At 35.2% G+C, this 118,998-nt stretch overlaps 1 protein-coding gene across 4 annotated transcripts; it reads left to right on the top strand.

Annotated features, from left to right (window-relative positions):
• The first annotated feature begins 10,561 nt into the window (after positions 1–10,561).
• On the top strand, positions 10,562–103,330 carry LOC145662452 (dipeptidyl peptidase 1-like). Of its 4 annotated transcripts, XM_081728041.1 has the most exons (9): positions 10,562–11,124; positions 19,092–19,246; positions 28,204–28,350; positions 47,979–48,112; positions 58,569–58,694; positions 76,263–76,446; positions 79,249–79,360; positions 91,104–91,255; positions 102,873–103,330. In XM_081728041.1, exons 1-9 carry the CDS (start codon positions 10,941–10,943, stop codon positions 103,053–103,055), a joined length of 1,377 nt encoding a protein of 458 aa, XP_081584167.1. In that variant the 5' UTR covers positions 10,562–10,940; the 3' UTR covers positions 103,056–103,330. The 4 variants fall into 4 exon arrangements, with proteins under 4 accessions (XP_081584167.1, XP_081584169.1, XP_081584168.1 ...); XM_081728043.1 differs by lacking the exon at positions 19,092–19,246 and having other exon boundaries at positions 10,989–11,124; XM_081728042.1 differs by lacking the exons at positions 10,562–11,124; positions 19,092–19,246 and adding an exon at positions 24,792–24,872.
• Positions 103,331–118,998: the final 15,668 nt, after the last annotated feature.

The following is a 118,998-nucleotide window of genomic DNA, read 5'->3' as shown; positions in this document are numbered from 1 at the left end:
AAGAAAAGTTTCAAAAGGCATTAAATTAAATTAAATGTCTATTCTTACTACAAAACAAACACTTAATCCCAGTTCATTTCCAGGTGGAAAAGTGCCAAGGACTGACGAGACGTTACCACGTTGGGCAGAAACAGCTATAAATATACCACATTGACTTGACACCTAGTCTTCCGTTTCAGGCGCTGCTATCGGCTGAAGGAATTCCACTCTCTTTCGCTAAGGCTCTCTCGCTTAGCAGCTGCTGAACCCTTATTGGCTCAACGCGTGTCAAGGTATGGGCTTTAGTTCGCATTTTTGCCACGGCTCAAGACATTTTGGCAGCACAATACACACTGTATTAGATAGGATGTGGAGCGAAATTTTACGGAAACAAGAAATGCGTTCTCCTACCTCCCTTCTTACACCCCAAGCATCACTGGTTTCAATAACGATTGGAGTGAAAACAAAACTTTCAAGACGGTTGTATTTTCTTTGCTTTTCAGCTTCTCTGCGCTTAGCAACAGCTCCAGCGTTCATTACATATAGAGAGAGACTTGAAAGAGCGTATGTATCAGCGCATGTAAAGTCTCACAATAAGAAAATATAAATTATAACAATATTTGATTGTTAAATTTGAAATGTAAAATTGTAACAAAATTATACTACAATAATTATACAACAATTTCCCAAATTAGTAAATCTCTGAGGAACGCAGTTAGTGCGTTTGAAATGTAAGGTGAAAGAAAACAAATAAAACACAAATGCAATACCAAAACAACGAGTTTATTTAATGACAGATATCTCCGTGAAAATTATGTGGTATATATATTAAGTTTGTGTTGTTTGCTACGATGTTATATTTAAGTAGAAAATATTACAATTTGATTGTCGAAATACTCAGCCAAATACAATTGCTAGTACCCAATCCTACCTAATTATAGTGTAATTTAATTTATGCGTAAGAATAATAACATCTAATGGTTAGTGAATGTGTAAATAATCCAGGTGCACTGAATACCAACACAAATTGCGACACTATTATGATTTAGGGAGGCCGCTGTAGCTTAATGGTAGAGCGTTCACATCTAGTGCATGAGGTCCTTAGGTCGACCCCAACTCGCGCCAAGTGAACATTGTGGTGGACAAACACCGTGTGCATGGGTTTCCTCTCGGTTCTCTCGTTTCCTCTCACTTTCTTCATTCTACCATTGCTTTCATCTCTCATATCTTCTCACTACGACTGAAAAGAAAGTACCTTCTTCCCGTACTGCGCAATTCCAAAATTCCAAACCAACTTCTTTTCTTCTGCTCGCAATCAACATTAGCAATACTACTGGTTCATCTACGTAAAGTACGGGACACAAGTTATGGCGTTTATGAGCTCGACGATTGAAACAAGGCTGTGATGCGACGTTGCCATGTAGTAAAGGGCTAGGCTATAGCTAAATAGACGCACTACAGCGCAAGAAGGTGAACAGGTGAAAATTTTATATTTCGTTCTCTGCTTAAACATGGTAGACAAAGATGTAGCAACACCGGTGTCCTTTCATTTGTTAACAGAGTTTAAAAAAAAACTCGGAGCTCCACCTTTAAACGGCATAAACGCTGTCATTAAGCATACTTAGATCAACTATGTTTCTGATACGAAGATTCATTTAAGGACCAAGAATACTGCATCTTTTTAAATAACGCTTTCACATTCCTAACAATACCCCTTTACACAGTGATGATATCAGACAATTTTCACCGGGAATAATTTGAATAAATGGGTAGTGAAATCAGGACTACGGAAAACACTAGTAATCCACGCGCTCAACACGATCTCAGAAACGGTCTGGGGGAATTTAGTAGAATTTCTGGCCCCCAAACCACACCATCGTTTCTTCAACATATGCGTCTATTTTATTTCCAAATAAGTTACTTTCTATCATTAATCTTTAATCATTACAGCCTTTAATCATTACAACCTGACGAACACAAAACTATCTAAGCGCTGTGCCTTGATCTAACATGATCTTTCCGCAGGTTAGGTCTCCACCATAGTTGCCTTGGACTACTCCAGCTACCAACTACATCCACTTTTTAATCACGTGCTTCACACAGAATTAAATCGTGCCTATCCAACTAACAGTAAGATTCCCTTGAGAGCCTTTTATCAAACTACTATACGTCTTACTTCAAAACTTTCATAATTTTATCTTCAACCTAAAATGTTCGAATTGGAAAGTGATAGACTCCTTGTTGCAAGTATTGGTCTTCCTCCTAGTTCAAAAATATCAAGAAACGCTTAACAGAGAATAAAGAAAGAAATGACCTAATGCAGAGTCGTTTTGACGTATGATTAGCGTCATACTAAATGCCTGACTACAGCAGGAATCATATGCTAGTCGAACTCTTTAGTACGGTACTAATAACGCGTCAGAACGACTCTGCATAAGGCCCAAAGAGTACGGTAATAGTTTTTGATGAGTGGTTCATTAACCATCCAAACACCAAGAGATTTAACTCTTCATACACTCGTCAAAAGAGCATTTGCACACGTCCCCGACAATGCCGGAACCGGAACCGGCGCTGCTTTGCACGCACATCCAGGTAATGCCGGTGCCGAAAGGTAGTTTGAGTTTGAACGTGAAGGAGAGAACATGAGTCCAGCAATAAATAAAAGATATCTCCTTGCCTTGCTGTACTTACGGCGAAGAAAGAGGAAACAAAGCAGCACTAGAAAGATTTGGATCCATCCATTGTTGACAGTGCATGTGGAAGGTTCGTTTTATACATTATATGAACAGCTGCGGACATATGATTTGAAATTTTTTAATTAATTACTTTCGCATGTCTAAACAAACGTTCGATTTCTTAGTACAACAAATTAGTAATCATATTCAGCGCTGTTCAATTTTTTTTTTTTTTTTTTTTTTTTTTTTTTTTGCAAGAGCCGTGTAATATTACAGACTGACATGAATAAACGGAAAGGTCGTTCAATATCTAAAAAATAGCTCAATGCAAAGGACAAGGTTAATTGTATTACGTCAATCAAGTGACGTAGGAGCATTAACGTCTAAATTCCCAAATATCTCTTCCTTAGTACACAAAGGTATATTGTAAATTGGTCCGTATATAGGCCTAATTAAAAGGTATTAGGTAACGTTTATAGGTAACGTTATAGGTAACGTTTTGCAATGCATCTTGCATATTGTAAAACAAAAACATAGGCTATTTCGGCTGTAACCTGATGTGTTGATAATCATTAAATCAAACCATACTGCTATACAAGATACTCTTTTTTATGCATTCCTTTCCCTCTTTCAAAAAACAACCCCCCTCCAAATTACGTACTACATATGATCTTGCAGGAGCCAAGAAAGACAATCAAAAGGAAAATGCTTAGGAGAAACCTGATCGCTATCAATGATTGATGGAAGGAGTCTTGCAAACTATTATTTTTCTATATTTTCCCCTCGGGGGAGACTAAACAGAAGGGATGTAGGCCCTAGTTTCATCAGAAAACCTTCGTAACCCTCTTTCTTCCTTCCATTCCCCTCCTTCTTCTTCTACTTCCTTTACCTTCCCCTTGACTTTACTATATCTCTCTCTCAGACTTTCTCTATTTTCATTAAAACTGAAGGAAGTCGTGACTAGAAGTGGTCGCCATATGCGCGGTCAATAAGTTTAATCATTTTTGTGTTCAGAAGTCCGATATTGAATAACCCTTAAAGAAATAAATATAAAATATTAAATTTAGCAATCAACTCGCTTTGTTTCTTCAATTGATATACCGAAAACTGAGTCCTCTTTCAGTTATTAAATTGGCGACCACTTCTCCGTTTTATTGTCTTTTGTCTTAATCTTTCAATTATTTAACTGTGACAAGATAATTAAAAGGGGCAACTGCCCACGCTGCTCCCCAGCTTGGGTGTCAGTATAAACAGCCTATTTTTTAATTAAAATGGATGTGTGTTTCTGTCTGATTAGACAGAAATGTAGGTTAGACATAAGTACGTAAATAAAGTGGTTAAAAATGTAGACTAGCGGTATTTCTTTTGAAGTACTTAATATTTGGTCGTAACACATGTAGTAACAAGCTACACATTGATAAACGTAAATAATATAAAAGTTACCAGTTGAGATAAGTTTTATTTTCCAGGCGTGATGTTATCATAAACAGTTACGAGCAATTAATTCTGACTCAGAGTTGCCAGATGTATGACACTTTTCAAACAGTGGATTTCAAACTGGAACATATTCCGTACTCTTTTACCCCTTTGATTTTGTTTCCTTTCTTTTTTCTTTTCTTTTTCCTTTGTTTAATGTAGCTCACACTAGCTTCCTGTGACGCCCTCTTTTAGGGAAGTGGTGTGAGAAAACAAGGAGTTGAGGTCCGTGGTTGGTCTAACTGTTTTATTCTTTGTTCTATTCATAGTAGGAACTAGACTTAAGTAACTTTGGGTTTCTTAACATTTGGTGCTGAAAAGGATAAAAATAGACAAAGGTGATATATATAGACCTACATTTGCACTTACTGGAAAATACGTATATATAAATTACAGACTTATTTACATATTTACACATACGGCTGTTATGAATGAAGTAATGATGATTAGAGATGATCAAACCATGAAAGGAGGGGCTGAGGAACGAGTATCGAAATAACAGAAATAAAATAGGAACATCAAACATGATAAGAAGAAACATAATATGAGGTAATGAAAACATACGTAGCAAAAGAGCTATATAGACAGTGGCGCATTTACGATTTTGTTTCGGGGAGGAGGCTTTGCTAACTTTATTCCTGGAAATGTGAAAATTCTGCAAGATATTTCATTTACTTTAAAATAGTAAATAAAGTTTCGGGGTGGGGGCTTAAACCCGGATTCCCCCTTAAATACGCCACTGTATATACAGTATAAGTAAGTTATTATTATTGTCATAAATATTTAGTGATAAAGGTGGAGTGTGGGATGAGGTGCGATACACAAGACAATGCAGGAAAATATTAATGAACGGATGCAGTTAATTTCTTGCTTAGGGGGACTTTAGGCTAATTATGTGTTCTGTTAAGATTAGATTTCTCAAAAAAAAAAAAAAAAAAAAAAGGACTGTTACAAAGCTACTAAAGATAGTTGTAACATTATGGCTTCTAGTATCACTCAATTGGATTTAGATTTCTGGGTTTTAAGCATCTAAGGCCATTTAGCCCGTCACGATTTGAGGGGTGACGTCCCTCGGTGAGCACACAATCTGGGGAAAGGGAAGGAAGAAAGGGTTGGGGAAGGAAGGAAACGGCCTGGGACCTATAAGTTGTGTACCACCCCGGCCATTTGCCTGGTGTGAATGAGGAAAACCTCAATCAGGGTGACTGGCCTGAAAAAGCGTGTTACGCTTTTCCGACCGAGTGACCCCACCGGGAATCGAACCCGGGACCGAAGGCAAGAGCGTTAGCGACTACGCTACGCAGGGCCACCGGTTGGAATTTAACTGTCTAAGGTCGGACAGTCTAGTGACTGGCACGCACGCTTTTGGTACATGTAATCCCATGTTGGATTCCCTGTGGGAAAGAAAGATATAGACTACCGCACTAAATTTTCTCGCGTGGAAGGCACGGTGGGGTAGTCGTACAGCGCTGGTGCATGAGGTCCCTGGTTCTATCCCCGGCCAAGTAAGTTTATAGTGGACAACATTGCTCGTGGCTTTTCTCGGGGTACTCCCGTTTCCTCCCACTTCCTCATTCCACCAATTCTATCATCGTAATTTACTGCTTTAACAATCGTTTCCCTTAGTCTAAAAGGCATAATCGTGGGGGCGTTAAACTTAAAGCTTTCATTTGATTTTTTAAGCTTTCTCGCTCCATTTTCTTAAACTAACTCATATTATGCAGCAGTCGTTACTGAACATTTAATTATAAAATACAATAAAAATTATGTTTTCGGATAACCTCGTTCGAAGAAAACTCAGCAATAAAACTAAACTCCAGTTTGTGAACTTTTTAATGACAAATGACTATCATATATTAGGGTTATTAGTGATTTTTTTTTTATAAGGAGTCAACAAAATCCCATCAGTCCTTTTATGGAGAATCGTCCTAACAGCCTCACCCTAAGAATAAACTAACTCGTTCGGATTTTTTTTTTTTTCAAGAGAAATGGGTTATGTCAAATTGTCAGTTATTAATGAGATATTTATTTATGAAATATAAGCAAAATCGCCGGAGTCGTTTTTGAGAAAATGGCATCTTCCTTTAATATTATTATTATTTTCAAAATTCAGTAAACTACCCATACATTTGGGGCTAGGTAGAAAATTTCAAAAATGGTCTTAGAAAGTCTTATGAAAATCTTAAGGTTTAAATTTGGTCTCTATACGTCAGTGTTGGACTGGCCAAGTTGAGGGCCCTTGGCGCGGATCCTATATATAGTACAAAACAGAACGAAAAAAAAGTTACAATAATAATGACATGAGACAATCAAACGTGATCGTGAAGTTACTTCAGTTACTTTGAGTTTTTATGCAGTTCTTCACTTGATGAAACAATCAAATCAATTACTTTTCTTTGTTTACATTCTGGAGTAATTCTGTAGCGACGCGGTGGCTCATTGGTAGAGCGTTCGCCTCTGGTGCATGGGGCCCCGGGTTCAAACCGTGCTCCCGCCAAGTGAACTTCAACCAAGTCAACTTTGTGGTGGACAAACATCGTGTGTGTGGGTTTTCACGGGGTTCTTCCGTTTCCTCCAACTTTCTTGATTTCATTCATTTCTCATAATCACCGTCTCCTTTAGCCTAACCAGCATAATCGTGGCACTCACAAATTTCATTTCATTTTCATTTTTCGAGTACCGTAATTCTTTTTCAGACATAAAAAGTAAAGGAAACAAATGTTTTGACTTATCGTAGATATTAGTCTAGTTTAAGCAATTTTCAATTTAGAAAATACCCTCTCACAATGAATGGGTCACTTGGCCGTACTGATATGAGCAGCGGGGGAAGCTGACTTCTTGCGGAAAGACGGAGGTTTCTTCAACCTTTTTGGCAGGTAGACTCAAGAAAGCATTTGTGATGGCGAAAATTCGACCAAAGCCTACGGGTCCTGCGCCTCATGATCCCTGCGGGGCCCCTCTAGCCTGGGGCCCTTGGCAATTGCCAAGTAGCCAACGTGGCCAGTCCGGCACTGCTATACGTTCAAGGGTATAACCTCTATGCAAACGAACATCTTTATATGGCAACGAACGGATGGGCGAACAGAAAGATAGACATCTAAAAATCAATTTTTTGACATGTAGGGGCCATAAAACGCGTGAATCCAATGGAAACTTGAATTCACTACTACCATGTTTAATTCTTTCTTATCGTTGCTCGAAAGTAAAAATGAACGCATTATACGAGGGTAAATCAAAATTTATCCGCAATGTAGCTATAACTTTTCTTACATCTTACTTTTCGTACAGTTTTCAATGTTGCCAGTCTGATTTTAAAGTTGAAAAGCAATAATAATGTCGTCATATTTTATGTCCCATGTGGGGGACGCCGGGACCGACATGGTTAATCATCCGTCTATCTTAGCCTGATAGGTTATAATCGTGGAACGTAAAACTCAGGTATTTTTTTTTTTCATTTTGCAAACACACTGAAAAAATGTCTGTATACTAATTTTACTATAAAATTATAATTTTATATATATTATAAAATTGAAAATGATTATGTTTGTGACTCCTAATCTCTGGAACCGCTCGATCGATCTCGCTCAAATTTCTGACGTTTATGCGGTTCCGGCCTAAGAGTGTTTTTAGCTATTCGCTTTTAATGGTAGAACTTGGGAAGGGGAGGAGGGGAATTAATAAAAACTAAATAAAACTTAATAACTCTTGAACCAAACGACTGATCTCGATCAGACTTTCAGCATAGATATGGTTCGGACCTGGAATGTTTTCTTACATTTCAGTTTGACGGAGCAACGTAAGGAAGTGGGTGGAGGAGGGAGATATACTAAAATGAATAAATATAAAAATAAAATTGACTAAACTCTTGAACCACCCGATCGATCTCAATCAAATTTTCAACATAGATGAGGTTCGAACTTGGGATTTTTTTTATCATTTTACTTTGACGGTAGATCTAAGGGGAGAGGGAGGGGAGGGAGGAAAATATACAAAAATAAATGAAACTTAATAACTCTTGAACCACCGACCGACCGTTCTCGATCAAACTTTCAACATAGATAAGGTTTAGCCCTGGGATGTTTTCGTCATTTCATTTTTGCGGTGCAACGTAGGGCAGGGAGGAGATATATGTTTAAAAAATAAAAATAAAGGTGACTGTCTTTGTGACTTTATCACTTTTAAACCACCCAATCGATCTTAACCAAATTTTCAACATAGATTAGGTTCAGACCTGGGATGTTTTATTTTCATGTCACTTTTACGGTAGAACTTAGGGGAAGGGGAGAGGAGGGATAGATCTATAAAAATAAATAAAACCTAAACAACTCTTGAACTACCCTACCGATCTCGATCAAATTTTCAACAAAGATGAGGTTCGAGATTAATTTCTTTTAATATTTTCCCTTTGACATTAGAACCTAGGGGAGGGAGAGAGGAGGGGGAGATGTATATAAAAAATAAATAAAACTCAACTGTTGAACCACCCAACCATCTTGATCAAGTTTTCAACATAGGTGACGTTTGGACCTGGAATAATTTTGCCATTTAACTTCGACAGTGCAACGTAGGGGAGGAGGAAATATATTTTTTAAAAAAAATAAAAATGAAAGTTACTGTCTTTGTGACTTCATCGCTCTTGAACCACTCGACCGATCTCGATCAAATTGTCAACATAGATGAGGTTCGGGCCTGGGATGGTATTTATCTATTCATTTTGACGATAGAACTTAGGGGAGAGGGAGGAAGCAAGGGCGCCCATCAAAGGGGGCAAGGTGGGACGCTTGCCCCCTAGAAGAAATTGTACTTCAGAATATCGAAAACCAAATAAAATTTTTACCTTAGTTACAGCAAAATTTGAAACTCTATTTGAAACTTCGCTTATATTGCCCCCTTTGGAAACTACAACATGGGCGCCCTTGGGAGGAAGGAGTTCAAAAATAAATAAAACTTATTAACTCTTGAACCAAACGATCAATCTGGATCAAATTTTTAACATGTAGATGAGGCTCGAGCCTGAGACGTTTCTTATCATTTCACTTTGACGGCAGAACTAAGGGGAGGAGGATATATATATATATATAAGTTAATAACTCCTCAACCACAGCACCGATTTCGATCAAATTTACAACCTAGATGAAGTTTAAACCTGAGATGGTTTTTGGCATATCACTTTGACGGTGTAACTTAGAGGTGAGGAAGGGGAGAGACCTTTAAAAATAATTGAAAATACAAGATATTGGTGTCGAATACAGTTTTCGAGGTTGCTAAGAGAACAGTGACACTTCTGATGGCATTTAAATTAGGGATGGCCATTTCCGGAAAAATAATTTTCCGGTTTCCGGAAATCAAATTTTCCGTTTTTCACTTTTCCGGAAATTTTTCCATCTTCCGTTTTCCGGAAATTTTTCGTCTTCCGTTTTCCGGAAAGTATGACCATCCCTAGTTTAAATCCAAATTCAGCCCCACAACTTTGGGGAGGGGAGGAAGATATATAAAAATCATAGAAAATGGCCGATATCAAAGAGCGCTTTAGCAATAGTAATATATATATATATATATATATATATATATATATATATATATATATACGTAGATAGATAGATAGATAGATAGATAGATACAAATGAAAATGATTACGTTTGTGACTTAATATGTCTTGACCCACCCGACCAATGTAAATCGAATTTTTTCAACATGGATAAGATTTGGGCCTGGAATGGATTTTGTCATTTTACTTTGACGATGCAACTTAGTGGAGGGGGAGATATTTAAAAATCAGCAAAAACAACCGATATTAGTGGCGAATTAATAGTTGACGGAATTCTTGAGATGAACAGTGATACTTCCGATGCCGTTTAAAACCAAATAGAGCTCCGAAACTTGGAAGAGAGGAGGCAATATAAAAATGATCGAAAATGACCGATATTAATGCCGAATCCATAATTTACGGGGTTGTTAAGATGAACAGTGACACTTCCGATGCAGTTTAAATCCAAATTCAGCCTCTGAAGTTGAGGGAGGGGGAAATATATAAATGTAATCGAAAATGACCGATATCAGTGTCGAATCCGTAGTTTTTGGAGTCGCTGAGACGAACAATGACACTTCCTATGCCGTTTTATTTCAACACAGAGAGGCGAGTTATCAACGCTTGTATATATATATAGTGGCGGATCCAAGGGGGGTTATAGCCCCCCTTGACGCTCAGGTATATACTGGATAAAATGGGCTTCAATCCTGCTTTACACTGGATAAAACGACAAAATATGGTGTTGCCCCCTTGATCATATCCTGAATCCGCCACTGTATATATATATATATATATATGGGAAACTATACATGAAAAATCCTGAAAAACATTAGAAAAGTATTAATATTCTGGCAACATTGATTTTGCATCACCAGCATCAAACAGAGAGTGAAGTGTGTATGTATGTAGCAGAGCGAGTAGTAAGTTGGTGCTGCGATCGCAAAAAAAGAAAGAACGAAAAGTATGAAACGTTTATTTTCTCACATGATAAAATGTCCCAGTGAAGTAAGCAAACCAAGAACATGCTTGGGAGTTTCGACATGGTGCTTAGCTGTTATCAAAACCACAGGAAGAAGACGTTAACAAACTACATTTGGTGCATATCTTTGTAAGCTTGTCGCTTCGGTTTGCTACATTTTGTAATCTAAGGATATTGTTTCCTTTTCTTAAAGACGGAAATCCTATTCTATTACAAGCTTCTAACCGACGTAAACGGTCATAGTACCGAATGATCGAAAATAATAATAATAATAAAATATTTGAGGTAGATTTCTTAAAACATGAAAGCTTATGTTATTTATAATGTGTTAAGTGCGGGGATGTTGATAGTTTTAACGGGAAGAACTTTGAGACCAGTTTTATGTGACACTCCAGCAAACTGCACGTACGAAGAAATCCAAGGAAGGTGGATGTTTTATGAAGGGATTAGGAATGGTACACGCAATATTAGCTGCACGAAAGGTGGTAAGTAAAATATTCAATAATAATAATAATAATAATAATAATAATAATAATAATAATAATAATAATAATAATAATAATAATAATAATAATAATAATAAAAGGATCGGCCCTGGGCAATTTACCGCCTTTTGCAATGGAACCATTTGCCGCTTCACTATCCCTAGAAAGAACAAATCTTAAAAGCCACGATTTTAAGTATGCCAGCCCGTCATGAACCATAAAGGTGAAAAAAGCGTAATCGCACTCAGAAAGCCCTATACACTACAAATAGATCTCGTTGTGTTTATTTTTTTCCTTTAAATAATAATCTATTATCTTAGTGAAAGATAAAGCAAACACATCTGCAAAGCAAAGATGGTAATGCTTTTTATAGAATTCGATATCGAGCTTGATGTCTCTCTGTTCTGCCTAATGACCCTCCAGCACTTTGTAACACATCTTTTATCCAATCTTATCTTAGACAGAACAGGAATTCCTGTTCTGCCTAGTGTCCTTTCTGTCTCATCTTCGTAAAAATGGATAATAAATGTAAAAGTTAATACTAGTTATTTTCCCGTCAATTGCAGTTGCTTTCAGGACCTCTTGATTTTCTTATATCATTTCAGCTTCTCTGAAATTAAATTAGGAATCATCATCAGGAATATACTAAAAACTAGCTCTAATTATGTAAATATTTTTTTTTAAGAAAATGTAATCCTTATGTGATATATGTGATGATGATAATAAGAATATAATTTTATGCGACAATGATAATCAACTAATGTTTATGATTGTTTATGGGATAACATAAATTGATTTCATAGAATAAAACCTTTGATAATAAAAATATATATAACTTTAAGAATAAATGGTAATAAGAAATGGTTTTTATATAAACGCATCATAATTTTATTTGCGATTTTATTTTAACAATAGTAATAATAATAAATCACAAAATGTCAACATTTAGAAATGTGTTGAAAATAAATCACGTGTAAAGTCATAACAGCTATAGAAACGATTTTATCGTAAGTGAGCGCCGCACTCACGTGTCGACCGCTCGCGTCACAAATCAACAGTCGACCGTTCCCGGGTTAATTAAGTCAATGTTTTATGTATTCAAGTCTTTTTCAACATTTGACTTGCCATATTCACGTCAGAAGTTAAAGAGAATAATTATATACCTAATCCTGTGGAAAAAGCAAACTTTAATATTCCCTTTCTTTCTTCTTCGCTGAAATCTGGGACATTTAAGCGTCCCGAGAAATATTCTCGGGACACCGGGACGCAGATCTCGATTCCATGAGGGTCCTGGATTTTTCCGGACGAATGGCAAACCTAGTATAGTTCTGAAATTGTAGTAATTTCTGTACAGTCATGTAACGAATCTGTGGTATGAAGTCCATTCAACTCACACACGTCTTTTTTTTTTTTTTTTTTATCTTGCAATTTTCGCAAACAGCAGTGTATATAAAGTATTCGGAAACAATACCAAAAAAGATTTAGGAAATCAACCCCCACACAAAAACATGAAAAAATATATGATCTAGTCTGGATGCAAAAATGCCTTCTTTAGGAATTGTAGAACTCCAAAAATTGATCGGAAAAACACAGAACTGGTAATAACTCGGAAAGAAAATATCAAATAAAGATCGGATAAAAGAACATAGTAATTATTTTGTGTCCAGATTCCATAATGTATGAGTGGGTATGAAATATGTGTCAATTTTTCAGTTTCTTATCAGTTATTTTTCGTTTCGAGAAAACCTCATAAACAATTTTCTGATGCTTCGAGGTTGTGACCGTATCGCCGCCCCTGTTCCACATTCACTGGAAAATTAGGGAGGTCTATAGTTCAGCATATACTCACCTGAAATGATGGAACTAATGAAGGGAATAAGAGTGACTATACACTATATTTTTGAAAACGGTCTAGCATATATCTATTAAAAATTCTAGAGTCTTTCTATTTCAACTATGCCCTCTTCTGGCGCTGCTGTCGATATGTGATTTCCCGTACCTTCCTCGAAAGAGGAGGGACAATTTACTGTGACGGAGATTTTTCAGTTGTTGGATGCAGAAGCGTTGCCACAATGAATTATTTCACGAACTTCGCTCTGCTTTGTCTTGTTAGCCATTCTAAGTAGCCCATGATCTTCACGCGTCAAGACTAAACGACTGAAAGACAAAATTGGCAACACAGCTGAGGTCATTCACTTTTTTCCCCTAAGCAAAGGGAGGGTTCCATCCGCTAAAGGGTAAAAATGAAATGAAATCTTTAGTTTTACGTCCCACGGTTATGCCGGTTAGGCTAAAGGAGACGGTGATGATGAGAGATGAGTGAAGTGGTGGAATGAAGAAAGTGGGAGGAAACGGGAGAACCCCGAGAAAACCCACGAACACGGTGTTTGTCCACCACAAAGTCCACACGGCGCGAGCTGGGATCGAACCAGGGACCCCAAGCACAGGAGGTGAACGCTCTACCACTTTTTTTTTTAAACCTTCTTTATTGAGAAGAACAAACAAAGTACATGAACATATTAAAAATTAAAAAAAAAAGTGAATTTATACATTTGTAAAAAAATATGGTAAAATAAAAAAAAACGAAAAGAAGAAGAAAGAAAAAAAAAACTGACATAATGAACAAAGACAATGCAAATATACATAGGTGTCTGCACGGGGCAGGCAGGTTACATAATTACTAGTAGATTTACCATTAGTTATTCCTACATTATCATGAGCTGATATGAGAAAAGTGTATTACAGATTTGTCATCTTTCTGTTTTTATTATTATTATTATTATTATTATTATTATTATTATTATTATTATTATTATTATTATTATTATTATTATAACATTACATACATGGACAAAGACTCTGTAAGAACAGTTAAATAGTTAGCAAAAAATTTCCTTTTTCGTGCAGGTGAGAGAAGGCTGGCCTGATATTGCAAATATTGCTTGTATAATTCTATATGATAAGGCCGATTAGTATGCACAAGAAACATAATTGTCTGTATAGTTATCCAGATAACAGCATTGTTTTTAAATGTCGGAAAATAATTAAAAGCAGGCCACAAAATAAGTTCTGTTACAGTAAAGCTATGAGGTGAAAGACGACAAATTTTGCTAATTAAAATACAAAAATACTTCCAAATGATTGGTACGTTGGAACAGGCATGAAACTTATGCGCTAGTGTATCAAGATTGTTGCAGTATGGGCATATATTACTATTTACAATACCTATATTGTGAAGTTTTTCCAATGTTTCGTATACATTATTGACTATAAAATACCAGGTTGTACGTTGGTGGTGAGTGAGAAAGGAAGCGTTGATGTTTTTCCATATAGCATTCCAATTTTTATGTGGGTGCTTTAAGACAACAGTCGGTATACTAGTAACCCACAAGCGAACATAGCGCCAGTAAAGGTTGTTGACCGAACCAGTTTCAATTGGATCTTTTGCTAGCAAGGCGTATATCATATCAAGTATGACATCACGTAAATGAGGAAATTTGTAGCTCCAAGGAAACACGTGTACTGGCGCCTGAAGGTCTAAACAGTGGAAGCAGACATTGATAACAGCAGCCGTAATCGAAGTCTCGTGTTCACAGACCAGCTTACAACTTCTGTGCATAAGAAGGGCACGTGCCTGTGCTTCTATGTGCAAAAAGCCTATGCCTCCTTCACGTGAGGGGAGGTAGAGTTGATTCTTAGCCACGCGTAAGATTTTGGAATGCCATAAGAAAAACAAAGCGTGACTGGTTAACTGGTTAGATATTTTAACTGGCATTGGTAAAATCTGTGCAATGTGGCTGAAAATACTAAAAACAGACGTTTTGAGAAATAAGTTTCTACTAAAAATGTTCATGTTTCGCTGTCTATGAGTTATAAGAAGACTTCGGATTTTATTTGCTGTAAGATTATATGACTGTTCTACTGTTTGATTGATATTATTGTACCACCATACACCAAGTATTTTGACACTTTGAACCGTATCATAGTAGTTGCTATATGAAGCATTGTATTCTGGATGAATACATAATATTTTTGTTTTTCTGTGATTGAGTTGCGCTCCAGAAGCCTGTTGATATAAGGTTAATAACCGTTGTAGGCTATTCATGTCGGCCGGATTTTGTAAACAATAGTGGGAATCATCTATATAACTTTGTACAGTTAGTTTGGTATTGTAGACAGACACACCAGGGAGTAAACGTTCAGTCGCGTATATAAGTGGTGCAAGGGACAAACTGAATAATAAACTTGACATTGGGTCACCTTGCAAAATACCATTATTAATGTTTATTGGGTTACTTAAGCCACCATTAACTTTAATTTTTGACAATCTATGCGTATAAATTCCTCGTACAAGAGAAATAAAGGAGGACCCAAAACCATATTTCTCAAGGACTTTGAATAAGTAGTCATGGTTAATCCTATCAAAAGCTTGAGAATAATCCGTGGCTAAAATAGCAACGGGTGAAGGAGCAGTTGATTCGTGGTAGGAAATGAAATCTCTAAGATTTGATAAAGCCTTATAGATCGGGTTCTGTTGGCCTATTCCATATTGATGTGCACTTAGCAGTTTGTCACTAAACACTTTCATGCGTGCAGTTAGACAGCGTGTTAAAATTTTTAAATCCGTACACAGAAGGGAAATAGGTCTTAAATCATTAACACTGGAAGTGCGAGAATGTTTAGGTACTAAAACTGTAACACCTGTGCGAAGAGATTCACCTAGAACTAGAGTCTGCCTATATTCATTGAAAAGGTTCGTAAGAAAGGGTGCTAAAATATCTATAAAGGTTATATAGAATTCTAGAGGTAGGGAATCAATCCCCGTAGATTTTCCTCGACGGCCGGAAACAATGGCTGATTTAACCTCTTCTACTGTAAATGGACTAGATAGATATTCTTGATCCTGTTTCTGTAGGACTGTAGGAAGATAGTTGAGAAGTTCGGGACTGTCACAGAAGGAAGTAGGCTTAGCATACAGCTGTTTATAATGATTTGTGACACAATGTATTACTTGCTCACCTACATACACGTGACCGGTGGCATCTTTAAGCTGAGATATAAATTTCTGCTTTCCACGCATGAGTTCTTTGTTGATTTGTACAATTCCGGGAGTTTCTAAGTCGTCATATTGATGTATTTTACTGCGAGTTGTGAAACCTTGGATGCGGCGTTTGTGCATGGCTAATAGGTGGGCTTTAATTTCTTGAATTTGAGGTCGAAAATTGCTACCTTGAAGTTGTTCTTTCATGTAGTCTCTTAAGAGAGTGGTGTAATATTGATACTGAGTACAATATGAAGCATTCCGTTTCCGACAATATTGTTGAGTAATCACTCGAAACTTCGGTTTGACTTTCTGTTCCCAGAAATGCATAAGGGATCCTTTGTAATATTGATGACGGTGTAAAAGATCTGCCCATTCTTGGTGAATAAGATGGATGTAGTCAGGCTCCTGTAGGATGGAGGTATTAAAATACCACAAGCCGCTTCGTTTTAAAAATTTTGAGACGGGGAGATCAATGGTCATTATAACTGCCAGGTGGTCACTAAAGCAGATGGGTGTAATTTGTACATCTCGAACCCCATGAAGAAGAGATTTACTGATATAGAATCTGTCCAATCGAGAGGAAGACGATCCAGACGTGAAGAATGTATGTCCTGGTTCATTAGGATGAAAATGGCGCCACACATCCACTAAATCATAAGTTGTTATTAGTTGACGGAGAGCAGACGAATCACTGAAATGAGGATAAGCATCGAGAGGAGAAAGTGTGCAGTTATAATCCCCGGCAAGAATGCATGGGGACTGACCATTATACAAAGCCGGGGGGAGTTCAGTAGCAAAGAAATTATTTCGTTCTCTTTTATACGAAGAACCAGATTTAGCATAGACACTGCACAAACGAATATTTTGTAAATCTCCGGTGGTAATACGCTCACTGGGATGTTGTAAAGGTGCCAAAAAATTGAGATCACTGCGGTAAATAATGGCGGTTCCTGAAGCTGTTTCACTAACACTGGTAACATGAGAATGATTCGGTAGGTAATGGAATTCCGTGACTGCGACTTCCTGAGCAAACAAAACATCGATTTCTTCTTGGTGTATAAAGTCACTTAGGGCATGGTGCTTAACTAAAGAAGTGAACTTATTGAGATTAACAGTCGCTAAACGGAACGTAAACATAAAAACGAGGAGAGACAAGAAATATAAGCGAGCGTTACAACACATGATAAAGAGTAGGTAATATCACTGCAGAAAGAATAAAGAAAAGTACCACAATGCAGTATTATGATGCCACTACAATTTTAGGTACCCCCTTTTTCGGAATTAACCACTGGTTTCAACTTTTTTGTGGATGCTCGCGTTTGGCGTGCATGAACGACAGAAAGATCGTGTATAGGACGCAAGTCCTTACTACATACACTACTGAGTACTTTTTCTTTACTGAGTTTGCGTTTATCACTATGAGTAATTTCTGTATCTGAGTCACTTGTGGAGTCACTACCGCGAGAGCGCGATGTTAAGTTGAGAGTGAATTCTGGTGGAACAGCTAAAGGTACGGTCTGAGAGACGGAACAAGTCTCTTCGACTAAACCAGTATCACTTACCGTAGAAACTGATGTGACGACTGTTGAAACAGCTGGTGCGGTGCTGGGTGTTATGGGTGCTGGAATAATTTTAGTATCCTGAGTTTCTTCCACTTCCATGGTATTAGATGGTACAGGTTCTGCAGGAGCCGATTCGGAGTGAATGGGGGGATCTGCAGGCTGGTTGTCTGATTCGTTCGGTGGATTTGAAGAAGGTGATTCCAGAACATTCTTACGAAGCACGGGAAAAACACTGTAACTACCTGTATCAGGAGCTGATGGATCCACTGGTAAATTATGAGGTACTCGCACAATGGGAGAAACGGAACTGGTTGATGAAGATGGCACAGTAAGACGGGAATTCCTCTTCTTAGGACATCCCTGAACAAAATGGTCGGGGGAGTTGCAGATGGCGCAAGTTTGAATTTGACCAGGAAAGCTGGTAAACAAACGTAAACCACAGACCGTGATAAACGAAGGAATGTTTCGTTTAATAGTCATTTTAACAAGCTTACGACCCGTTCGGGTAGCATAAACATGTTCCTTTGAATATTGTTCGTCGACAATACTAGTAACATCGCCATATTGGGAGAGCACACGCGTTAATTGCATGTCACTAAGTTCCATGGGGCATAAGGACACCTTGACTATCACCACAGAATTATCCGCCAAATCAATAGGCAACACATGTTCCCCATTATTATCGGAGTAGGTCACTACTCCATTCGTACTAGCTAGGATTTGTTCACATAACACTTTGTTAATTAATTTCAGATATAAGTTCTTACGTAGAAAGTCCATTTCAATGGACAACACCTGATCAAGGGTTAACTTAAATACCTTACATATCCATTCATGAACAGCAATAGACGTGGGCTTTTGACTCACCGTAACAAAGTTGATACGCAATGTATTAGCTCGTATGCAACTCATGGCAGTAATTCGACGATAAACGTCACCAAACTATGAACAAAAGAAATATGCACTGAAAATGCTTATAAAGTTAGAACGGTTAAACTGAAAATAAGTCACACTGAAACTTCAAGTTCTCACAAAAAAAATAGCGATGTAAACAAACACTCGAAACTAGAGCGACGGCAGAGACGATGTTACTCGCCTCGTTGACTGAGCCACCGCGCCCCCTCCGCTAAAGGGAAGCGAGGGTGGAGTCGAAATATAGTTGGCATATTTTCCGAGGGTATAGGTAGAATAGACAGGCTCTAGCAATGCATTATTGCATGTTGGCCTATATAGAATGTTTTCGGGAAGGGATTCATTCCCTAAAGTTTATTGGTGTGTTGTTTCTGAACACCATGTATACATATTCATGAAGACGCAATGACTTTTCATAACTAAATATACTTTGAAATATGTATTTACAGCAAATTATATGAGTAAGTTTTGGATAGACCTTACATTTCCAAATATTGCCAGGGATAGATTGGATAATAATGGAACTTGGACGATGATTTATAACCAAGGATTTGAAGTCACTATCAATGGAAGGATATATTTCGCTTTTTCCTATTATAAACAAGTGAGTAACATATATAAGGATTGTTAATATTAATAATAATGTAACTTTTACCCTTTTAAAGTATTTCCTAGTCAGTTTTATATTCTTAAATACTCCAAAGCAAAATGTGATATTACCAGATCACAATGCAAAGTTGGTAAAATTGATCTGGAAACTTACATATACAGGGTGGCCCAAAACTAGGTATACAGCGGCACCTAAATTTTAATTTTAATAATTTTCCATCACATGAGTGTTTGATATGTCCTTCAATATTGCAACATTCTTCAAATGTACTGAGAGTGCTACGACACATTACGACACAAATTTGTTGTAATGACGTTCTTGATGTTGAAAACTCCAGGGATGCTCGCCATGTTGATTTTTTTTTTTTTGCTCTGTTGATAAATATCAGTGCAATTGTCTTTTTTTTTTAATTTTCGTTTGTCACTGCAGTATTAGGGGGTCTAGTTTTTGGTGCATTAACTACTAAGCCTGTGTCATCAAATTTGCCCCTGATGCGATAAATTGTTAAATGTGTTATTAAATTTGTTTCTCCATAATGTACGAACATGTTGAACATTTTCACTTTTCCAATGGCTTTTGAAATTCCACTTTCTTTGCTTTTCATTCATGTTACCAGCCATCATTCAAGAAATTAAGATATCTGAAAAAGAAAAAGAGAAAAAACGTTACAAACAACAAGTTACGGCAGTACAACTGTATAGGTACTTTTGGGCCACTGTGTACAGCTATGTTCAACTTCATGTTTTGTAGTATTATGCATCTTTATATTTATGGGTTGTACAAAAACTATGCTGTTAGAAATTTTTCATAGCTTAATATTACTTTTTAAATTAGCCTCTAAACCAGTGTTCAATTCAGACATTTTCACCCGGGGGGAAAATTGAACTCCTCGGTGGGAGGGGAGTTTGGGTGAAGTAATTTCTACATTTTGTGATTGAAATTTTGAGAGTTTCTCCGGGGGGAATGAATTTTCTTCGGGGAAGAGATTCCCTCCGGGCTACCCCCTGAATTCATCCCTCCTCTAAACAGTCTTGATTCTTTGTTTGTTTGGTGAAGTTTAATGTTCTATTTAAGCACCAAGGCTACATGAGACATGGATCTACAATTAAGGATGAGATCTGAACCATCACAATGCCCTCCTACCAGAAATCGAATCATAAATCACATGCATCAAAGATATAGGCTCCATCCACTAGATGGAACATCACATCAAATGTATTGAAACACCCTTCACCTCAATCTTCATATTGAATACAAGACTGCAGTATTGCCTTTGTGAGATAAAGTAACAGTAACAAGTTACAACTTTAAAAGAAACTTACCTAAGGCGTATCTCTTGCGTTATTAGGCGTATTTCTTGCAATATCCTTGTGATGCTTTGTACAGTAACAAAAAATAGTGAACACAGGCTCATTCTTACTTATTAAGGTGATTGATTCTTTGCTTTGTAGCTTAACTCACAAATAAAATTACGTTCTATCAAAATTTATCTTCGTGATAACAACTTTGCGGTAATTCTGCTTTTAGAAAGATCCATTCAAATGCGTTAAGGCAATGATAATTTTCCTATGATAACATTCATAATGAAATTAAATTTCTAGTTTTCCGTCCCACTTTTATGCCATTTTAGCTAAAAAGAAGATGGATGATTAATGAAAGTGAATGGTAATAGCATAATTGGTGGCATGAGAATGTGGAGGAAACGGGAGAACCCTGAGACAAACTTGCCTGGCCAGGGATAGAACTAAGGACATGCAGCACTAAAGGGAAGCACTCTAGTGCTGAGCCACTATGCTCCCGATAACATTGTTAGTACAGGGTGTATCAGAAAGGACTTCACAACTTTGAAAACTCTTATTGATTTATCCATTTATTTACAAACATGATTTTGTTGTCATTTTATAGCAAAATACATCAAGTTTTGATTCACGTAGTACACTAGTTCAGAAACAAGCCACTGCAAGCGCTAGCGGCAATTGCAGCAGAGATGGCTGCCTCTGCTGATCCCGAGCACATTTTCGCCGATTCCAAGCGTTTCATCCAAAAAGAGTCATCTATCCCTTTTAGGATCTTGTGCTTTTGGGGTATTTTTTTGACTTTCAGTCAAGCAGCTACTGCATCGTCGCTATTTATCCTAGGATCATAGTTCATACCTCATTCTCTTCAGAATGGAGCAGGCTTTCAAATGGCACCACTTATATGCCCATACCTATACCAGGAGAGGGAAAAAGTTAGGTCAAAGGGAAAATTTCGGGGGAAAACATTTTTCACACTTTGGGCCCCTCTGGAACGGCCCTGTGTGAACGTAGAGATCTAAAAAAATCTGACAAATACTACTCGGTAGACTGAATGTGTATGGCAAATTTCAAGTTCTTATCTTGAATTGTAAGGGCGGGAGAAATTTTATCAAGAATCCCCAAAATGCCCCAAATTACCGCAAAAGACCATGATCTTAGGTAAAAAATTTCCTGAGACATCTATATTTACCCTAGGATTATAATCCGCCAGTCATTCTCTTCAGAATAGAAATGCCTTTCAGGTGGTACCATTCACATGTCTCCATCATGTATCTAAGGCGGGAAAATCCCGAAGAAAGGGATTTTTTGTAAAAATATCCTTTTTTTCAACTTTTACCCCCTCTGAACCCTCCCTGTTTTAACGCAGAGATCTGAAAAAATCTGTTAAATACTACTCGGTGGACTGAATTTTTTTTGCACAATTTCAATCTTCTAAGTGCAAAAGTAACCCCGCCAAAAATATACCGACAATACCCCATATTCCCCTATACAGAAGGATGTTTTGATAAAAATTCCCTGAGACATCCCTAATTACCCTAGGATCATGGTTTGCACATCATTCTCTTCAGAATAGAACTGCATTTCAGACGGTACCATTTACGTGTCTCCATCATGTATCTGAGACGTAAAAATAGTGAAAAAGGAATTTTTTGTTAAAAATATTCTTTTTTTTTACATTTTTGCCCCCTGGACCCTCCTTCTGCTAACGCAGAAATTTGAAAAAAAAATCTGGTAAATACTACTCTGTGGACTCAATGTTTGTGCAAAATTTCAATCATGAACGTGCAAAAATAAGCCCGCCAAAAAATAATGAACATAGGCTTAATAAAAGAAAACATATTGTTTAAAGTTATGACGTCATTATCTCCTATGTCTCGACGCAGGAAGCTGTAAAACCATACGTAACGTCTTCTACAATGCGTCTGGACTTAAAAAAAAAAAAAAAAAAAAAAAAAAAAAAAAAAAAAAAAAAAACAGACGAAAAAGCTCAATAGGAGAGTTATAACGCAATGTATCATGAAACACTCATATGGTACAAATAGTACCATAAGATCCTTTAAGGGCTATTGGACGATTCAATAGTGACGTTACAGCACCGTATCACAAGTTTCTTCTTCCGTTATTGATAATGAAACTTTGTATTCTTTTCAGTTTATGATTGAATTAAACTTTTGGTATTAGCGAATATGAATAACACTTCTTAGTTTAAATGCCCATCAATCTTATGAATGCTAAAGAAAATCACTAAAAATGGTAATGATTTTCAAAGAATATTAAAAGCTGGGATAACCAAGTTTAAATTCAAGTGATAGCTATATGTTATTGTGCAGCACATAAGGAGAGGTAGTTTTAAATTAGAAATAGCACGTAAAGTAGGGGTGACTATCATATAAGCCATTATATGAGAATACTGCACAACTATGCCTCTGCCATGCAGAGATTAAGAATCCGGCTGCCATTTGGTAAAATGACTAAAAATCCACATTTCTTCTTAGTCTGCAAATGCACTTAGAACGTTCTATTTAATTGATGCCTGCCCACCAAGTACGTACAGATATACAATGTGTATGCCAAAGTTCAACGAGAATAACTGAAAGAGAAGATCTATTACTTTCTGTTCACTTTTACGACAGGGGCGTCATTTAGGGGGGCAGGAGGGGCAATTGTTCCCCAAGAGTTTGAGGAATACATATACTTTAATACAGTGGTTCTCAAACTTTCCGATAACGTGGACCCCCTCTGCATTCGGAAAGTGATCCGTGGACCCCTTGCAATGCTATCTGAAATTTCACATGGTATTAAAAAAATATAGACTATTAATTAGAATTACCATTGGCAAGAAAAATATTGCAATAAGTAATTTACTCTAAAGATACATGATTGTTTCCTAGTGAACGAAATTTCAATTGAAAATACAACTTTCAAGATTGAAAGCAATGCACTTTTTTTCTTAAAAAAAAAAAAAAAAAAAAAAAAAAAAAAAAAAAAAAAAAAGAAATTCACTTGATAAACAATGTTCTCAAATGTGGGATCACTAATATGAGGAATGAAATTCTTTCTGTTTTTCCGTAGTTGCACTGAAATCCGGAATAAGATTTGTCACCATTAACCTTAGGTCTGATTCCATATTAAGATGATTTTGCCTTCAGGCTTTAATACAGCAAAGAGCAGAAAAGGTCTGTTCACATAAGTAAGTGGTAGGGAAAGGCATCAAATGTTGCAATGTCTTCTTCATACTCACAGCAGGGGTGCCCACAAGGGGGGGCTATGACGCAAACTGCGTCATTGAAATATTTGGGGGGGGTTAAAAATCTATATAAATATGTTTGATGGGGGGGGGGGGTAAAATTAATCGAAAAGAAGATTTTTTTCATGGAAGAACACCTACGGATAGACAATTGGGGGGGTGCGTCATGGACATAAGGGGGGGTGGGCACCACTGCTCACAGGGCAGAAATTTAGTAAAGTAAGAAAATATTTAAATTTACAAAAGTAAGTATAATCACTACTTGTAACTGAAAACACTTCTTGCATAACTTAACACTTTTTAGTAGCTGAAAAAAAAACTTCTTGCATAACAGCTTTGAGTCCCATTTTATTATAACACATTTCAATTTTTAGGCGTCGCGGACCTCCTGGCTGCGTCCACTTTGAGAACCACTGCTTTAATAGATTGTGTACTAATATGCTAGTACAAAACGTGAAATTTTTATGTAAGTGGTGCTCTTGCCCCCTCAAGCAAAGTGTGAAATGACGTCCCTGTTTTACGAGGATATTTATTTTTTGTTTCACTGGAAAGTGTGAAAACCGGAGTGAGAAGAGGCAGAAGAGAAACTGTGGTGAACGGAGTCGAACACACAGGGGCGATCATTATACGTTAACATAGTGTAGATGAAAATAACATACGCTACACAACAGTAGTACAAACGTACTGCTCAAGTACTACGGAAATCTGAACACGTTTGCCCTGCTCCTGCATTTTCCGATTTCCCCTTTGTGCTCACTACACTTGTGTACTTTTCTATGATCAATGTTTCCCCTTTCAATAAAAACAAACTACTTTGTTCACACTATTGATTTTTGTTACTAGTGTTGAAAGAGTGATTTTAACATCCTTTTCATAACCGATGCTATATGAGACGTGGATCTACAGGTTAACGTTTGATCAAACCATGTGAGCTCTCACCGTGAATCGAACTCGACTCTCCCCCCAAAACACAAAGTGATAGTGTAAAAGTATAATAATTGTGAGTTCGATGTTACTAGTGTCACGGCCATTGTCACATATCGTTGTTGCATGCTTCGCCTGGTACAGTTGCGTGGTAATGAGGCAAACTTTTTATTGGTTATAAAATAATACTGTACTTCACTTACATGTTCAGTGTATACATAAACAAAGTTCTAAATTATTACACAAAGCTCTCCCATGGCTATGATGGCTATGAAGATAGCTTTCCCCCCTTTATGTGAGAGGCTCTGGTTTGATTCCCGGCAGGACCTTATGTGATTCGGGTCCCACGTCATGTCTCATATAGCTGCACTGCTGAAGGAGAGGCTAAACTCAAATCTAAACTACGACATCTTTTCTGTAAATTTCTAACTATTGGCGCCAGGACATAATCTGCACCAAATGCAACACACACAGGTTTGTAGCCAGCCCAAAAATGTAGGGGGACAGTAAAGTTAGGGAGGCTCAATCCTACCAGATTGTAGTTCATTTGCAAGCCTACTGTGAAAATTTTAGGATGGCACTAAAAATTTAGGAGGGATTCGGCCCTTGTGGATACAATCCTGAACAACACCTTAAGGTCAGAGCGCTTAACTCTCCTACTCTATTACTCATGTACCTAAGTTTCCTTAGTTCTCCTACAGTTCCGAGTGGGTTATGAAACAAATCTTTTCTGTCAATCTCTCGTACCGAAGCGAAAATCTGCTGATACTATAGGGCTGTTTAAAGTATTACAACACGAGTTTTAAAAAAAAGACGCTCTACAGTTTGCCCGTGCATTCGAAATATAGAAGTATTTTGTGACAGATGTCATTGCCGTTCCTTTGCTGATTAGGCATGTTTGGTGTAATTGAGTCGTCAAGTGCGTAAACTATGTACAGTCCGCAGAAAAAAAAAAAAACCTGCAACATGAGCATGTAAGTTTATTGTGAAACTACGCCTAACAGCGCAAGGAATCAACATAACGTCTAAGTGGCACAAATCACGCCAGGGGAAACCTCGGCGCGCCTCCCCTGCACATTTATTTTTGAACAAAAGACTTCGTCATTTCTCAATAAACTTACATGCTCATGTTGCAGGTTTTTGCTGCGGACTGTACCCGCACGCGTCTTCCCCTGCACATTTATTTTGGAACAAAAGACTTCGTCATTTCTCAATAAACTTACATGCTTATGTTGCAAGTTTTTGCTGCGGACTGTACCAAACTGTGCTAGATGGTTACTACAAACTGGTATTGCACCTAATTCGCACCAGGGCGGAGCGAAGCAGAAGGAGCACGCGGGTGGTTATATAAAGTTCAAGTGGTAGCTTCTTTTGCTTAGATAAAGTTTAAAACAGTGGTTCCCAATCTTGTTTATCTAGCACTCTGTTTTTAAAGCCTGATGGTTCACGCCCACCTCCCTTCCGCTCGAAATGCCATATGTGCTTTTTGTCTGACCTATCTGCGATTTCAGATTCAGCATTAAAATCTCAGTTATTTATTATTATTATTATTATTATTATTAAGGAAAGCAACCATATTTTCATCTTTAGTTCCTTTGAGACAATATGGTTAGCATACGTATCTTTGGTTCGAGTCTTGGATTCACATTAAGTAGCAAGACCAGATCTCCATATAATGTTAGTGATGAACGGGCGCTAAACTTGAATGCAATGCAGTGCAATTTGCATTACCTTCTCTAGTTGGTATTCTTATGCGGAGCTATAAATTACAATATAGCACAAGTTGGTAGGCGTTTCTCGCGCAATTGCTCCGAATATTGTTTATCTATAAGCATGGAACAATATTATTTGTCGCAAAATACTTCTAAACCAGATCTAGGGTCTACTGTCGCGTGCACATAGAGACGAACTGTAAAGTTAATCCGGAAAACGTTTGAAAGACATATTTTGTACCTCTATGATAAGCGTAGCAAAGCCAAGACTTCTCAATTAGCATCGTCAAATGACCGGAACACAAATTTTGTATATAAATTTGAAAATAAAACAAGGTGTTACAGTACAAAGCTCACGATCTTTGTAAAATCATAGTGTATTAATTGTGCGCACCATTAACATATGATTTAACAAAATGTTAAAATTTGTAGATAGTAAAAAGAAATGTGGCCTGCTTTTATTTAAAAATTCCTACTTGTTCAAAGATTATTTGAGTGTATATATTTGTATCGCGTAGAAAGTGAACGTAAATGAATAACTTCATATATTACAACGTATCTAACAATTAAAGACATGTATAATTCCATCTCTGTTTCTGTCTCTTCCACTCACACCAATACATACGAAAACACAGAAAGAAACGAATCCAAGCTTATTAGCAGGTTGAACTTGAAACTTTGTGACGTCATCGAATTTGGCGAATAAGATTTCTAGTTGAGCCATGTATTGGACGAAACTCTTGGGATCGGCGAAAATGCGTCCCGAGCGTGTTAGCTGTGTTTTGGTTTGAAGAATCAAAGTCTACGACAACTGTGCAACGTAATGTACGTGCAAAGCATGGTAAAGATCCTGTCAGTAGGCCTACTATTTATCAGTGGCACAAGTGTTTTATTGAAACTAGATATTCGGTAAGACACAACAAATCTTCAGGTCGACCCCGTACGTCTGAAGACGTTATAAAGCAAGTGAGACAAAGCTTTGGGAACAATTATACAAAATCAACGAGGTGTGTTTCTCGATAGCTGGGCGTCTCATATTTGATAGTTTGGCGTATGTTGAGAAAACGATTGCTTCTCAAACCATACAAACTACAAATGGTGCAAGAATTAAAGAAAGAAAGAAAAAAAAAAACAGATAGATTGCTCATAAGTAATTTTGCGTGGAAATGCTACTTTGGTTGGATGAAGATTTCATTGAAAAGATTATTTTTAGTGATGAGATGACTTTTCACTTGAATGGTAGAGTTAATAAACATAATTATAGGATTTGGGGCAGTGAAAATCCACGAAAATCCTTGGAAATGCACGTGACAGCCCAAACCAAAACACGCTGGACCAGTAAAGGGAGCCATCTTTGCTCAACTGCCGCTAGCGCTTGCAGTGGCTTGTTTCTGAACTAGTGTACTACGTGAATCAAAACTTGATGTATTTTGCTACAAAATGACACCAAAATCATGACTGTAAGATAAATAAATAAATCAATAGGAGTTTTTAAAGTTGTGGAAGTCCTTTTTGATGCACCCTGTATTGTATATTGGTAAATCGTTATTAATCTTGAAGATATATCAGTTTGTCACTATTACTAGAAAATAGGGAAGAACGATCGATTTGGGAAAATTGTGTCTTATCCAGAAACTTTCATGTAATTCTCAAATATAGACTGGATTAAAAAGTGTCTTTTATGCTGAAATTCAAGATAAAGAATATTTTTATTCTAAAGGATGTATTAGATACTGAAAGCATAAATAATTGAACTTTCTTAACTTTTAGCAAGGCAAGAAAGTTATTACCCAATGTTACAGAACTCTGGCTGGATGGTCTCATGACATAACTGTACGGAACTGGGCTTGTTTCAGAGGCAGAAAAGTAAGAAGAGAAAACGATAAGATTCACCACTACCCGTTTGCTAAATTTATGGTAAGTAAAGTTCAAACAGAATATACTATGTTTCTATGCTTCTATCTTAACTTTGATTTTTTTTTTTTTATTTCTAGAAAATACACTTAAAGATTAGCATGCTTATACTTTTTTTTTCGTTGAAATCCTGAAATAACCAGTTCAGTATTTTAAGCTAAGTACACTAGAAAGAACCTTCAATTAAACTGAATTGTCAATATGTTATAAACAATTTGAAAGTTAAAAAAATACAATTAAATTTAGCTAACATTAAATTTCTACGCAATGCAAATGTATCTTGATAAAACACGAAGGGGTATCAAAAAATTCGTACATGCACCTAGAAGAAATCCACTCCGGAGAACTATGACACCACGATGGTATTAGTCCTTCTCTATGTAGTCACCGTGCCTAGCGACACATTTTTGACAGTGACTCTTCACTTTCCGTAAGTCCATTTTGTAACAGTCTGTAGTTTGGCTTTGAAACCACAGTTCACTCTCAACAATGACATCATCCTTACTATTAAAATGGAGTCTTCTGAGTGGGCGCTTCATTTCTGGAAGGAAAAATAAGTCACTTGGTGCTAGGTTCAGTGGGTATGGGGTGGGGCAATATTTCATATTCTAATTCCACTGCCTTCATCATGGATACATGGAAAGTGTGAGCTGGTGCATTGTCTGATAACAGCAGCACTTCTTTCGTGATCAATTCACGACTTTCTTCTTCAGTTCCTCTCGTAACTTAGGAGATAGGAACAATAGATATTAGTAATATTTTACCCCTGTGCTAGGTAATCTGCCATGGTGACCTATTCACAGTCTCAGAAAAGGAAAAGCATCACCTTATCAGACTTCTGCACTCGTACGTTTTGGGGGCCGGGGAATTAAAGGTGTTGCCATTGTTTACTCATTTACTTTGTTTCTGGGTCATAAAGATAAATCCAACTTTCAGCCGTTGCCACTAGTCTGCCGAAAAACTCTTTTTTTATTCACCTCTCAGCAACGCAATATTTCTCTTGCAGCGTCCTCGTGATTTCTTTTCTGGAAAGATGTGAGCAGTCGTGTTATCCACCGTGCTGACACTTTCTGAAGATGTAACTGGTTGTAAATGACATTCCAGGCAGACCCATAACTCATACCTATTGCACACAGAACACTCTTAATGGTTATCCTCCTGACTTTCATTATGGTCTTCTCAACTTCCTCCATCGAAGCGACATCCTCAGTCCGCGACAGATCTTCCAGAATTAGATGCGTCCGTGGTGGTCATGTCTTCAGTTTGGAATTGCCGTTTCCATTTGGATACAATCTCATATTGATAATAGCATAGAGATAATAACACTGTTTATTATCTCTAATAATATTTACCTTTATTTATACTATTCCTAACAGTTTCTTATTCATTTCATTTTTCAATCAGCTAATTTCTAAGCTATTCTAGCAAATTAAAAGTTCAACTATAAAAAAGAAGATAAAAGAGTATTATAACATACAGTATTTTGAGACAATAAATAATTTATATTTTTTTGGAGCTAAAGATTCAATATATTTCAATCAAAATTTTTGTATGCCTTATGTCTGGAGAACTACATACGTTGTAGCCAAACTCAAACTATTACTTAACTCAGTATGATGTACTTATTACATAAAAAATATGAAAATTCGATTTAGGGGCCGTTCAAAAATTTTGTAGACCCCGATCCAAAAACTAACTATTAACCATGATCGCAATCTTTTGATGCAGTTTTTGGATCATTTCCGAAATTCTTGGCTAAGATTGCAATCTTGTGATCCATTTTTAAAAAACATTTCTAAAATTCTTGCTTTCTTTTCTATTTGCTAATTTATACTACATACTCAATAGTGGAATTGAAAACAAATTACTAACGGTATGCTCATATGTATATAAATGACTTAGATGTGTTTTTCCAGAAATAATTAAACAAGTTATCGCTTTTCATTGATGCCCCCCTTTTTATCAGAATTAACTTTCTCCCTTTTATTTATATTCCACACATACAAACTGTAATATTGCACGTGTCATCACGCTCAATTGCAAAATTGCCTAAAACAGGTGCACAACATTATTGATATGTCGATACCTACGTTCCCATAAATAGAAAAATCTATATAAATAAAAATAAAAGTGACTATGTTTGTGACTTAATAACTCTTAAGTCACCCAACCGATCTCGAACAAATTTTCAACACAAATGAGGTTCGAACCTGGGATGGTTTTTGATGGTTTTCATCATTTCACTTTTACGGTGCAACTTATGGGACGGGAGGAGTAGATATAAGAAAATGATCAAAAATGGCCAATATTAGTGTCGAATCCATAGCTTTCGGGGTCACGGAGATGAACAGTGACGTTTCTCATGCCATTTAAATCCAAATTCACTCCTGCAACTTGCGGGAGGGGTAGATACATGAAAATTATCAAAAATGAACTATATTTGTGCCGAATCTATAGTGTTTGGTGTCGCTGAGATGAACAGTGACAGTTCTGATGTTGTTTATAATCCAAATTCAGCCCCGTAACTTGGGGGAGGAGAGGGAGGATCGAAAATGAACGATATTAATGCAGAACCCATATTTTTCGAGGTCGCTGAGATGAACAGTGGCACTTCCGATGCCGTTTAAATCCAAATTCAGCCCAGCGACTTGGGGGAGATTATAAAAATAATCGGAAATGACCGATATCAGTGCCAAATCCATAGTTTTCGGGGTCGCTGAGATGAACAGTGACACTTCCGATATCTTTTTAATTAAAAAATTCAGTCCAGCAACTTGGGGAGGGGAGGGAGGAGATACATAAAAATGATCGAAAATGACCGATATTAGTTCCAAATCCATAGTTTTCGGGGTTGCTGAGATGAATAGTGACACTTTCGATGCTGTTTAAATCCAAATTCAGACAACACGCAACTTGGGGGAGGGAGAGAGATAATCGAAAAATGACCGAAATCGAAATGACCGATATCAGAGAGCTATCAGTAATAGTAAAAAATGACTGGTTAAAGGAACATTTATTATTAATTTTTCTAATTTTAGTCCAGCGAAGCGGGTACTTCACACTAGTGGTTAATAAGTACACTTCAATAAGATTAGTGAGAACTGGAATATTACTATTACAATTATTCAAACTGGCAAGGAAGAAAGAAAAATGAGAGAGCGACAGAGAGAGAGAGAGATGATAAATGGAGGTATGTGCACTTGAGCCTTACTTCCATGTAGTAAAGTTTACTTTACATTTTTACAACTGCTATGATTTCTGGTATCATAGTTTACAATCGGTATGCTATAGTAGCTCATACTAGTCCCATTTGACCACTGTAAATGCTTGTACAGTAAAACTTGTTTTCAACGAACCCTTTCTTACACGGAAACTTGTGTTAAATGGAAATATTTCACGATCCCATGAATTTACTGGCGAAAATAATGTTAAATTTTCCTATTAAATGGAAACTCTATTATGCGGACAACGGAAATCAAAATAAGCCTCTTAATGGAAAATTTCAAGTTTCGGTATGCAATATTTAGAAGTTTTTAGACATCTATTAAGGCTAGATATATTTTTTTAGGAAAACAGACAGCGATGTGCAAATACACAGACAGTGATCAGACATATCTGATATACATCCTTTAATTGAGAATTATATTTAAAGTCCGAAAGGACAAAAGGAGGTGGTGGAAGAAGAGAAATAAGACATTGAGTTAAGAGGAATTCCGCTAAAAACTTATCAAAATTCTGTCAAAAGTTTAAAGAAAATACAGCATTTGCATTATGTCGAAATGACACTGATATGCTTGTGTGGTTTCTTAGACTAAAATATCTGCAGAAAGTTGAAGATGTAATGTACCATTACAGTTGAAAGAATGGCAATTTTTTCTTTTTTACGCACCCTGTACCTAGTAATTTTTTTTTTAATTCAATTTCGGTTTAGTTACACAATTTATTTACTCTCTTTACTTCGAATTAAATATAATGAACCCAAAGGTTTCATTAGTAACCATATTCCCACTGTATAATATATTTATTTATATTTTGATTAAGTGTAAATCCCATTTACGGATATATAACTTGAATAGTTACAAGGTTTACCATTCTGACGTCATACCGAAACATAGTTCCGTTATTGGATATAAATTTCCTTAATTTCAGACCAATGTAGATTTTGGCCAGGTACCTAATCTTTCCCTCACCCCCTCTCACTAGTCCATAGTCACTTTCAGATCCGGTTATATCTGGATTTGCCAAATTTCTATTTGCTTTGTAATTTCCGCGGCTAAAGTTTTCGTTCTGATTGGAGGAATTCTCCTACCTCTGGCTTTTTCGGCGCAATGTTATGGGAACAATCGAAGACATCTCGCAAGGAGCAGCTTGTAAATTTTGTGCTACATATTTTTCGGGAAGAATTCCAATTTCCAAGGACAACTAAGGTAACATATAATGTAATTCAATAGTTAAAGATTTACAACGAAATAGGAGCCCGAAAAATCCGCAAATTTTGGTAAAGAAGCTGCAATTCAGTGAAATAACAAATTCCAGTTCTGTTTACTAGGAAGCCATGTTTGCTGCCTATCGAGAATAGACAACAGTGAAAGAGTGACTTTATTTTTTTTATTTCAAACTCAAGTAGGGATTAGGGAAATTACGACCTGTTTGGTGCATGTTGTTCGTGTATTAAGTAAATGTGACTTTCTATTATTTATTCAGTAATCGCATGTACGTAGGTTTGATGGTTGTAAAGTGAATAATAATAATGGCAGCTTAAGTTAGCTTAAAAGGGCTCCTATCCCCTTTTCCAAATTGAACCAGTTCTAGCAGGGGAATGGGTTAGTTATTGTTCGTTTTAGGGCCTTTTCCCCTTTCAGGGGAAGGGTCCCTCCATAAACCTCGTTAAGGTGCCCCCAGGGCATCAATTTTTGGCAATCATTATGTAAACAATTGGTCAGGTCAATTAGACCTAGTGTTACCTTTCTCATTTTACCCCCTTTAAATTAAATAGAGCCGACTATGTATATATCGACGAGGGAGTAATGTATTTTAAATTTAATGTGTTAGGTTATTTTCGTCAACATGCATGTAACTAAATGGTGCATGTTTAGTTTAGTTAGTTGTCTTTATGTGTAGTACTAACAGTGGTGTATGTAGTTAGTAGTTTTGTGTGAGTGTGTGAATTTTCGATTTGGACAGTGTATAAATATGCTTTAATTTAGTACCATTTTTCTAACATAAATAAACCAGAGTAAATATTAAATTTCTGATTAATGAGTACAAGTATACATTTCAGTACACGGTAAATTATGCCTCCACTACAGCGCCATAGCGTCAGTTTTCGGTAGTCAATTGTTTGTTGACAGTACGACATCGCATGACTTAGTGATTTAGATTGTTTGATTTTGGACAGTTATTCTCAAATTACTTCCCGTGGACATGGTTTTCGGTTCGGATGAGTATACCTTCGTATAAAATAGCATGAGATCTTACTGTACTGAAAATTTCAGCTTGCTAGGTCCAGTAGTTAATGAATAATCCGCTGAAATAAAGAACACCTATTTTCTTAATAGAAGTAAAGCCCATATGCTGTTACTGTTTGTTTAAAAATGTAGTATTAAATTCTTTTTTCCCGTGGCTGTCGAAAATTCCATTGTTGCTTCAGTTTTATCAACAAATCAGATATAGATTAATCATTGACAATTTAACTTTCCGTAAATACATGTATGATTTTTTTTTTTAAACCTGCAAGGTAAATACAATTTGGGTGCTTCGAAATAAAGAGTACGTGGTTCGATGAATGTGATCGTGTGGTGGTTTGAGCGTGATAGATTGTGATAGTTATATATATATATATATTTATTACTACGTAATGTAGATATGTGTATGGCCTGCGTGTAAAATGTACGAAATAGGGTGTTTATAAAATATTACTTCGTGCGAAAATTAGTAGATAATGAATGAATGTAATGATATGTTAATAATATGATATATAATATGAACGAGATGACGACCCCTATATTTAAATGGATAGGCCTAGTGAATTTTATATAGTGAAAATATGAATATGTTTACGAAAAAAAAAAATCTCTCGCGTTTTGACTTCCACACCAGTGCATTCATCCAACCGAGTTTGCTACTTGAATGTAAATTATAGTTGGGAATTGTGTGTTACTTTGCATTTATGTACCTCATAATAACAGCCCCAGATCTTAAGCCTTTCAATAGACAGGGTAGCATCATGTGGGAATTACTTCTAAAGGATGACAGAAATGATAATTAAGAAAAACCAACTGCTATATCCTGTGATCATCGAAAAGTACAGGTTTCGGTCATTTGTACCTTTAGCATTCATAGCCTCTCCGAGATTTTTTTTTTTTGTTGCTCACCTTATTTATTTATTGTGCAGTGTTCATATAACTCAGTTCGGACTATCCGATTAAATTAACTGCTACTAAATATAGCGTACCCGGATGTCGACCCCTAGTCCCCTTAAGTATTTTCGTTTCTTTTCTTAGTTTAATTAGATGAGGGAAATTAACGACATCCCAGACTGTGGCGTGTCTGCGCAGGGTAGCTATCGGTGATGTTTTGGTTATTGAAATCACCGATCCAAAATTCAGTTTATTTAATTTTTTTTAATTTTGGCAAATCACTAATTAGGGATATCTTAGCTATTACTCTAATTTCATTACTATTCTGGAATCTTCTAGTTTCCAAGTGGTCGGATGATTTTTTTTTCCTTTGAAATCCTAAATTAACGCCTTCTCTAACCTTCCGGACGATTTTCGGGACCCTGTTGGTTTGGGCCGGATACGGTTACTAGATAATAATTTTACAAGCAATAACTTGTGAAGTTATTATTTACAAGACACAGACTTGCTCCTTGGCAGCAGGGCGCTCCTTGAGTCTACGTATTTGAGTAGACCACCCTTTTGGCATTTTAATAATATTTTGGCTAAGGATTTGTTGAGAGTGAAATTCGACTTCTGTCTTTGTAGCGTTAGTTATTTCTCACTTAAGTCTTTGGCGCCCCTATTCTTCGTCTTCTTTCTTTTCTATCTCTCTCTCTGTCTTCATTACTTAGAGATTTTTTTTTCAAATTTTTCAACCTTGCCCCCCCCCCGGTTTCTGAAACTCATAAAACATACAATATTCATTTCACTTATTTCGATCGTATGTACTAACTGAGACATCGAAGGATGCAATTCGTGGAGGTATTGCAGCACAACTCAGGACCATTTTCGCGATATTCAATCCACCACGGGAGAAATTGACGGGAAGGTACACTATGCTTTCAGATTCCTAGAAACCTTCGTTATTCATTGATCATACAACTTATATCAATTGATTACTGATTTCTGGTTTTTATTTCTATTGATTGGTCATATAGTGTGTATGTATTAATAGTTTGGGCCCACTAGTTTCGAATAACATTGATTTTTTTTTATATACATATATATATGTACTTACATAGTTTTAAGAGTTACGTGCCTGCTCTATTTGTTGCATTTTCCACCTCTTATATCAACTCATTAAATAACACCAGCTATTTTTTTTGTATATATACGCGGATCTTTAGTAAATTGAAAATGATTATTGATTATCGGGTTTATTCATATGAAATACAATGTTGCAACCTTATGAAGGAAAAAAGGTGAATTTTGATAGTCAGGGTTTTTGTTTTGTCTTTGAGCCAAATAAATATAAATATTTATAAAATATGAATACTTGTCGAATATGAACGGTTATGTAGAATTTAAACGTCGACGAAATATTAAAGTGAAATTTATTGTATGGATTAATATGAATATATATATATATATATATATATATATGCGAGTATGTATGTAATGGGCTCGATATTTACCCTGGTCTTGTTAGGTTGCCATAGATTTTTGACACTCGGTATTAATTAACTATTTGTGATATATAGTATTCCCGCGTAAATTGTCATAAATTACTTTTTGTTGAGTTGTTATTAATTTTGTAACTATTAAAGTGGAATATAATGTTAACTACTGCATGTGAATAAAACAAGTAGCGGGTCGTAAGATAAATAAGAATAACCCTAATCCTTACCCAAATTTACTTTGCGAGTGAAATTAACAACCTACGAAACAGTGCGCCCCTCCAACGACTTTTTCCATCAGTAAACATGAAACAAATCCTTCCCCTGCGATCGGAAACCAAACTATTCAATATTTAGAATCTTTTGACTACAAGATCTATACTAGGAAAAAATTAGTGATCTTAAATTCAACGAACTGAAAGCTGTTTAATAAGTTAATGTGAATACCGGAACATGGAAATATGTTCCCAATATCTGTGACTGGATTTGATAATTTTTCTTTAATATTAACAAACTTTGAAATTTTAGATCAAGTGCGTCGAGTGACAAAGTGAAAAATATAAACATATATGTGATATGAAGTAGTTAGTTGTCTATAGTTAAAACAAAACCAATTGAATACTCTCATGGACACAAACCACAGTGCGTAAAGAGAGTTAAGGAAAAAAAAAAGGGAGCTATTATCGACGTAAAAACAAAGACTCATAAAACTGTCGATATGTCTCCTATTGAGACAAAGACTCAATAAAATATTACTAAAGTGTTTTTTTTTAATGATTAACCAATTATTTTTTCTCTTTTGCCTGCAACGATATGTATTCATTGCATTGAATTTTAAATATATCTTGACCCTTGAAGTTTTTTTTTCTTCTTTTTGCTTGTTTCGTCTTTGGTTTAATTCTTTTTCATGTAATTCAACTTTTAATATATATATATAAAAGGGAAATGTGTTATTTGATCTTGTTGCAAGTAGCGAATTTCTGTGCATGTTTATGAAACATTCTTTTCATGTATTAAAATTTTTTGTTATGTCAAACTAAATCTTCTTCTATTGAAATGTAATAAATGTCTATAGCAATGTAGTTAGGTTAGTTTAATTTAACTAAATACAACCCGAAGTATACATTGTCCTGTATGAATGTGTGTGTGAGTGAAATGTAGGTTTAGTATTAAGTGCATCCATTATCTTGTCATACATGTGTAATTTATTATAATTATTGGTAGTTATCAATTGAACTCATTGAATGTTAATACTAACTTAAGTTGGCTCTATGAAGGAAGTAAAAAGGACTGAAGTAGCCTGAACGAATGATCATCATGAGAGAACTGTGAAAGTCAAAATCTTAGACACATATGTGATACTCTGATTTTTTTTTTCTGTGGTCGTTTCTAACATGCCATCAACTTCGTCGTTCATTTTTCAAATATTGAATATTAGTCTAAACTTTCTGGAAATATTGAATAAACGGTAAAATTAAACTTTCTCATCTATCTCCGAGCTAGATTGGGATAATTCGGTAGTTGGGGTCAAATGGATCTAGATCGGGGATGTATGGGTTAACATGTGTCTATCTTTGATCACCCTAATACCAGACATTCACCCAATAGCTATTGGAAATGATCCCAATTAGATAATTATTCACTTTCCTTTACCATATTCCTCAAAATATCCAGTAACAGTTTCCTCTTTAGCACCTTCTTACTTTACCTCTTTCCTCTGCTATCTTCCTCTTCCTTTCTTCATCTTCTTCTTCTATTTTTAATAAAACTGAAAAGGGGGTCGTGACTGGGAATTCTATATGTAATAAACACGGTCATGTATTTATTTATTTTATTTTATTTTCTTTAGAAGTCCGATAAAAAGTTTTCTCGTTTCGATCGAACCTAGTATGTTTCGAAATTAAGAAATGGAAATTATATTCCAATATAATTAGGCATAAGCTGATAGCTTCATGAACATCCCTACCAGGGGTGAAGGGTTCCCACTCACGACTTATTCTGTGCATCACTTTTGTTGCAGATTTTTTTTTTTTCAATCAGTTTTAGATTGACGAGCGGTGACAGGATTCGTTGTTATGGCAACAGTGGTTTCTATGACAACGGCCCCTTTTTCCAGTTTTAGAATGGCGACACGTGACAAGATTGTTGCCATGGTAACGCATGTTTACTGTGGTAACGGATCTGAAAATGCTTATTGAATAATACCAGTTATCATGCCAATCAGCTTGAATTGGTGAACCGCGACAAGAATGTTTGTCATGACAACGTTTGTTTCCATGGCAACGGATCTCCGTTTAAATGGCGACCGATAGATTTGAAATTTTTTTAAGAATGTCAAAGAGTGCGGTTGAAGGCATGTTGAATTGATTACAACATTGAAATTAATACGAGAAATTTTATAGTCAAGTGAAACAAGTAGAGTCGTTGGCTACTTTGTCATTTTTGTTTCCTTTTCTAAGGGGGAAAAAGAGAAGGAGTGTCAAAATTTTTCTAAAATAGAACTAAACGCTAGAAGGGTTTCAAGGAAGGAAAGAGAATGGGAGTCCTTTAATTTATGAATAATACTTGTCTGGATAGCGAATAAGTATTTTATAGTATATGTGTATTTCTGATATATATCTTGTCTTTTGTAAAGTGTAAAGTGTCTCAAAACTATGGCAACAAAAAAGGTTGTTGTGTCACAGGACGAGTGTGATGTCACGTGCACTCAATGCACATTAAACGAAAAAGAGAAAAGATCTCGCGCCCCGCGGAGACTTATAAGATGTACCGGTTGTGGACTAAAATGGATCCACTTTGTTTGCTCCAATTTGGACGATACTGCTGAAAATGCAGAAAAAGTTCAAACCGGCGAAATAATGAAATATTGTGAGGAGTGTGAAAAGAACCGAGGCCAAATATCTCCAGCGGAGATATCTGACCTCGACGATGAGGAAAAGAGTAAAAATCAAAGTGATTCTCGGGATCAGACGGCAAACCCGAAGGAAGGAATGTCATCTGGAGGGTCTGACACGTCTGCATTAATTCGCCAGATGATGGAAATGATGAATGAAAAATTTTCTAACATGGAACAAAATAATACAGAAATGAGGCGTGAGAATGCAGAAATGAGACGTGAAATAAATGAGAAGTTTGATACCTCGAAACGAGAGACCGACGCTCGATTCGAGGTATTAAACAATAAAATTGACCAGATCTGTTTAGACTTTGCTTCTTCGATGAGCAAATTGAAAGAGCAAACATCTACTGAACTGGAGCAGGTTAGATACCGGGCCCAACAGTCCACCGAGCAGCTCAGAGACGAAACAAATGAGAAATTCAACGAAATAGATATAAGGTTTGAGAGTACAAACAAAAGATTTGGTGACATCGAACAAAAAGTTGAACAGCAGCAGGCTGAAATAAGTAGATTGAATGTTGTAATATCCGACCTATCAATAGAAACTAAACTAGAGTCGGTTGACCAAAAAATTAGTCGAATTCAAACCGAAGTAGACAGTATTAAGGGGAATATTACTAAATTGCAAATCGCCAAGTCTGATATCTCCTATCCTTTTCCTGATGGCGATTCTCCAGGGAAAATTCTCCCAGAAACAAGTAACGTCCTCCCGGGTAAGAGTCAAGTGTTGCCTGATGCACGGGACACAGCAATGTATTGCCCCCCGCATCAGCCAACCTCGAAATCATGGTTGAGTAAGTTTGATGTACCGATGCAGTCGAGTGTTGTGACTACAACAGTCACTAGCGTAAATGCTCACTCTACCTTTGGAATGGTACAATCGTACAGCGTGCTGCCAGGAGGGGAAAGGAGATGTGCCGGACCGTCGGTTACTACCGTGGTGGGTCCTAAGTTTGAACCTTACATGGTCAACACAAATTACAAAACCTCTCTTGGTCATATGGGAGCGTTCAGTTCAGTGACCACTCCGTCGGTGGCAAATCCGGTGACAACCCCAACTGCTCAGGATAACGCGTTGATTCCACTGGATTCTTTTCCTGCCCCGTATAGTATGAGCTCTAAAGTTTCCCTCCGGGATATTGAACGTTTTCCCACTTTCGATGGGAACATTACTAACGGGTTACCTCGAGTTTTCCTGCGGAGACTGCAGCAATATTTAGACATGTATAAACTTACTGATGGGGAACGCCTGCAGATAGTTGAAAAATGTTTGATCGCCGCTTCGGGCGCATGGTTTGCTTCGGTTAAATACCAAATCCGGACGTTTAGTGATTTTTTGATTCTTTTCAAAGAAGAATATTGTAATGAGCACATCGAACGGCTCCAAAAGAGAAACTTAAAATCACTCCGGTATGATCGCTCCAAGTATGGGTCCCTCTTGGACTATGCTTGGAAAATTATCGAACTATATTATCAGATAGCTGAACATCCCTCTCAGGCTGAACTTGTAGATATTATAGTTAACGCTCTTCCACCCGATGAGTCCCGGGCCATAGCGTCCCACTTGTGCCAAACGGTGCAAGAAGTCACCTCACGTTTAGCTGCCTTGTGCGGCAAGGAAGTTGGTGGTCCACCAAAACGATACTTCGCCCGACAGGCAAAAATTCTAAAACCGACGAAGACGAAGGTAACGGCAAGTTGCCAGACAGATTTCCTGAGTTATACCCAAGCTGGATCTCGTTATCCTAGTGGGTATGGCTCAGAAAACAACAATAATGGCCGGCGACTATTTAGGAATCGGCCCATGTTCAACAATCGCCGGAGTTATCGTCCCTATGACCGTACCAACATGGAATCGAACCCGGGTAGGGGCGATAACACCAGGAGGAATTTTAACAGGGCGTACGGAAGAAGGGAGAACGGTAATAGTCAGAATAATAGTAACAATAATGTAAATCGACCCCAGAATTCAGTCCCTTCGCAAGTGCGTGGTAACGGTGAGCCTAGAACAATATTAAATAAAAGTGATAGACGGGAAACTGCGGCCTAATGTCATCAGATATACTAGTCAGCGAGTGAAGCCTTACGAATTGTATCTGTCGATTTCTCAGTTGGAACTTCTGTCCGTTCTATTGCTATATGAACACTACTGAAAAAATTATTAAAAAACTGCGCTGTTTTGTATAATCTCAAAGGTGAAAGTATCGGAACTCACAATTTTCGAAATTTAAAGATTTTCAATTGTACAGAAGATAAACGTAGTGAATTACTCGCGCAATACCCCAAGTAGATATAATACACTGTCCTAGAGTGACTGGTAACGTTTGAATGGGATGAATGAGTGTGTTAACTTAACAAGCATCATTAGTTAGTATTCCCAATTAGCAAAATTTTGTTATTCTAACAAAATTTTGTTAATGGGCTGGGGAAAACTGTAATGTACCATTACAGTTGAAAGAATGGCAATTTTTTCTTTTTTACGCACCCTGTACCTAGTAATTTTTTTTTTAATTCAATTTCGGTTTAGTTACACAATTTATTTACTCTCTTTACTTCGAATTAAATATAATGAACCCAAAGGTTTCATTAGTAACCATATTCCCACTGTATAATATATTTATTTATATTTTGATTAAGTGTAAATCCCATTTACGGATATATAACTTGAATAGTTACAAGGTTTACCATTCTGACGTCATACCGAAACATAGTTCCGTTATTGGATATAAATTTCCTTAATTTCAGACCAATGTAGATTTTGGCCAGGTACCTAATCTTTCCCTCACCCCCTCTCACTAGTCCATAGTCACTTTCAGATCCGGTTATATCTGGATTTGCCAAATTTCTATTTGCTTTGTAATTTCCGCGGCTAAAGTTTTCGTTCTGATTGGAGGAATTCTCCTACCTCTGGCTTTTTCGGCGCAATGTTATGGGAACAATCGAAGACATCTCGCAAGGAGCAGCTTGTAAATTTTGTGCTACATATTTTTCGGGAAGAATTCCAATTTCCAAGGACAACTAAGGTAACATATAATGTAATTCAATAGTTAAAGATTTACAACGAAATAGGAGCCCGAAAAATCCGCAAATTTTGGTAAAGAAGCTGCAATTCAGTGAAATAACAAATTCCAGTTCTGTTTACTAGGAAGCCATGTTTGCTGCCTATCGAGAATAGACAACAGTGAAAGAGTGACTTTATTTTTTTTATTTCAAACTCAAGTAGGGATTAGGGAAATTACGACCTGTTTGGTGCATGTTGTTCGTGTATTAAGTAAATGTGACTTTCTATTATTTATTCAGTAATCGCATGTACGTAGGTTTGATGGTTGTAAAGTGAATAATAATAATGGCAGCTTAAGTTAGCTTAAAAGGGCTCCTATCCCCTTTTCCAAATTGAACCAGTTCTAGCAGGGGAATGGGTTAGTTATTGTTCGTTTTAGGGCCTTTTCCCCTTTCAGGGGAAGGGTCCCTCCATAAACCTCGTTAAGGTGCCCCCAGGGCATCAATTTTTGGCAATCATTATGTAAACAATTGGTCAGGTCAATTAGACCTAGTGTTACCTTTCTCATTTTACCCCCTTTAAATTAAATAGAGCCGACTATGTATATATCGACGAGGGAGTAATGTATTTTAAATTTAATGTGTTAGGTTATTTTCGTCAACATGCATGTAACTAAATGGTGCATGTTTAGTTTAGTTAGTTGTCTTTATGTGTAGTACTAACAGTGGTGTATGTAGTTAGTAGTTTTGTGTGAGTGTGTGAATTTTCGATTTGGACAGTGTATAAATATGCTTTAATTTAGTACCATTTTTCTAACATAAATAAACCAGAGTAAATATTAAATTTCTGATTAATGAGTACAAGTATACATTTCAGTACACGGTAAATTATGCCTCCACTACAGCGCCATAGCGTCAGTTTTCGGTAGTCAATTGTTTGTTGACAGTACGACATCGCATGACTTAGTGATTTAGATTGTTTGATTTTGGACAGTTATTCTCAAATTACTTCCCGTGGACATGGTTTTCGGTTCGGATGAGTATACCTTCGTATAAAATAGCATGAGATCTTACTGTACTGAAAATTTCAGCTTGCTAGGTCCAGTAGTTAATGAATAATCCGCTGAAATAAAGAACACCTATTTTCTTAATAGAAGTAAAGCCCATATGCTGTTACTGTTTGTTTAAAAATGTAGTATTAAATTCTTTTTTCCCGTGGCTGTCGAAAATTCCATTGTTGCTTCAGTTTTATCAACAAATCAGATATAGATTAATCATTGACAATTTAACTTTCCGTAAATACATGTATGATTTTTTTTTTTAAACCTGCAAGGTAAATACAATTTGGGTGCTTCGAAATAAAGAGTACGTGGTTCGATGAATGTGATCGTGTGGTGGTTTGAGCGTGATAGATTGTGATAGTTATATATATATATATATTTATTACTACGTAATGTAGATATGTGTATGGCCTGCGTGTAAAATGTACGAAATAGGGTGTTTATAAAATATTACTTCGTGCGAAAATTAGTAGATAATGAATGAATGTAATGATATGTTAATAATATGATATATAATATGAACGAGATGACGACCCCTATATTTAAATGGATAGGCCTAGTGAATTTTATATAGTGAAAATATGAATATGTTTACGAAAAAAAAAAAATCTCTCGCGTTTTGACTTCCACACCAGTGCATTCATCCAACCGAGTTTGCTACTTGAATGTAAATTATAGTTGGGAATTGTGTGTTACTTTGCATTTATGTACCTCATAATAACAGCCCCAGATCTTAAGCCTTTCAATAGACAGGGTAGCATCATGTGGGAATTACTTCTAAAGGATGACAGAAATGATAATTAAGAAAAACCAACTGCTATATCCTGTGATCATCGAAAAGTACAGGTTTCGGTCATTTGTACCTTTAGCATTCATAGCCTCTCCGAGATTTTTTTTTTTTGTTGCTCACCTTATTTATTTATTGTGCAGTGTTCATATAACTCAGTTCGGACTATCCGATTAAATTAACTGCTACTAAATATAGCGTACCCGGATGTCGACCCCTAGTCCCCTTAAGTATTTTCGTTTCTTTTCTTAGTTTAATTAGATGAGGGAAATTAACGACATCCCAGACTGTGGCGTGTCTGCGCAGGGTAGCTATCGGTGATGTTTTGGTTATTGAAATCACCGATCCAAAATTCAGTTTATTTAATTTTTTTTAATTTTGGCAAATCACTAATTAGGGATATCTTAGCTATTACTCTAATTTCATTACTATTCTGGAATCTTCTAGTTTCCAAGTGGTCGGATGATTTTTTTTTCCTTTGAAATCCTAAATTAACGCCTTCTCTAACCTTCCGGACGATTTTCGGGACCCTGTTGGTTTGGGCCGGATACGGTTACTAGATAATAATTTTACAAGCAATAACTTGTGAAGTTATTATTTACAAGACACAGACTTGCTCCTTGGCAGCAGGGCGCTCCTTGAGTCTACGTATTTGAGTAGACCACCCTTTTGGCATTTTAATAATATTTTGGCTAAGGATTTGTTGAGAGTGAAATTCGACTTCTGTCTTTGTAGCGTTAGTTATTTCTCACTTAAGTCTTTGGCGCCCCTATTCTTCGTCTTCTTTCTTTTCTATCTCTCTCTCTGTCTTCATTACTTAGAGATTTTTTTTTTTCAAATTTTTCAACCTTGCCCCCCCCCCCCCGGTTTCTGAAACTCATAAAACATACAATATTCATTTCACTTATTTCGATCGTATGTACTAACTGAGACATCGAAGGATGCAATTCGTGGAGGTATTGCAGCACAACTCAGGACCATTTTCGCGATATTCAATCCACCACGGGAGAAATTGACGGGAAGGTACACTATGCTTTCAGATTCCTAGAAACCTTCGTTATTCATTGATCATACAACTTATATCAATTGATTACTGATTTCTGGTTTTTATTTCTATTGATTGGTCATATAGTGTGTATGTATTAATAGTTTGGGCCCACTAGTTTCGAATAACATTGATTTTTTTTTTATATACATATATATATGTACTTACATAGTTTTAAGAGTTACGTGCCTGCTCTATTTGTTGCATTTTCCACCTCTTATATCAACTCATTAAATAACACCAGCTATTTTTTTTGTATATATACGCGGATCTTTAGTAAATTGAAAATGATTATTGATTATCGGGTTTATTCATATGAAATACAATGTTGCAACCTTATGAAGGAAAAAAGGTGAATTTTGATAGTCAGGGTTTTTGTTTTGTCTTTGAGCCAAATAAATATAAATATTTATAAAATATGAATACTTGTCGAATATGAACGGTTATGTAGAATTTAAACGTCGACGAAATATTAAAGTGAAATTTATTGTATGGATTAATATGAATATATATATATATATATATATATGCGAGTATGTATGTAATGGGCTCGATATTTACCCTGGTCTTGTTAGGTTGCCATAGATTTTTGACACTCGGTATTAATTAACTATTTGTGATATATAGTATTCCCGCGTAAATTGTCATAAATTACTTTTTGTTGAGTTGTTATTAATTTTGTAACTATTAAAGTGGAATATAATGTTAACTACTGCATGTGAATAAAACAAGTAGCGGGTCGTAAGATAAATAAGAATAACCCTAATCCTTACCCAAATTTACTTTGCGAGTGAAATTAACAACCTACGAAACAGTGCGCCCCTCCAACGACTTTTTCCATCAGTAAACATGAAACAAATCCTTCCCCTGCGATCGGAAACCAAACTATTCAATATTTAGAATCTTTTGACTACAAGATCTATACTAGGAAAAAATTAGTGATCTTAAATTCAACGAACTGAAAGCTGTTTAATAAGTTAATGTGAATACCGGAACATGGAAATATGTTCCCAATATCTGTGACTGGATTTGATAATTTTTCTTTAATATTAACAAACTTTGAAATTTTAGATCAAGTGCGTCGAGTGACAAAGTGAAAAATATAAACATATATGTGATATGAAGTAGTTAGTTGTCTATAGTTAAAACAAAACCAATTGAATACTCTCATGGACACAAACCACAGTGCGTAAAGAGAGTTAAGGAAAAAAAAAAAGGGAGCTATTATCGACGTAAAAACAAAGACTCATAAAACTGTCGATATGTCTCCTATTGAGACAAAGACTCAATAAAATATTACTAAAGTGTTTTTTTTTAATGATTAACCAATTATTTTTTCTCTTTTGCCTGCAACGATATGTATTCATTGCATTGAATTTTAAATATATCTTGACCCTTGAAGTTTTTTTTTTTTCTTCTTTTTGCTTGTTTCGTCTTTGGTTTAATTCTTTTTCATGTAATTCAACTTTTAATATATATATATAAAAGGGAAATGTGTTATTTGATCTTGTTGCAAGTAGCGAATTTCTGTGCATGTTTATGAAACATTCTTTTCATGTATTAAAATTTTTTGTTATGTCAAACTAAATCTTCTTCTATTGAAATGTAATAAATGTCTATAGCAATGTAGTTAGGTTAGTTTAATTTAACTAAATACAACCCGAAGTATACATTGTCCTGTATGAATGTGTGTGTGAGTGAAATGTAGGTTTAGTATTAAGTGCATCCATTATCTTGTCATACATGTGTAATTTATTATAATTATTGGTAGTTATCAATTGAACTCATTGAATGTTAATACTAACTTAAGTTGGCTCTATGAAGGAAGTAAAAAGGACTGAAGTAGCCTGAACGAATGATCATCATGAGAGAACTGTGAAAGTCAAAATCTTAGACACATATGTGATACTCTGATTTTTTTTTTTTCTGTGGTCGTTTCTAACATGCCATCAACTTCGTCGTTCATTTTTCAAATATTGAATATTAGTCTAAACTTTCTGGAAATATTGAATAAACGGTAAAATTAAACTTTCTCATCTATCTCCGAGCTAGATTGGGATAATTCGGTAGTTGGGGTCAAATGGATCTAGATCGGGGATGTATGGGTTAACATGTGTCTATCTTTGATCACCCTAATACCAGACATTCACCCAATAGCTATTGGAAATGATCCCAATTAGATAATTATTCACTTTCCTTTACCATATTCCTCAAAATATCCAGTAACAGTTTCCTCTTTAGCACCTTCTTACTTTACCTCTTTCCTCTGCTATCTTCCTCTTCCTTTCTTCATCTTCTTCTTCTATTTTTAATAAAACTGAAAAGGGGGTCGTGACTGGGAATTCTATATGTAATAAACACGGTCATGTATTTATTTATTTTATTTTATTTTCTTTAGAAGTCCGATAAAAAGTTTTCTCGTTTCGATCGAACCTAGTATGTTTCGAAATTAAGAAATGGAAATTATATTCCAATATAATTAGGCATAAGCTGATAGCTTCATGAACATCCCTACCAGGGGTGAAGGGTTCCCACTCACGACTTATTCTGTGCATCACTTTTGTTGCAGATTTTTTTTTTTTTTTCAATCAGTTTTAGATTGACGAGCGGTGACAGGATTCGTTGTTATGGCAACAGTGGTTTCTATGACAACGGCCCCTTTTTCCAGTTTTAAAGAGTCAAGCGGCGATATGTACAGAAAATCCTTGGTTATTGGAAGTTAACGTCTGTACAGTATTTGTTGCTGTTCATTGTTAAGTTTTGCGTGTAGTAATTCGTAGTAGAGATAAAGACTGTAAATCGACTAAGGTACGTACATTTTATTTAATTTCAGTATGTCCATTACATGCATGGTTTTTCTTTTGCATCGGTTTTACCTTTGTTAACCGGAAACCTATCTTAAACGGAAATTTTTGCGAATCCCGTTCACTTCCACTAAAGACAGGTTTTACTGTATATTAATTTATTTGTATTATGTTAATACATTCTGTTTCCTATTTTAGGATGGTATTCGAAAGTCAGATAAATATTTGGTGAAAGCAATCAATTCGATTCAATCGTCTTGGAAGGCAGAATTCTATCCTTTCCTCAAAGGAAGGACTTATCAGGAACTATTGAACATGATGGGCGGTGAGAAGTAAGTCACTAACACTCAATAGTACAAACCTTTGGAAAAACTCTGATGCTTTTCCTGAATAAAGTTAACATGTTATTTACCGAATTCTTATTCTAAGAACATTGTTCAGAGTAGTTTAAAAGAAGTAATGAGGAAACAATGGAAACATACTAAGATCCCTGCCTCTATATGGTATTCCTCACTTTTTTGAATGTTTTATTAGTGTTCTTAGAATTAGAATAAACAGTTATCTAGTATTTTACCAATGGTTTTAGAATTAGAATAAAACATTCGACATGTTTCATCAAATAATTATAATTAAAGAATAATTCGGCTATAAAAACGTTGATTTTATTCACAAGGCATTGAAATGTTCTAAAGTAATTCAATGTTGTTTGTTCTTTCCTGTAAAATAATCAACTAGCCGCTGTGATTATGGAAACTATTCTATCTCTAATATCCTGCTTCTAACTCACTACTTACCAACGTTGTTTAACTTTTGATGATCATTTACTGTTATCTTTGTTAGAGTTTCTAAATTAGAAGTGAGTAATGCTCTTCGTAAGTCTATATACTTAGACATTAAGGCCAAACTCTATAAAATCTATAACGACTTTAGATAGTATGCTAACATGTTCAAGAGTATTAACAACCATTTCACTTAGTTTAAATTTTGAATGTTGAAAATTCCTAACATTTCCAAGCTTTCGGCTCTTTTCTATAGCCTTGTTCATGGAAGATAAAAGTGAAGTGTAGCAAGCACTCAAGAAAATATGAAGAAATAGTCAGTGAGAAACACCTTGTCGATTACTACCGATTACACTGTTAAAAATGTAATCTTATTTTTATCTCCGTAAACAAGGTTCCAAGAAAATCCGAAAGCTTAGAAATTGGAAGGAATTTTCAGACAACAAAGTTTAAAGTAAGTTATATAACGGTGTTTAAAAGCACGATTAAATGCGGACTATTGCCAGGTTATAATAACAACTAACTTTAAATTAAAAATTCATTGAATGAGTAATATTTCAATAAATATAATTTGAGTGTATAAAAACTTTGTAATCCATATTAAATATTCAAAGTGACTATGTTTGTCACTCCTAATCTTTTGAACCAGTCAACCGATCTCGATCAAATTTTCAACATGGATGATGTTCGGCCCTGGGAATGTTTTTATCATTTCACTTTGACGGTAGAGCTTAGGAGAGGGGGAGAAGAGGGAGTTAGAAAAAATAAATTAAACTAAATAACATTTGAACCAAATTACCAATCTTGATCAAATTTTTAACATAGATTAGGTTTGTGCCTGGGATGTATATTTTTTTTTATCATTTCACTTTGACGGAGTGACATAGGGGAGGAGGAGAAGAGGGAGATATACAAAAATTAACATAAATAAAAATAAAAGTGATTAGGTTTGTGACTTAATAACTCTTGCACCACCCAACCGATCTCAATCAAAGTTTCAACATAGATTAATTTTGGGACTGGAAAGTTTTTATGATTTCACCTTGACGGTAGAACGTAGGGAAGGGGGAGATATAAATAAAAATAAATAAAACTTAATAACTCTTGAACCATCCGACCGATCTCGATCAAATTTTTAACACAGATGAGTTTCGGGCCTGGCACAATTTTTTGCCATTTTACTACAAAAAATAAAAATTAAAGTGTTTGTCTTTGTGACTTCAATATAAATAAAAATAAAAGTGACTAGGTTTGTGACTTAATAACTCACAGGGAGATATAAATAAAAATAAATAAAACTTAATACCTCTTGAACCACCCGACTGATCTCAATCAAAATTTTTAACATAGATGAGGTTTGAGCCTGGGATGACTTTTGTTATTTTACTTTGACGGTGCTACTTAGGGAGGAGGAGAAGAAACATTTATGAATGATCGAAAATTATTGATATTAGTGTCAAGTCTGTAGTTTTCGGGGTCGCTGAGATAAACAGTAACACGTCCGATGCTGTTTAAATACAAATTCAGCCTCATAGCTTGGCGGAGGAGGAAGGAAAGATATATATATAAAAATGATCTAGAATGACCAATATTCGTGGCAAATCCATAGTTTTCGGGGTCGCTGAGTTGAACAGTAACACTTCCAATGCCGTTTACGTCCAAATTCAGTCCCGCAACTTGGGGGAGGGGAGGGAGATATATAAAAATGATCCAAATCACCAATATCAGTGTCGAATCCACAGTTTCCAGTGTCGCTGAAATGAACAATGACACTTTCGATGCGTTGTCTCGCAACACGGGGTGAGGAAGGAGGAGAAATATAAAAATCATCCAAATGACCAATATTAGTGCCAAATCCATAGTTTACGGGATTGCTATGATAAACAATGACACTTCCGATGCCATTTCAGTCTAAATTCAGCCACACAACATATGAGGGGAGGGGACTGAAATATAAAAATCATCGAAAATAACCGAAGAGCGCTTTAGTAATAGTAAAAAGTGACTGACTATCGAAACATATTATATTTTCTCTTAATTTAACCCAGCAAAGCGGGTAATTGATGCTAGTTTATATTAATCGTATGTAATGATGTATATGTTGTTTGCTGAAATTTATACTTACACCTGTCTATAATGCCATCACATTTGCAGTAAAGTTCTGTTTACGTGCATTTAGGAAGAGGGCGCTTCATACTATATAGTAAGATTAGTAATATTTCCTTCTATTTGTTAGTTAGCCTTGTGTAAATTTTATAAAAGTAATTGTGTCCAGATCTTTATGTAAATGTTACATCACATATTATCTAACACATTTAGGTGTATATTTTTAATTATACAACGTTGTATGTTTTTTAATATACAGGTTGCAGCCAAAAGTGTGAGTTCGGGTTAAATATTTGAGAACCGTTGCAGATTTTTGAAACAATAATTTTACCATTGGATTTCTCTTCGAACAAGGATGTTGTTTAATATGTCACACGGCCATGTTGCCATTTAAAATAAACAAGTTGATTTCAGTATGACGGCTACCAAAATGGCGGACGACAACCTCAACCACATATAATGTTTCCCCTCCCAGCAATATTGATCTCAAATTCACTTCGGATTTACTGCATTTACAGTTTCCCAAATATTTATCCCGGTCCAGACTTCCACATCCTTTATATTTAAAAATATATATTTATTATTAATTTTAATTTAATTTTTATAAAATTGTTTTTATATCTTGTTAATGTATTTTCAATGTTAAATGAAAATTTTGAATTGAACTTTTAAAAAATGTATTTTAACTTCTGAAAATTGCGGTAGATTGATCCTTTTTAAGGAGTTACTTACCAAAATTCCACTCATTATTATCGTATAAAGGCAATATTCATATCCCTGTATATAAATAATTCTCCATTATGTTTGTCTGTGCTCAGGACGTTATTCAACATGAAATAAAACTATGAACTGCCGATTTGGTAAAGGCTAAGGCGTGTATTAAATTATTCGGATCCTTATTCATCTTTATTTTACTTATTTTATTTATTTTTAAAAATTCAAACCCTGAACATATACAAGAAATTGGACTATTCCTTGTCCGAACTAAGAAATCAACACACACTTTTCTCGGAACTAGCCTAATAGCATTTGAAACTCATGCAAAATACACTTTCGCCTAATTTAGATAACTTTTTCACCATGGCTTATAGGAACAACATTAAATGAGAGACTCAAGAAAGAAACAGGCCCGCAACCAGAGGGGGCTAAGGGGGCCTGCTCCTCTAAATTTTTCGTGGCCCCTCCAGACTTCAATATAAAATACTATTATTAATACAAAAACAATTTGTAAAAGAATTTTTAATGACTTGCCTCCCCCCCCCACAAACCTCTGAGGCTGGTTGCGGGCCTGGAAAGAAATAGAATATTGAACAAGGGTATCAGGTTTATTTTTTTTGGTTATTTTCTATACATATATATTTCACATTTGAGATCTCTATCCTGAAACTGATTTCAGATCTTAAAAGATTCATGTCCAGATAATGTAATAATAATAATAATAATAATAATAATAATAATAATAATAATAATAATAATAATAATAATAATAATAATAATAAGAAGAAGAAGAAGAAGAAGAAGAAGAAGAAGAAGAAGTATGATCATATGCTTAAAATGGGTCTGGAGTCAATTTTAAACTGCTCCTTAAGCGAGGAATCTTGGATTCAAGCATCCTTACCTGTGAGATTAGGGATCTTGGTATTCGGCGATCCGTGGATATGGCGATTCCTTCCTTTTTAGCGTCCTACCACGGATCTCTTCGTTTAGTCGAGGCTCTTCTTCCGCAAGGTTACCACCTAGATCCAGATGGCACAGTTCAAGATGGCTCTACCAAATGGAAAAATTTAACAAATACAGATCTTCCAGATATTAACAAAAGAGGTTCTCAGGCGTCTTGGTACACACCAATTGCAGCGCATTTTCATGAACTTATCTTACAGTCAGTTATTGCTCCAGAGGATAAAGCCAGGATTCGTGCTGCCTCATCCCTACATGCTGGGGCATGGTTGAATGCAATACCCTCCCCACCATTAGGTCTTCATATGACTAATGAAGCATTTCGAATCTCTGTCGCCTTAAGATTAGGTTCAGATATTTGTGAGCCACATCGCTGTCCAGCTTGCGTGGATCAAGTTAACCAACGTGGCCTACATGGCCTTTCATGCATGAAGAGCATGGGTAGACACGTTAGATACTCCTCTGTGAATGATATCATTTTACGAGCCCTTACCACAGCTGGAATTCCTTCCATATGGGAATCTTCAGGATGTTGTCGTTCAGATGTAAACGACCTGATGGCATGATATTAGTTCCTTGGTTGAGAGGCAAATCACTAGTATGGAACTTTACGTGTTCAAATACATTTGCCGATTCAAGTCTCCCTTTAACTGTTATGAATGCTGGAGCTGCTGCTAGTCGTAGAGAAGTAGAAAAGCAAGGAAATATAACAACCTCCTTGATAAATTTATTTTTGCTCCAATTGCCATCGAGACTAGTGGTGCTTAAGAATCTGCAAGCCTTGATTTTATTAGAGAAGTAGGCAGACTCATTTCTATCGTTACGGGAGATATTCGTTCAACATCTTTCCTAATTCAACGCATATCTATTGCTATCCAACGTGGCAACGTGTCGTCGGTTCTTGGTACCACAAAGGACAACACTGAACATTTATACAACTGACGACATACTATACAAATAAGGTGTAATATTATTGGATGGCGTAGAAAAGCAGACAGTAACACTAGATATGATACCGTTGATAGATGGTTTTCTACCCCTTCCTTTGGTTCGACTGTCGAAATATATTTCCTGCTGATCAGAAAACTCCAGGAAAAGATTCAAGCCGTAAGCCAGAATTAGGTACTGCGAGTAGCACGCCACGACTAGAGCCATTCAGTCCTGGACAAGTACATAATTGCAGCAAAGCGCAACAGGTACATGTGTTCCCTTCTACAACCCCAACTACAGCGGATACATCGCTAACATAATGGAAAGGAGGAGAATAAGTTAGTTTATATTGTGCATATACCATGAAATAAGGAGAACAATCTGTATTGGAGACTAAATCTCATTGTTCTCTGCGACAAGAACATATTTTGGTGTAATTTAATACTTGTACTATGTAAATAAAGTGTAAATGATTCAAAAAATATTTAATTGTTATGTAACATTCAAAAGCTAATATGAAAATTATATAATAATAATAATAATAATAATAATAATAATAATAATAATAATAATAATAATAATAATAATAATAATAAAACCCTCTCTTAGAATGCGTTAAAAAAACTGTGTAAACTTTTCGACGTATTTTGCGTTAGTTGCTTATTTTCTCTTTATGTCTTCTTTTCTCACAACTTTGGAGATGTGACTTGATACCCTTGTGCTCTGAACTCCCCAAATACTTATACATAAAGCTAATTGTTACGACATAAATACTTCGTAATAACGGGGTAAAACAAAACAGGAACAACAGAACAAAAAGACTCTTTAATCTTGAGGAAGGAACAAGAATGGGTTTTGTGCAATTTCCAAAACACCTTGAAATATATTTTTCAAAAGGAAAGTTCAAGGCTTACTTTAAAACTTTTCACATAACGTTGGAAACAGTCTAATAAGTACGAAAAAATATTATACTGGCAAAAAAAAAAAAAAAAAAAAAAAAAAAGTCATCTGGGGTTATCAGATCACTAGTAGAAAGATATATATAAAAGAATGCTAAAATGGAGCATCGAAACCAAGACTGGAAAAGCATACTTCGAATACTTCAAATTACATTGTCTCATCATTCCAAAAATTCAAGGAAAAATCTGAACAATTCTTGGACGTGGAAATTTTATACAAGAGTCGAACTTTCCACATGTGTGTACAGTGATTCTTTAGGACCTCTGATATTGGAACCTTTAACAGAGCATGGGATGATATTACATACAGATGAAATTTCGTGCTACAATAAAACACTAATACATTAGTATAAACAATTTATTATAACTAGATCTCGGAATTTCAGATGCAAAATTTTGGTTTAAAAAGGTGAACATTTCAAATGTAAGTGTTGGTACAAACAGTACCAAAACTAATTACACCATAAATAAGGACTCAAAATTCGCTACTGTATTAGAAGGTCTGCCTAAAACAAGTCCCACAATGCAATGTTATTAAGATCACAAGTGCAGAAAACCTTTTCCTGAGTTTAACGTCTCACGATTAGGCTCCGAGGTTAAGGAAAACAATGGTAAAAATAAATGATATTAAAAGAATGACAAAAGTGGGAGGAAACAGGAGAATCCCAATACAATTCATTTACACTGTATTTATCTACCACAAAGCTTACCACTTGGCGGAAGCTGAGATCGATCGAGGGACACCACCTGTCACAGGCTACAAAAAAAAAAACCTGTTAAAACAGGTAATATTTAACATGTGAATGAAATTCAAAGTCCAGAAAAGTAATACAGATAACATTTAACAATTCACTTTTTTTTCACTGCGGTTGCATCTCCGGTTACTTAGTAAGGTTCGTGACTATCTGGTTATCACACACGTCTTCGATGTGGGAGACCCGGGTCTGATTCCCGGTGGGAACTCATGTGGTTTCAATCCTACATAAACTGTAAGCCCAAATTACATACAGCCTCGGTGCTGAACAGAACGCTAATAAGCCAATTAATCAACTCATCCGGTGACTAGATAATTTGTATGTACAAAACACTCAACAATAGTGATTGGCAATAACCACGATTGGTCAGTTTACGTCTACTCCTTTTACGTTATATTCAATAGCTTTCGCCTAACGAGACTGTGCTGAAGCGGAAATAATTTGATGCTGCACATGACCAGTGTTCCTTGTTTAATTATTATAGGTATAAACTGAGGAAAAGGAAGAAGTAGTAGTTTTAAAAAGTGCAAATAGCGATGATAGTGAGAAAAGGTATTGGAAAAGAAGTTGAAAAAGTAAACAAAACAGATATAGGAGTGTTTATTTGTTTTCTTTACAAGACAAGCTAATTTGGTCATTTTAATAGCAAAAAGAAAGAATGAAAATTAACGTGCAACACCTAAAATTCTTAGTTCTAATTATAACAGATTATACAATGCTTTTAAAGTTAGAAATTACCAAGACCTGACAACAGTGCATTCAGACTCCATAAATAATAGGGAACAAGAGTAAATGAAAATTTTATGTTAATTAAAATATTTATATATTTTACTACTTATTTTGAAACGCTCTTGAAACTTTTAAGTTAATAGACAATAAACAGTGTAATTTTGTAATATACAAACATCGACAGGAGAAAATAGTTTGACGTACTTTACAATAGCATCAGATTAACTGTTACCAACCCAATATGAAGTTGTATTTTTCAAATAGTACTGTCAGATTATTAAATATTTCAAATCTACATATTAAATAGAAACTTATAACACCATATATACTATTCACTGTTATGAACTAAAGATGTTAAATGGTTGATAAAATTCGTGAATAGAATGTCGATAGATGTGTAATACTCTCAGGAATAGTGCAGAATATGTGGCAGCAGACGCTCAACAGTATACCATTACAATACAAGCATCAAATTTTAGAGAAACAATCTGTGTCGTGTATATATAGTGAAACAGCTAGGCAAGGGGATTCCACTAATACAAACCTTATGTTTTTAATTATATATAATAAAATAAACAAAAGAGTAAATTTGTTTCTTTCTTAAATATATCATAAAATATTTTTGAGTGAAATATTATAGAAAATATTATAGCAAAGAAAAATATTTAAGAAAATATTCTGTAAATTACGAGCCAGATTATGTAACTACAGTATTTATTGGGTTGATTTATTTGTTGGTACCTTACGGAACCAATGGAGGATACATTTTTATTTGAAATCAAACAAATCAGACATAGGATTACAGATGCACTCCTCCGCATTGTTCACAATCTGTTCCCAATGTTTAGGCAGTTATTGAATGCCTTTACAAAAAAGAAATAAAAAGAACTTGGTAATTTGAGTTGATGTGAGTTTAATGTCCCTTTCAGCAGCGAGGCCATATGAGACGTGGACCTAGTGATTAACATGAAATCCGAACTTCGCGTACGCTAAGCACTTAGCCACAAAAGAGCTTCCTGATAATTTGAATGCATAGAAGTTATCAATAAAACTTTACATGTGTACATCGTTTTCAAAGAATGTGCCACAGAGTGCATTCGACAGGGAACGGAAAAGATGGTAATCTGTACGATATCTGATGAATCCATATATCCTACCGAAACTGCTAAATGTCAGCGGTTGTCATGTATGATACATATACTCTACTGTTGTCCCTGTGGATAATAATACAATGCCGTTTATTTGGCTTGTTTCTTGTAGTGCTTCATGTACACCTTGGAGTTGATCACAGTATACAACAGCATTCATTACTGGGTAGAAGTTCACTGTGGATAATCTCTTCCATGTCCCACCAGACAAACACTATTGTCTTCTTGGGATGCAAATCCTGCTCGGCATGTGATGTTATATTTCTGTTTGTGCTGACCCATTCCTTCTTCTGCTTAAAGTTCACGTAAAGGTACGATTCTTCATATCTGGTAACAATACGTGAGAGAAAGGGCTGATGTTAGCGACAGGATTTACGATAACAGATAAGCAAAGAACCACATATGGCAACACGCTGGGTCTCGTTGTTTACACTGTGTAAACGAGGCAACCACGAAATCAGTTTTTGAACCTTTTTCATACATTGAAGTGACGCACAATAGTTGCCTATCCTCTGCCAATGTTCGTAGTTAATTCCCGGGTCTTTTGACGTGAGTCACAATGGATCAACTCATTCAAATGAGCTTCAGCAATGTATAATCGGCAGTCAAAACGTGGGGGATTGCTAAGGTGAAAATTTCAACTTCGGAATTTGTCAAACCACTTCCGGGTGATCCTTTTAGCAATAGCGTTATCTCCATACACTGCACAGGTTTGTCTGGATTCCTCTGTGGTACTAGAACCTTTGTTGAACTTATGCAGGAGAATATGTCGGAGATGACCCTTGCTTTCAACTTGATACTCCATGCTTCAAACCCTGAATAAATAAATAAATAAATAAATAAAAAGTAAAAAGAAAAATTGATTAGGTCCAAGAAAACCTACAGATAGTGCTACAAATTACTGATAACATAGCTACTCTAGTATATTCCACAGCACTGCCATTATCATTCATGCCTGGGGAAAAAACAATCTTAAAAATGAAAGGAATCAATGAATCAACCCAATACTTGATAATATATGATTCAAACATGGATTCCGTACATTTTTCCTTCGTAAATAATTGATTGGTTTTGTTTTTCTCCATGTAATATTTTAAAACCTATTGTTGACTGCCAAATATCAATTATGGATCATGAACGCATGTGGTTATATTTCACCCAATCTGTATGGTAAATTACTTTTTGACTGCACATAGTAGTAGCAACTTTTTTTTCTTTTCTTTTTAACATTTGTCATTAGACTGTCTTTACTATTATCAAACATGTGTAATTAGAGAGAAGTCATATATTTGATCTGTATATTTTAAACAAGGGAAAGTTATTTTGAACATATTCTATAAATTTCCCTAATTATTGGATTCATAAAATATTCTGTATATGTCATCTTAAAGAAGATTGTTTTCTTCCACAACAGGAGTGAATATTGTACTCACAATATTAGAATTATTACTATTAAGGAAATTATATTTAGGGTAGTAACGCCAATTTTAATTGTGTCACTATGTAGACTGAAGCACTATCCTTCTTATGCATCACATCTATTTTCACCTGATCTTTTACCTGTGTTCTATCACTGCCGTTATCATACAAAATATTAAGTATTCATTTATTACTGGAAGCATTTCAGGTTAAGAAGTTCACTTTTATTTAGATCTACTAATGGTTTCTTTGTGCAGTCATTACCAATAATCTTATCTTTCCCAAGGTCTTGGATGGCAAGCTACCCACAGCCAATGGAACCAACTCCTGAGCAAAGAATCAAAGCTGCTCAACTTCCTAAGTCGTTTGATTGGAGAAATGTAAGCGGTGTCAACTATATATCACCTGTGAGGTTTGTGATATTTTTATTTAAATTCTTTAAATAAGGAATATTTTTAAATTCTACTTTACATATATTTAACCGTGTTATTTGAACTTGTAACTTCCTCAGTAAATGGAAAATTACAAAAAGTTTGTGTCATTCCTATACCTAGTAATGATAAAGATATTCGAAATTATAGATCTAAATCAATATTGAGTGTTTTTGTAGAAGTGTTTGAGCCAATTCTGTTTAAACGGATTGAAAATCATATAAAAATTTCAATTTCAGAATAGAAGCACGGTTTCGTCTAGGGTATTTCGACAGTGACAAATCTCAGTATTGTTAACAATTTCGTAGCAAGTACACTAGATCAAGATGGTCAAATCAATGCTATTTATACAGATTTCGCGAAAACAGTTGATAGAATGAATCACAAAGTATTATTGGAGAAACTTCGTCAATTTAATTTGTCCGCACAGTTACTTGATCTTTTTGCATTATAGTTGAGGCACCGAAGGCAGCTCGTTCTAGCTTATACAAGGATATAAATCCGCCCAATACTTGCAACTATCTACACAAGGGTCAAATATGGAACCTCCACTTTTTGTAATATTTATAAACAATCTTGCTGACTGCATAACATATTCTAAAAAATTGTTATAAGCCGATGATCTTAAACTTTTTAGATACATCAAATCAATAAGCGACTGCAATAAACTTCAACAAGATATAAATGCAGTATTCAAATGTTGCCAAAGTAAGTTACTAAATATAAATATTAATAAATGTAAAATTATACGTTTTACAAAACGTAAGAAACTGGTGCAATTTCAATATAAATAAATTAAACTGAACTATCCAATATAAATACTAAATGATTTAGGTGTAATATACAATACGAAATATACTTTTGACACATATTGGTAGAAATGGCGTACATATTGTTCGCTTGGTATTTTATTTACAAGCAAACAAATATTTTTCCAAGAACTGAAAACTATTATTCAGTAAATAGGATTTTTTTTTCAAAACTATAACTCTTCAGCAAAGAAGAACATTACATGGAATAGTATTCTTGTAGAAAATACTTAGTAATAAGCTAGGCTGCAACGATATGCTTACGAGTTTCCAAATAAACGGAACAAATAGAGCAACATACATAGAAAACTACAATTTCTTTTATTGTACAAATGCAAGAACAAATATGCTAAGTAAGTCACCAACATAGAGAATGAGTACAATCTACAGTAGACTTACAAAATTAATATGTAATATAGATATTTATGCTGATTGCCTTACAAGGTTTAGAAGTGAAATTGTGAAAATATCATAAAGTTTGAGCTTGAGTATAATACTTGTTGTGTTCAGCTTCAATAAATAAATAAACAAATAAATATACCATATCTATGTTCAGTTCTTATTTAATTACTTCAGACATTTTTAAAAATATTATTATATATAAATGTTAAGTAATCTATAAATTAATTTTCGTAAGAGAAATGTTCGGTAAATAAATAATTTCAATTTTGCTTTCTTTTAGAACCAACAAAATCATTATTCTCATCGGGGATTTTGCTACAGTGTGATTATGATATAGCCAAGACTTAAAATAGTATACTGAATAATCTTAACTTTCGTATTTAGTTACAATGTTTCAACAATTTATTTTGTAGATATTCAATAGTTATATCTATTTTTATCACGTAACTCAAAGCTCCTTTTTGGAATTTTATACTATGTAGGTTAGATCTTTTAGTACTTCTGTTTTATTTTCAGTTAAAATTCAATATAGCTTTAATTTAGAAGACAACAATTTACGGTGCATAAGAGCAAACAAGAGCTAACAAAACAGTAATTAAGAAAGAATCTGCATACAACTCAAAAATAACAAGTTTACAGGGATTTGAAATGCAACATATTAATCAATAAAATAAATTCATTCAATCATAGAAAAATCCGGATGATTGAACTTACAAACATTGAAAATTGCATGCATCTTAACTGCCAATAATATATGGGCTAAGTAAAGTGAGTGAGCTGTATTAAGTCCAATCATATTGGACAAGAATAACAGTTTTTTCTCCATTCAAAATACTTAGGCCAGTATTTTAAAGCAAAAGGAGTTGTGAAGTTTATAACGCACTGCAGACCAAGGCAAAGTAAACACCAAACTTAGGAGCCACTTTTCATTATCCTTTTCCTTCTTGAGCCGATGGTTTGCTGAATTTGTGTAAGTCATACATACATTCTTATAAATCTTTGTTCTATTCTAAATATTTTGCTTCTTGTTACACGAGTTTAGAACATTTGACAGTAAGTATATGAAATTTGCATTTTCTAAAAATCAACATGGTAGAACTTCCTTACCTAGTAACCAACAGGTTTAAGGAAATATTTTCATAGTTAAAAATCAAGTCACAATTCAGGTATATTATAATGGCCAGCTACACTCTTCCTGTTTCGCATGGATTTTTTTTTAAGGAAAGGAACAAATTATATACATTTTTTTTCACTGTCTGCCATTTGATTATCGCTAGTTTAAACCATTCACAAATGCAGTGGCTACATTAAACAATAAAAGTATAGTAACTCTTTTCGGGCTATCCAAAGTTTTGAATGCAGACATCGCATTTATCTTCAGGGATTGTAATGGAGAGACCGGAGACGTGAGCATGTTGTAATGATTTTGTAGGGGCAGAGCTATGAATGGGAGCTTGTGATTGGCTGATGCAGGCCCGGACTGGCTACGTAGAGGGCCCCTGGCGCTGATAGGTGCTTGTTCCCCCAAACTGTTTGTAAGTTCATCTTACATTTAAATTTAAATCACTGTTAGGAAAATGCAAATGAGCTATTAACTTTCTGTAGTAATCCATTTCCGTATTACCACTAAAACCAGATTTAGAACCAAAGTTTAAAATGTTATATTTAAAATAAGTTTTCTTACACATCAAAGATATCATACATACGCAAAATATAAATGTGATATTGTATTCAGCCTATTAATTGATTATAGTTACACAGCACAAGCTATATTTCCATAACTGCAAGTTTTACAAGGTAAGATACACATTTTCTAGAAACACAAAACTGATCAAGAGTCAATACAATATTAGAAAATAATAATTTTCACGTTAGAGTACTTATTTTAATAACTTCAATTTCAGTTCGTCGCTTGATTTATCTAATTCATCAATTACCAGATCTTTGCCAATATTTGAAAACAAGTCCCTTTCAACTGCAATAAGCATTAGAGGAGAGAGCATCTCGTTGTTCATAGAAGACTTTAAGCGATACTTCTAAATTTTTAGTTTGGAAAAAAACCCTCTCGAAAGTTAGTTGCATACTGGACTAAGTCTATATATTTTAATGTTGAATACAAATTTGAAAAGAGACCTGACTGCGAAGAAAGCTCATACACAATTTTTAATGCACACGATTGACATTTTGAGCCCTTCTCTTAGCTGTGGTATTCATATAGAAGTTCATCACATTGTTCAGTGTTATCATCTTCTTCACTGTTTTCGTCATCTCTCTTTGCCTTTTAGAAGTTTTCAGTTCGTAGGAATGTGGAGTAACATACGGGAAACTGCTTCACTTCCTTATAAGTTTCGCGTGAGTGCGCAAACTTTCTGAAATACATTTTCAGGGATTTCTTCGTTGGTTAGAATCTCATCATATTTTTTAGGGTCTAACCAAGAGCAGTGAATCAAAATATCCTTGTTTGGAGCAAATCTGTCAGAAATGTTGTTTACAGCCGAATCTAAAATATTGAAATATATTGTTTTCAATTTTAGAATCGGAGAAATCCGCGCCTACTATCATCTTCAGGGAGTTCACAACTCAGTTTTTTTTTTTTTTTTTTGTGGGATTCTTTTTTCTCGAAGAGAAGTTTCTGTTTCCATTTTGACTCCTCGTTTAAAAAATAACTTTGAATTAACGTAATGTACTTTCCCAATTTCTGTAGCAAGTTTGCAATATTGTCTTCATTTTTCTTTTGCTTACATGTCTCAACAAAATATTTACGAAATGCCATGCTTTTGAGTAATCTAGTGTTTTGTTTTGCAGAAACACTGACACAGGTGACGTCAGAAAAAAAAAAAAAAGATCCAACAAAACCAATGCTACAAAAAAATTTCAAATTTCCTCCATTTCCAAATCAAATTTCAGTCTGAAAATTTAGTTTTGCAATAAAATTTCCATTTATCAGTTTCAATAAAACTGAAAAGAAGTTTGCAAGCTTTCTTGACTGAAATTAGTCTTGTTGTAAATCAAAATCAACAATGGCTTGAAGGGCCTTACTTTTGCTCCACCATCATATAGCACCTATCATCTGTAATCTATACAATTTTTCTGACCGTGCTTGACGCTTCTTTGTTTCTCTTTCTCATACAAATATCTTTTTGTGTGAATGGTTCAAGAAAGTTGCAGATCCCTCTACAAGGCCAAACAAATTTTCTGCTTCAGGACAATTGCTAGTTCAGTCAGCCACTACTAAATTTAAAACATGACCCATACAATGAGTGTAAATTGTATTAGGATTATTAGCTTTCAGATGGGCCTTAAGTCCCTTGTAACGTCCTTTCATATCTTCTGCACCGTCGAAAGAGCAATCAATAATATTTGATGTGGAAACTCCGTGCTTTTCCAGTTTACTTACGACTTCATTGTAAATGTCTTCTCCACTTGAATCCTGTATGGGACACAATTCCAGAAGTTTTTCATAGATTTTCCCTTCAAAAACGTATCTATCACAAAAAAACTAACTGACTGCTGTATTACTGAAATGTCTTGAGTACTGTCTACCATAAAACTAAACCAAACACTCTCATTAAGATCTCTTAAAATAAGGTTTCCCCTTGTGACACTACAATTTTCACCATTTTATTAATAAATGTTTTCGACAAAAAAGTTAGAAGAAATCCTATTCCTATCCGACGCCTTCCTAATTTGCCCGCATTTCATGTTTATTCAAAGAAGACAACATTTTTTTTTTTTACTTTCCGCAGTGCATTTGTCAACATGAGATTTTAAAATGGCATCACATCCTGACACTAATAAGACTCAACTGTAGGAAATTTCCATGGTTGTTGTCAGAATCCAGAGAATAAGCTCCTTTATTTTTTCAATCCTGTATATTAATTCGTGCCTATCCAATAAACACAATAATATCTATCAACCTTCTTAGAACTAATCTACGGGTTTCTACTTCATGTTCCCTTTATGTCATTTGATTTACGTTAATGAGGGTGTCAATGTCACCTTCTCAAATCCTTTCAAGTATAATTGATTTTTTTTTAATATACCACTTTATTTCTATGTTCAGCATTCGGCGTTATTCACTTTTTTTTTTCAGTACTGGGAACCCCCGGGCTCGGGTGCCCCTGGCGATTGCCAGGTAGGCGGCTTGGCCAGTCCGGACCTGGGCTGCTGGATGCTGGTTCCTGATTGACTGTTGTTCTGGCTACGAGAAATGGAATGTTGAATATCTGCTTCTGATCCTGAAAAGGGCCGATCAGATAGGGTTGAGTTGAAACAGACATTCAACAAAGCCATTCTCGTAGCCAGAACAACAGCCAATCAGGAACCAGCATCCTTCATCCAATCAGAAGTCAGCATTTCCTTCAGCCAATTACAAACTCGCATTCATAGCTCTGCCCCTAAATAGCCACTATATGTACATTACGGGGGGCCGAATTTCAACTTTTTTCGAAAATCGGTTCGGCGAAGCGGTTAAAAGATGTCTTTTAATGGGCAAAGTGTGCTATTTTTTTCAAAATTTTTATTCAACGCCTTCATGTGCCGCATCGAGGTTTTATGGAAAATGTATGAAACACACACTACACGGTACCGTATCTCACTTTTTTGCCATGTAAAATACATATATTCTTGTTTCTTTTAGATTCAGTCTTGGGGCCAGCTTGAACTACACGTAATTCATCTTCCCAAAGCTCACTTATGTGCAGTTTTTCGCTTAAATTGGCCAAATTTTAACGCTTAAGGCAAGAATGTTGCGTTTTTTTTATATGTATGTATAAAACATGGATTTATTTTTGCTTAGCCTAAGAGTATTTTACTTATTTATTATTATTATTATTATTATTATTATTATTATTATTATTATTATTATTATTATTATTATTATTATTATTATTTACTGTAACGCAATTCATTATCAAAATATTCGATCATTTATTCTTTGGACAAAATAACACAAAACTCACCAAGAGGAGGTGACTACACTTCCAGATCCACACACTTTTAGTTCCGCCCTACTTCTTTGTTTAATTTTCAGCCTTGCTTGGTTCCTCACTTACTTGCTTTACTTTGCTAAATGGAATAGTCTATTTTCGACCGAAATGTTGGCATTTCCTTGCTAGAAATCAAGGCACAGCGTTTGAATCCGTTGCGACTTGCCGGCCTAGACACAGATTGAGAAGCTTGCGTCACCAAAGGCACCATTCGCTCAACTGCTTGGGTATGTCATGGAAACGCAGTTATTTCTTCTCCGGGCAGTTGCACTAATTGCTAGTGCAACACTTTAAGATGCAGGAGTCTTTTCAAAGGTGCACAAACACCTTGTTATTGATAAAAAATAAGATCAAGAGGGAAAAAAGAAAATTCAGCGTAGCTGTTCAAGAAAATGACGACATAGCTGAAAAATTTGTTAGAGGAATCTTCTTCGATGGAAGAAAAGACCAGACCCTAACGCAAGCGAAAAAAGGAAAAAGGCAAATCGAAGAAGAACACTTAACAATAGTCGAAAAACCAGTTTCAGCATATTTGGGCAACGTCGTGTCGAAGTCTGGTAGTGGAGAGGACATCGCCTCATTCGTGTACGAATTTTTGGATGAAAACGGAACTATCTGCAAACGTTGGTAGCAGCTGGTTTTGACGGTACACCAATCAAAACGGGAAGATTTAACGGGGCTCTACTTTGTTTGAGATAAAAATGACTAAATCGAGAACTTCAATGGATAGTTTACCCTCTTCACGCAAATGAACTACCGCTTCGTTACTTAAGAAGACATCTCGACAGGGGAACATGGGGTTCAGAAACTTTCGGGACCCTTCGGAAGGAAACTCGACAAGTGCGAGGAAGTGCCCTTGGTAAAATACCAACCAATAAATCTTGACTGGTTGGATAAATTCGCAAAGGTGAAAGATCTCAGTGCGGACCAACAATATTTACTAGCAATGTGAAGAGCAATTCATTTAGGATACTGTTCTTCAAACTTGGCGAACAAGAAACCCGGTCCAGTGGTCCAGTCACGTCGGCTCACCACGGCATGTCGCACTCTTCGTTTCTACATTAGCACAATGAGACTTTGCGAGGCATTGGTGTGTCTTGTACAATACATCGTCATGGTTGTCGCCCGGGTCTGATTTGCCATCCAGGAAAAGCGATCGTGCTGTGAAAGACCACGGCATTTATGGAATTTGGGACAACTAGCCCAATTTCATCCCACGGAACCTAAGCAGACAGTATACTCTTTATTTTCCGAGAATTCACAGTTCCTAAAACAATTTTGACGCAAACGATTACTACGACATGGTGAAGTGAATGACCTTGTCCCCAACAGAAACTCTACTCATGAAGATGCTCTCCGACGACGGGATTGAAGAAAATATTAAGTCAGCTGCAATACCCAAAGAAGAAATAACAGCGTTTCCGTGGCATACCCAAGCAGTAGAGTGAATGGTCCCTTTGGTGACGCAAACTTCTAAATCCGTGTCTGGGCCGGCAGTGCCTTGATTTCTAGCAAAGAAATGCCAATATTTGTGTCGAAAAAAGACTACTCCATCTAGGAAAAGTAAAACAAGAAGTGAGGACTCAAGCAAGTAAAACTGAAAATTAAACAGAGCCGGAAGGCGGAACTAAAAGTGGACGGAACTCGAAGTGCAGCCACCTCCTCTTAGTGAGTTCTGTGTTATTTTGTCCAAGCAATAAATGATCGAGAATGTTGATAATGAATTGCATTACAGTAAAATAAAAATAATAACAAAAATAAATAAGTAAACTCTACTCTTAGGTTAAACAAAAATAAATCCATTTTTATACATACATATAAAAAACGCAACATTGTTGCTTTAAGCGTTGAAATTTGGCCTATTTAAGCGAAGAACTGCACACAAGTGTGCTTTGGGAAGGTAAATTACGTGTAGTTCAAGCTACCCCTAATACTGAATGTTTTAAAAAAAACGAGAATATATGTATTTTACACTGCAAAAAACGTGAGATACGGTACCGTGTAGTGCATGTTTCATACATTTTCCGTAAAGCCTCGATGCTGTACATAAAGGCGTTGAATAAAAATTCTGAAAAAAAGAAAAAATGGCACACTTTGCCCACTAAAAGACACCCTTTAACCGCTTCGCCGAACCGATTTTTCAAAGAGGTTCAAATTCGGCCCACCCTAATATATATACACTATAGTGACTATTTAGGGGCAGAACTATGAATGGGAGCTTGTAATTGGCTGAAGGAAATGCTGACTTCTGATTGGATGAAGGATGCTGGTTCCTGATTGGCTGTTGTTCTGGCTACGAGAATGGCTTTGTTGAATGTTTGTTTCAACTCAACTCTATATGGTCGGCCCTTTTCAGGAACAGAAGCAGATATTCAACATTTCATTTCTCGTAGCCAGAACAACAACCAATCAGGAACCAGTATCCATCAGCCAATCACAAGCCCCCATTCATAGCTCTGCCCCTAAAAAGTCATTATAGCATGCTCACGTCTCTGGTCTCTTCATCACATTCCCTGAAGATGATTGCGATGTCTGCATTCGAAACGTCGGATGTCAATACATTCACCTGGCTCATATCCCGAGAAGACTTGCTAAAGTCACGTCGCCAGGAAAAATTCAATTCTTTCTTCAATAAAAGTAGAGGTTACATTTTTGGCCAATATAGATTACAAGAAGTTAGTGTCTTTAGAAGTAGAATGTATACCATGATTCCCTTACCTTAGGCCATAAACTGTTCCCGAGTTGTATTTTTAATTCAGCAACAACAATAATAACGACAACAAAAGCGTGATTTTCATTACTGAAATCAAATAATCAAATAAATAAATAAATAGGGCTGTCTACCGCCCGGGAAGAACGTGCTCCCTCGGGCAAGCCTGGGATTCCAAATTTGGGTTAGACTCTGCCAGACTGTGATCATACCGAGGGATTCGGTAGTCTATATGAGCGTATTCAAGGAATCTGGGCAACGACGAGCATAGGAAAGAGGTAATCTTGCCTTTCAACGCTCAGGTACCACGCTTGCAGAGTATGGTAGGCTTTGACTCGCAAACAAGGCCACCTCTACCAGTAGGTAACTAGTAGGCACTCAGGACTTTGATCTGGGTGGTAGTGGGTGTATCCCACTACCTTAGAGAATACAGGTACATCACTAATAGGAATCAAGATTGAGGGCAAATATTGAAAGTAAACAAGGACATTTCGTTCACATACAGAGGAACAACAGCCTGGATGAATCTAGCAGAGCAGGTCCACACAGATAGACTAAAGATCGCAGCTCGCAGTGAGTGACAAGCGGAGTAAAAATTGATGGTAGATCACTTTCGTATTAAGAAAAAAAAAACAAAAAAAAAAAACTTCTTTACATTGAGAATTATCCCGTGTCACCGGTCTTCTATTGACATATATTGTATCGGGGTTTCTAGCGGGCCGAGGTCATGTTTCGGCCCTTAATTCCGACCGACCACGTGTCGCAGAGGGCTGTTGAGCACATCGTCGGAAGTTGAAATTTGCACCAGCTTTACTAACGATTAAAACCTCTTCTTTGCACCTTTTTACTATTGTTGAAGGGCTATAGGTGGCGGTGGAAAGTCCACAACTGAACGCCTCCCAGAAAGTCTTCTACTTCACCTTCATTGTCCCATGGATTGTGCAAAACTAAAACCGCCATTAAGTACAGGCACCAGGGTAGCCATCAATATATCGAGACATAATGGCAATTAAATGCTTCATTCGGTAGTGGCAGCGAAACTTGATAATTTTATCGAGGGCAACTTTGTGCAACTAAAAAAACTGAAGATGACAAGAGTATAAATTAGTATAAAGTGCCTGGACTTGATGCATGTATAGGAAATTACACAAATTTCACAAGGTATACCACAAAGAAACAATAAGCATCTAAATACATACACACAAATTCGGGACATTCAAAGTTAAGGAAACTTAACACTTTTTAAACACGTGTTTGTTTCGCAACCCATCAATTACATATACTGTTTTTGAGGCTCCTAGTATCAAAATTTGCTATATCTATCTAGTTTTGTTTCGAGTAATTTGCAAAAACGTGTAGTGAATCTTCATATATACACGTACAAAGTCCTATATTTCAACTAGTTTTTTAGTATGATATATCAAACTTTCAAACAAAATACTGCTTCCATGGAATTCCTTTAGATCAAACATATAACAAACGATATATAACCAAACTTCTATTTAAAGAATGGATTTGGCGGCTTTTAATACGAAGTGCTTCATTTATTTTCATCCTTTTCATGTTCATTGTTCATAGAATGAATGTATAAATTGGACGCGTCAGAAGAAATGTAAATGTACAAGTTTATATATTCAAATCTTCCATACCATATTTAATATTTATTTAGAAACTAAGTTTTTTATAATTCCAATTTTGAAATAAAAATATATAGCACACATCTTGTGAAGAGTAACTTATATGCTATTACACTATAGTTTTTAGTCTAATAAACTACGGACATTTTTATGATTTAATAATACTATTGCTCACGAACTTCAGAGATATTCTCCCACAGAGTAGAAGAGTGCTTAAGTAGAGAGTACTTCACTGACCAATGGAAACAAGATGTTTTATGTTCCAGTAGCAAAAGCAGAATAAGTGATAATTACATTTTATTGAACATTAGGAACAAAAGAGAATTACAATAGTGATAATTTTAAAAAAAATAGTTACATCAAATTCGGAGAGAGCTCAAAAGTGGCAAGAGTGAAAGGAAAGATAATACTAACAAATAAATAAGGTATGTTTTTATTTCATTCGGCTTCAAACAAAGTACAAAATGTTTTGAGAAAGCTTAATTTTAACACAGTATTAAGGAGCTCAAAGAATATAGAGAAAAACTTAACAGGATATAAGTATTTCTTCACTAATTCGTTGGATTTCGCAGGTGACTGTCAAGTTTCATGCATAGAAGAGCAATGCATATGTCGGACTGAAAGAATAGATTCGTGATGTCAAACACAATAGTACTCCAACAAGTTCCAAAACATTAAGTGATATAAAACACAATAGTAACAAAGTTTAAAAAGAAATCTTGGTAGTCCATAGAAAGACAGAGAGATCTTTCTCATTCGAATAAGAAATCAAAGTTCATTTTCGACATAGGCACTCTGGACAAAAGTGGAATAATGTCATTGTTATATTTACTGTTATACGAATGACGAAAGAAAAAGCACAGTTTTACCGTGAAAGCCCGCACTGAAAGCCTTAAGATGTTTGTATTCACAAGTGTTAGTATGCAGTTGTGTTATCTGCGCAAGTGATTTCCATCTACCCTGTTTAGTTTACGCTCACTTCTTTTTTTAAAAAAAATTTTTCTTCCTTCCCTTACCTACGTCTTGGCATTGTCAGTGAAGTTTTTACACTTTTTTTTTTTTTTTTTCAAAAAAACTTAGCAAATCCATTCGAGGATACGAAAGTGCAATGCAAGCACTTTTTCAGCTTTCTCATGGCTATATTGCTAGCGTGTTCGTGTTCAGCGTGGGAGCTCATCTGGTTGTAACGTCCTGGGCGGAACCACCATCTACAATGTAACGTATATATATATATATATATATATATATATATATATATATATGAATCACCATTTAAAATGTAAATATTTATTTATATTTTACGTTACATTCCAGCCCACAGTCCGTATAATACTTAAAATATATAAAAACGATCAAATCACATTAAATCAGGCACGACAAATTATATCAATATTACCTTTATTCTCCGAAACTTAATTAATTATACTTTTCTTTTTCGGTTGTCATAGCAACGTTTTAAACAAGTAACTATCTGCTGTTATGATAACTATAAATGCAGATTACACCTATAAAACCAACATACACTTTCAGCTGCTAAGATTAAATCTTATTTCTTTCTCTTTAGAATAAACAACATATATATTCTTCTTTTTTTTGTTACTACACGACAGATTGTATACTTCTATGCACCGTTGCCCAAAATCAAGATATAAAAATAGAAGAAATTACAAAATAGATATGCAATATCGTTGTATGGTTCGGTTTCCATGTTAACTGTAAGTCCACGTATCATTAGCTCGGTGCTGAAAGGGATGCTAAATTTTAATTCAAGCAACCAACCAACCATTTTTTGAGCTTATTTATAGAATAGCTCTTCAAGCGGTTTAACTTAGTAATGACAGTGACATAAGAATGACAGCTCAAGCTGTGACAAATTAGAGGTGGTTAAGGACTTATCCAGTTGCAATGATGGGAACAGACTTTGGGGGAGATGGTTGAAATTCAGCTTAAATGTAGAAGAAACTATGTAGATTCTATATTCCAAAAGTAAATTGTCCTAAAATGGATGAAACATAGTCAAAAAGTACGAAAGATGGAAAATCAATGTCAATGGAAAATGAATGAAAAACATGAAATCGTCCACATATCTCAAAACCTATAATAAGGAGATGGCTAATTGAAAGCTTGTTGCAAACACATAATGAACAGCTTAACAACGATGTATAGCACGCAAGGTGAATATGGATAGAACATTTTCAAAAGTCAAGTTGTTTGACTAAAATCAATAATAATGATAAAGTATATGCGAATTACCTAGGTCGCCTCAAGTGGATGTTACCTGCTTGAAATATCTCACATCTGAATTTGGAATCTCCAGACTCGATTTAGCACGCAACGTGACTTTTGACCTGATCACGTGATACAGGGTGGTCCTTATTGAACACATCACAATTGATACATGTAAAACTCTATGCGTTTCTGGACCCTAATAAACAATCGGAGAAATAGTTCTCGCATACCGACAGAACCGACCTACAAAAATGCTTGTATAAATGAAGAAGACAGGGCAAAGGTCTTTAATGAATATTTTGCTAGCAGCTTTGCTTCTTTCCTTCCCCTACCCTCTTCAACCTGTTTGTTCTGAGTCTTTGTCTTCTATCAGTACCACACCGACTGAAGTAGTCTCTCTTCTCTTGTCATTGCCCCAACAGCGCGCCTTAGGGCCAGATAATATCTATACTTGCTTCCTACGTAGTGTTGCGAGTTCGCTTTCTCAACTCCTTTCGGTTTCACTAAATCGTTTTTTCGAAGAAGGTGTCTTTCCCACAAGTTGGAAGAGAGCTAATATCACTCCTGTTCATAAGTCTGGTAAAAATAAAAATCTGACCTCCTCCTATGTGTCCTCCTATCGACTTATTTCCTTATTATCTCCACTCTCACTTGTTTGTGAGAAGATAATTAAAAACAGATTCTTTCAATTTGTTGCTTCATTCATAAACTCCTCACAACACGGATTTTTGCCAGGAAAATCTTGTCTTACTAATTTATCAGTTCTTCTGTTCGGTGCTGTGGACAGCATCTCAGAAAATTCCCAACTCGACATTTTGCATTTGGAGCTGCCTAAGGCTTTCGATTCTGTTCCATACCATCTTCTTCTATACAAACTCGGTTGTAGATTCAATATACATGGTAAATTACTTAGTCTTCTAGAAACATATCTCAGTAATAGGACACAACGAGTTTCAGTTTCAGTTTACTTTTCTGACTTTATTCCCGTAACTTCTGGAGTTCCTTAAGGCAGTGTTCTGGGTCCACTTCTATTTTTATTATACATGGACGATCTGCCTTCTTTGTTCACATACAGCTCTACCAACATTTTTCTATTTGCTGATGATTGCAAACTCTACAAACAATTAAATCAGAGTACGATGCTCTTGCTCTTCAGCATGATGCTTCAATTCTTCTCAACTGGTGTAACTCTTGGAAACTTAGTTTAAACATCGAAAAATGTGCTTATCGTACGATTTCTCTTAAAAAGGAAGCTATAAACCATATCTACAAAATTGGTCATCAGAACATAAATCCTGTCACCTCTTTCATAGATCTTGGTGTTATCATTGACAGTAAGCTGCCTTTTGCGGATCATATAAGCACAATATCTTGTTCTGCTATGAGAAAACTGGGACTCCTTTATCGCTTCACTGACATAAAAAATCCTAATTCCTTAAGCTTGTTCTATAAGTCATATGTTGCTCCCACTATTGAGTACTGTTCTCCTATCTGGTCTATGGCCTGCCCTACTCATCTGAAAAAATTAAATTCTGTATTTAATTTCGTTTTAGCCATTGTATCCTACCGAGTACCTCACCTCCGAACACTTTCAAAAATGAAGTTTTAACATTTATCAAAATCAAACCTCCCCTAGTAAGAAACAAAATTTCTGACCTAATATTTTTGCATAAAATTGTAAATGACCTTATATCATGTGAACAGTTGTTAAGTCAGATCAATTTTCGTGTACCCGCTAGAACAACGCGGTCTAGTGATCTCTTTTACATTCGAACTGCGAGAGTTAATATTGTCCAAAGGTCCCTTCTAAGCCGAATTGTTAGCACGTATAATCAGTTCCCAGAAACTGGAGACGCTTTTTCAATTGAGCATACCTTCAGATCATCTATAAATAAACTATTTGTGTAATGTTGCCATTGTACTGTACCATCTTGATTTCAAATTGTTATTCTATTATTATGTTACAAATTATTAAAATGTTTCAGCGTAAAATGGCCTAGTGCTGTATCTGAAACCTATTATAAATAAATAACTAAATAACAACTAAATATTTTAATAATATTTGGCACAGAAAGTGGAGATGTTACTATTGTTAAGAATAGAACGTTTCTCTAGGATTATAACACTATGAATTCTGCCTGTGCCTTTTTGATAAATTTGCTTTGATAATTTATTCTTACTACAGTATGTTTACTACTTAATTTTTCAAAAAATAATCTATTAAAAGAGAAGAAAACCAAAGTTTGTCCCGAATATTTTCACACTCTTCACAGAAACTTTGAAGTTTTGTGAAACTGTTTGACACTTTCAATTACGAATCGGAGTAAGACTACAAAGGATATTTGGAAGTAGTGCTATTACAATAACAAGATAATTTAATTATAAATCTAAAGGTTAGCAATAAATGACCTGTAATATATTCTTCATGTTAATTTTCTTCGAACTTCTTTTGGAAATATGAAGATGTTGCATTTAATGAAACAATAAAATATATGCAGGGTGTCCCACATAAAACCGGTACTACTCATTGTCTACCTACCTTCCACGCAAAAGACATTTTAAATTACTTCATATATAAATATTGCAGAGTTACAGACTTAAAAAAAGCATGTGTCGCTATATTGTTACATCTTACTTAAACTGCTTAATTAAAGCTTTTGGTTTATAGCAAATGCATTCGGCTTATATCGGACGCTTATTCTTCATCACATTCCTAACAGATCCTGTAGTTCTCCATTTCTTGTACAGATCTTGAATTCTGCTGGTTGAGGGAGGCTTGATACCAAAGTATTTCACCACAAACATTTCTTTAGTCTCTTCAGTGAAGCCTGTTTTTGTGTAAAATTCCGCGATACCAGTTCAGCGTTCAATTGCTAATTACACTATTTCTCCACGACGATTACTTTTACACTGTTGAACTCAACTCAACAATTACGTCTCCCTAGAAGTAATGAGATATTTCAGTGTAGCCAACTATATGAGCCTAATAAGCAATGAGCCCAACACCTATGTATTTGTAAATACCAGAGTGGTAGTAAGGCGTACTGATTTTAAGTGTCAATATTAGTAATAATATAAGCCTAATACTTCCCTGAAGCATCTTACTTTTGTTTTTCCCTTATTTTTTAAAATACGTATTTTGCGAATAAGAGGTGGGAAACGATTCAGTATGTTCGTGCAGAAATAGTAACCTTAATAAGGAGGAAAAAAAGTAGAACAATATTTTTCAGTATGGGAAAAATTATGAGTTACTCACTTTCTTTGACGCATTAATTATTTTTTCTACGTAATCATCAACCATAACATTTGAGTTGTTACTATATTACAAGCTGTTACATGCATACCATTTACGACTAAAATGGGATCGGTTTAATAATTTTAGTGCACAATATATCTATGGGAGGATAATATTAAGATGGATCTCGCAGAGATAGGAATACAAAGTAGAAACTGGATGCAATTAGCTAAGGATAGAAGTCAGTGGAGAGCTTTTGTGAACGCGGCACTGAACCTCCGGGTTCCATAGGCCATAGAGTTAGTTAGTTAGTTAGTTATATATCTATGTCTAGATGCTACTACAGGATTCCTACTGGTCACGGAAGTAAGGAAAACTCCGGAAAAAATGGTGCAGGTCAGGGAAGCTCAGGGAAAAAGACTGGAAATAAGGGAAAGTCAGGGAAATTTTATAAGAAATATTAATTGTACACCAATTTCAGCTTAGCCTATCATTATATTACCTATTTGGTAAGATACGTAGAAGGTACACTCATGTCTAAAATGATTGTCGCATATCTATAACTGTCTTCTTGTAAGAATATAATTTGATAATGATTTTGCAGGGCACTTTTAATACTGATACTATGTGTATAATCGGGAAATGTATATTTGTGGTAAATTTCATAGGAAGAGAATTATAAATACAAAATTTAGAATGAGTAAAACAAAATGTTGCTAAATGAACAAGAAAGTTTTATTTTCGATTTATTGTTCTTATTTACTGCTCCTTTTGACATGAAATTTGCCATATCATGTCTTTGCCAATTATACACATACTAACATTATAATAAATACCAAGCGAATTTGTTATCAAATTTTTTTCCTACAACAACATATTTATAGACATGCGACATTAATTTTGGACATGAGTGTACATATGAGAAATTGGTTACTATTTGTCTCTATAGAATAAACGTTCTCATATATTAATATTCACTGTTATTTGTTCCTTATTTATATGTCAACGTCATCCAAAACCTGTTATGAAAGTCAGGGAATGTCTTGACAAAGGTTAGGGAGAAGTCAGGGAAATAGATTTCTTCAGATCGGTAGGAACCCTGTACTAATAGAAAGATAACTCCAGTTAGAAAGCAAGGACATCTAAGAAAAAAATGTTTATCAACCAACAAACATTTGTACTAGGAAGAAGATTCTACGAAACTATATTGTTTTCGAACAACGAAATTTTTTTACTAAAAGAACACACTGGCGATTCTGCAGATATATCGCTGGCATTGTTTGCTGTTAGTTTTTACTTAGATCCTTTCGATGTGTGTTGAAATCTAGATATTAATATGAAGATGTTTCAGTTCTGCAAAATCTTAATTGATCTAGCTATCGAAAGTTGAAACTAAGTGCATTTTGAAACTTAATGAAAATCACTAATTTAAACTATAATAATAATAATAATAATAATAATAATAATAATAATAATAATAATAATAATAATAATAATAATAATAATAATAATAATAATATGTTGCTGCTATTTTTGTAGGAATCAAGGATATTGCGGCAGCTGTTATGCATTTACTACCCTTGGAATGTTAGAGGCTCGTCTTCGGATTCTTACTAAGAATATGGCAAAGAATGTATTTTCTCCTCAAGATATTGTCAGCTGTGGTCAATACTCTCAAGGATGCAAAGGTGGATTTAATTATTTAGCCGGAAAGTACGGAATGGTAAGAATCTTATTTGTAATTCTTAATGTAATGTAAATTTATTGCGGAGTAGCAAAAAATCCATAATTTTATTTTTAAATGTAAAATGTTTTAACTTGTTAGAGAATCATGAACATGGAATAGGAACAGAATTTTAAACAGTTTAATCAGGTGTGTAATATTTACATTGTATGCTTCTTGGAAAAAAAAAAATTAAAATGTTTTTAAATTTGTGCTCAAACGCAACAAAATGCTACTTCCTTAAGCACAGAAACAATGACTTTTCTTTCCTAGAATCAGCAGTTATATTCGAAATTTTTAGTTCTTTAGTTCCGTATGATTCACTGCTAGTGTATATATCTTTCTTTCAAATCACAAATGACCTTAAAGAAAATGAGTGCAGTGATTACCATAAGTAAATGGATCACTTGTTTCTTCAAAATTGTATTGTGCACGTTAGTTGTATTGTTACTATTATTACTTCTGCGTCCGCCAAGGAAGTAATGTTTTTGACGGAGTATATGTTTATAGTTTCTTTTTCTTCCACTGACATTGTACAGAAAATATACGAATTTCACAGACTGCATACAAAGGTTGTCCTGCTTTTATTTAGATTATATTGTTTTCTTTTCTTCTATTTCATAACCCGTGGCACAGATTTGCACTCTCTAAATGTTTATTATTGTTATTATTATTATTATTATTATTATTATTATTATTATTATTATTATTATTATTATTATTATTATTATTATTATTATTATTATTATTATTATTATATTTTTTAATGTGGGGCTCTTTTAGGGATCCTTGTTCAGTTCCACCATTCACAATATTATACCATACGGCTCATGGACCATGGTAAATTCTGCTATGAAAAGTTTCTTGTGCCCCCTTTGCTTGATGCCCTAAGCACGTACTTATTTTGCTTAACAGTCAATCCATCCATGTTTTTATCTCCTTAAAAGAAACTCTTATGAAATTCGTTTGTCAATAACTTTAGAACAAATCGTAAGGTGTTGTTTGACATATACAGAGAAGACAACACGCCGTGTAGGTTATCGGAAACCCTACTCAAACTTGTCAACTTCATCTAAAATTGTTGATGAAGTAACATGGTGACTCACTTGAGTGATACGATGGTTTGGAAATTCAATCAACTGCCATATTGACCTGTAGTGTACACGTTTGTGTTCGTTAGTCTCTTTGAGGTTTTTCTCTTTCTTCACCTTTGTCATTCTACCAAATTTTCCATCATGATTCATTTTCATCTAATGGGGTAGTGAAACGCATACTATAACTTACAAAAAGTAAAAACGTAACTGGCTGGACCTTTACTCGAACCCAGGACGTCCGGCATACCGACGATGCGTTAACCACTACGACATCCAGTCCAGTTCCAGAACAGCCGTTCACTTTCTCAGTTTCAAGGTCGGCGCTCTCATTCTGGACCACGTGGGGTTGTACCACAGACCCTGCTGTGTTTGGACAATCCTTGTGTCCATATATATTGAGCACCTATGACGGTTGTAATTTCGTATATATATATATATATATCGATGAAAAAGGAAACAGCCAATTTTTAACACACACCAGATCCAGTGTATATATGAATTCTATAATTTACAAACAGTGAAAAAGTGACTGACTGGACCGAGAATCGAACTCGGGTCCTCCGGCATACCATGCGGATGCGTTAACCACTATACCACCCAGTCCGCTTCTCATGCATATTACTTAATCAGAAAAAGTGCTCACCAAAGCATTCATATAGCAATTTGATGCATACGTTTCAACGAACTACTGTTGTCATCCTTAGTGCGCATTCCTAAACAAATCACGCTGTTTACACAACTACATATTCTGATTAGTTTCCTTCATTGTATAATTGGCGCAATGATTCTATGGGATATCTATGCTGATTCTTCATATCAAGTGAAGTGATATTTGCAAGTTAGCACAGCAAAAAATGTATAATTTACAGGTATCTTTAACCTGACAATGAAATTTAAAGGCGGTAATTCAAAATCCTTTAATACTATTTCTACAATGGAGGTAGAATATGTAATCCTATAAGCAGCGTGATTTTTTAAGGAACACACATGAGGATGGATCAATAGGTCATTGAAACTATACGTCGGATTGTATAAGGGTACTCTTATGAGTACTCTTTAATTTACAAGGGATATACGTCTAATTTCACAGGCAATTATTTAGAGGGAGGTCCAGGAAGTCTGGACCCTAAATTATTCCAACTTGGCCCTTCTGTCACCATTAGACATACTGATAAGTTGCAGGCCATTTATTTTGTGTATATATCACAATTTCAGTAGGGTAATTTGAGAGGAAAGATGGAAGAGAGAGATCTCCTCTAATGCTTGAATTTAAATGTGTATGGTGAAGTAAATTTTCAAGAATCAGCCTCAGTTACTATCCCATGTTAATCGATTAAAAAGCACAAGTTGTATAATCTGAAAATATGTTTAATTTATAATGAAATGGCGCATAATTCAAACCTATGTTGCAATTGTGGAAGGAGCGAAAGGTTGCAACGGTTTTATGGGTGTTAATTGCGCATGTTGCTTATCAATATCGTGTATTGGTTCAAAATTTGTGAAAATAAAAGAGTAATAGTAAGTGTGTGACTAAAGATAGTCTATGGATTTTCAGAATTAAAGGTGAAATAATAACAGTCACAATTGTTTTATTTTAATTAAGATATATAATTTTAGAGTTGATTAGGTTTTAGAAAGCTTTGAGGAATTATTATCAAGAAGTAGAAAACCATTCTATTAGAAGAATTACTGAATTTTCTTTTTACAGGATTTTGGTGTAGTGGATGAGAGTTGTAATGTATATTTAGATAGCGATCATGTCTGCACTACTAACAAAACTTGTCTGCGGCATTATGTGTATAAATACGAGTACATAGGAGGTAAGAATTTTGTAAATTATTGTATTAATAAGTTTAGTAACAAATAAAACACAGTTCTGACCAGAGCAGAATGAAATATATTAAAAACTATACTTACAATTTGTTACAGTTTCAAGGACCTAACGTCCTCTTCATCAGACACAAACACTGAAACTGTAACAAATTGTAAGTATAGTTTTTAATATATTTCATTCTGCTCTGGTCAGAACTGTGTTTTATTTGTTACTCTACTTATCCAGAGCCATGGAGTTTGTTCATAATAAGTTTAGTGTATCAATTATAGACATAATTGGAAATTTTCTTTAAAATAATGACTGATTTTTTTTTTTTTAAACAGAAATCGACTTAAAATAAGGTTTACAAAATCCAATACCTAGTTACAATAACTAATTTGTAATACGTCCGAGAATCCTAAGCTTACGATATTCTAGAAAATAGTAAATCTTTCCCAAAATGAGTTTCCTACATTCATTCTAGAAGGACTTTTCTCAAACTCTAGATAGCTAAATCCTTTTTTTTTTTTTATTACTTGTAAAGTTAACTTGAAACGCTTTGTTATTTGTCTCTGCCCCACATCACAAAAAAAGGGTCTTCCAAAAATCTCTTAATCGCCTCCAAATGAGATTTCTCAAGCTCAATATTTAGCCAAATTACTTTCTCGGCTCGAAAATGGTGAATTACGGCATTTTATGACACCACGAAAGATCCTCGCCTAAAACGATTTTCTAAGTCACCCGTAAATGATTTTCTTTTCTTCTTTCTTTTCCTTTCCTTCTTTTCTTTTTTTAATCAAGGTTTTGCTAAACTGCATTGTTGTGCTTGAATCTTATATATTTATCCTATGGAAGTACGAAAACTGAAGTCTTTTCGTCAGTAAACACTCCCGGAAAGTGGGAAAATTCAGGGAGCATGTAATGATTTTGGCCATATGTGTATTAAGTAACAGATACTTGAAGGTTTCAGGCATATTGTTGCAAAGTTTGATCGGTTTCCATTCGTAAATAAGGAAAGTACATGGTAAAAAGTATATGTGAGTTCCATGGTGCCTATGGGAATGCATGGTGAATTATTTGCTAAATAAATATGGTGATATAAGACAGTGTTAGTGATAACCAAGGTTTGCATATTACACTATAGTGCTTGAACTACATCTGGTACAAACGGTTCGTAAATATGGTTAAGAAATAAAAACGTTACAAGTAAAGACATGTCTCTAATAAAGCATGTTGCTTATTTCGTAATTAATACATTGAGTGAAATTAATGTACCCGTTTCAAAATTTCTGTAAAAGTGTCAGAGGATATTACAATACTGTTGTGTAATGTAAAGCCTAAGCTTTTATTTTTACTAAAATTTCAAAATCGGCAAATTAAAATCGGTGCAGCAATAAGAAAAATACAGCCATTTTAATTGGAATGTGGCATCTACTGGAAAATAATATTTGTCTACATTTTGAACGGCAAATCTGTGCAAATTAACCACCTACGGTGCATTGTAGTGTGCTGCCTCTTCAAAGTAAACGGAACAGCGGATTTAAGTAAATAGCAAATTGTCTTTAGGATCATTACAAAATCATCGAAGCGCATTATCTGAAAGAAACTTTTTGAATTATCGATTATGATGACAGTTCCTTCTTGGTACACACTTGAACTAGTCAATATTATTTGGGATCATTTGGGTAATATCAAAGGAGATGGTGATACTCAGAACTACCTTACGCGTGGAAAAGATAACTTATCTACTGGGTATTACAGAACATCTTCATATGGAAAAACACATATGTATATAGGCGTAAAACTGTTTAATAAGCTCACAGAAAGAGTTCGTTTTTCAACTCAGTGCACAACCTGGTATTAAATAACACATTTTATACAGTTAAAACAAGAGCATTGCATTTATTCTAGGTATTGTATCTGTTTCAAATTCTAACGAATTCTATACCATTTTGTATAAGTGTACATACTGCAGATTGATTAATAAATCAAATCAAATCTATTTCACAAAAACCATTCAACACCTTTAAAAATGAATTTTGTACAGGTGTCTTCAAATGAATTCTCCAAAAATTGCTCCTAGATTAGTTATATCAAAACTGTCTCTAAATACCCAGGAAAATTTTTCTAAATTAGCTTACCTAAATAGTTTCCTCACACCCGAATGTCGATAATTTGTCCCATACCATGAGAATCACCCCAAAATGGAACACGAATGACTTTCCTGGAGTCAACCTTAATAATGTCATTATTTTTTTTCAAAACCTCTGTCTAATGACGCTATCGATCGGGATCTAGATTTCTCGTATCTGGGATTGGTTTGCTATAAATTATTACTCTTTAACATGAGCCTCCCTGCAGAGCCTTCAAAATCAGTTTTGCCGAAGCTAACACATGGGTAAATCCATTTCTTGATCGAATATTATAGATTGATTAATCATGTAAGAAGCATGAGTTCCGAATACATTAAGTTTACTCCATTTTATCTATCCATCTATAAAATAAGGCACCTGCAGTGAGTTTCATCAAAGTCAAAAGTTGGTTTGATAACTTTTTCTATTCAAGAAAAACTTTAGAGTTATTATCAAGGTAAACTTTAGAGCCAATATTCAAACATTCAAACCAGCAATTGTCTGTTTGGAGTACAAGATATTAGAATTATATAACATTAGCTTCTATTATTCTGGATATTTAGCAATGCGATCAAAGAATCATTCCTGTTAGTGCTGTAGTTGGAAACATCTTAAATTTTGTATGCACAAAACATGGTAATAGTGACAAATGAGCAGACCCTTCTTAATTCTGACAAACCCTTTATGACTTGAAAGCTAAGTTTAAAAAAATCAGAATGAACATGTATCAAAAATGCTTTTTTTGATATATATATCTATATATATCTATCTATCTATATCTATCTATCTATCTATCTATCTATCTATCTATCTATCTATCTATCTATCTATCTATCTATCTATATATATATATATATATATATATATATATATATATATATATATATATATATATATATATATATAAGTTACCAAAAATAAAATATGAGAGACAGAATGAGTAAAGACATAATAAAAGAACATAACCAACAAACTATGACATCTAGCAAAGGCGGATTTCTCATACATTAGGCAGTTTTTATCTATGAAACTATTTTTTAAGCTATTTTCATTCGGTCGGAACTTTTCGATTTTTTTTTTTTTTTTTTTTTTTTTTTTTTTTTTTTTTTGTGGCCAACTAGGAGATAGAATACTTCAGTACGTCAGTTTTAGATTCAAGGGTACATCTTCACACCATTGTATAATTACATAGTCATAAGCACTAAACTGTTTGGTCAATTCTAGAAGGATGAGATCTTCATAATTTTTTGAATATGTCTAGTACTTCTTGCAGGTGTACTTCCGGAGAAGGAGGGGGCGTTTTGATCCCCAGGAATATTACTCTTATACAGGTCATTTCATTTAGCAAATACACACCGAATCTAGTGCCCCAACAGCCTTTTCATGTTTTAATCCTCTAACACCCGCGGACAAAACTTTCTGAAAGCAAGCTTGTATAGGTCTCTTGTTATACTGTTCTTAAACTACTACATTTTCGGCTCAAGAAACATTATCTACAGTCATCAAAAATATTTAAAATTAGTGCGAAATTGCATAGAAATTGTTGTTGGAAAGAGTCATTAGGGGAATTAAGTTTATCCCAATACAAATCCTTGACTATTTGCTACATGTGATTTCCAATGTTATCGCTTGGCGACACTATGTGCACTGATTGACGTTGTGCATGTGGCGAGCACTGTTTCAACACGCCAGCACTTACATTCAAGAAGCCACCTACAGCGTACACATAGCTGTCTTGTTGATCTTATTGCTAGTACACTTGTAGGCCAGTACCATATTGATGATATCATGCGTGGAAAAATCATCGGACAACTGGAGAAGGATTTGACCCAGTTGTAAGTGTCGCATGAGCTCGATATGCCACAAACTGTCATCTCAAAGGTCAGTGAATATTCCAACAGGACGAAAACGTCCCTCGGAGGTTTCATGGAGGCTGTCCAAGGAATACCAATGCTTTATACAGTATTATCACTTATTATGCTTATGTTCTTAAATGTTCGCGATTTACTTAACTGATAATGGACTGTCTTCTAACAATGGAAACTTCCAATACTTGTTTTTAGTTTTTATTGTACCTTACTAATCGCTGGTTTTTAACTAACACTTAAAATAAACCACAAAGTACATATAATAACTGCACTGTGTTCATTGCACTTAAATAACAAACTTAACTTTAAAATTATGGAAGAAATGTTCTGCCTCGTGCCTTATGCACCGTCTCTCTTCAACACTTTCCATCTTGAATAACAAATGAAATCTAAATTTCGTAGAAACAGTGTTTCCAGTTCTTAAAAATATTACTACATAATATAAGACTTAACATGCCGCCCGCCAAAAAAGGGCTAGTTACCTTTTTTTTTTTAAAAAAAAAGAAAACAAACTTCACATAACAACAAATAAAATAGACTAAAACCGGAAATAAATATACTTTAACATGAATGACATTACGATTCATCATTATTTGGTAAAACATAAAGTCCTCTAATTGAGCGTTTATATAAACCATTGTAAGTTTTAACAGTAGCCACTCGAACCAAACCGTCAGGTCCAGAATGCACTTCAGTGATGACTGCCAATTTCCACGATAGAGGAGGTAGCTTATCTTCTTTGAGAACCACCAATTGACCTGGCTGTATGTTGGCACAGGTTCTCTTCCACTTATTTCTTCCTTGTAGTTGTGACAAATATTCCATATACCATCTTCTCCAAAACTGTTGAAATTGTTGTTGGATCCTTTGCCATCTTTGAGTTGAACTAATCGTCTCCTGATGTAAGTCACGTTCTGGTAGTGCTGTCAATGGTTAACCAATAAGAAAATGACCAGGAGTTAATGCTACTGGATCATTAGGACCATTGGATAATGCTACAAGAGGTCTCGAAATTAAGCAAGCTTCTATTTGTGTGATTAATGTTGTTAATTCTTCAAACGTGAGATATGACATTCCCATGACCTTAAGTGGTATTTAAAGGACTTCACTGCACCCTCCCAAAGACCACCGAAGTTGGACGAATATGGCGGAATAAAATGCCATTGGATTCCTTCAGTAGTTGCAAAATTCTTAATTCTTCCTTGATGGTCAGCTGTATGCAACAACTTTGCGACTTCTTGAAGTTCCTTGTTGGCACCAATGAACGTAGTTCCATTGTCGCTATAGATATGCTTGCATTTACTTCGACGAGATATGAATCTTCTCAAAGCAGCTAAAAATGCCTGACTAGTAAGATCACTCACAACTTCGAGATGGATAGCCTTTTGTTGCTAAACACACAAATACTGCAATGTAGCACTTCACCTTTGTTTTTGACTTTCTGTTACCAGTTTTGATGTAGATAGGACCGGTAAAGTCAATTCCAGAATTTGTGAAAGATCTTGTTAGTTCTACTCTGTTTTGGTAGTTGTCCCTTAATTGTTCTGGTCCAGACGCCTTTAAACTTTGACATGTAATACACCTTCTAATAACTTTCTTGATGGCATTTTTACCATTAAGTATCCAATACCTTTGCCTTAGTGATGCTAGCATTAACTGACATCCAGAATGTAGCAATCGCCTGTGTTCATGTTCTATAATTAGTCTTGTTAGGTGATGATTTGGTGGTAGAATAATTTGATGTTTAGCATCAAATTCAAGTTCAGACATCTTTAATCTTCCACCAACTCTTAGTAATTGTTGATCACGTATGAAAGGATTGAGAGACAAAAGTTTGCTCTTATTGCTAACTCTTCCACTTTCTTTAAGATCAGCCATTTCCTTAGCATAAACTGAATTTTGAACTTCTTGTGTTACTCTGATTAAAACTTCTTCAATTTCTTCCAAAGTAAGAGCGTCTATATTTCTTCTTGATGCTTCTACTTTAGCATTCTTGGAAAACCGCATGCAATAAGCCAAGACTGTCTGAAGTTTGTTCAAAGTAGAGAATCTTTCGATTATACTATTATCTTGAGTTGTCACTAAGTAAATTGATTTTAATTTCTTCTGTTCAGGAATCTCTCTGAGTGGGGCAGGCTCTGTCTTAGGCCAATTAAGTGAAGAACACTGTAACCATTGAGGACCGTTCCACCACAAATTATTATGTATTAACTTGTCAGGACTTGTTCCTCTTGATATAATGTCAGCAGGATTGTCACTTGAAGCGACGTGTCTCCATTCTCCTCCCACTTCTTGTACCTCAGCAACTCGATTGCCAACAAATGTTTTCCATCTATTTGGACTTGCTCTTAACCATGCTAAGACCACCATAGAATCTGTCCACATATATACCTGGGATATTCGTTGTTTTAATGCCTTAGTTACCTTCTTGACAAGTTTTGAAGATAACACTGCTGCACATAACTCTAAGCGAGGCAGGGAAATCTTCTTTATGGGCGCCACTTTGGACTTAGCACATAATAGCTTCGAAGTAACTTGACCATCCTTGTTGACGGATCTTAAATACACACATGTTCCATAAGCCTTTTCTGAAGCGTCTGAGAAAGCGTGAACTTGAATGTCTATCAAGGTACCCGACTGAAGAACCATTCTGTCTACACTGATATCTGATAATGAAGGAATAAATTCAAGTACTGTCTTGCATCTTTGCTGTAGTTCTTTAGGAAGTGTTTCATCGCACTCGAATCCTGCTTGCCACAGATCTTGAAGAATTATCTTACTTACGATTGTTATTGGACTAACAATTCCCAACGGATCAAAGATTGAAGCAATAATTCCCAACATCTTGCGTTTTGTTAAATTATTATTGGACCTTTGATTTAGAGTAAATCCATTCATCACTTGTAGTTGATCAGTTGCTAGATGCCAAAGTAATCCTAATGTTTTAACTTGACCCTTATCGTCTAAGCGTAATGGAAGTTGTGTTTCTCTCAATTCTTCAGAGATGGATTCCAATAACTCAGTACTGTTGGAACACCACTTTCTTAGCAAAAACACACCCTTTTGTAGCATTTGTATTAATTCGTCCTTTAACTTTAAAGCTTCCTCCAAACTTTCAACCCCTGAAATACAATCGTCAATATAGAAGTCATTCTTGAGAATTTGTGCTGCCTTCGGAATTCACAAGCTTCTTCTGCACTTAATTGCTGGAGACAGTGAGTAGCAAGGAAAGGCGCTGAGGCTGTTCCGTATGTGACAGTCTTTAATTCATATACCTTAATGGGTTCTTCTTCTGATCTTCTCCACAAGATCTTCTGGAATTTACAGTCACGCTCATGAATCAAAATCTGTCGATACATCTTCTCTATATCTGCAGTAAAAGCTATAGGGTAGGTGCGAAATCTTAATATAATTAACTGCAAATCGTCTTGCACAGTTGGACCAACTTTGAGAACATCGTTCAGTGAAATGCCACTAGTTGAGCATGTGGATGCATCAAATACTACTCTAGTCTTCGTAGTGGTACTAGCTTCCTTAATAACTGGATGATGAGGCAAGTAATATCCTTGAGTAATATTAGAGCTGCCTTCCACTTCCTTCATATGTTCCAAAGCTTCATACTCTTCAAGGAATGCCACATAATCTGTGCGTAACTTGGGGCATCTATTTAACCTTTTTTCTAGTTGTTGTAAACGCTGAACAGCTGTCTTATAAAAATCACCTATCTGGATCACTTCTTGTTTGAATGGCAGTCTCACTATAAAGCGTCCTGTTAAATGTCTTCTAGTGTTTGCGATAAAATGTTCTTCGCACTCCCTTTCTTCTTTGGATAGAGGTGGCTTAAATCATCGTTGTTGTGCAAAAAGAATGTTCGATGTTCTGGCGTGAAGTTGTTGTGCTTTGGCATCTGCTATTGTCCTGAAACTATCCATCCTAACTCTGTATTTTGGAGAACTGGAAATGCTCCTGGACGCACCTGTTGTCCTGCTTTGAGTAGACTAAAGAAAATTCCAGCACCTAACAACAAATCAATCTTACCAGACTTGTTGAAATTAGGATCCGCTAACTGTAAATTCGGTGGAAAGTTCCATTCTTTAATGTCAATATCAGCATCAGGTAAATTTCCCGCTATTTTGGGCAATACAAAACACTCAACATCTACACTAAAATCACTTACAGCAGAGAATACTTGTAACTTACTTCCGTATTTAACGTTGCAACTTACATTATTAATACCTTGTACAGGAACATTGATAGGAAATTTCTTTAATTTTAACCTTTGAATGAGAGATTCTGTCGCAAAATGAGATTGGGAACAACTATCAAGCAAAGCCCTAACCATATGTAATTTACCATTGCAATCTTTAACTTGAACAACTGCAGTTGAAAGTAAAACACGCACATTACTTTTAGGCTTCACAGAGCAATAAGTACTAGTATTAACAACTTCCTGCCCTTGAGACATTGACTTTTCCCCTACAGGTTCCGTAACAGAATCATTTTCAACACTGGCAGCATGATTAGGCTGTGATTTCTTAAAATCACTATGCAATAACGTGTGATGCTTGAGATTACATTTTTTGCATGCACTTAGCGAACAATCTTTCGCTACATGGTTGACAACTTTCAAACAATTAAAACAAAGTTTGTTCTTTTTCGCAAAACTTAATCTTTTGGATACACTTAATTTCTGAAACTCATTACACTTGTGTAACGCATGACTTCGTTGACAAAACGAACACAAAACATTAGTACTCACATAAGATTGTCTAGCATTTTTTACTTCCTTGACAACATTAGATTTACTGAGATGCGACTTTGATTGCGTAGACTTTACCAATTCTAAGGCCTGGCATTTATTTTCTGAAAAGACATGAAGTTCTTTTAAACTAGCAAACTGTTCCCTATTTGTTTGATTTTCAAAGTCTTTACGTGTTTGTTCATCTAGCTTTTCCAAAGCTAGGTGCGATAACAATATATCCTCCAAAGAAGTATCTAACTCTAACGCCTTAAGTGCATTTACGTTACTTATAGTTTGATTTAATAATGTCCTTAAGTCCGCCACTGAATTTTTACTGATAGTCGGTAATGAAAACAATGCCTTTATATGAGCAGTTGCTATTAGCTTTGGATTATTATACCTTTTGCATATCATTTCCCAAGCAAGTTTGAAATTTTCACCTGTCACTGGTATATTCTCAACTAATTTGCTTGCTTCACCTGATAATGAGGACAACAAGTAATGAAACATTTGAATATCATCTAAACTTTGATTGTTTACAACCAAACTACTGAAAGTATCATGAAAATGTCTGAAATCTATAACTTGACCTTTAAATGTTGGTAGCTTTATGACTGGTAAGTTTAAACACCCTGTATTCGCGGTTGAATCACCTGACGAACTTGTATTGCTACTACTAGCCTTCTCAGTTGTTTCAGCAATTGACGTCATTTTTGCAAGAGTATCGTAATAAGTAACTTCAAATAAATCTCTATCCAGTGTGTATTCATTGTTTTCGTCCTTTAATTCAAGCTGTTTTTGCACTTCATCATATTCTTTGAATATATTGGGTAAACGTGCACACCTAACTTTAATTTGCATTACATCACCGTCTGCTCCAAATTGTTCAACAAATGTTTTCATTCTTGTAAGGGAAGCTTTAGCTAGGCCTCTTGCCTTTATAAGAGAATTGGTATTTGAATTCATTGCTTGTGATATTTCTACCTGAAGTCCTTATAACAACAGACCTTTACACAAGAAAAAAGAAACAAAAAAATATACTTAGCTACGTGACTGCTATATGACTCCTTTGTTTTTCTTCAGATTGCAATGCACAGCTGAATGCGTAGGCGCTTACGTGATAAGTCCACTAGGTCAATTTTGCTTCTGATTCGTAACACTCACTGTTTTTACACACACATAGTTAATATGAATGTTTGAATGATTCACTTATTCTTTTTCTTGGCACAACACTTCCTCCATTCGGCACTGGAGGACCAAAAAAACTTGTTTGTGCTTATGTTCTTAAATGTTCGCGATTTACTTAACTGATAATGGACTGTCTTCTAACAATGGAAACTTCCAATACTTGTTTTTAGTTTTTATTGTACCTTACTAATCGCTGGTTTTTAACTAACACTTAAAATAAACCACAAAGTACATATAATAACTGCACTGTGTTCATTGCACTTAAATAACAAACTTAACTTTAAAATTATGGAAGAAATGTTCGTGCCTCGTGCCTTATGCACTGTCTCTCTTCAACACTTTCCATCTTGAATAACAAATGAAATCTAAATTTCGTAGAAACAGTGTTTCCAGTTCTTAAAAAATATTACTACATAATATAAGACTTAGCACCAGGCGCAATAGACACAACATTGCTCAGATTTCAGTAAGGATCTTGCAATTGTTACAACTGCTACAGGAATCACCGTTTTAAAGTTTACAATGTATAAACTGTTAGCAGCAAGATGTGTTCGATTTATCCTACTGTAAAGAGAAACCCTTTGATTTGGCATAGAAAACATTACGCATGGATCCAGTTAGAATGGAGTCATGTCCTGTTTACAGATGAATTCCGTTTTAGTCTCACCAGTGATTATCGACGTAAACTCATCTGGATTCAGCCTGAAACATAGTTCCTTCCAGCTAACAGTAGTGAGCTTAACCATAACACGGAAGGAGGAATCATAGGGTAGAGTGGAATAATCCTGAAGTTTCGTGCGTCCTTGCACATCTTTGTGTGAGGTATCATCACAGATATAGGATTTGGAATGATATTTTGGATCAGTATGTTCGTCTGTTTCAGAGTGTAGTGGGTCTTTATTTCATTGCAATGGGTGATAATACCTGTCCCCATTGAACTGACATAATGAGTAAGCTGAGACTTAGGATATTGGACGATTCGATTGGGCCAGCCGATCAACTAACATCTTGCAACAGAATCCATTAGAGCATGTGAGGTGTATCCTTCATAGGCGAATTTCACGTCGTTATATAGCTCCAAGATCCGTTGCCGAGCCCACGTTGGCAATGACCCAACAATAGCAAGCCACACCCCAGCCAATTACTGATAATTTCATCCTCTGCATACCACCACGTTGTGCTGCATGTCTTACGGTATAAGAAAATCACATCCACTGCTGATATCTCTGTACGTAACCCTTTTTCATTTAATACTACATACGTACATTTCCTGATTTTCACACCGCTGTGCTAGCCTATTATGTAATTTTTTTAAAACACTGTTTTCAGTCTGTTACCATAAGGAATTTTATACTGTTTTCAGTCTGTTACAATAAGGAATTTTATCTCCTTTAAATATATGAGTGGCTCTCCGTTTTCTTCGTATGATTTATCCTACAACCACATTATCATTAACTTTAGAACATAAAAGTCCAAACGATTAGTTACGCGTAAAAATGTCTTTATTTTTAACAAAATAATATAGCAATTTAGGGGAACAAAGTACAGTTATAGTGTGAAAAAAAAAATGTAAATTCAAACCTCTAGACCACATTAAATATTCCATTGTATAAATAGGTTATTCATGAACTATGCAATTATGTATTGACTTCAAGAAGGTTGGGGATGAAATCAGAGTCTAATAGCGAATATTCCATAATTGCACCTCTGACGAGTATATATATGTTTAGTTTCCTGCAGTTTCTCTCTGCCTTGTTTTTTTACAACTCTGATGCTTAAATAAAGCTAAATTATTAATGTCTTTGCAATTTTCTTACGCAGGTTACTTCGGTGCTTGTAACGAAGAAGCTATGAGAATTGCTCTTGTTGAAAACGGCCCAATTGCTGTGTCTTTGGCACTAAGCTACGACTTCTTGTATTATAAAAGTGGAATTTATTCCGAAACTGGTCTGGTTGGATTCAACCCGTATGTCGTAAGTATACTTACAGGACTGTTTATACTGTTCTACAGCAGTATTATATCTTATTTTCTTGTTTTCAAATTAAGAGATAGGATTTTCGGTATTATTGTGAGCCATTTGAGGTGTTATTTGAATTAAAAAGTAGGGCTAAGGTATAGAAAAAAAAAGTAATGGATACTGATATGCTTACCATACTTAATCGAAAACTGTCTGGTAGATCATAGTTTTTCGGGGACGCTTATTTTTACATGTATTTCAAACTCTTCAAAATTAAAAATTTAGACTTTAGATTGTAAACTTTGGAGAAGGTTATAAAATGTATGGTTTATAACCCATTATCGTGACACAAATGATGACGTGCAATGTTCTTTTTCACAAACAATCATTCATGAGATATGTCCTTCTTGTATCCTTCAAATCTGTTACAATGTATAGAGTACTTTGGTAACTATCAAAACAAGTGAGTTCACTCCTTTTGGAAATTATGGATAATATATTTACTTTATGAGATGAAAGGATAAAGATCGTATTATACGAATTTTGAGTGACGTCAAGTTGATTGGAATCCATCCTTGTGGACGATAAATAATTCATTTTCTATATGGGAACATTTTACGAATAATCTGGTCGGTCAGTAAATTCGATAACAACGTAAAAATATGCAGATTACTTCGCAGTAGATTTTTAACATTATCTAATCTATTACGACTGGTACATGGAGCAAATAATGAGGAATTAGAAGAAAGAAGTACTTTACTAAGAGGAATTTCTAACTTACTACAATCTTGTAATATAGAAAATTTAAAATGAGTGTAAAGATGTCATGAATTGTCAATAGACAACAGCAACCTTCTCTTATCTTTTCAATTTATGTCTTATGGAGTGACAACATTAACAATAGTTCAATCTGTTTCATGAGATTAATGTTGAAACTTTACTCAAAGAAGACTGAGTCAATTAACATATAGTAATTGGTGCTTTTTTGATACTTTGTTTCCTTTAGTATTGAGAACTTTTGGGAAGTTAAAGCTTTGATTTTATTTGAGATTAGCGTCGCTTTCAGCAGCGAGGCTATATGAGTCGTGAACCTACAGCTTAACGTAAAATCCGAACCATATGAGCTCCTTCTGGGAACCAAACCCGGATTCAAAGGCGCACTAAAGGAAACCAAAGGCACATAACCTAACCATATATCCACAAGGACGTTCAAGCACTAAAATAATGTTGCTGATTAGTTAAAGTATAATCAACGATAAATGTAACAAAATAAAATGTTTACAGGTTATCCTCTAATTATTGGTTCAACTTATCTTTGGACAAAGTTTTCAATGTCTCATATATTAACTTTAACTGAATTATTGTGGATAATGAGATTCCGTAATAAGTAATTGAAAAGATTGAAGAAAATTTACTTTCATGTGTTGTGTCACTTTAGAACAACATATGGTAGTAAATTTGATATATTAGCTATAGAAAATCTCTTACCTGACTGTCCTCTTTATTAGCTTACGTACTAAGGAATTATTTCGAATCAAAAGTTTTACAAAAATAAGGACCAAATATGTTATCCATGATTTCCAAAAGGAGTGAACTCACTTGTTTGATAGCCACTAAAGTTCTGTCTACATTATAACAGATTTGAAGAATGTAGATGGGTGATTGTTTGTAAGAAAAAAAAAATTGGACATCGTCATTTGTTATGATGATAGGTTATAAACCATACACTTTATAACCTTCTCTATAGTTAATTATAAAAAATCGATGAGATAAGGTAAACTCGGTTTAAGGTTTTTTTTTTTTCTTTTTTTTAAAGAAACGAAGTTGTCGATTTACATTTGTGAACACAAACAACAAATCTATGATAACTTCTTCACAAATTTAAATTTTAATTAAGTTATGAAAACTAAAAATAATTAAAAATAGAACACAAAAGTTAAGAAATTATATATATATATATATATATAAGTAACAAGTAACAAGGAAGTAACAAAAGTAACAATACCCTTTCTCTTTCTCTCTCTCTCTCTCTCTCTCTCTCTCTCTCTCTCTCTCTCTCTCTCTCTCTCTATATATATATATATATATATATATATATATATATATAGATAGATAGATAGATAGATAGATAGAAAAAAGGAAGTTCTGTTCAACTATTCATGTTTGATTTTTGTGACTTACACCTTCTAGTTTCATCCTTCACCTGTAGCATATAATCTACTCTTGTGAATCTCTTGGATATGTAGCAAAATCAGAATTTCAAATTAAGTTCATATATAATTCTAACTGCATCTGTAGAAAAGTTAGAAAAATAAGATACTTTTTCAAAATCTAATTCAGACATCTGCAACTTGGAAAGAATGCAAAATTACTTTTTCTTAGACAGAATGAGAAAGATTCAGCTTGTTCCAGAATCCATTGATATATCCCATAAGATCAGAAACTAATTGGCCTCTTTGCTGTAGTTCAATGTTCACTTCAGTATAGATGTCGTGCTAATATCTCTCAAAAGTGTCAAATGTCAATCCCCGCTATCAAATGACTATCCTCTTTTTATTAGCTTACGTACTAAGGAATCATTTCGAGTCAAAAATTTTACAAAAGTAATTATCAAAATATATTAAATATTACTATTTTGGAATATAATAATTTTTTAGTTCATAGAAGTGGTAAAAACTACAGTTTCTTCTTACAGACTTAAATAATGTTTATTCAAAATTAAATTCACATTTGAAATAGAAAGTAACGATTCTTTGAGCTATGTAAATTTGTCTTTCCGTAGAAGGCACAACAATTGATTATATCCATTTACAACAAACATACCTCTAGCTATGTATAACATCCATGAAAATTCCATAAAGACTCTGCTCATTCAAGTATTATAAAATCTAATACTTGATGAACTTATCCACAATAGCATACAAATCATTATCTGACGAAGAGGGTTTATCAAATAGAATTAATACGACTTTCAAATTGGAGCAAATAGATGCGCACTTTGAAAAAGATGGAAACAACTGTTCAAAAGTCGTCTAAAGCAGATTGAAAAATTTGAGAACTCAAAAGTATCAAAAATGAATCTCAATTTTCCTATATTTAAAATAATATATTGTCAACAAGAGAGTCACATAAAAATATAACTTATAAACTAAGTTTCAAATCCCCTACGTGTAAACCTTAAGTGATTCTAAACAATACAGTAGAAATGAAAAAATGAAACCTTTAAGTTTTACGTCCCACGATTATGCTGGTTAGGCTAAAGGAGATGGTGATGAGAGATGAGGGAAATGGTGGAATGAAGAAAGTGGGAGAAAACGGGAGAACCCTGAGAAAACCCACGAGCACGGTGTTTGTCCATTACAAAGTCCACACGGCGCGAGCTGGGATCAAACCAGGGACCACAAGCACAGGAGGTGAACGTTCTACCACTGAGCCACCGCGTCCCCCAACAATACAATATAGTTTTGTTTAATCAACTTAAACCGGAATAAAGTTTTTTTTTTTTTTTCAATATACATTCACTAAATACAACGTCACGAAACTAATGATCACTTAACAGAAAGATATCAGCCGCTCCGAATTGAATTCAAATCTTAACTGGCAGGTGTCTCTTGATCTTTACAGTACAGTATAGTACGTGTACAAAAAAAAAAAAAAAAAAAAAAAAAAAAAAAAAAAAAAAAAAAAAAAAAAAAAAAAAAAAAAAAGTGAGTGACAGAATACAGCTACCGTGTCGTAGCAATGAATTTACTGTGATAAATAACGGTCAGATCAAAACAAATATTGTACTAATTGTTAGCATTTTTATATGAAAGTCTCAGACGAGTAACGGTTAGTTAGGAAATTTGATTAATGGAAATTGAGTTAAACGGAATTGTAGTGTACTTTGTAAACTACGATTCTGATCCTGAAGCGAGCTCTCCGGTACACGTATGTTTGGTGCACGGTTTCCCGAATACAATTTTCGGTAGGAGAGTATTGAACGCTTTACGGTGGTTCATATTGTACGTTAACTATAGGTGCACGTCTCGTATATCCTTGATGCCAAAAAGGGACGCTAGAACTCTAATAAATAAACAAATAATTATTTTGGAGTGTATGATATGAAATGTGAATATGATACCAAGTGTATGGACATTGGTAAAAGTGATATAAAAGCCAAAGTTAAAAGAAAAATTTATATCAGAAATTCATTAGAAAAAAATACAGTGCATTAAATTTATGCAAGTTTTTATTTTCACATATTCACACTATGAAGGACATACGTATTTTATAAAAATCAAGTTCACAAATAGAAAGTAATTGGTACATTTGAGTTCCTATGTACACAGAAAAAATCCAGAACTTAAGATAGATAAAGGAAATTTTCATAAGGATTCAGACGTAACTGTGAACACGTTTATTAATAAAACATACAATTTGCAATTTTACAAACATGATTTTATCATAAATTTATTTACCAGTTCTATATTCCTGCAGGATTATTCGATTGTAAGGTTTACTTAAAATAATAATAATAATAATAATAATAATAATAATAATAATAATAATAATAATAATAATAATAATAATAATAATAATAATAATAATAATACGCAATGTTCAATTACGAAAACGTTCAGTTTCGTTTACAATTGCTCATAATTAATAACAACATGATTAACATTGAATAATTTGCTGTCAGGGCCCACTCTACCATATGTGCAACACGTGCATTTGCACGGAGCGACGAGTTTCAACGGGGGAAAAAAATCTGTCATAATTATATGATTCAAAATAAATATTTCTTACTGGAAACAGATTTCATGATGATGGTAGTTAAATTTACTAAGCTGACTTTCTATTTGAAATCATGTTTAAGTCTCATTAGTTTAAGGTCACATGGACAGTGCTAAAGCAAATGGTCAAACAAATCCCAGCATGAATTGCTTGATTGTTGTCAAATGCAGAACTAAATTCTCGAACAGCAGCAAACACTTATTTCATTTAGCTAGTTATCATAGTTTTGATATGAAAACTAGTCTTGTCTTTGTCACAAACAAGTTCCTTATCATTGAAGATGGAAACAAGTTTTATTGTTTTTTGAATAAATCAACAGATATAGAAGGAAAATTAAGAAATAAAGATAAAAGAGCTAGTTGAACTGGAATTGCAAATCAATATATTGAGATTGAAGCATGATATTGAATTCTATATAAAAAGGATTACCATCTTTCCTTTGCAGGTGTGTTTACTTTATCTGTTTCTAACGTAATAGTATTTTTTTTTTTAAAAAACATACTCAACTAGATTGTATTTGTAGTGCTCAGGCCTTTCTGAGTGTGAGTTCACTTTCCTTCTCTTTCGTTGTTCATAATAGAGCAGCGGACTTAAAATCGTGGGTTTTAATAAGAATTGTTCTTTCTGTAGAAAGGGGGCGGTGGCGGCAAATGATGCCAACAGGGGGAGGAAAATTGCCTATGACCGGCTTTGTTTACTATGCAGTTATTTGTTTAATTAACACTTATCCGGGCAAGGTAAGTAACGTAGACGGGCAACGGGGGCCTGTCAGACCCAGGTTGTCACATACTCTTCCAACTAATCTAGAATATATATTTTACGCACGTGTTCAATATATAATTATGTGACCATTTGATCTTATAGTTCGCAGGAATGCATTAGAGTTACAAGGGTCTTCCAAGGCTCCGGTTGCCTGGTTACGTCAGGAAAAGGTTTTCATTTTTTTAAAATCCATTAGCTTTACCAACTCGATATGTTCATGATTTTAACTTCGACTAAGGATAGAAGAATTCAGAATTTTATGTCATCGAAATATGTATGGCTACTGAGAAATTAGAAAAAATTGAAGCTACTGGGCCTTTACCCAGATAAGGGTTAAGTGAAAAAATATTACTGTTTTAAAAGAGAAATTTACTCTCTTTATTCTTAAAGAAAGTAACTTTTCTGCTTGTAATCCCTTCAACTTCAGACCAAGATTGTAGTATACAAAGTTGAAAGAATGGATTAAAATTCAAAGATCAGGAACACAAACTAGTAATAGAAAAACCTAGTTTCTGAAATGTATTTCTTCCGCATGATTCAAAATATATATCTCAAATGTGTTCCTTTCGTGTGATTTCAAAATATATCTCAAATGTGTTCCTTCCGTATGATTTCAAAATATTTCTCAAATGTGTTCCTTCCGTTTGATTTCAAAATATATCTCAAATGTGTTCCTTCCACATGATTTCAATATATATCTCAATGTGTTCCTCCCTCATGATTGCAAAATATATCTCAAATGTTTTCTTTCCTCATGATTTCAAAATATATCTCAAATGTATTCCTTCCTCATGATTTCAAAATATATCTCAAATGTATTCCTTCCACATGATTTCAAACAATGCCTCAAATGTGTTCCTTCGTCATGATTTCAAAATATATCTCAAATGTTTTCCTTCCTCATGATTTCAAAATATATCTCAAATGTATTCCTTCCACATGATTTCAAACTATGCCTCAAATGTGTTCCTTTCTCTCATGATTTCAAAATATATCTCAAATGTTTTCTTTCCTCATGATTTCAAAATATATCTCAAATGTATTCCTTCCTCATGATTTCGAAATATATCTCAAATGTATTCCTTCCACATGATTTCAAACTATGCCTCAAATGTGTTCTATCCTCATGATTTCAAAATATGTCTCAAATGTTTTCCTTCCTCATGATTTCAAAATATATCTCAAATGTATTCCTTCCACATGATTTCAAACTATACCTCAAATATGTTCCTTCCTCATGATTTCAAAATATATCTCAAATGTTTTCCTTTCTCATGATTTCAAGATATATCTTAAATGTTTTCCTTTCTCATGATTTCAAAATATATCTCAAATGTTTTCCTTCCTCATGATTTCAAAATATATCTAAAACGTGTTCCTTCCACATGATTTCAAACTAAATAGCTGCCTAATTTTATTGTTTATCGTGACGATTCCATCCTTGAAAATGTCGCTTTTAATACTGATAATATATAGATCAGATTTTTGTTTAATCTTGGTTTAATACACCACATACAGAATTTATTGGTAACTTGTAAAGTGAATATTCTACTTTTGGTATATTACAAGGCATGTGGCACATGCCTTGGTACATTCTTATGTATTAAAGTATACCGATTTCTAATAAAATTATTTACGTACATTCTAAAATACGATATATACAGAAAATAGTAGAAAGTGCAATAAAGCCAATATATTTCATAAAATATAGAATGCCTTGTAGTAGTACATACTTGTGAAGTACTTTTGAAATTACAAGTCATAGTATTGTTTTCTCATTTTTCTTAACTCTCGGACAAAAAAAAAAAAAAATAAAAAAGGAATTTCATGTTTCAACCTAGAGACTAATAATTGAGGTAAATATGTAGTTATATGCATTGTTATTATTAATAGTGTGATTTACTAATACAGAAGTACGATCTACGTAGTGCGGTTATGCTATGAATTATCTATGATTAACATTGAACGGGACGTACGCGAGAGACATCATAGTAATAGCAATAACCACATTTTTTGTAGAACTCTAGACATCGATAATTTCTACACCAATTTTCATAAACATTCTGTTTTTGTTGAAATGAAAGAATAGAATTTCAAGGGAATCTTGTTAATGCATGTAATTTATATTTATTCTTATCTGTTGAGATGTTCCAGCTACTGCATCATGACTAGACATTGACGAATATGAAGTGAGTACATACCTCTACAGGGCTTAATATATGTTGGTCTAATAGAAGTCCTGTAGATAATGCACTTCAGTATAAATTTATAATATTCAGGTCGGATCAACGGTTGGATATGGAATCCTCTTCTTTCAATCGTTAAGCGTTGCAATGCCACGAATCCAAATCGTTTTGTTCTTTCACTAGTGCTTAGGTCATGTACTTACTGTACTCGTGGTGAAATAATAGGTATCTGTACCTACAAGAATGTACTTGTATTATCATGTTTGTCAATGTATGAACTTACACGATAGTTCGTGTAAGATAGTTGACTTCGGTGCATGGAAACAAATTCAAAGGCTGAATTACAAAGCAGTTTTTCATAGATAAAGAATTCTTAAGCTAATCATAGAATGAGTTTTGAAATACTCAAAGTTTCCTTTCACTGTCCTTTGCAAATCATATTGAAGAGTAATGAACTAAAAGCATAATCACGGACAAAAGTTTAATAATTGAGTTATACGTAATCTGTGACAATAATACTCCATTGGTAAAAAGTATCTTTTGTTATCATTGGAACACTTATCTGTAAATTTCTATAAAATAATACATATTCTAGTAGTTTCATAAACTTCTCGATCGCTTAAGCCTGAATTAACCCACCAGAGCGTACAAAACTTCATGTGCCAAAACATACTTTGAATTTTCGTTTATTAAGAAACAAAAGTTGCATTTCCTAAGTAAAACAGCTTCACGAACACGTATACTCACACCAAAAATCCACTTATACAGTTAGGATAAACAATTTCTTAATTTCTTATTAAGGAGTGAATGTTGAATTCTAAGAATTCTGTATCAATGAAAAATTAAGTGTAGGGAAGAACAGCGCTATATGGCACAATTAGGCTCATGTTCTCCTAATGCAGTACGATACCTCCTACCAACAGCATCACTATTACAAATATTCCGCTAGAGAACAGCATCAGTATAACAAATAGAAATACATTACTGATCGAAACATTACATTCATTCTGTGGAATAAGATTTATTTGCAAGTTTCTGTAAGCATCGCATAATGTACTGCTTATGATGTTGGAGAGGTTGTTTTAATTAGTTATAGACTGAAACCAGAGTATGCCTAATTTGTAAGCAGGAGAGATTTTACAGTGCATGGTTTGAGGATCATCCTACAACTAAGATGAATTAAAGTTTAGTTTAATTGTAGCTATACCTAGGTACATTCCTTAAGGTGCACAATACTCAAAAATGTTCTTTGGCAAAACATTGTAACTAATCATATGTGGAAACGGTAATTTCATTCGATAAGTTACCAAAAACTTGAAGCTTTGGAGCTACTGACATATGCAAAGTAGAATTTAACAAGGGAAGACTGCAGGTTTCCAGATGAAATCAACTTTAACTATTTTAATTTTGATAGAATGACGAATTTACTTCTACTCATTTGCGACTTGATATAGGACAAACTTCCTTGCAATTTTCTTCATTGTAATTTCTAAAGGAAAATTTTGTTTGTGCTAGCATACTTCTGTATTTGGGGCAGAAATCATTGTGATAACATAACACAGAAAGATAAATATTTTCTAAAAGAATATATATGTTTATCTTCATTCTACTACGTTTAGCGACAATTAGGCACTTAGTGACATTTAGAACTAGTTCTATGATTTTTTTTGTAAGTACCAATAAGTTTAGCAAGGAACAAATTGGCATTGTAAATCAACGTTTATCATGCGAGATATCACTTCACGTTTTCAATCCATTTTCTTCATACGAAGAAGTTTCATTTTGACACAGACTTTTATCTAATTAGCTATAAATGCTACTTTTTTTGCTTTTTTCCTGGGTTATTATTGTTTATAAAAATTGCCTTTTTCTTTGATTTATTTTTTAAATAATCTTTACTTTATCCCACTTGAATTGGAATTACATCTATCTATCTATCTATCTATCTATCTATCTATCTATCTATCTATCTATCTATCTATCTATCTATCTATCTATCTATCTATCTATCTATCTATCTATCTATCTATCTATCACTATTTCATCACTATTTCTTCATTTTATTTAGCTTTTATTTCTAGCTTTCTATGTAGCTAAGATATAGCTATAGAAAGTTAAACTTTATTTACCTCATAGCGATAATAATCAATATATCTGCTTCTTATGTACATTTCTGACGACTTCTGACTTCTGTCTTCTGTAGTTTCATCATTCTTACTTCAGCGTATCATCTGAGTTAGCTGCGTTAACCTGTAACACGACATTAAGAAATTCAATTAATAAAAGGATACGACGAGATATAAATAAATAAATAAAGGAATAGATACATATATGTAAATAAGTACGGCAAAGATATGTAAAATAAAATTTATAATAAATGAGTCGATAAAAGTAAAATAATAGAATATAAATAAAAGAAAGGATATAAATGGTAATAAATAAAAAATATTTACAAGTCGTGGTTAAACAGCATAGTATGTTGAGGATGGGATACCTAAAACGAAGATGAGATTTATAACAAATGTGGTTACAAATATATAATATTCGACAGAAGATACTATATTTACTGTTAATTGTACATAAACTACGTGAAGCATCTAACATTACTATATACTTAATATCCTACGCTACTCTGCAAATATGCGTTAACATACTATAGATAAATCTAAGCACATTAAATAAAGAAAGGTACTACCGTATGCCAAAGCTCACAATCTATTCTACTTAACTACAATACTTACTTTGTTGAACATGATATTAATCTTGTGTGTTTTATGTTTTATTATGTTCATGAATAATCGAAGGCAATATAAAATTACATAAAATTCAGAGTCATATATTATTTTAATGGTAATTGTATGTTTACTCTTTTACTTTTGAATTAATTAGTTAATAAATAATATATGATAAGTTTATCTGTATGAAGTAATCCAAATATGTTCACTGTCGGCATTTATCTTTGCAACTAAGTTCCTGGACAACATATTTTTAATTATCCGTAGCGACTGCTGCGGTGGCGACTAAGAACATTGGGCCAAATTAGATTAGTTTCACCTTAAGTTCACGGTATGGACAGGTAAACTGAAAGAAAATAAAAGGTCAAAGTTGCGCGGGAATATAAGGTTTTAGTACACCTATGGTCTTGGCTTTGTTACATTTCTAATTTCTCAGTAAAAATTACTTTACTTCCTCTGAAAACAGTATTCTTCCTTCAAATGCACTATGGCGGGCATCTGTTACTCAACTTTATTTTAATCATACCAAATGATAATCATGTTTCTCCACATACTTCGCTATGGTCCCCTATGATTCACAACCGTTTTATACATGGGGTTAATCGTGATTTGCCTAGGTTCATCACGAGTAGAGTTACATGTACTATATGTAAAAACTTAATCGTAGAGGCACCAGCACACTAGTTTGCCTAGAGCCATAATGGCATTACTATGCACTACTGTGGCCTTTGCGGCCGTGGTGGCTGTGGTAGAACGTTCACCTCTGGTGCTAGGGTATTCCGGGTTCGAACCCAGCCAGCAAAATTTGTGGTGGAGAAACACCGTGCACGCGGGTTTTCTCGGGGTTCTCCCGTTTCCTCCCACTTTCTTCATTCCACCATTTCATTTATCTCTCATCATCACCGCCTCCTTTAGCCTAGCCGGCATAACCGTGGGACGTAAAACTCAATAATATCATTTCATTTTTACTGTGGCCTTTCTAAATTCACAGTGCGTGGGACTTCTGGTTCGATTCCCAACCAAGTAAATTCCTGGTGGACAATATCGTGACCCTGGGTTTTCTCAGAGTACTCTAGTATCTTTCTTAGGTTCTACGTAACATAAATATAATTAAATAAAATCACTTTGACATTGGACTCAGACTAACAGCATTTAAAATATTTTTTTCAGCCTGTAACTCATGGTGTTGTCCTAGTTGGTTACGGGGAAGATGAGAAAACCAAGAAGAAATACTGGATTGCCAAAAACAGTTGGGGTACCGACTGGGGGCAAAATGGCTATGTGAACCTTGAAAGAGGAATCAACTTGCGATACGTCGAATCTATGGGAGTTGAAGCAATGATAATACCTTGATCATACGATCTGGGCATGCAGTCATAGTGTCATCGAACATCATTTTTCTAGCATAATTTTCATTAACTGGTTAGCATATGTATGATAATGAAAAAAGGAAACAAATAAGCTGATAATCTATCAAAATGTTCAATTGCATTTATTTTTCTAATTGTGTACGCAACTTAATGCTGCAAATAATGAAATGTGAGATATACGGTACTAATATAGAAATAGTAAATGTAATCTGACTCGTTGTTTATGTAAGATTATTCTTATGAAAGAATAGATGTTTTTTTTACATAGTATTAAAGATAAAGAAAATATATAGCTTTGCTTTCCATCTTGAACTGATTTACATAGATTTATATACAAAGTCCGCCAGAAAAATGTATACACTCTTTGTCGTCCTGTATCAAGATAATTGTTCCGAAATTTAAGTATGTTGTAGTATGGTTCTTCGCCCAACAGATGTCGGCATAGTCAATTGTTTTCAATTAAACTTATGTTGTAATACGTTTTTTCGCTCAACAGATGTCGGTACTGTCAGCACAGTTAGGGCCTAATGAGATAAATGGCAGGAGCACGCGTGACGTTCGAGCAGCTTAAGTACGTTTTGAATGCCATTGAAGTGCAGCGTCAGTAGAGAGGGGAGTTTGGTACTGAACCACCAACCCCTCTAACAATCAAAAGCATTTTCTAGAAGTTTGAGACGCATGGAACGATTCCCAAAGGAAAATTGGGAAGAACGCCTATAGGAACAAGTCCTGCTTGACAGCACCGTCATATGTTGAATGAAAAACTACTACAACATAATTGTCACTGAAAACAGTGAGAATGCCGACATCTGTTGGGTGGAAACGATACTACAACATACTTAAATTTCAGAACAATTGTCAATGCCAGCATCCTGATATAGGATGACAAAGAGTGTATACATTTTTCTGGCTCACTCTGTATAATAAATGTCGTCATGAATTGTTGAAGTAAATTTGTATTATTAAATAAACTATTTTTTGTATTCTTACCGTGGTTTATTTATTTTAGCATACATTTCAAATTCACGATCATTGTGAAAGTTTTACTAATATGAGGAATTGTTGTACAATTATTGTAGTATAATTTTAACTGTCAGAATTTTACATTTGAAATTTAACAATCAAATATTGTTATAATTTACGGTTTCATTAAAATTTATAATATAACTGTAATTTTATATTATTATTATTATTATTATTATTATTATTATTATTATTATTATTATTATTATTATTATTATTATTATTATTATTATTATTATTATCGTTTTTTATGTTATTATTATTACTGTATCAAAACATTCCAAATATTACTCAGTTTCAAACCTTCCCCTTTGTTCAATATACTATCACGTAATTTTATTTCAATTGCTTCACTTATTATAAATCATAAATTTGAATAATGTAATTTTATTTAAGACTTATTGGAATATAAAATTTATAAAATTTTAATTGGAATATATTGTATTATATACAAATGGTGATCAGAAAAATGGAAACACCTCAACGAAATTGAAATTTATCAGATTAATATGTTGTCGGGCCACCTTCCGCCTTCAGAACAGCCTTGATGCGACGTAGGATGGAGGCATAGAGATCGTGAATGGTAGTAAGTGGAATTTTACACCATTCCTCGTTCAGGGCATCGGCCAGTTCTGTGAGAGAGAATGGAGGTGGACATCGTTGCCGGAGTCGTGTTTCCAAAACGGACCACAGATGTTCAATTATGTTGAGATCTGGGGATTGGGTGGGCCAGGGGAAGTGTTGAACTTCATCCCGATGTTCCTCAAACCACGCTGGAACAACACAAGCTGTGTGAATAGGTGCATTATCATCCTGGAAGAGGCGTCATTGTCCGGGAACAACATCCGGACCATAGGATGCAAGTGGTCTCCTAAAATTGCGACATAATCGTTGGCAGTGATTCGTCCGCTAAGTGTGACCACAGGACCCAATGAAAACCATGATATGGCGGCCCACAGCATCACCGAGCCGCCGCCATGTTTCACAGTTGGGCGGAGACACTGCAGATCATAAGCTTCTTTGGGCGTTCTCCACACATAAACACGACCCGTGGTTGGGAATAGAGTGAAGGATGACTCATCCGACCATATCACACGTTTCCAGTCCTCAACAGTCCAAGTTGCATGGTCGCGGCACCATTTGCGGCGTGCGAAAGCGTTATGGTCCCTGATGAGCGGTTTGGCCCGTGCAATACGACCCCGTAAGTTCATGTCATGTAATTCGCGGCGGACTGTGATTGTCGAAACAGGGTGGGGGAGGTGCTGATTGAGTTCCTCCGTCACTTGCTCCGCAGTGGCACGACGGTTCTGCGTGACAATGCGCTTTACCCGGCGTGACCTGTCACTCAGGATTTTCTTCCGCCCACTGTTCCGCTTCCCCGATGTGGTTTTCTCGTGTGTTGTATAGGCCCTCATCACCTTCGACACTGTCCCACGCGACACACCTAACACAGTAGCCACTGCCGTCACACTCATTCCACATAACTGCGCACCAACAATTTGCCCTCTTTGAAAATCTGAGAGGTTTCCCATTTTACACTACCTCCGTCTGCTGCAGTCACTGGACACTGCTGTTCCACTGCGCTTGACGTAGTATGGAGACCGACCTAACACACCACCACCAGCGGTCCGGCGCTGCAGGCGCCACGACACCACTGCCAACCTATACATCTGACGTGTTGCCAACTACAGGTGTTTCCATTTTTCTGATCACCATCTGTACATTACACACTATATTTTTTCAAAATATAACTTTCTTAAAACATAACAAATCTTACAAAAAGCAGGGGGTAAAAGTGCGGGAGAACGCGGGGGGACGCCGTCCCCCACCTGCTAAAGATATGTATGGCTTCCCTCCAGTTCCTAAGAAATTACAATGGGCAAAGGTAGGCAGGAGGACGGCGTGACTAAATGCCGCTACCTACCGTCCCTCTACCTTTTCAGATCTACTTTTACTCCTGCCTAAAAGTAAACAATAACTCTGTACGAAGAACAATTTCTTCAGCGATATTACCAAATCCCATATGAACAGCACTAATCAACGCAAAATATTACAAGAAAAGTTTCAAAAGGCATGAAATTAAATTAAATGTCTATTCTTAGTACAAAACAAACAATTCCGTTCGTTTCCACCTGGAAAAGTGCCAAGGAAAGACGGGATGTTACCACGTTGGGTAGAAACAGTTATGCACTGTATTAGATAAGATGTGGAGCGAAAGTCTACGGAAACAAGAAATGCGTCTTCCTACCTCCCTAATGAATTGAAGATTTCTTGCACCCCAAGCGCCACTAGTCTTAATAGCAATTAGAGTGAAAACAAAATTTTCGAGTTTTTTGCTTTTCAGCTTCTCTGCGATTAGCAACAGCTTCAGCGTTCATTACAGACAGAGGGAGACTTGAAAGAGCGTATGTATCAGCGCATATAATGTCCCATAATAAGAAAATGTAAATTATAACAATATTTGATTGTTAAATTTGAAATGTAAAATTGTAACAAAATTATACTACAATAATTGTACAACAGTTTCCCAAATTAGTAAATCTCTAATACACCTTCTGACTACCAACCAACCATCCCTGATTATTCCAATGAGGGTTATTGTCACTCCAGTAACGGTGGTTTTTGTTTGTTTATTACCCCGTTGACGTAAAAGTTCTCCTCGTCAGAGAACAGCACTTTCAAGGGAAAATCTGGATTGGTTGCCAGTTGTGCTGTTGCCCATTCTGCAAACTGTACGCGACGGTCTGAATCGTCCTCTGTTACGTGGTGGTGAAGTTGGAGTTTGTATGGGTGCCACTTGTTAGTGGAAAGTATCTTCCGATTGGACGTGCGACTAACTCCACATTCCTGTGATGAATGCGATGTGTTACGTTGGGGTCTTTTACTGTAGGATGCGAGGACAAAGACTGTGGTTTCCTCATTTGTAGATGTTTTGGACGACTACTACGATGTATGTCGTCTACAGAACCCGTCTCCCGGATTGTGCTGACGGGCTTGGCCACACCATTGTGGGATATGGGTTTCCTTTAAACTCCACAGCCACTACACACGAGCTTCTATTTCCACACATCAGGGTGATCACAATACGTCCGTGGGTCGTCAGCACCATTGGCTAGTCACTGGAATTTGCAAAGATAAAACAAGCTACAACGGTTAGTGATATGACAAAATGGATAGCAGTATTGCTTTCCTGATCAAAACATAATCTTAACACATGTGCTATATGATTCCATTTGAAATATATTTGGTCTAGGAATTAATTCGTGCGGTTGGTACGCACACATTGAAGCTGTAGTACAAACACAAAATACATAAATACCTTAAGAAAAATATTGTCCATCGCTAGCCACCACTTTCGCCCATCTGTCAGGCAATGTACGGATTCCGTGGCGAAAGAAGTCCTCATCCTTGGAAGCGATCCAGTCAGAGACCCATGTTTTGATATCTTCTGAAGAAGTAAACCGCTGTCCAATCAAATCGTTGTTCATGCAATCGAACAAGTAGTAGTCCGAAGGAGCAACGTCTGGTGAATACGGCGGGTGGGGTAAAATTCCCATCCGACATTTTCTAAATAGGTTTTGACCGGTTTTGCGACATGTGGGCGAGCGTTATCATGTTGAACAATAAGTTTATTATGTCTGTTCTCCCATTCTGGTCGTGTTCTGGCCAGAGCTTGCTTCAAACGCATTAATTGTCGTCAATAACGTTCTCCATTCATAGTTTCACCCGGTTGCAGCAGCTCATGGTACACCACACCTTTCATATCCCACCATATGCACAGCATAACCTTTGCACAGTGAATATCTCGTTTTGGTTGTGATGGACCTGGTTCACCTGGTTTCACCCAGGCCTTATTTCGTTTAGGGTTCTCGTAATGGATCCATTTCTCATCACCCGTAATAATTCGATGCAGAAACCCCTTTCTGCTCTGTCGTTGAAGCAGCAATTCGCAAATGGTTTTTCGTCTTTCAACGTCTCTGTCTTTCAATTCATGTGGAACCCAATGTGACATCTTTTGAATCATTCCCATGGCTTTCAAGCGTTTGGAGACTGTTGTTTGATCAACGCCTAATGCTGCTGCAAGTTGTTCCTGCGTTTGACACGAATCCTGCTCGAGCAACGCTGTCAATTCTTCGTCTTGAAATTTTTTTTGGCTGTCCAGCTCGCTCTTGGTCTGCCAAGCCGAAATCACCACTTCTAAACCGTGCAAACCACTTCTGACACGTTCGCTCAGCTAGAGCATGGTCACCATACACTTCCACCAAAATACGATGACTTTCAGTCGCACTTTTCTGCATGTTAAAGTAATGCAGCAGGACATCCCGCAAAAACACTTTATCAGGCACAAATTGCGCCATGTTCACTTAACTACAAACTGGTGTTGTTGACGCTTTAATCCACTACCCTATACTACGAACGATACGCGATGACAGGGTTTGCAACACATGTGTGGATACACGGAACTGTGGGACGCTCCGTTCGTTGCGCCATCTCTTGTCCACCCGCACGAATTAATTCCTAGACCAAATATATATATATATATATATATATATATATATATATATATATATATATATATATATATATATATATATATATATAACAGATTTCAAAATGACGAATTTCAAGATGGCGGAGGAGGTTCGTGATCTACTCTCTCCATTCTACTTTTGCAAATGTGTGAAACTACCAGCGCATGCATTGTCTATCTTTCACTATTTTTACAATTCAACAGTTTATTTGATGTATTTCTATTATATAGCATAGTCTTTCTACCACCAACTTTGACTCCCTTCCCCTCTGTTTCTTATGGCGCTCAGCCACTATAACTTTGCACATACACATATTTTCACACAGTGGCGGCGTCGGGGCAGGGTGAGCGGTGCCTTCGCCCCGGGCCCTGCTTTCTGGGGACTCCCGGCGGTAGGTAGGAAAATAATTACTAAGGAACTTTGTTAGCATGAGCCGTACAAGGGGTGTCAAGGTTTATAATCCACACCTTCCCTAAAAGGAAACGCAATTAGCTCTCAATCAATATTGCACCAAATGACGGATGAAACAACAGAAATATCTGTCTAATAAAGCTAATCAGTGCGGGATTTCCGTATACGCTATACAAGCTATAAACTTCGGGCCTCACTCTCTTGGAGACTCGAAAGAAATTTAAAGAAAAGAAACTGAATGTAGATTAAAAATAAGTAAAATAAAAGTTTTATTATCTTGGAGGCTCCCAAAGAAATTCAAAGGAAAAAGCTCTGCATATAGGTGAAAAATAAAGCAAATATTTCACTTTCTTGGGACCCCCAAGAAAATCAAAGGAAAAAGTTGAATGTAGGTGAAAAATAAATAAAATAAAAGTTTTACTCTCTTGGGACCCCAAAGAAATTTAAAGGAAAAATTATGTGGATTAAAATATGAATACAATAAAAGTTTCACTTTGTTCATTAACCTCAGAGAAATTTAAAGGAAAAAGCTGTGTAGATTAAATATAATAAAAGAAAGTCAAAGTATATTGTGTTGTTTACATTCGAAGGTCTTATGACGCAAGTAATGGGGCCCCATCTGCTACCCTGCTTCCTGAAACATCACTGTTTATTTATTTATTCACATATGAGTTCAAGAGAAGGGTAGAAAGAAGGGATGAACGTAATGCTTTATTAGGGTACTAGCATTCTGTTGCTAACTGAAAGCTCTTTGCTGCAAATACTATAGTCGCAGATTCACTTGTTTTTCTTCTCTCTTTTTCTTTTGTCCTTTACAAGTCGAATCTTGAGTAGTGGTGGGTAAATTCCCGGGAAGATATTTTTCGGGAAGATTTCCGGGAAGATTCCCAAAATGGGAATCTTTCCTTGAATTTATGTATATACAATCACAAAGAAAATTGTATTCTATTACTATATTATGATTTCAAAGTTAAATTCGTTTTTATGTCACAGTATATTATTACAGTTGTCTTCATAGGATTCTTTAAAATGTACATTCTGAACGGTAGGGCCTACTATGTTACTTTATTAAAATTTTATTATATTTAGAGAGTACGCATAAATGTATATTTACTTACAATATGTTCTATGAAATATGTGGAAAAAATGGTATAGTAAGTGAACATATTTTCACGTATTTTTACACCGCTAAACAGTTTAAATCTATACTGATATTATAAACATATTAAGTTTTTAAATGTTGTAAACAAATTACATTGGGTAACTGCCAGAAGATACATGTCTCAAAAGTTTGTCAACATTTGCGCATACATATTTATGTTCAAAATATTTGCAAGATACTGACTTATCTTTATAATTTTTTACGTAACATTGCCACACATAACCTTTCTTCCTATCTATTTTTTGAAGCTTCATGCGTTAATTCACATGTAAGAGAAGTCCGAGTACCTCTTCAGAAATTCGAGTCAGAGACAGGAGACAGACCGACGTTTATTGCTAACGATGGTTCGGGGTGTAGTAATTGTGCTTCATCTCTACTTCTGCATAATTTTTACATTACTGTACGAACTGGTTCCTTTTCATCATTTGTAAATTAGTACTTTGCTACTTTTTAGTGCAAATGGAAATGGAACTAATTAATCATATGATTAGTTATATAAAGTACAGTCAACGAATTTTGTTTTTTTAACCTCCAAATTAGTTAAAGCCTAGAAGTAAATCATAATAAATGAAAATAAAGTAATTAGTCATACGGTTCTTACAATTTGGAAGATAAAATAAAGAAACGGAAATAAATTCCTTCCCGGGAATTTATATGCCAGGGAAAAACCCGGGAATATTCCCATTTTTTACTTTCCTTCCCACCGGGAATATTCCCACTGCCCATCACTAATCTTGAGCGAGCGAAACCCTTTTGCTTAGCTGGTTTCCTCATTTCTGCTCTTGTGTTTTGGCGTATGAATTTACATTTCAGCCCACAAATTTAGAGTGAAGAAAATGTTCAATAAGAAAACAAGTGTCCAAATATTCAAAATACTTCAGCATTATATTTAATTCAACTCCTGATTGTTCTCATGTGGAACAGTTATCACAAATCATTCGATTTGTTGACATACAACGTGATTCTGTTCAAGTTCGGGAAGCATTTATTGATTTTATCTCTGTCAAAGGAAAGACTGCTGAGAATATTTCTGCTGAAATACTGAAACAACTACAACGTGATAGGCTTGATATTAAGATTGCAGAGGCCAATCTTTGATAAAATCAGCCTACAATGACCGGGCAATATTCTGGAGTTCAAACTTCGATACGGAATGTAAGTCCTTTGGCCATTTTCGTTCCTTGTAGCAATAATTCGTTGAACTTTGTGGCTTATATGCTGCGCACGTTAACGTCCTGGTGAACACTTTGGAGCAATGGAACGCCTTTGGTATTCTTCTCTAGTTATACTCACCTATGGAATGTGCTGCAAAATCACGTAAAGATTGGTCTGAAACGTAAAACTGATACTAGATTGAGTTCAAAAGCAGAAGCTTTGAAGGCACTTTCTAGTCAATTGGATGAAGTAATTGATCTGTTGGAAGATATGCGTGACACTTCGACTGAAACACTTGATACTAGATGAGATGTTGGTTTTCTTCTTGCAAGCATCCAGTCATTTAACTTCATCGCTTTACTATATGGTCTGCAGATCTCTTATATATTGATCGTATCCAAAAATTCCTTCAATCTCAGGATGAGAGTTTCAATCAAACATTATTCAGTTACAGAGCCTGGTTGACACCATTGATACCTGGAGACTTGAGCTGGGCAAGGAAATCATATCTGCAGCTGAAGGAAGTTGCAGGGCATGGAACATAACTGTGGATACACACAGGAGAAAGAAATGCATCACTGAGCCACCGCAGCCCCTGGTGAGAACCGAACAAAGAATTCTAGAAAACATAGAGCTTACATGTAGAAATGGCATCGGTTATATTATTACACTGTTCAACAAATTTTGATCGAAAGTATGTAAATTCTTTGAAATTGCGATTTTTACATTCATTTAAGCATAATATGAAAGGAAATGATAATAGAAAATTTTTCTTAGCTCAGGTTGTGAAAAAAACGCCCTTGTACAACAGTAGCTGTATATATACAAATGTATTAATATTTATAGAACATTTAAGCAAAATCCTTGTAAGAACCTACATTTCACTTTTTTTTTTATCTATTTCACTGTGATGTGATAAGCTGGGGAGTTAAGAAGTACCCTAACCTATAGCTTTCTATACCCTTGTACTTCCTTTTTCAAAATTGCGCAAATACCAGTTTCACAGCAATACAGAAAATAAAGTAACCGTGGTCAAGTTAAACATTAACAATTCCGTAATAAGAATCAGTATTAACATCAAAACATGAAAAATATGTACAAATACCTTTATGTGCAAGAACTACACTGCAATGTAGACAAAAGTTTCAAGTGATCATTTCTACAGGATTATGTTTATTTTATTTTGAGCGTCTTCGCTTGGCTTGCCTTTTGTAGGTTACATCTGGAGCATCCCTTGCAATAGTCCAACAGTAGTCGGCCAATATGTTAGAACTCCACTTTCCCTCATATCTCATCTCCATGGCTGCAATATCTTGATGGAAACGCTCACCATGTTCGTCACTTACTGCTCCACAATCTTCGGGAAAGAAGTCTAGATGTGAATGAAGAAAGTGGAGTTTCAGAGACATATTGCAACCAAGATTTTCGTAGCACAATAACAACTTTGCTACCAGTTGTTTGTAATTTGTTGCTTGGTGTCTTCCCAAGAACTGTGAACAAACACTCTTCAAGCTTTCCCACGCAGCTTTCTCCTCACCTTGGAGAATTTCGTTGAACTTGTGATCTTTGAATAGTTGCCTAATCTGTGGCCCTATGAAAACAACCTCTTTAACTTTGGCATCACTTAATCGAGGGAATTGTCCTCTTAGGTACTTATGGGCCTCATCCTCTTGGTTCATGCTCTTAACAAAACTTTTCATAAGACCTAATTTAATATGTAGAGGGGGAAGCAAAATTCGGTTACGATCTACCAGTGGTTCATGCTGCACATTTTTCACTCCCGGCTGAAAAGTTTCTCTGGTACTCCAATCACTTTTGCGGTAATGAGATCCACGATCTCTACTGTCCCATTCACATATAAAGCAACAATACTTTGTATACCCTAACTGCATACCTAGCAACAGTGCTATTACTTTAAGGTCACCACAAATGAGCCACTGAAAATCGTAATATTTAATGGCTTGAAGTAAACGTTTCAAGTTTTTATAAGATTCCTTCATATGAACTGCATAACCTACAGGAATTGAAGAAAGTTCATTTCCAATATGTAAAAGCACTGCCTTTAAACTCACCTTGGACGAATCTATAAAGAGCCTCCCCTCCGTAGGTTCGTAATTAATTTTAAGTGCCCTCATGAGACCATTTACATCTGCACATGCCACAAGTGTGTCTTCCATAGTAAAAAATGAAGTGAACATCTTCTCCCTATTCCGATACACTGAAATATTTACTTTTTCCTGCAATAAATTCCATTACTTTAAGCGTGACGCTAAAATTTCGGCTTTGCTTTTCGAGAGGTCCAAGTCTCTGATTAGATCACTTAGTTTCTCTTGAGTAAGTCTATGTGGTTTACATGGAGGTTCTTCTACAACAAACGTAGGGTCCTTCGAAGTACTTGATTCAGGAGCTTCAACTTCTTGATCATCATCAGAAAAAAGATCGTATTCTTTAGGTGGGTCAGGAACAGGTAGTGCTTCTCCATGTGGAACAGGGCGCATTGCAGAAGGAATGTTAGGATAGATCAAGGCTCGCTTCTTCTTCGTGGAAATTCCCTTCTTGACGGAAGGAACCATACAAAAATAACAGTCTCTGATGTGGTCGCTTGGCTCCCTCCAAATCATGGGCACTGCAAAAGGCATTGAGCGCCCCTTCCCATTAATCCAATTTCTTAGATTGCTGGCACAAGTGTTACACACAATGTGGGGTGCCCAAGATTTATCTTGGTCTCCAATTTTACAACCAAAGTAATATTGATAGGCTTTTCTTATTATTGGTGTTATAGTCTGCTTTTGTGAGGAAAATGTCACCTCCCCACACACGTAGCAGAAGCTATCCGCACTGTTTACACATTTTCGCGGCATTTTTGTTTATTTAAATCCTCAAAATGTCACTTGAAATAGTTCCGACAACTACTTAAAAATATACATTCGAAATACCAGTATTTTTGCGTACTTGTAGTTGTATTTTTATGTCCTGCACTACACAAACGTCACACCCAAAACGCTGATAACTGTACTCAGTGGCGTATTTACGATTTTGTTTCGGGAGAGGCTTTGCTAGCTTTCGGGTGGGCTTTGCCTGGAAATGTGAAAATTCTGCAAGATATTTCATTTACTTTACTCTACTAAGTAAGATTTCGGGGGGGAGGGGCTTAAGCCCGGAAGCCACCCCCCTAAATACGCCACTGACTGCACTAAACCTGTCTCTTCTAACAATAGCAGAACACTCAAAGCGTTCATATAGTTTCTCCAGTGTTGCCGGATCAGTGTAACATTTTACCCCAAACGAAGCGAATATATTTATGTTTAAAGCGTTATTATTAGACATGCCTGTAAAACGAAAAGTAGAGCTAATATTCGAAAATAACTTTCAAATTCGTGATCAGCACCACAAAATCAATAAGAATTAGCTGATTTTGTTCAATTTACATTTTCGTTGTTGAACAGTGTTATTTGCAATTTTTGCAATATCAGCTCATTGTTACATTTTGTAGGTAAATTTGTCTCTAAATGTATTATTAGGAGCATTAGTTCACTATTCCATCTAATTACAGTACGCGTTGATACTAGGATAGTATAGGTGTAGGATAAATTCTGGATTCTTGATTGTTAAGTTTTTTTTTTTTTTTTTTTTTTTTTTTTTTTGTTCTTAAGATTGTGTTATTTCTGTCGTGGGTTGTAGTTTCAGTTAAACTTGTACCCCTAATCCTTTTTCTATCGTGTCCTTTGTTTAAAAATGAATAATCAGAAAACAATATGCAATGATAGTCCTGGTCCAGTTTTAATTTTACATGCCAGCCTGAAGGCGGTTCTAAGTGTTAAAAAAATAGACAGGGATGCAGAATGTCACCCCATTTGTTTAATATATATATATATATATATATGTGTGTGTGTGTGTGTGTGTGTGTCTGTGTGTCTGTGTGTGTGTGTGTGTGTGTGTATCAGATTAAACTGATCAACGGAAAGGGGCGGGGAGTGGACAGAAAAAAATGATTATGTAAATTAATGTCAAAAATAGGAGTGTATAAATCACGATTATTCGAAAAGGGGCCACGAACTACTTCACTGGCCCCGGACCCCAGCTTGCCTTACGCCGCCACTGTTTTCGCATCTTCTATCAGACGCACTATGTCTCATCCCGCAACTTGATTCATTCATTTCGACCCTTTATTTGTCAGCTCTAAGTCAAACTAAAACCTGTTTCATTACGAATAAATCAATATATCGCTTTCAGCATAATAATACAGTATGTCACAGCCAGTTGATGCAGAAATGGAGTTTTAACTCAAGCCTCCCTATCAAGATGAGATAATCAATAAGCTGAGACCGGAGAAAATGTGGGCTAGAAGAGAGAAAAAATACTTCAACGTTAAATGAATCAGTGGCGTAGGTAATGGGAATTTAGGGGTTTTAACTTCCCTTCACTAACATGATAATTCAAAAATAAATATCTACCGCACCATATTGAGATATTTATTATACAAACACCTGAAATTATATGAACTTAGAAGCTTGAAGCTCCTTTGATGAACGTCTGCGTACTTCTGGTTACATGCTTTCCAAAATTTTGATCCTTCTAACATTGGGTTTCGAAACTAAGGTTGCCAATATTAAAAAAAAATCTTCAATTAATTGTTCTGCTGCTATGTCTTAAAGCATGGGCGCCCGAAGGGGAGGGCAGAGGGGGGCCCGGGCCCCCTCTAGTTTTCGAAAATGTACTAAATTTCTCAAGATTTTCTTATTTTAAAACATCTTAAATACAAATAAAAAACACCAAACGTAATATAGCAACTAGGGAGATGAGCCCCCTCCTGGAAAATTTTCTTCACGCGCCCATGTCTTAAAGAGTTGGGTTTTAGTTTAGTGTGACATGGGTTTCTTGTACAAAATATTAAATAACAAATTAAATAGCAGAGTTGATTTGATTTTGAGTTTAACGTCCCTGCTCAGCAGCGAGGCTATATGATACGTGGACCTACTGATTAACGTGCAATTCGAAACACACGAGCTCTCGCCGGGAATCGAACCCGGCTCTCCCACGCCAATGCCGCGTACGTTAACCGCTTAGCCACGAGGGAGCTCCTATGTCTTAAAGAAAATAAATGATTATGAAACGAATTAAAGTAATTTGATAGTATAAAAATGTGGGAGGAAATAGGAGAACCCAAGAAAAAATCCGATAACAATGTTGTCCACAACAAATTCTCATGCTGTGGGTTCGCACTAGGAGTGACACGTTGAACCATACTAATGATTAGTTCAACCGAAAAAAGACATCATGGTTGAACTCTAACCGCCATTCGGAAGTGGCAGGTAGCAGTAAAAACAACAACAACAACAAATGCGATACTTTTGTTTTGAGTTACTGAGAACAGATAAAGAATTTAACAAATGAATTAAAGAAGTGAGGTATAACAGTGATAGAGCATACTGTACACGTTGTAAAATGTATTTCAGAGCCCAAAACTTACTTAAGCAAACACATATCCTTGGAAATCAGAAAGGTATATTTTATACTACCACAGTCTGTCCACTTCCTTGCGCACTGCAATTCTACTGATCCTGACGCAGTATAGAGTTTGCCCTAACATACCACTGACAACATTCCGGAATTGCGGTCGGCCTCCGACCGTTGCCAACCCAGACATATGACGTATTTCCAACTTCAAGTATATCCTATATATATATATATATATATATATATATATATATATATATATATATATATATATATATATATAATGTGTGTGTGATTAGTAAAAGTGTATATTAAAAAAAAGAAAACAATCATTTTTATGTTTGGGCTACAAATAGTTCAAACTCGTTACTTTTCGAGCACAGCTCTTTACTTTTAATCTTGAAGTCTGGCAACACTGCTCAGGTGCATGGCAGAGTTACTCCTTGAGGGATGCCCATCAATCAACTTTCATTTTTTACATTTCTCAAACTACTATGGAAATCAAAACAATAACTTTTGTTTTCGTACTTTATTGTCCCACGCTTTAACATCAAGACTAAGGGAGACGATAATGAGATAGATGATAATAATGGAATGACGAAAGTGGGGTAATCCAGAAGATAAACCTACGCACATAGTGTTTGTTCATCACACAGTTCGCTGGGCGGGAGCTGAGATCGAACCAAGAACTCCACACCCCAATAGTGAGCGCTCTATCATAGCCACCGTGACCCAACATCAACATTTCTGTGAAATTCTTTATCATTTAGAAAATAGAAAATAGTACTTAGTAACGTATTCTATGTTGTCGAAAAGGGCGTGTAAAAGTTATTTCACAACCACTAATAGCAAACAATACAACGTTGCTAGACTTAGGAAACACCGAAACGGTAAACAAGATAAGAATGCATTGTTTTATTGTCCGGAGAACTAAACTATAGAATTTTTTACATAAGTAATTTACTTTGTATGTATCCATAACATTTTAATGCTTGTATCCAGACGTCTCTAGTCCGTGGATTTTTCTCGAGGTTCCCTGTTTTCTCCCACTTTCTTCATTCCAATATTTCTTTCATTACCAACACCACCACGTCCTTCAGACTCAGAGCATAAACGTGGAAAGTTAAGTAAACTGTGTCCAGACATGTTTGTTTTGTTTTTGAAATTGTACACAATAAAGTAAAAGTAAAACAGCATTATTACAATAATTTTAAAACACAATTTTAAAGTTAGTTAGTTAGTAACATGGCTCGAACCATGGTGTGGACAGCGGAAGCGACCTTCCCACAAAGACTACATTTTTATAGAACTATATAAAATATTGGACTATTTTGTTCTGATTTGATGTAGAGCTCTGTATTTTAAATCTACATTATTCGTCTCTCCCCAAGGGTGCTGATCATGTGGGCCCCCTATTGTATTTACGAATATACAATATTTGGCATAATTTGAGTAGAATTTGTCTTAAAATCTTCATATATATATATATATATATATATATATATATATATATATATATATATATATATATATATATATATATATATATATATATATATACTTTCTGCATCTGAATGCCCCCCAAGTTTACAGAGAAATCGGCGCCCTTGTGTCTCCCCCAAATGACACTTCTGAATCCACTAGTGTGTAAATCCATCATTCATAGACCGACTGTTTACAGCATATACTGTAATCAATGTGTATCCCCTGTCGAGGTAATATTTTTTTTCACCTTATTATAATCAGTGATGATTTGAAGGATTTTCCCGGGTAGGCTTACCATACGTCCGGGATTTGCCCGGCCACTCAGGAATTCAAGTCTGTGTCCTGAAAATTGTCTGGAATTAAGTAATGTCTGGGATTTTCAGATTTGTCAATGGAAGGTCGGGAAATGTCGCTGTGTATGGGCAAACGGTTAGCTTGCAAAGTTGTCTTGTGTGGACATTTATGAAGAAATCAAGTGATAAGGTTCTTCGGAAAAATAATTCCCTCAGAAAGATAACATTTTAATCAGAAAATAATAATTTAGAAGATAGTTAAAACAATTGTAAAAAATGTATTTTTAAGTAAAGAAAATATGAAAAAACTTCTGGAATTTAAGGTTAGTTTCTTTTTTAACTTCCCAGAAACCCCACCAAATTCCTAAACATGTCCGCGATTTTTGCCCATAAAGTATGTTAAGTATA

This window comes from Thermobia domestica, chromosome 10 (assembly GCF_964235325.1).
Source record: "Thermobia domestica chromosome 10, izTheDome1.hap1.1, whole genome shotgun sequence".
Lineage (NCBI taxonomy): Eukaryota > Metazoa > Arthropoda > Insecta > Zygentoma > Lepismatidae > Thermobia > Thermobia domestica.
Note: the sequence above shows the minus strand (reverse complement) of the source record. Positions and strands in the feature narration are given on the sequence as shown.

Bases quoted from the DNA above. Each gene is read 5' to 3' on its own strand.
- LOC145662452 (XM_081728041.1), top strand. From the start codon at position 10,941: ATGAAAGCTTATGTTATTTATAATGTGTTAAGTGCGGGGATGTTGATA. The intron at 11,125-19,091 runs GTAAGTAAAATA...ATGTATTTACAG, and splicing joins TATTAGCTGCACGAAAGGTG to CAAATTATATGAGTAAGTTT. The intron at 28,351-47,978 runs GTAAGTAAAGTT...TTCCTATTTTAG, and splicing joins ACCCGTTTGCTAAATTTATG to GATGGTATTCGAAAGTCAGA.